General features: G+C 42.2%; 1 protein-coding gene and 1 long non-coding RNA gene across 5 annotated transcripts in view; one reads left to right on the plus strand and one right to left on the minus strand.

Annotated features, from left to right (window-relative positions):
• Window positions 1-36,427, minus strand: part of PPM1L (protein phosphatase, Mg2+/Mn2+ dependent 1L) — a 300,090-nt gene extending 263,663 nt beyond the window's left edge. The window contains exons 1-2 of one of the 4 annotated variants that reach the window (XM_042457217.1): window positions 36,350-36,427; window positions 33,175-33,898 (exon numbers count right to left, since the gene is read on the minus strand). In XM_042457217.1, coding sequence (XP_042313151.1) covers window positions 33,175-33,573 — 399 coding nt within the window. In that variant the 5' untranslated portion in view covers window positions 33,574-33,898; window positions 36,350-36,427. Of the gene's footprint in view, window positions 1-31,518; window positions 31,537-33,174; window positions 33,899-35,806; window positions 35,905-36,219; window positions 36,242-36,349 lie in introns of those variants that run through there. The other 3 variants (XM_042457219.1, XM_042457218.1, XM_042457220.1) reach the window with 3 other exon arrangements.
• Window positions 36,428-46,153: 9,726 nt separating this feature from the next.
• On the plus strand, window positions 46,154-111,955 carry LOC121927280. Its single transcript, XR_006103167.1, has 6 exons — window positions 46,154-46,183; window positions 73,926-74,028; window positions 102,160-102,296; window positions 106,152-106,247; window positions 107,221-107,266; window positions 110,405-111,955. It is a non-coding gene; the product is annotated as an uncharacterized LOC121927280 (long non-coding RNA).
• The last annotated feature ends 16,088 nt before the right edge of the window (window positions 111,956-128,043 follow it).

A 128,043-nucleotide genomic window follows, 5' to 3' on the forward strand; every position in this document is an offset into this window, starting at 1 on the left:
AGCAAATAAGTCTAAAAACAAAGCCAATGTCCAGAAACTTTGCTATATCAAATGCCAAGTGCAAGAACAGATTAGGCAAAGTTAACAGTAGTGCAAACATTTCCTAAGCACAACATCATAAATGTGATTGGTTGCACAGGCAAACAGCCAGGAACTAATCAAGAAACAAATAGAAATGACTTAGTAAAGTTCAGGTTGTACTTAGCCTGCCAGTCAGATGTGAGAAGTTAACAGGGTCAGAGAAGGCCACACAGTGTAGCAAGCTGAGGAACCACCATCTCTACTAGACCTTTAAAACAACGTTTCCCAAACTTCTGATAGCTGAAGCACACATCTAATCCACCCAACCAAAGTTCTGTTAGTTAAGGTTTCAGGTAGGAAAAGAGAACGCTCTCTTCAACTAACTCATATTGTTGGTTCATCTAAACTCAGTATTACCTAAGATGACTTGTAGCAGCTCTCCAGATTTTCACACTGGTACTTTCCCATCCCTACCATATGTCAGGAACTGAACTACAGACAATTCATATGTAACGCATATGCTCTACCCCTGACCTACTAGCCCTTCCCAGATTGTTTGTGTAGAATAAAGCTTGATCTTGTCATAGGCTTTGGGGTCCTCCAGCTTTCCTAGGAGTCCCAGAGGGCCAGCACCCCTTCCCATGACACTTCTGTTTGATGAATTCCCAATTTTTGAATACATTTTTTCCTTTACAGCCTAAAAGGCAGAAATGCCTCTCATCAGGCTTAGTTACTTATTGTGAAAGCTTTCAGGTAAAATATGCTGGTATTTTTCATTCCTTTCACCCCACCCACTCCTAGAAAGCCACTCCTGTAAACTTTTCTGAAATGGAATTCAGTTCTTGGGCTGAAAGAGGCTTTGTCTTAGAACAAAGTAAGATAGTAGGCCCTTCTTTTGAAGCTTCCTCACTTCCAGGAGTGGCTTGAGAGATGGGATGCCATCCTACTCCATTACCAAGTGTGGGTAGGATAGGGAGAAACATTAATAGGCAGGATTGTGAATGGCACGGCATTTTTTAAAAAATAAGAGGGGGGCAGCCAGTTTATATAATAGTTAACGTGTTATAGTTAAATAATACAAATAATTAAATTAAGGAGGAAGAGGAAGAGAAAAGAAGAAGAAGCAACACTCTGCCCATGAATATACAATTAAAATAATAAAGAACGTGAAACTGCTTCTTTTTAAAATCATAGCATTAACAGCAACAAGTTACTTTTCCCCTCACCCCAATTCCTAATGATTAAGGAAAGCAATTACTTTTAAGAAAAAACTCAAATGCTACAGGTTCTAGGTCATTGGTCTATGCAGCTCAGTATTATTACTCTGATAATTAGTGGCTTTGAAGCATCACAAGCAGATTTATTGTCCAAAAATTTGCACTGTGTTTTTTAGACTGTAAGCCACTTTTGGTCTCAATCTTGAGAGAAAAGTGGGATGATGATGATCATCATCATCATCATCTTCTATCTTTTTCTGTAAAAAAAAACCAGGGATTAACTCCACAGGGCTCTTTCACTACACAATCATCGTGTTACAATTCTACTTTGACTGCTACGGCAACATCCAATAGAATCCTGCGATTTGAAGTTTGCAGCCATGGCAGTAAAAGTGGAACTATAATGCTATAACTGTGTAGCATGAAGGGGCCTGATTGCTTCCATTTTGCAAACTATATGTTCTATTATTCGGATGTAGATCTTACTCAACAAGCCACAGCCCTTCTTTATCCATTTTCAGTTTCACAGTGTGTAGAGGTAAAAATGACCTGGCCTTGGAATAAGTGCAATTGGTGTTTCTTCATGTCACTGCTCTGTGTGCCTCTTGCATGGAAAAGCAGGAGTGTAGTGACTCACGCATGCACAGAACAGACAGCCTCATCTGAGGTGGAAAACATTCTTCCAGCTCTGTGCAACAGAAATGTGCCAGTGACTAGCTGACTTGCACAGAGAGAGAAAATAAAGAGAACAAGAATGAATTGTGTATTTTCTGAAGCAAATGCTGCAGCTTTCTGCCAAGAAAGAATGGACAACTCAAAGGAGGCTTACTGAACGGCTGACTGTGGTTTGGTTCTTTGAGCAGAGCGGCTTCTCATTCACAGTGCTGAACTGCTTACTACTCCTGGGTCAGATGGACTCATTGTCATTATAAAGCAGCTCTCCTTTCCCAACCTCTTTGAAGACAACTTTGTTGTCATTTTCTTAAGTGAAATGTACTTACACGTTCAGGAAATATTTTTGTTGCTCATGATAACCATTTCATTATGTAAATGCACCAAGAGACATAGGGAGAAAGGTGCAAGCTTTTTTATAAATAAAAGCAATAGGCACTTTGCTTGATTATCATTCCTTCTGGAGACAGACACTTTGTGGCAGGCATAAATTACAATAAAAGAATTTTAAAAAGTGAAAGTTGTAAGAATGTGCTTTACCAATGAAAAGACGACATAAATTGCTTGAGATCAAATAACATAGGTTTTTGGCAAATATATTTTGAGGGCTTTTTTGTTAAAAAAAATCTCTTACAGGAAAGAATCTGTTCTACAATATTTATTTTAATTTATTAAATTTATATCTTAAGTTGCCACTACAAATAATGTTCAAGGAAGCGAGTAACAAAATATAATGTAAAGTACCAAATTACAATTAAGACTAATTATTAAGACAATTAAGATATGAAAGCAAATCTCTTATCCATACAAGAGAAATTAAGGAGCAATAGAAATAAACAGATGAGTTATTTAAATGAGCTTGGGCAGGGGGAGCCCTAAATTGCATCTGGACATCATAAAGACAGTTCGGACCCATTTTGGGGTTTTGGCCCTTCATCATGTAAACAGGACACAGCAAGCCCGGGGGGGGGGGGGGGGTGGGATAAATTGTCCATACAGACAAGTCCAAAAGATTGAGTTCTTCCAGAGGTTTCTTTTTAAAGCAGGCATTCCGACTGCACAAACTGCCATATTTTAAGGAAGACAAACAGACACAAATCATGTCTTGCTCCTTGCTTACATGTCATATTTATAAAGGGATAAGTATCACTTATATGCTAGACAGCAACAATTATATTTATGAACCTGATTTGGATCATTAACTTCTTTATTAACAGGACAATCAAATGGCTTGTGCACCAGTGTAAATTCCAAAATCTGTGACAGATCAGTGCAGGAGTTATTCCTGCAGTCTCATGAAATGTATATTATCAAAACTGATACCTCTCCAAAACTGGTATACTGTATACTGTTTTCACCAATGTTTCCTAATAAACATTTAGACAGAAGAAGTATTTAGTAAAATCTTAATGGCCTGAGACCTGTTGTTAAATCCATTAAACCAATAGGTTGTATCCACACTGCAGAATTAAAGCAGTTTGACACCACTTTAAGTACCATGACTCTATCCTATAGAATCCTGGGATTTGTAGTTTGGTGAGGCACCAGACCTCTCTGCCAGACCAGGCTGAATATCTCACAAAACTACAAATTCCAGAATTCTGTAGGACAGCCTCATGGCAGTTAAAGTGGTGTCAAACTGCTTTAATTCTGTGGCGTGGATACATTCTTTGAACAATTGATTGAAGACTAATTAAAAGGATCTGGGCCGATATGCCTGGTTTCTATCTTTCATTTCCAACTGCACATTGTAATTTCTCAGACTGCACATTTTCCCCAACTGAATACTTTACGTCCAACTGCACATTAAAAAACAAACCTTAGGCCTGTTACAGACTGCCAAAATAAAGCTGCTTCTGGTCTCTGTGGAGTAATACTATTTAAATGATGCATGCATTCTAAGAATCCGGAAGCTGCACCAAAGCTGCCCTCCAGTGCTTAGGAATGGAGTGTGGCTTTGACGCGACCTCTGGACTCTTAGGACCCATGCATCATTTAAATAGCATACCTCCAAAGAGACCCGAAGCAGCTTTATTTTGGCAGTCTGTAACAGGCCTTAGTCTACCTCTCTCCGGGAATGGGGCTAACAAAGCTGTTGGTTTTGGTCTTGCCTTCTAAGAAAAGAAGTTACCTTTCCCTGTATGTTCCATACCTTGCTGTCCGTGAAAAGATCATAACTTACCGAGCACCTGAAACCTGATATTATTAGGCAAATATTTGTTCCTGCAAAAACCACTTAAATGAATGGTAGCCAAGAGCCACTTAAGCTTCAAGGTTCCTTACAAAACACCCTTTTCATGATTAAGTATTCATACAGCAGAAGGAGGTTGGGCTCTCTACCAAGAACATTAAATGTATTATCAATGTCAAGGTGAATTGCAATTAGGATGCATGAGAATTGGTGACAAGAAAACTTTTACATTATTGTACTTGAAACACATTTTATGACAACAATCATTAAGGCTTTCCAGCTCATTTTGTGTGGCCTATCTACTATGAGGTAAAAACCTCATCTCCCTATACAGCTAAATAATACCATCCATAATAGCATGTCAGTAGCAAAATAGTTTTGCCAACAATTCTATTCCATTTTGGCCAGAAGACTGCAAAATACATACCCAGCAAACAACAGTTTGGTATTCAGTAGCAGTTCACAAGCAATTGATGAAAGTCAATGAAAACCTTGAGAAAGATATGGATCTGCTGGTGACTACTGCTGTTGGTGAAGTGTACTATGTATACATTCTCCATGAACATCGTACAAAGTTGCGCAGGGTTACTATGCAGACATGGAGCTTTAAAGTAATGACAGCAATTCTCTTCCATGTCAGAGAAAATGTTCTGTGCATGCACAATAAAAACAAAGGATTACCTGGCTCAGAGAAGCTCTGTGCAAACTGTGACCCAATCTCAAACTGAACTTTCCAAACATATGTGAAAACCAGAAGATCAATAGAGCTCCAATGGGGTCTATTTCCCCCAAGCCTAACTGTCATATGGGTGGATTCTCTCTCTCTCTTTGAATGGGGAGGGGGGGGGGGGGGAAAGACAGCGGCACACACAGAGAGAGGGAGGGAGAGCTTCACCATTCCCCCATTTTACTCTGTGCTACAACTACTGTACACTGGAAAAAGTCGACTACTGGATTCTATGAAAGGCTTTTTAAAAATAATTAGCCTAAGTGCTGTTAAGGAACCAAGGAAGGTCAGGCTGGCTCTCTGCGTCTGGGTCATATTTAATTCACAGGGACTCTCTAACAAAGGGGTAGGAACATCAAGAGGGTTGAGGGGGGGGCATCTTCTCCATCATCATCATCATCATCATCATCATTTTTAGGAATTAGAAGTGACATCCTAGTCCAGTGGTGGAGAACCTTTTAGCGACCGAGTGCCCAAACTGCAACCCAAACCCCACTTATTTATTGCAAAGTGCCACATCCCTCTGGATTTCTAATGACAAACTCTAGTGAAGTCTGTGTTGGGAAGATGGTGCATGTGCCCAAAGAGAGGGCTCTGAGTGCCACTTCTGGCACGCGTGCCATAAGCTCGCCATCACTGTCAGTGGGGGAATTTTTTGCTTGAGGGTGGCCAAAGCAGCAATAAAACACAAAACCACACTCCCTTCAAAGTAATTTTTAATCTACTATCACATTTTAAACTCAGAGGTTAAATGTGGCAAAGACCACATGGGACATCCTGTCCAAGAGCCCTGTGGACCACACAATCTCCACCTCTCATCTACCTTGACCAGCAGTAGGATGACTGGGTTTCTGCTATGAACATTTATTTCTCCAGCCCTAAATATAGACGCCAAGGATTGAACTGAAGACCTTTGGCATGCAAAGTACATACTCTGCCACTAAACTACAGCCCTTCCCCCCCAACTTTGCTCTATGTATTCCAAAGAGAGCACAGGCTCATCTTCCAAGATTGGAAACTGGTGTGACTCTTCATTTCTTCAAGGCTACACGGCTCCTCAAAATAGACTGTCATCACCCACCAACCTGCCAGTACAGAATTTGAAGTGTTATGCCTGAGTCTCCACTTCTGTTTAAATACAGGAGACCTTCGTTTAGGGTTGTTGATTTTAAAAATTTTCAAGTTTATCCTCCTTTTACTTTCTTTTTGGAAACTTTCCCAATCTTCAGCTGGGATGAGCCACAGCAAGCCTTTTGAAAGCCTAGAAGAAGATGTCACAGAAGCCTGTAATTTGAGCCAGGGAAAGCTGAGGATGACTATAGCAATTAGATTGTCTTAAGGATCATTAGCTCCTCTCAGCCTCTCACTTAGTAAGGGAACAGCATCCAGCTCTGATTACAACCTTCCCTGAAGTTTCAGATTTAGGTTCATCAGAAAGAGAAGCCATAGTGCTACTTACCAGGGCTAGGCAATGTGGTACTATCCTGGTGTTTTGGCCTATAGCTTCTGAAGCCCCAGACCACAGGCTGTGCTGGCCGGGGTCTGTTGAAGTCATAGTCCAAAACATATGGATGGTGCCAGAAGATTATTATTCAGTTTATAAAGAGAATTAGAATTAGTCTCCATGTGTTTTAGACTAGGGTTGCCATAACCCGGCTGCACCCGTGTATTTCCCGATTTTGGGGGCCCCGGGCCCCTCCCGGCACGGGGGCGGCCCCAAAAACCGGGCCCCCCCCCCCCCGGTTGCAGCCGAGTTGCTGCAGCCTGCAGGGCCTCGCTGCCCTCCTCCTCCTCCTCGGGAAGGCGGGGAGGAAGAGGAGGGCAGCAAGGCCTGCCTGGGGCTGAGGAGGCGCCTCCACGCGTGCCCGCACCACCCTCCTCCTCCGCCCCCTCGCCCCCAGGCTTCGCGCCCGCCTGCATGGAGGAGGCGAAGACGGATGGAGCCAGCGCCTCTTGCGCGCGGGCACGCGGGGAGGAGGAGAAGAGGGGCGGAGGAGGCGGGGGAAGGTGGCGCAGCTGCACGGGGAGGCGGGGAGGGTGGTGCGCCCGCGCGCAAGAGGCACTGGCTCCGTCCGCCTTTGCTTCCCCGCGCGGCCGAGCCACTCACCTTCTCCTCCTCCGCCCCCTCTTCTCCAGGCCGCGCGGCCGCGTGGAGAAGACAAAGCTGGAGGCGGTTCGCCTCCTGCGCGCAGCTGCGCGCCACCCTCCTCCTCCACCCCGTCCGCCCCAGTCCCCAGGCGAATGAAGGAGGGGGAGGAGGAGGGGGAGGTGGTGAGTGAGTGGCCAGAGAGGCCTCAAGGTGGGTTTTTTTGGGGGGGGGGTGAGGTTTAATGCTAACAAGTCTCCCTTACTTTGACAGTGTTAGTGTGGTGGTGATGATGATGATGAAGAAGATATGAGTGGGTCAGCTTGAGAGGCATGCACGCACTGTTTCAGAAGCCGAGAGAGTGTGACTTTCCAAAGTGCCTTTTCTATGTGGTTTTGGTTCTGAGGCCTGGTCAATGTAAATTGCTGTGATTTTTACAAACTCATGAGCAGTGAAGAAAAACCAAAGTCCCTTGACACACACTTCTGAGAAGTACATTTGGTGCAAGAACGGTGAAACCACCTTGACATGTTCAATATGCATAGCCATGTTAAACCATGCTAAGTGTTAAACCCAAGGGGTTTGGTTATGGAATAAGCCTCTGATGCAAGAGGCCATGTTCAGTAAAGCCATGTGAAATGCCCAAATGTGCTGTTGTGTGTGTTTTGGAATGGAGGTCGGGGGTGTTTTGCCAGAAAGGGAAGTCCATTTCTGACATCTGTCTAGAAATAATGCCCAAATGTCCTCCATTTTGATCATGCCTAAGAAACAGGCATTTATATTAACATTTTTTTAAAAAAAACAATTTTTTCATGTCCTCCATTTTTAAACAAATGTGTCCTACATTAGGAAAATTTGTCCTACATTTGTCCCGGTTTGGAGGTTCTGACTTATGGCAACCCTATTTTAGACAGACACAAGCTAAAATCATCCTTGATAGCTCTTTCTCAAGTGATAGGCTGCTGCTAGTATTTCTCTTATATTAGCATATGCTACTTGCATTCCTTTTGGGCACTTGACTATATACTTCTTCCAAGTGGAGCAGATCCCTACATTCACAGTCCAAAGACAACAGGATCAGCCACTCTCATGCTGGTCTCATAGGCTGTTGTTGTTATGTGTCTTCATGTCAATTCTGACTTATGGAGAACATATCCTAGGGTTTACTTGGCAAGAATTGTTCAAAGGTTTTTTTCCATTACCTTCTTCTTAGGCTGAGAGAATGTGACTTGCCCAGGGTCACCCAGTGGGTTCCCATGGCTGAGCAGGGATTAGAACTCTTGGTCTCTGGTAGAGCTCTAGTCCTATACTCAAAACATTACACTAAACAGTGGCTCTCTATAAGTCTCCAAGGACTTGCTAATGGAGTAGTGCAAATGCTCACATATGCATTCTATGGCCATCATTGTTTTGACATAAGGCACTGAAACAGAGCACTGAAAGCCACAGTTTCTGCAGAACCCTTATAAAAGTAGTTCAGTCGTGCTTAATAATTAAGGAAAGAGGATTGGGGGCCAGGAGGTGGGAAGGGAAGGCTGCTCATAATTAATTTTCCAAGCCAACATGAATGAGGAAGGTCCGTCATGAAACTTCTGTGATAGATATGAAAGTGGTAAAGTCTCAGAGGAGACTGATGATTTAAACTGATGTTTAAAACAGCCTTGTTGTTGTTAACTGTCTTCAAGTCGATCTCGACTCATGGCCACCCTATGGATGATACATCTCCAAGACCCCCTGTCCTCCACTGCACTGCTTAATTCCTGCGACACCATACCCATGACCTCCTTAATAGGGTCCATCCATCTGGCATGTGGCCTTCCTCTCTTCTTACTTCCCTCCACCTTTCCCAGCATTATTGTCTTTTCCACTGGGTTCTTCCTTTTCATGATGTGTCCAAAGTACAACAGCCTCAGTTTGGTCATCTTGGATTCCAGGGAGGTTTCTGGCTTGATCTATTCTAGGACCTATTTGTTTGTCTTTTTGACTGTCCACAGGATCCTCAGCACTCTTCTCCAGCATTGTACTTGAAACACACTTCATGACAACAATCATTAAGGCTTTCCAGCTTATTTGTGTGAATTGAATTGATTTTCTTCCAATCATCTTTCTTAACTGTCCAACTCTCACATCCATGCATGATAATAGGAAATATGATGGCTTGTATGATTCTAACTTTTGTGCTCAGTTGTATATCTTTGCATTTTAGAATATTTCTAGTTCTTTCACAGCCACCCTCACCATTCTTAATCCTCTTCTGATCTCCTGATTGCAGTCCCCATTTCTATCAATGTTTGATCCCAGGTATGGGAATTATTTTACTGTTTCTATTTCTTCATTGTCTAGGTTGAACTTGTGGTCATTATTTTTGTTTTCTTTATGTTCAACATTAAGCCTGCCTTTGCACTTTCTTCTTTAATCTTCCTTAGTAGGTGTTCTAGGTCTGTGAGGTTTTCTGCTAGTACTATGGTGTTATCTGCATATCTCAGATTGTTGATATTTCTTCCTCCTATTTTCACTCCTCCTTCTTTGTGTCCAAGCCAGCTTTTCTTATAATAAACAGCTTAGGTGGCATAATATGCGACCCATCAGTGAGTCCGATGGACAAACAGTCTGATTTGGGGGTGGGGCAGCATATCTGTTTCACTTTTTGGCCATCCATCCACAAGATGCCCTTCTTGAAGACACAAGTGATGACCAGATTACAGGTTATGTTCTTAGCGCAATGTTTACTTGTGGGAATGTTTACGTGTGTTGCTCCATGGCATATAGACCACGGCCATTACATGACCTTGAGCAAGGCATTCAGTCTGGCCCATTCTTCCGAGATTGTTGTGCAAGGGGAAAAGAACTATATTGTTAAATTACTCACAACTGTGGAGGATGAGCAGAATACACATGACAAATAAGTACATTAAAAGAAAAACAAACTAGTGCTCTGACTCATAGCTAAATCTTGTATGGAGATGAAGAATAGGCTGGATTTAGTTTCTTATTCTTGTTGTGTGCCTTCAAGTCATTTATGACTAAGGCAGACCTATATTGGGATCTTCTTGGCAAGATTTGTCCATTGCCTTCCCGAGGCTGAAAGAATGCGACTTGGCCAAGGTCACCCAGTAGGCTTTATGGCCAAGCTGGGAATCAAACCCTGGTCTCCAGAGTCATAGTCCAACACTCAAACCACTATGCCATACTGGCTCTTGGATTTTGTTTCTAGAAATGCTTAAATATAATAATCTAGTTGTAGGAAGAGAGAGAGAGAGAGACATTCATCCAGTGTTCACCTTGGGTAAAATAGGTATTGCAGATTTCTAAATCTATTTCTACAAAGTGTCAAGATGCTCTGGACCATAGACAGCAGCAGCAGCAGCAGCAACAGCAGCAAAATGAGTTAACACAAGGAGTTACCTTTCTAACAGTGATAGGATCAATTACATCCAATTATTTTCTAAACATTTTAACAAGTAGCAGGAATAAATCACCTTTTTAAAGTAACTTTTCACATTTAGATCAGATCTGTGCCAAGTGTACTTGACTTTGATCATACAAGGTCATTTTTACTAATCTCCAGTGAGTCCAATAAATAAATAAATACTTGTGTGTATATGTGTGGGAATGTGCAGTGCATTAAGGAACTCTCCAGGGGAGAAGTATCTTAAAAAACCAACATAAAGGCCGTGGGAGTTGCATAACAGGTGCTCCTTCTTGTGCTAGCATTGAGGTATGATACGGTGGTGGCACAGCAATTAGAATAATCCAGCATCCTCAGCATAGGGCTGAATCAACAAACTACTGCAGCAAGGGGGAAAATAGCACTGTTTCAGTGGTGCAGAGCTAAGTAGGACACAATCATATGCCTAGTACAAGATAGTGCTTCATTTAGAGTGGAACAGCTTTCTGACAGAATAGAACAAGAGACAAATTCTGGTGTTTGCTTTGTCCTTAAGAGAGAAAGAACACTCAGAACTCACACTCCTTTCCTCTTTCTTCTGGAGAGCTGATTGTTATGACATGAACTTTCTGACTTTGATTCTTTAGATAGGTTCTTTCACATGGCTATTTGAGACTTGACCTCTGTTGAAAATGGAAAAACCTGCACTGATGTTGCTTGGCAGTTTAGTTACCAAACACAATTTCTAAGCTAAATGGCTAGCCTTACAGCCTTTACTTTTCCCCCAAATGTTTTTTCAGCCTCATGTATAAGACTGCAAATTGGGCTCAGTGGTAAATTTGGGCATGTTGAATTGATCAGAGGGCACAATCATATTCAGAGGGATGGGATTATTGCACCCACAAGCTCAGTGTAACAGCCTTCCTGAGCTGAACTGCATGGTTTTGCCATGGACATCCTGCAACTGGTGATGATGATGGTTATGATGCAGGGCCTTTGCATTTACAGAATTAAACTTGTGGGAACTAGGGTTCCCAGATTCAGAAAGAACCTCTAGAAATCATGTATTCATGCATGTAGTTCATTATTTTCTTCTATCCCACAGAGTAACATGTTTTCCTGCTAAGACAGAAGACAGTAACTGCAATGCTGTTGCAGTTAATTCATGAAGTACTGTACACATTTCCAGTAAAAAAAAAAAAAAAAGACTGCCCAATTATGGTTCCACGAACACTCAAAAGCAATGAACTTTACCCCTTAGACTTAGAGAGTATGCAATCCCTTTCAAAACGTTCTGAATGTCAGGTATCTCATCAGACAAACTACTCACTAAGTACTGTATATCTCAGTCTTGTTTGGACCGAGGCTTATTTTACTGATCCTCACTCACTTCTTTATCCTGCCTAGGTACTAGTTGAAATGCTTCACTTGGATTAGATGAAAAAGAGCTAAAGCTGGGCATTATCTGCATATTGGTCACACCCAGCCTACACCCACAGATACCTTCTCCTAACAGTTTCTTGTAGATATTGAAAAGTATGGAAGATAAAGTAGAGAGCTTTGATGTGCTCCTAAATTCACGTTGTGAATCTCAAGTTAGAGTTTAGAGGTAAATCAAAGTAGGGAGAGACAGGGAGAATATTTACCCAAAAAGAAGAACCCATATTCTAAACTATGGTTCATGCTTATGTACAAGCCAGGCCTTAGGGCGAAAATTTAGGACTGAAGTTGTCTGAAGAGTTTGAAGTAAGTGCACCCCAGCAGGATTATCTCATCTATACAATGGATCTACAGTATTTGGAACATCTTACATTAGTTGAAACTTCTTTAGAGGGGAAAAACACATCTTTTGTTTAGACTGCCATTTCAAAAGTTAGTTTTTTCAGCCTAAAAAAAAGCACATTGAAGTAAATCTGATGCCAAATTGAACAGTACTAGTGGATGTCTTTTGTGATTTAAGCTCTTCATGACTTTGTAACTCTGTAACTGAAGGACTAGGGGGCCAGTGTGGCATAGTGATTTGAGTGCTGGACTAAGGTTTTGGGAGACCAGGGTTCAAATCAATGGAAAGCCACTGGGTGACCTTTACAAGTCACACACACTCAGCCTCTGGGGAAGGCAATGGCAAATTGCCTCAGAACAAATCTTGGCAAGAAAGCAGCAAAGTCACTGCCACCACCCCAATCCAATGGCATTTATGTTCTTAATAAACTGAATTTTCAGAGCAGTTAGAAATTATCTTAAATTTTATTCAGGTTTAGGTTTCCTTGGATGACAGGGAAAACTAGAATCCAGTGACATGTTTGTGTTTTGTTTTTTGTTTTCTGTTGTTCCTGTCATTTGGTAATAATTGTTCATGAGAGCCAATGTAGTGGTATAAGTGGTTAGACTGTTGGACTAGGATTTGAGGGACTAGAATACAAATTGCAACTCAGCCATGGAGACCCAGTCATGGGTGGCCTTGAGCAAGTCAATCTCTCTTTGCCTGATAGTAAAGCAATGGCAAACCTTTGAATAAATATTAACAAGCCCTACGATAGGGTTGTCATAAGCCAGAGTTGACTTGAAAGTACATAACAACAACTGTTTGAAAGATTGCCTCTTCCTAAACATACGTACCCATTGACGTTTCTCCAATATATTGCAGAGGGCTATAAAAAAAGAAAGCATAACAGCAGCATATGTTCCCTTTCCACTGTCCAGGTTGCAGTAACTTCTGTTGGTGATGTGTCTGGGTTTGTACTTTTGGGGTTTTCAAAAAGGAGGTATTCAGTACTCCTTGTATAACATCCATACCCTACAGGGAAACACACAACACATTGTCGCAGCAAGGGCATGGGGTTGCCCTAGTATACATGGCTATAGTTCTGTAGCTGAGAGAAGCGAACATATACTGCCTTTGCAAATATCCACAAAGTCACTGGAAATTCAAGAAGGCAGTGTCAGCTCTGTTCTCACAGCTACAGGACTGCTGGATGCTGCCTGGGCATTTCCCAGGCTTCTTCCCCTTTTCTGGCCAGAGAATGGCCATGGCAGCATGCTCCAGGCTGCTTTCTATGAGGAGGCATCTGAAACTTCACAGGCAGAGTGTTACACTTTGCCTGCCTAATGAAGGATGCCAAGCAACAACAAGCTGTTCTCAATCAAGCCTGCAGAACCTGAAGGCAGCTAAGCAGGCAAAGGCAATAAAGCTAGATTGCCAAAAACAATGGAAAGGATCATAACATAGAACAAAATCAAAGGCTGCAGACTCAATATGTGCCATCTGAAATGTCAGATGCCAGGTTGCAAAGCTGGAAAAGCCCTCCACTTGAGGCCCATTAGGAGTGGCAGTGGAACAGGAGTAGCATGGAACATGTCATTTCCAAACAAAACAAAAACAAAAAGTATGGTAAAACTGAATTAGGCAAAAAGGTAAAAATTAGAAGAAATGCAATGAAAAAATGCACATTTCCCCCCTCATGTTTTAAAAGAAAGCCATAATCTGAGGCAGACACAGGATGGAACAAACTAAGGATTGGGGAGTGTGGGGATGTGGAAGGTAACTTCCACACCTAATAATAAGATGGTGTGGAGTTATCAGATGTGGGACTTAGAAAATCGCTTCTTCTTTAGAACTAGAACTCTCAGAACCTCCAGCGAACATGGCCTCTGACTTCCATGAATCTTTTCTTAGCTCTGGCTATACAGTCTATTGGGGTTTCCTACATAAGAAGGCCTACAAGAGGTTTACTGTCTGAGCAGTAAGAACTTCCTGTCCCTGATGCATTAATGTATTTCTTGTCACATGGCTCCATATTTTGACTCCCTGTTCCCTGGCTCAACTCCTTGCTCATTCTATTGTTGCCCATTCCTTAGATGTGACATACTACCAGTCTGAGAAGAAAATGCTCAACTAGATAGACCAATACTCTGACCCCAGAAAAAAATGTTTATAAGCTTAAAACAGTCCCATGTTTTCTTACAAAGTCACAGCAACACTTCTCAGAATGCTGGTCTCATATAACAGGCAGATGGACAACAAAACAATAAAGATAAATCCCAAGTCAAGATGCATGCATGCCCATGTCAGTAGCCCCATTGCCAACTGTTGGGAACAACTGTGAAATTCTTCAAATTAGGCAGTTCTGGAAACATGCAGAAAGGGACATCATGGGTCTGCCATGACAGAGGCTGTGCAAAGATACTGACACTTGGCAGTGGAAATACAGACAGGCACAGCATGGCTATGAATGAAGAGGCAGCCTGTAAACAGCAACTGCCATGTAAATCCACCACTCTACATCCTACAGAAGATTAGCCTTTTAACAAGAACTTCTGCAGTACATGTTTCATGGCTGAAAAGGAAACAGGCTGGAAATTTCATGGCTGAAAAGGAAACAATTGTGTACAGCAGATAAATTCAAATTACAAAAAAAAAAAAAAATTTTTTTTAATCCCAGCTGTCAGAATGCACTGCTTTAGAAAGCGGTGGAGCTTCTTTCTTTGGAAGTTTTTAAACAGACGCTGGATGGCTGTTTGTAGGGCGTGCTTTGATTCTGTCTGCATGGCAGGGGGTTGGACTAGATGGCCCTTGTGGCCTCTTCTGACTCCTTTGATTCTACAATACAGCTTTTTAACTCCAAAGTTCTTTAGGCTCAATGCCTCAATGAAGCACAAATACACACACACACACACACTTAAGAAAAAACAAACATTAGGATAGTTATGGTCTGGTCAAGTTTTATTTTCAGGAGATAGTGCCAATGCAATACCAGTTGGTCTCAGGGTTGTGAATGCCATTAATAGTTCCTAGACATAATGGTTGTGCAGTACCTTTGGTCTCAGAAATAGTATTCTTTAATCCCTTTGTTCATCAGCTGCTGGGTTGAGTTGGAGCTTGAAAACAATATCAAAGAAGATGCCACCATCTGCTCTGGTTCTCCATGCTCTTTCTTATGTTCACATGTTTTCCGTCCCCCACAAGTTTTTTTGTTAAAACATAAAGCCATCTCCATTTCAATCCAGTGGTTAATCTTTGGGGAAAGGAGAACCCACATACAATTAATACAGCTTAGTTTGAGCGCTATGGCAAAATGGAAGCTATGTAGACCTCCCTGCTGACCCAGAGAACTTCCACATCTGATCCAGTAGCCACCAAGGGTACATGGTCATGGCATTTACACCACAGTAAAGCCACAATCGAATTCTGACCATAATATTGCAATTCTAAACCCACTCACCTGAGTGTAACTTCTATTTAATATAATGGGACTTCTGTACACACAAGACTAGTCTGTGCTTTGATAATTTAAGTTTATATTATCTATCTGTACTACATTCATATACCACAATACTCATTTAAATCAAAGTTTTTATTTTCTGTCTCTTAATGCGAGCACTGCAGATCAGAGAAATATATTGTGGGGTATGAACTTCTTATCAGGAAAAAATGCTGGGTGCCCTGGAGCTGTTTTATAACTGCTAGAGAATGGAAAACAGAGATTTACTCGACGAAATGTTATTGGTTGAAAGAATCCAGCCTGCACGACAGTCTCTGCCATTAAAAATGGAATCATAATATAATTAATGTTTATCCCAAAGGCGATTTAAAAAAAAATTAAAAAGAGGGGAGGGAGAAAGTATTTGGCAATATTTATGACAACTTGAAAACGTACAAAGGGTAAAAGAAATTTTAACACTGGAATAAATGAAAATAAATCTGAATTTTGCCTAGGGAGCCTTAAGGTTTGCCTATATGATGAGTGGAAGGATAATTGTGCTATGATTTAGTAGTTAAAACACGTACTCTGATTGTCTGGTTGGAGACTGTCAGCTGCTCACACAGCTGTGAATCAGACAAGGTCGGAGATGATGAGAGCCAGCAATGTTTCAGCATCATAATCAATTTGTACCATCAGGGGGTAGGATGGGTGCTATATGCTGCCACCCAGCTCTCTTTCTGAAGATCCCACTAAGGAGAATTATGCATCTATCTCTGCTCCTTACCCTATTTTATTCCACTACCAATCAGCCTTGAGCTTTACTACTCAGAGTTGGCAGCTCTGTCCCATCTGGATATTCTCTCTATCCTTGAGCTGCCTTCTTGTAATGAATCTTCCATTAAACAATGCAATCAGAATACCTTATGGCTTTTTTCCTGTATCAGTCTAGATCCAGACTTAGTCATAATTAGAGCAGACCCTATTAAGGTTAAGTCTGGATTTTGGTAGCATTTATTTTCTTATGAACAACACCTTGGGAAGGTGTGTGCATGTGTTGTGTGCCTTCAGATCATTCCTAACTTATGACAACTCTAAGGTAAACCTATCATGGAATTTTCTTGGCAAGATTTGTTCATGTGAGGTTTTCCATTTCCTTTCCCTAAAGTTGAGAGCATGAGACTTGCCCAAAGTCACCCAGTGGGTTTCATGGCCTAGCAGGGTTCAAGCCCTGAACTCCAAAGTCATAGTCCAGCTCTCAAGCCAATATGCCACCTTGGGCAGGACTCATCTTTAAAGCCATCCTAAGAATAATTTTGAGAGCCAGCATGGTATAATGGTTTCAGTGCTAGACCGTGGCTCTGGAGACACAACTCAGCCATGGAAATCTTGGATGACCTTGGGCAACAAACACTTTCTCAGCCTCAGAGGAAAGCAAGGCAACACACCACCCCACGAACAAATCTTGCCAAGAAAATTCTATGCTACTTTAGGATTGCTGTAAGCTGGAAATTACTCCAAGGCACACAACAACAATAAGAATAATTTTAAATTAATACAAATAAATAAAGAGTGGCTGTTATAATATTTCAGGTTACAACATTACAAAATGTTTGTGCAATCTCAGGACCACAAAAATAGCAAGCCGCCTCTCAACTATTTTGTGTGTGGGGGCGGGGCTGGGTTGCAACAAGATATTCATTAGAACCCTGAGAAGTCTTCAAAAAGAATAATGCAAATACAGTACCAGGTCTAGAACACTCCACTTAGAATAAGTATGGGAACTCTTGAGGCTCTCCAGATGTTGTTGGACTGCAACTCCCAGCAGCTCTAACCAGCATAGTCAATTTCTTTCTTTCAGTTAGTCTCAAAGGTGCTACAGGATCTCTACATACAGCATAGCCAATGTTGAGAATTGCTGGGAGTTGCAATCTGGTGACATCTGGACAGTTGCCTGATTCCCAACCCTGTTCTACAACACGATTCGACTGTCCTCCAGATATTCTGGCTGAAAACATTTAGGAGTCACAGATCAGCACATCGGGAGAAAGCTGGACTATAACATTGCTTCCCAGGTTATCTGATGTGTGAATCAAAAATAGCTTTTTTCCAGTAGGCCCAAAACTGGCATTAAATGTGTATCTATTCAGTGCAATTGTTTCTTTCTCTTCTGAAAACCTGCCAAGGACTGGCAGTGAATGGATCAAGGACTTGCACCAGTCAAGGGACCACCACTTTGGACAGAACTGCTCTAGAAGGTCTGTCCTCAAAATCATCCAGTGCAACATCCTATTTCTTCCAAAAACAAAGCTAATTGGGAAGGCCAAGAAGAAGATATTGGAAACTACACATTGTTGCTGTCTCAGTAACTGATATCTAGAGGCAAGCATATCTCAAAACTGAAGGTTGCATTTAACTATCTTGACTAGTGACTTGACATATTTTTGCTTCATTCATTCATTCATTCCTCTCTTATTTTAACAAGCACCCACTGCTCCTTTCCTCAGATTGGGCACTATGTGAAGACCATCCTTTTTCTATCCTGAATCTACTGCTCTTTCAATGAGTAAATTCTAATGATTGAAAAGAAAAGCCAAAATGCAGTCCGGTTAAGGTGTAGACAACGGGCTTAAGTCTTAACAGACTTCTTACTTAACAGGCTTAAATATGAAATATAGCTGGATTTGTACTGCTGAAGAGTGTAAGAGAGAGAGAGACAGACAGACAGACAGACACTTTGTGCTTTATTTTGACTGTAATTCAGAGTTTTAAATACTTGGTTCATTGTCATTTTGCTTGATCTGTTAAAGTGACAGACATTTGTTTTTGGTCACCAGTTCAGATGCCAATGTCCAAGACTGGGAATGTTTTATATTACAATAATCTCAAATACATTTTATACCAAAACAATGGGATAAATATTTATACCAGCATCCTAATGCAAAGCAAGTATTTCCCAAACATTACAGTGTTCTATAATGGGAACAAGTTCACCAACATAATATGAGCATCCATGATGTCTTGTTTGTGTTAAAGATTGGACTATGTATTTAATCAAATTATGGGCTTATCTGTCAAAAATCAAAGCATATTGATTAAGGAGCACTGCCTCCTTAAAAATAAAAGTATAATACATTTGAAAAAGCAAATAAATGCTTTAAAATATTATTGACTGAAACATTGTCAGACAAAAGTTGTGAGAGAAAGCATTAACAATATCCATTATTATGCAAAGAAACAAGAAGACAATAAAAAGGTAGAACAGGAGACCTCTTCTACGGGATCTGAGATATCAAAGCGAAATTTAAACCAAGAGTAGGGACCAACAGGGGAACACACCTTACGATCAAGAGAAAACAAAACAATGAAAATAAGCCATTAAAATTACACACTGAAAAACTGTATAAAAGATATGACTGTATGACAGATTCAGCCAATGAAGGGCCTTTTGGTGATGAATCCACAATTTTTAAAAGTGAAGTAGAAACAATTCTCAAAGTACAGTGGGACCTCCGTATGCACTGGGGTTTGGTTCAGGTATGCTCAAATTATATACAATGACATAGTAAAGTGGTGGTAAAATAGCAAAATACAGTGGTACCCCGGGATACGAATTACCCAGCTTACGAATTTTTCGGGATACGAAAAAATCCCATAGGGATTTATTGTTTCGGCTTACGAAGGTTTTTTCGGGTTACGAAAAAACCTCGGCGCTATTTTCCGCCACCGGAGGGCAGCAGAGAGCTATTTTTTCCATTAGCGCCTATGGCAATTCAGGTTACGAAGGTTTTTCGGGTTACGAAATTAGCCGCGGAACGAATTAATTTCGTAACCCGAGGTACCACTGTAGATGTTTGCCTTTTGGATTTTTTGGATGGGGAATATTTTCAAGCTGTGAATGGTTCTAACAAATCCATAGATGCAGAATCCATGGATATGGGGGACCGATTATACTTGGTATAAACGCCGTGCCAAGAACAGATGGCATATCAATAGAGCTGTATCAAGCCTGAGAAACAAAATCCATCCACATTCTAACAGAAATCTGCCAAGAAATATGGTTAGCAAAAAAATGGCAGACAGACTGGAAAAGCTTAATATGCATGCCATTTCTCCCTACTCCAAAGGAACTCTAGAGGTTGTAACCATCAGACCACTGCAAGCAAAGATTTTGCAACACTCAAGATGCTTAAGATTTTACAATAAATACTAGTTTGTTTTACAACAAACACTTGCCAGCATGGCGTATTGGTTTGAGTGTTAGATTATGACTCTGAAGACCATGGTTCGATTCCCATCTTGGTCATGGAAACTGACTAGGTGATCTTGAGCAAGTCATACTCAGCCACAGGCACAGGCACAGGCAATGGCAAACCTCCTCTGAACAAATCTTGCCAGGAAAACCTAATGATAGGGTCACTGTAAATTGGAAGCAACTTGAAGGCACACAACAACATTTAATTTATATGCAAAACATATACAGAAAGCAGGATTAAAGGAACGAGCAATGAAACCTGGGTGAAGAAACATTAGCAATCAAAGACGTGCAGATGAGACCATACTACAGAAAATAGCTAAGATTTGGAACAACTACTGAAGAAAATCAAAGAAGAAACTACAAAACGGAGCCCTGGTGGCACAGTGGTTAAATGCTGGCACTGCATTCAATCACAGCCACAAGGTTGTGAGTTCGATCCCAGGCAGGGCTCCAGGGTCGACTTAGCCTTGCATCCTTCCGTAGATCACTAAAATGAGTACCCAGCTTGTTGGGGGCAATTAGCTTACACATGGTAAGCCGCTGATGGAGTGCTTAAGTGCACTGGTAAGAATTATAGAAATGTACTTGTTTTTGCTATTGCTAAAAGGAGGGTTAAAGTAAAGGGTGGAAAAAGATGACCACAGATGATTTACATAACTTCAAAATGGATTATGAAGCCATAAGGAAAGCTAAATATGTTCTATACTTTGGTTCAGAGATTAATCAAAATGTAAACTGATGACTAAGACTTCTTGGAGTGAAGCTATGAAGAAACCAAACAAGATCCTCAAATGTAAAGATATATCACTGAATACCAAGATCAAGATTATTCATGCCATAGTACATCTGATTTCTATGTAGGGTTGTAAAAGTTGGACAATGGAGACACCTGATATAAAAATAACTCATCTGAAACATGTTTCTGGATGAAGGTTTTACAGATACCAAGGACTACTGAAAAGACAAATAAATGGGTCTGAGAGCAACTAAGCCTGAATTCTCCTTAGAAACCAAAATGACTATTTTGGGGCTACTGTATTTTGGACATCATATGAGACAGAGGCCCTGTACAGACGGGCCTTGAAGCATGTACTGAGTACGTGCTAGGGTTGCCCGGGAGCGTCCTTTTCAGACGCTCCCTCACCCTATATGGGTGCCGCCATTTTGATGTAATGGCTGCGTCATGTCTAAATGGCGCGGCGCAGCCGTTACGTCCTGCCGCCGTGTCAGGCCGCTTGTGGCGGCCTAACCATGGCACAGGAAGGAGCTCTGAAATGGAGCTCCTTCCCGAAGGGTGCCTCGTTTCTGCGGCAACTAGACTGCCGCAGGAATGGTGCCAGGGGGAAAGGATACCCCTTTCTGGGACCAGGGAGAAGCGGCCTTTTGCCGCTCCTCCCTGGTCCCGAAAAGCGCCGTATTGGGGCATTGCATTTGGGCTGCCGCTGTGGCTGCCCTGGCCCCAATATGTTGCACAAGGGGGTGGCTGCAGCCCGCCCCAAATTGGCTGTCTGTATCCCGCCAGGATGACTCATTAGCTGAAGAGAGTAGGAAAGAAGAAGACCTTATTACAGGTGGATCGAATCAATTAAGGAAACAATGGCGGGTTACAAACCACCAGAAAGTACGCGCAGAGCGCGTACTAGGTTTAGGAAGGGGCGGTGCTTCCGCACCCCCCTAACCCTAGCACGCGCTCCGTGCACACAAAATGGTGGCGGCCGTTCCACACGGCTGCTGCCATTTTGATGTCTTGGACACATAGCATCCAGACGTGTTGCGGTGGGAGTGACACCACGAAAGAGCGGCTTGCGCTTTGTGGCGCCACTTCCGGGGCCCAGGAAGGAGCGCGATTTCCACGCTCCTTCCTTGGAGCGTCCGGGAGCCCCGCGGTGTGGCAGCTGTGGCTCCCGGATGCTGCAAGCGGTGGCAGCAGGAGACCGACGCAACCCGGCGGTTTGTAACCTGCCTATGTCCCTGAATTTGCAAGGTCTTAAAGGACTTTCCATGACAGAGTGTCTTGGAGGCCTCTCATTCATAGAGTCATTGTAGGCAAAAGTTGACCAGGTAATAATAATGATAATGATGATGATGATGATGATGATGATGATGATGATGATGATAATAATAATAATAATAATAATAATAGGTTTTATTTATATACCGCCCAATCACTGGGAATCCGAGCGGTTTACAACAGAGGGGATAATAGACAGTTCCCTGCCCTCAGGCTTACAATCTAAAAGACACAACACAAAAGGAGAAGGGAATGATGAGGGGAGAGGGGAGCAGGTCCAGCATTCTTCTCTCCCTCTGAGGCTTGGACCAAGGCAGATGGACCGGAGGGAGGGCTCTTCTTCAGGCTAGCCCTGGTGGAACTGGGCCAGCCTATTCTCTCCCTCACAGGCCGAAAGATGACAGTTATGGAGGGAGGGCGCTCTATCTTCAGGCTAGCCCCTAATGACGCTGAGCCAGCCTATTCTCTCCCTCACAGGCTGAAAGATGTCAGTTATGGAGGGAGGAATGTTTGTTGAGAAAGGAACGAATGACAAGCTTGAGAGCTTCCTGCTCCTCTCTTATCTTCCTAGCTTCAGGAGAAACTTACCAACTTGTCAGTTCCCAAGATGTTCATACACGAAACTATGGTTTCACTATGCTACCAACTCCTCTCAATTGAGAGAAATTGGTAGAATAGTGAAATCATAGTTTCTTGTATGAACATCTTGGGAACTGACAACCTGGTAAGTTTCCAATCTCCAGGCCTAAAACTGAAAAGGCCAGGCTAGCAATCATGGTAAATATCCTCAAAACAGTATTGTCATTTCAGTTGCCCATTGAAGTCAAGAAAAACCTGTTCAGTAACTACTACAATAGGAAAATGGTATTTCAAGCTTGGCAATGTAGTGGGGTACACAACTTCAATTAGTTATTAAGCCTCATTTTATACATTTTCCTCCTATTCAGGGGGTTTGAGAAAACATACAATAATTTCCTGACAATGGCCAATGAAACTAGAAATTTATCTCTTTCATAAAAGAATTCATTATGTTGTTTCTTTCTCCAGACCATTCAAATAAAGAAAGCTTATGTTGATAAAAGCACTCTTCTACAAACTGAAGGATTTAAAATGTTAGCCACATGCACCCAGGTACTTCATGCTCTAATAACATCATTTATTTGCTTTTCTGCAAACATTTGTTTCATTTGTCTACGGGAACCAAATACAGGAAAACCACTTATATGTGCAGCACTTATAAAAAAGGGCAGATACTTTTGTTCTTTGCCTCAGTCAATCTACTAAGCAATTTTTTATTTCAAAGCTAAACAAGGAATACTTGGATTACATATTAAACAGCATTAGTTTACAAACGTCTTGGAAAGGTTTCATTAGTGACTCCAAAAATGCACATACGTTCCTATGAAAATCCAATGCTATCCTGAAACAAATTGGAGATCTACCACATGGATGATAATGAAGCCAGAAAACAGATACAAAACTGTAGATGTTGAAGATCTGTTCCCCAATATCCTGTCTCTTTCAGGCTCTGTATATGGAGTAAAGCAACAGAAATTGCTCCATTGACTTTCCCTGTAAATTGGCCCTAAACTGAAACACTTGTCACACAAATTATACATATGGACATCTTGAATCAGGTGAGGTCATGACATCACTCAAATAACACTGCACCACTTTGAAGAATAGTAAAATTAAATTATTCTTCTATTTTTTTAAAAAATGTGCAAATCATATCAGTGAGGCAAGGTTTTCTGATTGTCCTTTGTATCATTGCATAAATTCATCACAAGCATTCCAAAGTTTCTCATGATGGAATGATGGAAGAAAAAGTGGAGAAGCCCTTTACATCATGCTACCTTTTTCATCATGAGAATTGTTCCATGGCGGCCCTTTCTGAACTATTTGCTAAACAGAGAAGCCAGACAGGAAGTGTAAATGCACTATATCCCCTTGCAGGGATATAGCGGAGTGCAGTCAAAGCTCACAGGTATGGAGTACTGGGACTTTCTGATTAGCATTGATGCTGACATTAGCTGTCAGCCTTTTCAGACTTCACTGTCCCTCTGTGCTTAGCTGCAATCTTTAGGCACTGAGGGAATATTTTTTTGGCAGAAATATTAGATATTTCTGTAACTATGGAAAATATTTTGAGATGGGTTAGGCTCTGATGTGATGAATCATAGAATAATAGAGTTGGAAGAGACCACAAGGTCCATCCAGTCCAACGCCCTGCCATGCAGGAAATCCAAATCAAAGCATCCCCGACAGATGGCCATCCAGCATCCGTTTGAAGACCTCCAAGGAGGGAGACAACACTACACTCCGAGGGAGTTTGTTCCACTGTCGAAGAGCTCTTACTGTCAGGAAGTTCATCCTAATGTTGAGGTGGAATCTCTTTTCCTGGAGCTTGCATCCATTGCTCCGGGTCCTAGTCTCTGGAACAGCAGAAAACAAGCTTGCTCCCTCCTCAATATGATATCCCTTCAAATATTTAAACAGGGCTATCATATCACCTCTAAACCTTCTTTTCTCCAGGCTAAACATCCCCAGCTCCCTCAGTCGTTTCTCATAGGGCATGGTTTCCAGACCTTTCACCATTTTAGTCGCCCTCCTTTGGACATGCTCCAGTTTCTCAATGTCATTTTTGAATTGTGGCGCCCAGAACTGGACGCAATATTCCAGGTGGGGCCTGACCAAAGCAGAATATAGTGGCACTATTACTTTCCTTGATCTAGACACTATACTTCTATTGATGCAGCCTAGAATCGTATTGGCCTTGTTAGCTGCCGCATCGCACTATGGACTCACGTTCAACTTGTGGTCTACTTGCACTCCTAGATCCCTTTCACACGTAGTTTCATTCAGCCAGGTGTCCCCCATCCTATATCTGTGCATTTTATTTTTCCACCCTAAGTGCAATACCTTACATTTCTCCGTGTTGAATTTCATTTTGTTAGCTTTGGCCCAGCTTTCTAGTCTATTCAGGTCATTTTGAATTTTGATCCTGTCCTCTGGAGTATTAGCTAATCCTCCTAATTTGGTGTCATCTGCAAATTTGATAAGTATGCTCCCAATTCTGTCATACAGGTCACTGATAAATATGTTGAACAGTACTGGCCCCAGGACAGAACCCTGTGGGACCCCACTGATCACTTCTCTCCAGGATAAAAAGAGCCATTGTTGATCACCCTTTGGGTTTGTCTGGTCAACCAATTACGAATCCATGTAACAGTTGCCTTGTCTAGCCCACATTTTACAAGCTTATTTGCAAGAATGTCATGGGGAACTTTGTCAAAAGCCTTACTGAAATCAAGATATATTATATCCACAGCATTCCCTTCATCCAACAAGCTGGTAATTTTATCAAAGAACGAGATAAGATTTGTCTGGCATGACTTCTTTCTCTGAAACCCGTGTTGACTTTTTGTGATTGTGGCATTGCTTTCTAGATGTTCACAGACTCTCTGTTTAATGATCTGCTCTAGAATCTGGTATTGAGGTCAGACTAACTGGACCAGGGGTCGGCAACCCCCGGCCCGCGGAGGCGGCAGGACCGGCCCCAGCCCGGTCCTGCCACCTCCTCCTCCTCTTCCTGGGCCGCACGACCACGCTGCCCTCCTCCTCCTCCACCGCGCAGAGGAGGGAGGCCTGCGTGGCCTGGGGCAGAGGAGGCAAAGGGGGAAGCCCCGCACTGCCCTCCCTGCGCTGCCCTCCCTGCCTCCCAGCGCCGCTCACCTCCTTCTCCTCTGCCTCCTCCGCCCCGCCCCCAGGCCGCGCGGTGCATGGAAGAAGGGGGAGGAGGAAGAGGAGGGGGGAGGAGGAGAAGAAAGAAGAGGAGGAAGAGGAGGGGGAGCAGAAGGATGAGGAGGAGGAGGAGGCCTCTAAGTTTTTTAAAATTTTTATTTTGGGTGCTTTTAATGCATAACAAGTCTCCCTTGTTTTGACAGTGATAGTGTGATGATGATGATGATGATGATGATGATGATGATGATGATGATGATGATATGAGTCAGCTTGAGAGGTATGCACGCACTGTTTCTGAAGCCGAGAGAGAATCACCTTCCAAAGTGTGTTTTGGGTGCTTTTAATGCTAACAAGTCTCCCTTGTTTTGACAGTGATGATGATGATGATGATGATGATGATGATGATGATGATATGAGTCAGCTTGAGAGGCATGCACGCACTGTTTCTGAAGCCAAGAGAGTGTGAATTTCCGAAGTGCCTTTTCTGTGTGTTTTTGGTTCCTTAATGGTGATATTGATATCAGAAAGCCTCTGAGGAAAGGCCAATGCAAATTGCTGTGATTTTTACAAACTCATGCGCAGTGAAGAAAAACCACAGTCCCTTGACCAAGTACACACTTCTGAGAAGTACACTTGGTGCAAGAACTGTGAAACCACCTTGACATGTTCAATATGCATAGCCATGTGAACCCATGTTCAGTGTGAAACCCAAAGAGTTTGGTTATGCAATAAGCCTCTGAAATATGCAAGAGGCCATGTTAAGTAAAGCCATGTTCAGTGTCCAAATGTGCTGTTTGGAATGGGGGGAGGGGGGGTTGGCCAGAAAGGGAAGTACATTTCTGCCATCTGTCTAGGAATAATGCCCAAATGTCCTCCATTTTGATCATGCCTAAGAAACATGCATTTATATTAACATTTTTTTTAAATCATCAAATTTTTCGCATGTCCTCCATTTTAAAAAATGTGTCCTACATTTGAAAATGTTGTCCTATATTATTTAATTATTTATTTTTTGGCTCCCCCAACCCCCCCGTTGTCTGGGGGAAACCAACCCGGCCCCCGGCTCAAAAAGGTTGCCTACCCCTGAACTGGACGATAATTGTTTGGATCGTCTTTTTTTACCTTTTTGAAAATGGGGACAACGTTTGCCCCCCTCCAGTCTGCTGGCACTTCTCCTGTTCTCCAGGAGTTTTCAAAGATTATTGCCAAGGGTTCCGATATTACATTTGCCAGTTCTTTTAATACCCTTGGATGTAGTTCATCTGGTCCTGGAGACTTAAATTCATTGAGATTAACAAGGTATTCCTCTACTATCTCTTTACTTATTCTGTATTGAAATTCCCCTATTCTGTCCTCTGCTCCATTATCCTCAGGTTGAGCTCCCTTTGCCTTTTCTGAGAAGACTGAGACAAAGAAAGTGTTGAGTAATTCTGCCTTTTCTCTGTCTTCTGTTAGCATTTTGCCATCTTCTCCACGCAGTGGCCCTACCGTTTCCTTCTTCTTCCTTTTCCTGCGGACATATCCATAAAAGCCCTTTTTGTTGTTCTTAACCTTTCTAGCAAGCCTGAGTTCATTCTGTGCTTTAGCTTTTCTGACCTTATCTCTACACTTGCTAGCTATTTGTTTGAATTCTCCTTTGGTGATTTCCCCATTTTTCCATTTCTTATACATGTTCCGTTTAAAATTTAGCTGAGTTGAAAGTTCTTTCGTCATCCATCCTGGGTTCTTGCGTTTTTCTTTCTCACTGGAACTGTTTTAATTTGTGCCTTCAGTATCTCCCTTTTGAGAAAGTCCCATCCGTCCTGAACGCCCTTCTCTTTTAGTATTCCTGACCATGGGATCACCCCCAGTATTTCTCTAAGTTTACTGAAAGCAGCTTTCCTAAAGTCTAGGATGCGTGTCTGACTATGTCTGGCTTCTCCTTTCCACTGTATAACAAACTCCAAGAGAACATGGTCACTTCCACCTAAGTATCCCACCACTTGCACTTCATTAACCAAGTCATCCTTGTTGGTTAGGATCAGATCTAAAATAGCTGACCCCCTTGTTGCCTCTTCCACCTTTTGGACAATGAAATTATCTTCAAGGCAAGTGAGGAATTTACTAGACCTTAAGGATTTGGCTGAGTTTGACTTCCAACAAATATCAGGATAGTTGAAGTCACGCATCACTACTACATCTCTCCTTTCTGAGTGTGTGGTCATCTGTTCTAGAAAGGCATCATCCAATTGCTCCATCTGACTTGGGAGTCTATAGTAGACTCCCACAATAACTAAGGATCACTAGTTTTGCAAAAGACCTGATCTTGATGGAAATGAAAACTATGAGAACTAATTTGTTAATATGGATCAATACAGTATTTCCATCCTTTCTCTGAGAACCTAGGTATGAGGTGATGTACTTCAAAAGTTACTATTAAATCACTGTTCCCATGTCAAGCTCCATTCTAGTTCCCAGGAAGGGGAAATTCTGATTCAGTAAAGAGAAGAGGCAAGGACCATTCCAACATGGCCATACACAGGATCTCCATCTAAAGCATCCTCAGCAGGTTAGTTGTTAGATACCCTCTGGTCGACTCTTATTCATGGCAATCCTGTGGATGAGACACATCCAAGACTCCCTATCTTCCACTGCTCTGCTCAGACCCTGCAAACCCATGCTTCTGATCCACCGATTGAGTCCATCCATCTGGTATGCAGGCTTTTCCTTCTTCTGCACTCCAACTTTCCTAGCTTGTTTCTTTTAGTGATCCATGCTTTCTCATTCTGTGGCCTAAGTATGACAGCCTCCATTTGATCATTGTGGCTTCCAAGGAGATTTCTGGTTTGATCTGTTCAGGTAGGTGTCCAGATTCTTTCTGAAGGTATCCAGAGAAAGAGACCCCACCATCTCTCTAAGTAATTGGTTCCAGTGCCAAACTGCTCTTACTATCAAAAAGTTCCTTCTAATGTTCCATCGAAAACTGCCCTCCTGTAACTTTTAACCATTAGACCTGGTCCTACTCCCTAGGACAGCAGAAATCAAACCTGCCCTTTCTTCTCAATATTCTTGAGGAATTTAAAAAGAGAAATCATGGCACCCTTCAGTCTTCCTTTCACCAAGCTAAACAAGCCCAACTCCTCCTACCTTTGCTCACATGTTTTGTTCTCTTTATGCAAAGTACCCCAAGAACACCAACATAAAATCATTTCTACACTAAGAACTAAATAAAAACACGTCATAGGTGCTTCCCTTGCTTGGCCATTCCATCAGCTATTTGCCCAAGTGTGCTACGTGCTGACTGTGAATAAAATGTGTAGAAAGAAAGAAAGAAAAAAATCTAAGAGGATGTTGGATGAGAAACTCCACAGCTGTGCATAGTGAGGGAAATCTGCTGCTACAGATTTATGTTAATTCCTAACATTTTATTTATTCATCAAAATGAAAGTTTATAAGGGGCTAAGAAGCTACTGAACGTAACATAAAATCATATAAAGTCATTCAATAAATATAATAATATTGATCAAGACTGAAGAAACAAGGAAAGGAACTAACCAGAGTAAGACAAAAGCCCCCAGAAGACAGCTGCTTTTGCTGTCTGTTTGAAAGCTAATAAGAGGGAACAAGAGAGATTTCCCTTGGGAGAGGTCTACAAATGCAGTGCTACCACAGAAAAGGCCCTGCCCTATTCGGCTACTCTAATAAAGCAGGGACAAATATCTGAGGAGCTAGCATGAGATAATGGTTTGGGTGTTGGACTAGGCCTTTGAGAGATCAAAGTCTGAATCCCTGCTCAGCAATGGAAACTCACTGGGTGCCCTTGGGCAAGTCACCCTCTCTCAGCCTCACAGGAAGGCAATGGCAACCCGCCTCTGAACAAATCTTCCAAAAAACAAAAACAAAAACAAAAAACAAAAAACAAAACCATGACAGATTCACCTTAGAGTCACCATAAATTGGGAACAACCTGAAGGCACACAACAACAACATCTTGGACCAAATCTGAACCTCCTGGTGTTCCACTCTCACTTACTAGGATCCCCAACTGTAACACCAGAATGGAGCCTCTGAAAACTTTTAGAAAATTGAATTTGCCCTTCAGGCTGAAAGAGGTTTCCCGCCCTTTTTAGGGTTGGGAAAGTATCCTATCAGTTGTATCCACTTCTTGGGTTCCTATTTTGTGCTGAAGACCAACCATCTGACCACCCAAGCCCTCTGATCCCCTTGATCATTATTCTTTAAAATTGGCATTTTCCCCCAAATTACCTATTCCCCCAAACCATCCCAATAACCACAAAACTGGGGTTGGGTGGGTTACCCTATACCCTCCTACTCAGTAATATCCCCCTAACCTCTGTGGAAATGAAGAAAATTGGCATTTCCCCCAGTCAAAATGAAAGGAGAAGTGAAGCTACCTCATTTTCAGACACTTTAGGAATGATGCTGGGTGGAGGGCAGAATCTACGACCTTTGTCACGGCCCTCCCCTGCTCTAAATAGGACAGACTATTTGAATTATCTCTGAAACAGAAATAAAGGTAAATCTGAATGGCAGAACACATTAACCTTTTTTATTCCCAAGGACACATGCACTCCCAGGTGGCACAGAAAAGATGCCTGGGGGATTCTTTTGTACAACCAACCCCACCAACAAACACAAGACAAACCCTTTTCTGTAGCAACAGCCTGACTGAAGATCTCTCCCCAAGATAGGTCAGTTTGGCTCCATCAGTATTCTGTCTGACAGGGAGTAAAATCTGTGGTGGGGGGCACTTTGCTCAGCAATTTCCTTTTAATGTTTTTTAAATTTTCAATTTGTCTTTTGATTTTTTTAATTGGTTGGAGTTTATGCAGTAACATATTGCATTGAGGACCCTGGTGGACAGAAAATATATACATTCTTTATAAATACTAATGCAGCCAAAATTAGAAGTGTTTTAAGCCACTTTTTCCCTCTTCCCATCTCCCCCTGCTTCTTTCTTTCTGCTTTTTCTCTTCTCTTTTCCTATTTTTTTTTACTTGCTTTCTGTATTTCTCCCTATTCCCCCTCCAGTTAACAGCCCTTTCATGCAGACATAACCTTTTTTTAGAGGTAAATGCTGTGCTTTATCAGGCAGAGAGTGTTAGCCCTTCCATCCTTGGTTGTACACCATGAAACACACCCCAAAAATGTAAATGTCACATTTGCACAAATTAGACCATTTTCTCTGAAATCTATCTGATTCTCCATTCCTGTCTAAGGCATCAGGAAGTCCACTTTGAGAAAGTCTTATTTTATGACTACCGGTACATAAATATTATTGCATATTTCTGTCCAAAGCAAAACTAACTAGCAATACCAACTTCTGTACTCCATGTTCAATGAAAATCCTAGCACCTTTTGCATTCTTTAACAACCATATGCTGAGTAGAAGAACCTGATTTAGGGGAAATTAATCAGATATAACAAATAAGCAGTATGCATTTCATATATATTTTAATTTTGCTAACCTTCATGCAGACTTACATATATATATATACTTAGGTCCAAAATATACTGCAGAAATAATCCAGTTTGAGATCGCTTTAACTACCTCAGTGCTAGGGAATTGTGGCAATTGTAGTTTATTGTGGAACCAGAGCTGTCTCACAGAGAAGGCTAAATGTCTCACAAAACTACAGTTAAAGTGGTCTCAAACTGGATTATTTCTGCAGTGTGTTTTGGACATTAGTTTTCTAGGTTGTATATACAGGCACTTCACATGTAAAGAAAATCCTGATATCTTTAAAAACCTTACATTGAATACAACATGCTGTTTAGAGACAATAATCTAACATCTACATAATAAACAAAGTGTATGCATTTAACTTTGGTACCCTTCATGCAAACGTACATAAGTATTTAGTTTTCTAGATCATATATATTGGGCACTGACTAATGCAACTCTATCCTAAAAGCAAAATATTCTCTGATATGCAGACCAAGAGCTACTGTGATATACTGACCGAGAGTTATTTAAATGCTAATATAATGTTTCTACCTACCACTGATTTTTCACCATGCTTTTAAAGAGAATTTAGGCATTGTTCTAAATGGAGTTTGGACTGAGAGGGGAGTGACTGAGCAAGTGCACAGTAAATAAGTGGTTTGCCAACTTATTTCTGCCACCAATCTGGATACCTCAAAATGCAGAATAGACCAAACATGTTGAGAACTGAGGAGGGAACAAATGGATTGGCTTTCAAAAAATAACTGAGCTACAAATGTTTACACATATTAACTAGGGGCACAACCCAGCACAAATTTCTCCTAAGCAAAGATTTGCCAAAATACAATAAACAGAAACTGTGCCATTAGAAATGTTACTGGGCTCTTGTATAGCTCATATTCATTTTAAATGTGGCACAGTTGGGACAACTGAATTTAGGATCTTAGGCAGAATACAATCCGCACCTCTGTGTACCTCCCCGCTTTAGAAACAAACAAATGTATCACAATCAAATATTAGATCATTTAGCTTGACTCTTCAAAAATAAACTGATCTGGAATTCAGCTGGGGTGTGTGTGTGTGTGTGTGTGTTCACAGTAGCCATTCTCCAAGCTAAGAGATTTTCCAATCCTACATTGCTGGAGACTCAGAGCACAATATAGTGTATGTTTATTACAGGGCAGACAGCCCAAGTGAACTCAAATGGGACTCCCTTCAAAGTAAGTGTAGCTACGTTTGCTAGGGACCATTTTCCCATGTGACTCAGGCACAGAGGGATAGCAAGAGGTATAACACACCAGGAGTTACTATAAGAACAGCTGCTCTCCTTGGGGAGCTCAGTTTGTGGCCAATCCCTGTCAAAGCTCTCCTAGCAAGTTTGACTTCTCATAACAGCTGTAGGACACTCAAAGAAGCCTCAGATCACAACACAGCCGCAAATACAAACAAACACATGGCAAGGACTTCAGATTGTGTGAAATGTTTCATTGAACTTTAGCAGTTAAATGAAACAGGATCATATAGAATGCCATCAACAACCCTTCTTTTTGCATTTCCCACCCCAGATGAAAAAAGTCAAAACCACCTTTCTGTGGATGTATTACAAGGAGGGAGGGAGGCAGGTATCGGACTGCTGCTGCTGTCAAAGATAAATGGATCATCTAAGTGAGCAGAAAGGCTACAGGAAGCTGTGTAAACAAAAAAGAAACTTCTAATTCTGGCAAAGAACAAGTGTGGAGTGTCAATTCCTTGGTTTGATTAAAAGAAAGGAAGTTTGTCAAACACTGTTTGTTAGCCAGGAATTATAGGGGAATCTCCTACTGAACCATTCATCCCCCCCCCCCCTCTTTTTGCAAATAAAATAAAATAATCTACTTCATTTCAATAGTTAGTCATTTAAACAAAAATCACTCTTCCAATGCCATCATTTAAGGCAGGCTCACACAATTCAGTCACAAGAACTTACTCCAAGCAAACCTGTATGCCTAGACATTATTCTCATGTTTTGCCTGCCAATTTTAAACAGACAAGAGGACCAGGTCTTCTCCATATTCTCCAGTTACATTCTTGAAACACCTTTTTCCTTTGAACCAGAAATGTTGGCAAACAACAAATATCAACTTTGCTACTAGTTTAAAACAGACATATTCTCCACCCATCACCCAAAGCTGGAGACTATAAGAACAAAATAATCAAATAGCTTGAAACTTACCTCTCCTCCATGCCCATCAAATATCCCAAATATGGAGGGATGGGTCTTGTTCACCAGGTCCGTGATGACTTCAAACCTGTCCTCCATGTGATCCCTCCGGCCTTGGATGGAGTACACAGCCACATTGTGGTTCTTAAATTCCCAGGTCTTGGAAAACTCTGCATCCAGCACATCCAGACCCCCCAGCCGGTCATTCTGCATGATCTCTGCCACTTTGCCCTTCACCATCTTCACAGCATCCCTGCTAGACTTAACAATAGTCTTCACTTCATCCGTATGGAAGAAGTAGCTCCACAGGGCCAGGCTGATGCATAGCAGAAAGAGTGTCTCTGGTCTCAGCAAGAAGTAACGCATGATCCGACCCAGCAGAGAGAGCAAAGTCATTGTATCCTCTATCATTTATTACAGAGGCAGTGGATCCCCCCCACACCATGCACCACACACCCTGACGGTTGGGATGGGTCTTGAGACAAGGCAGCAAATCAGCGCATACTCTGGCAATACAAACTCACGGAGGGCAGGGTTATCCACTGCTACGGCTGCCACCTCCTCCTCTTCCCCCTGTGCTGCTGCTTCAGGGAGCTCAGTCACAGATGGCGGGGGGGGGGGAGGTCTGATGTCAAGTTGTAGAAATCAGCACTCGCTCCTGTGCGACCAAGGGCAGGCGTATCTGTGTCCCCTTTGCTGGCTGCTTCCGATGACAAGTGTGAAGCTCCCAGACAGACTGCAAAAGCAAGCAAGCAAGCATCAGCACATGAGGGGAGATGAAGGAGGCAAAGCCAGAGGCCAGACAGACCAGGCTTTTCCCAAGCTGAGAACTCCTGCAAGGTATTCTTACTCCAGCCAGGACGGAGGCGAGAGAAGAAGCACCAAGGCTTATGTGATGCAAGCCAGCCAGCACACAAAAGGATTCTTCTGCCTTCACCGTCCCCTGGCTGCTGTTTCCCAGGCATCCGCTCCCAGCTGCCCAGGGATGCCTCTGAAGTGGGACAGTAAATCAATTCATACTCTGCTAAATGCAACTCTTGCCAACTCTAGACACTTTCACTCAGCTGCCCGGCCCAAGACCAGTTTGCTAAGTGCATGATCCCAAAAACGGAGAGAGATCAGAAAGTATATTAAAAAAGAACGAATGAACAAAGAAAAGAAAAAAAACCCACATGGCAAAAAACGTCCACGGAGATGAAACAAAGTGGGCTTAAAGAAAGAGCTCTTTTGGCACTGAGATGAATCCAAGTGCATGGATTGAATTAGAGCACATGGATCAAAGCAGGTCCCTTGAGAGACTCCACACATCCTAGAGGAGGGCAGCATGGGCTTTCAAAAGGGAAGGGATGGCTACTGTTTGCAATGGACAAGGGGTGCAATGACTCCAAGGGGGCAAGGAGTTGGGCACTAAAAAATTCAAAGATGTAGCCGTGTTAGTCTGGAAATTCATTATGCCAAGGGATTTTGCAGCACTTTTGAGACCAACTGAAAGAACAAAGTTGGTAGCATTCAAAGCAATAGCAATGATAGTCTGTAGTAACAGTATGTAGAGAGTTCTTGTAGAATCTTTGAGACTAACTGAAAGAAAGAGGTTGGCAGCATGAGCTTTCATAGACTTAAATCTATTTTCTCAGATGCATCTCTATACATAATGAAGTACATTTGAGCCTACTTTCTCGTATGCAGGGGGAAATGGGGGCTTAGGTTGTGGCAGTTGTTCAGCAGAGTCACATCCATTTATAAAGCATATATTTTTAAGTCTCCGAGTTTTGAGGGCCCCCAAAACAAGACTTTCAAACAAGGCCAACCTGGAATTGGTCAACAAGAAATGGACTCATCTCTTTCTCCAGCAATCCCAGGCACTGATACCTAGTCCGCCCCAAACAGCTGCAGCCCAATCTTTTCCTGGCAGAATCCCATGGGCATCTCCATCCATTTTGGCTCCCTGTCCCTCAGATCCTTACACATTCAGGGCATCCCATGGGGCAAAGGGGGAGAACTAGCTGCTTCTGGCATTGGCTGGAGTTGGCATGCAAGAAGGGGCATCACACTCTCTCAGCCTCAGAGGATGGCAATGGCAACCCCACTCTGAAGAAACTCACCAAGGGTCATAGTAAGTCTTACAGATTGTAAACCGCTTAGAAAGTGCTGAGCTCACTATTAAGCGGTAGAGAAATGTAAATGCTATTGCTATTGCCATGCGTTTAAAATAACTTGGAGGCCCACATCAATGAAGGGAATAACATCCCAAAATCCACAAAATGACAAAGGGAGAAGGAATAGCATGCCCATCGTGGTGTAGTGCTTTGAGCGTTGGGACTAGGACCGGAGACCAAGGTTCGAATCCTGGCTCAGCCATGGAAGCCCACTGGGTGATCTTGGTCAGGTCACACTCTCTCAGCCTCAGAGGAAGGCAATGGCAAACCCTCCTCTGATGAAATCTGGCCAAGAAAAACACATGATAGGTTCAGTGCCTTAGGGTCACCATAAGTCGGAAAGGACTCGAAAGCCCGCCACAACAACCTGGTCCAAAGGGACAGGGAGGGATAGGTGCACGTCCTAACCGTAAAGGAGGACAAGGCCCTGAAGCATGTAGGACGTCCAATGCAGGACACGTCTAGATTAAAAAGCTAAAACCACTGACATAAAGATTAAATCCCTGCTTTTTCGTCCTGCTCCAAATGCAGGACCTTTTGGAATCCTTCCCTCTGGGCAGAAAGCTGGGATGGAGGACGGGTCCTGGAAAAAAAGGACAAACCTGGTCACCCTGGGTAGTTGGACCTTATCCAACCAAGGCTCAAAATATTCATTGCAAGTTAAATCCCTGCTTCTTAGTCCTGCTCCAAATGGAGGACCTTTTGGAACCCCTCCCTCTGGGCAGAAGGCTGGAATGGAGGACTGGTCCTAGAAAAGGAGGACAGCTCTGGGAGACCAAAGGGCCATAAGGGTATGAGGGGGCCTCCTTTCACCCTTCTTCTTCCCTCCTGCTGGAAGGAAAGTGCCAGAACAAACTACCATTCCCAGAATTCCACAGCCTTGGTCCCCTGGCTGTTATACCGCTGTCAAACCGGATTATCTCTGTAGTGTGGACGCAGCCTGAGCCTCTCCCTGGCCACCCAGGGCCGGCCAGCTTCTCTCCCTGGCCCTGGGGCCTCCTCCTGGCCCCCCATGCCGCCTCTCTGCTCACCTGCAGGGCCGCCGTCGAGGTCAGCTGGGTCCCCCTTTCCTTTCTCCCTTGCGCCAGTTCCTCCTCCTCCCCTCCCCGCGGCCTACGAATCCCGGCAGCCTCCGCGCCCAGGCCCCGGCGAGGCATTGGCAGACAAAGGCGGTAAGGGGTTCTGGGAGTTGTAGTAAGCAAGCCCTCTTCTTCATTAGAATGGAAAGCAAGCGCGCTCTCGTGCGCCCTCTGCAGGGAGAGATAGGGCGAGGAAGCGAGGATGGCTTTCTAATTTTCTTTTGCAGTGAAGAGAGTGAGGGGAGTTTGGACCGCACCAAGTGGCACCTTAAGGAAGGGGGGGTTGACACCACTGCTCCCCTAACGTCTGGGTTTTGGTATGAACTGGCTCTGTTGTTCACCTGTGTCCCTTTAAAACGATGAAGAAGATGGTGGGAGTATTGGGAGGCTCACTGGGAAAGGATTTAGCTTTTTTTTAATTTATTTTTAATTACATTTTTAATTTTTTTAAATTAAATTAAATTTAAATTACATTTTTAATTTTTAATTTAATTTAATTTACATTTTTAATTTTAATTTTAATTTTTTTTAAAAAAAAAAGTAAAATTAAATGTTTTGGTTTTAAATCTTAATTTTAAAATAAATAAATAAAACCTTTCATTTTTATTCTGAGAATGTATTTGTCAGATATGTCTTATTTACTTTACATTGTCCCCCCTCCCCCATTCTTGTCTTTCTCTTCCTTTTTAAATTTCTAATAGGTAAGGAAGAACTGAGATTCAACAATAGAATGTGTGATATTGAAAGAATATATGATCTTGTTAATTTTAAAATTGAAATAAAAATTTAATTAAAAATTCTTTCAAAACATCATCTCTTACCACTTTAAACACATGAAGCGATGCACATGTAAATACAATTAGGCTGTGCATCAGTTGTCATTATGTGTCTTTGAGTAGTTTCTGACTTATGGGGTTGTGGAGCTAAGGCAGAGTTAGGCAGACAGAGAGAAGCCCCGGCAACACCCAATCAGGATGAGCCAAGCGCCAGCCAATGAGAGGAGAGTTAGGAGTGGATAATAAACAGTGCAGGAGAGGGAAGAGAGAGTGGGTTAGTTGGTTGGGGACTTGGTGAGGAACAGGATTCAGAGTAAGGGTTGCAGTTGTAAAGCACCCTGAGGAATTTGAAGAGCCTTGGTGGCTGGTTTAGTAGATACTTTACACACTTGCCCCTCCATATTCACTAGGGTTAGGGGCACAGGACCCCCGTGAATGAGGAAAAACCACAAATAGCAAAAACACCATGTTTTTAACCTGAGAGGACACCTCTCTAGGAATCCCTAGGTCCTCCAGTTCAACTCTGTGGTCAACATCTGCCAGACATTGACCATAGAATTGCACCGGAGGAGCTACAAATGCCTAGCGGAGTGTTCTCTCTGGGAATCTCTAGGTCCTTCAGTGCGACTTTTGGTTAAATTTTACCATAGAGTTGTGCTGGAGGACCCAGATATTCCTAGAGGGAACGTATTAATAAAATCCATGAATAATCAGATCCACAAATGTGGAGGGACAAGTATACTGCCAAGAGAGACAGGTTAAAGGTGTTAAAAGTCCCCATGAGAGGACAAAGAGTGTCCTGGGGAAAGTGAAGTGCAATTCTCTGAGGAGAATAGTAGTTGGAGCACATTCAGTAATGAAAGTGAAATAAACAAAAGTGTATGGGAGAGTCTGAATAGTTTTGGGTCACTGTAACAAATACTGTAGATACTCATGCATAAGTTTAGAAATTTTAGTCAAAAAATTGACCCAAAAAACCTGGGTTGACTTATCCATAGGTCAATGTAAGTCCTGAACTTTAACTCATTATATATATATATATATATATATGAGCTGTCCCCTTTCTCTGAATAGAGTGCTAAAAGGTGAGAGCTTAGTCCATCCTGAGAGCATCAAAAAGAAGTATGGATCCCCTCTACTCTTTCATCTATCCAGCCTTTAGGATGAGCATAAACAGTTATGCCTTCCAGAATTTTCTAAGTTCTTTGGCATTATTTTCCTTTGCATCGTCCTTTACATACTTTGTTACATGCCCCTAAGTTTTACCCTCGATTTATCCACATATCATAAAACAATCCATAATCTTGGCCCCAAAACCTGCCCTCAACTTATACATGAGATCGACTTATAGTCGAGTATATACAGGTAAGTATAAAGACAAGAAATCCTAAATATAACACTGTAACAAACAGTGTATGCCAATAGCATATCAACTGTGAACAACATCCCACACAAGTCATACTGCAGTGGTACCCCGGGATACGAATGCGCCGGGTTACGAATTTTTCGGGATACGAAAAAATCCCATAGGGATTTATTGCTTCGGCTTACGAAGGTTTCTTCGGGTTACGAAAAAACCGCGGCGCTATTTTCCGCCACCGGAGGGCAGCAGAGAGCTATTTTTCCATTAGCGCCTATGGGAATTCGGCTTACGAAGGTATTTCGGGTTACGAAATTAACCGCGGAACGAATTAATTTCGTAACCCGGGGTACCACTGTATTTGTTAACCTCCAAATAAACTTATAGGATTGGCTCAACACATGAGTTTGTTTAGTGCTTTTAAGGATACAGTTACACGCAACCAGCATTAAAGAAACTATTTTATTATTGAGTCTCTTGAGTGGTTTGGGGGAAAAGTATAATAATAATAATAATAATAATAATAATAAACTGTTTATTTCTATACCGCTTTTCCTCAAGATCAAAGCGGTTCACATCTGATAAAAAATGACATATGTCATAATACAATATAAAAACAGTTATAACATTCAATTACAATTACAAACAATTCAATAGAATGATCTAAAAACAGCAAATTAAAATAGTCGAAACTATAAACTATCAAAGTATGTATCTTAATCTAATTGGGGAATACTTTCTCTAAAGAGAGTCGGGAGGGTATGCTTGCTGGAAGAGATAGGTTTTCAGTGCCTTCTTAAAGGCTTCCAGTGTACCGCTAAGACGAATCTCTTCCGGGAGTGTGTTCCAAAGAGTAGGCACTATTGCTGTGTAAGCTCTTTGATGGGTTGTTGCCAGTCTCACCTTAGGGTGTTCGAGTAGCAATTTCCCCGTTGTTCTAAGGGTGTGGGGCGGATTGTGTAGGGAGAGGCGTTCCCTCAAGTAACTTGGGCCCAAGCCATGTAAGGCTTTAAAGGTAATAACCAACACTTTGTATTGGGCCCGGAAGCGGATTGGCAGCCAGTGAAGAGATTTTAATACGGGTGTAACGTGATCCGACCTAGATGTACCTGTGACCAATCTGGCTGTTGCATTTTGAACCAACTGAAGCTTCCAAACCTGGTACAAAGGTAGCCCCATGTAGAGCACATTACAGAAATCCAAACGAGAGGTTACCAGTGCATGTACTACAGTTTCTAGGTCCTTTCGATCCAGACAGGGACGTAGTTGGCGTATCAGCCGAAGCTGGTACCAAGCACTCCTGGCCATCGCATCTACTTGAGATGATAACTGTAGAGATGGGTCCAGGAGTACTCCCAAACTGCGAACTTTGTCCTTTAGGGGAAGTGTAACCCCGTCCAGGACAGGATGGCAAATTTCCCTATCTGGATTTGGAGCACCTATCAGGAGTGCCTCTGTTTTCTCTGGATTCAGCTTGAGTTTGTTTTCCCTCATCCAGCCCATTACTGACCCCAGGCAGGTATCCAGAGGAGAGGTGCCAGCCTTAGTCACTGTATCAGTCGGAGACATGGAGAGATAGATCTGGGTGTCATCAGCGTACTGATAACACCGTGCTCCATGGTTTCGGATGATCTGTCCCAGCGGCTTCATGTAAATGTTAAACAGCATTGGGAACAGAATGGTGCCCTGAGGGACACCCGATCCAAGGTCTCTTTTACGAGAGCAACTGTCCCCCAGCCTCACCATCTGGAATCTCCCTGAGAGGTAGGACCGGAGCCACTGGAGCGCAGTGCCCCCGATATCCAATTCTCTCAGGCGTTCCAGAAGGATACCATGGTCAATGGTATTGAAGGCCGCTGAGATGTCCAAGAGTACCAACAGGGTTACACTTCCCCTGTCAGTGGCCAGACGGAGGTCATCGACTAAGGTGACCATGGCAGTCTCAACTCCGTAACCCGCCCTGAAGTCAGCTTGAAATGGGTCCAGATAATCAATCGGTTTCATCCAAAACAGCTTGGAGCTGAAAGGCGACTGCCCTTTCGATCACCTTGCCCAAGAATGGTAATAAGGAGACCGGTCTATAATTACACATTGACAGGGGATCAAGAGAAGGTTTATTCAAAAGAGGCTTTACTATTGCCTGCTTCAGAGATGATGGAACTATACCTTCCCGAAGAGATGCATTTAATATTAGATGAAGTGCGGTTTTTATGGCATCTCCTCCCAGAGTGGTCAACCAAGAAGGGCAAGGGTCGAGAGGGCACGTCGTCGTTTTCACGCAGCCAAGGAGCTTGTCTACATCCTCAGTACTCACAAACTCAAAACAATCCAGAATAACCTTGCTTCCAGAGTCACTGGATGCCTCTACTATAGGTTCTGTCAGAAAGCCGGCGTCGAGATCAGCTCTTATCTGAGAGACTTTATCAGCAAAAAAGTCATTAAAAGCGTCACAGCAGGCTATTGTTGGTTCTAGTAAAGCGTTCAGGGTGGCTGGGGGTTGCGTTAATTCCCTAACCACCCCAAACAGCTTTGCTGGACGGGACTCTGCTGATGCAATCCGTGCAGCACAGAATGAATTCTTAGCTGCATCGATGGCCACTCCATAGGAACATAACATGTTCTCATGGAGTGTTCTGTCCCTTTCACAAAGAGGTAGCAGTGGTGGGATAATAAACCGCATTGGATTGCCATCTGAGAAAAGCAGGTAATAATAATAATAGGATTTATTTAGGTGACTGAGTGTCACAGTCACAAGTTTCTTTTAAATTATTCTTTTAAATTTTTCTTTAAAAACATCACATCTTACCAAATATTTATGTTAAAGTCATCAAACTTGGAACATGTAAATAATTTAGGCTGGCTTTCCATTTGTTGTTGTTGTGTGCCTTCTTCTGACTTATGCAAACCATTAAAAATATTTTTTTTTTATTATTTTACAGTTTCCTTTAAAAACATCCTATCATACCACTTTAAACACATGAAACTATTAAAATGTATAAATATAAAATTTAATTTAAGAAAAACAATTACACATTAAAATGTAAAATGTGCTAAAAATTCTGTATAAGCCTTAAAATCGGAAAGGCACATCATTATAATAAAGTGTTCTTAGCTTTTATTTTGTAATGTCTTACATTTTTCTTGAATGCCCTACATTTTGTGGTGACTTGTCCTCCTTTGCGCTTATGGCATCTGGTCACCCTGAGCCAATGGGGAAAAACACACAAGAAAGCAGAGGTTACAGGAGTTTGCTTTCGCCTGAGTCTACAGGGAAAGGCAAGAATCTGCTCCTCCTCTCTCTCCCCCAGAGTTAACTGAATGCAAACTACTTTTCTGCACTTTGAATTCAGTTTGCAGGAATGGAAATTGCGATGTGTGTGTCTGTGCCTTCAAGTCACCTGTCGACATATTGAAACACTATGAATTTCATATAGTTTTCTTAGGAAAGGAATGCTTAGAGTTGGCTTTTGTCAGTTCTTTTCTCTGAAATACTGCCTGCTACACTTGGTATTCATTGGCAGCCTCCCACGTACTGACTAGAGCTGCTCCTCCTTAGCTACTAAGATCAGAGGGAATCTGGTGCCTTTATGGCAGTGATTAACCCACCTTTGGTCCTCCAGGTGTTTTGGACTTCAACTCCCAGAAGCTCCAGACAGCTTGGCCAACAGCAATTCTGGAAGCTGAAGTCCAAAACATGTTGGGGACCTAAGCTTGGGAATGACTGCTTTAGGGTATTTACGGCAAATGGAGAAAGTGGGAGGAAGAGAGAGAAACTGGATCCTTTTAAGAGCAGCTAAAAAAGTGGATTGAGTGAGGGTTAATGAGGACCATCCCTGCCAAATCAGCACAGTTGGAGGTGATGCCAGTGTTTGCATGCACAAGAGAGAGGGACGGTAGTGATGGTGAATTGTGTTTTTCTGCAGGATTTTTATATATATATGGATTCATCATGTATCTCCTAACCCCCCACCCCCATGCCAACCCTGCCTTGCCCACTGTTCCCAACCTTTCTGCCATACTTTTGCTGGTGAACTGTTCTGCTGGAGAGTATTCTACCAATATGTTGCATGATTTCCATTTATATATTTTTGTCATGCCAGTGACCAGTCACTAATTTTATTAGCATGGTAGAGCTGCTGCCAGAATCCCTCATCAGAAGAACATAAGAAAAGTTCATTTTTTCTGCTGAAGAACCCCATCTCAAAGGCTTGTTTTAAACTTAGACTAGAGCACGTGCAGTGCTTACAGCAAGGAATCAACAATCTTGTCAAATGACTTCAAGTTTATTCCAAGCCAAACAATGCATTAACCTCCGACTATTTTTTGAACATTGATTTTTTTTAAAAAAAGATTTTTTTAAAAAAATCCATCTGGCTTTTTAGACAATAATGCCATGGAAAATGTCTCTTTTTTCTGGATAATGACAGATTCAAGCAAGCTGCAGGCATATAAAGTTAACAAGCAGTATTATAACTGCTCACTCAGACTTTTGGCTTTATTTAACTGAGGTTACTAAAGACTTATAGTATAATGTACCATATACCTATATTGGGAGAAAGGCAGGGTATAAGAAAACAACAACAACAACAACAAGCTCCATGATAAGGTTTTCTTAGGGTCGCCATAAATCAGAAAATGACTTGAAGGCACATAACAACAATCATGCCTAGTAAGGACTGAAAGTCTTGGCTGGCATTGCTATAGTTTGTGGAGTGGTAAAGTTTGAAATTCAGAAGCCAATCTAAGCAGACCTCACAGTGAAGCACCCCCATATGCATTATTTTATTTACTCTGGGCACGTCTACACTGCACAGTTACAGCAATTTTACTGCTATGTGTCTATCAGATAGACTCCTTGGATTTGTATTTTGGTGATGTACTTAGAATTCTCTGTTCTAGTTTACTCTCCTGAGAAAGCTCTAGTCCACTCTCCTGAATTAAAGCACTCAAATTTTCCAGCAGAGAATTCTAAGCACCTCACCATCAAACTACAAATCTTAGAATAGCACAGATTGGAGCCACAGCAATATAAACATTATCAAACTGCTATAATTATACAGTACGGATGCACTTTTATTTACTATTATCCCATCTTTTCCCCATATGGGAACAATGTAGAATGCAGCTAAATGTAGAACACAGTTCAAAATCATGATAATATTAAAGAACAATGGTAAATAGAGGTACTGCATTGATTCATCTCTCTCTCTCTTTCTTACTGCATGTGCGCGCGCACACACACACACACACACACACACAAGCATTTGTTTGTGCATTTCTGTACACTGTCTCCAAAACCAGGTCTTGTGTAGATTGCAACTAAGCTCAAAGAAACAGGCAGAGAAGTCTTATTTGATCTATGGAAAAGCTGTATACAAATAAAATTTATTATTATTATTATTATTATTATTATTATTAGGAGCAGGGGGGGAGGATAGTGTAAATTATAATTTTTGTAAATCAAAGGTCCTGCCTTTTCAAACCAGGAGCTCTGGCTCCATTAAACCACTGATGTCTTAAACTGCTGCCATATACAATCAAGGCAGTTTAGCACTAACTATCATGGCTCCATCCTATGGAATCCTGGGAGTTGTTGTTTGTTGGGGTACCAGAGCTCTTTGACAGAGAAGGCTAAATATCTGAGAAAACTAAAAATCTCAGAATTCTTACAACAAACTTTATTACAGCCATTTGGCCAGCACAATTACAAAATTCAAATTTAAGACATAACTTAGGCCCGTTACAGATGGGCTCTTGAGGTACGCCCAGCACGTCCTAGGGGTTGGCCGGGGACCTAGCGTCCACACCGGCCTCACCCCTAGCACGTGACGGGGGCGTAATAATGGCGGCGCCCTATTCACACAGGCGCTGCCATTATTACGTTCCGGAAGCATAGTGTCCGCACGTTACACAGCACTTATGATGTTGCGAGTGCGCCATTGGCGCCTCGCGGTGTCATAACCACGCTGCGGGAAGAAGTGCCATTTTGGGGCTTCTTTTTTGCTCCGCGTGGGAGCCACACGGTTTGGCTGCTGCGGCTCCCTCACGGAGCAACCAGCAGCGCCGGCAGACCGCCGCTTTTAGGCGGTCTGTAATGCGCCTTTATTTTATACCATAGGTTCATGTACAGCCAATTAAACTATGGCAGTTAAAGTAGTGCCAAGCAAAATTCTCAAAATGCAAATTGACCTATGTGCTATATGAAGAAATACTTCTTTTAATCTGAAATCTCCTACCATCCAATTGAACTGGATGTCCTGGGCTGCAGTATATTAAAGCGGGGAAGAAAAATAATATTCTACATCAGTTCCCCCGTGCCTATTTATGGTTTTTGGCTGTACACTTTTGCTCACCTTTCTTCCACAGCTGAGAAGCCCCCAAACATAACTAACCTCGCTTTCAAGGGAGCTGCAGCTAGGGTTGCAATAACCCAGCCCCCCCCCCCCCGTGACCAGCACGCTTTTGGGGCGGGCCCCTCGTCACGGTCTGGTTTGGGCCCCACACCCGTGCCTGGTCCCCTGTTGTGGCCCGCTCCGGCCACTTGCCGCCTGCCGCTAATGCGACTGCTCGGCGCCAACCCACCTCCTCCTCCAGCTCCGCCTTCCTAACTCTTCCTTCCTCCAGGGCGAGGGCTTGAAGCCGCCCAGGCCCAGTAGGGGCCACGCGGCCAAGCGCACGCGCGCCTGCCCCACTTTCGTCGGCCACGCGCGCGGGAGGAAGGAAGTGGGGCAGGCGTGCGCGCGCCGCTGCGCCCCTACTGAGGCCTAGCCTGGCATTCAAAGCCCTCGCCCTGGAGGGCGCCTGCAGGCTTCCGAGCAGGAGAGAAGGGTCTCTCCTCCAAGGGAGACCTCTCTCCCTGCCTTGGGGCTTGCCCCGCTGGCCAGGCAGGCTTCAGGGCAGGGAGAGAAGGGTCTCTCCTCCAAGGAGAGACCCTTCTCTCCCTGCCTTGCAGCTCTCCCTCTTCTTTCTCCTCCTCCTCTTCTTCTGCCCTCTCCTCCTCCTCTTCCTCCCCTTCTTCTTTCCTCCCTCCTCTTCTTTCCACCTCATCCTCCCCTCTTCCTAGGTTGCTATAACCCAGCGGCGGGGCGGGAATTTCCCGCTTTTGGACCGTCTGCCCGGTCCACGGTACGGTTTGCCCCCCGCCCCCGGGTTTGCCCCCACCCCCGGGCTTTGTTATTGCGCCCTATGGCGGCGCCTTTGGCCGCTCTTGTGGCCGCCACCACCATGTGCAGCCATCACTGTGTGGCCTGCTGTGGCTGCTCCTCTGGCCGCTGCCGCCGCCGCCGCCGCCGCAGCGGTCGGCTCCGCAAAGACGGGCCTGCTCCTGTCGAGCACCGCGCCTCGCACGCCCCCACACTCACATTTAATCTCTCCCAGGCGCGCTGGAGGGCCACCTACTATTGGCTTGCAAGCTGGGCCTGGCTGGCCAATAGCGGAACAGCCCGCCCCCTGCTTCAGTAGTCTATGACTGCTGGCAGGGGCGGGGCTGTTACCAGCTCTCTGCCCCCATGGCCACCCGGGTTAAAGAGGAGGAGCTCTCCTCTGTTTATTCTGGGCCGGCAAAGGACTGGAGCGGAGGGCAGCCCCAGCTGCAACAAAAGCGGCAGCAGCAGCAGCCAGAGCAGCAAAAGGGAAAGGAGAGGACCAAAGGTAGGCCTCTCTGGGCCGGGGTGTGTGTGTTTTGGCTTCCAGCTGTGTGAGTGTGAGTGAGTTTGCAAAGGGACCTTCCACGTTTATTTATTATTATGAGTTATCTATCTTCATATCCAAGTCCTAGCTGTGTGTGAGTGTGAGTCCGTTTGCAAGGGACCACCATTCCCAGAATTCACATCGATTCATCAAGACAGTTAAAGTGGTCTCAAACCAGATTATTTCTCCAGTGTAGATGCAGCCAAGCCTTTTGCTCTCTTATGCTTGAGATTTCAAAGCCAGCCCTGGCACCACAACAAACTACAAATCCCAGGATTCCATGGATGGAGTGGAGTGATGAGAGTGAAAACAGTGGGGAAGCAGACTCAGTGTGCTTAATGAGTTTTAACATGGTGCACTCTTGCCTAAGAGTTCCCAGGCCCCAGTGGGGCCTAGAGTCCAAAGGCCTCGGTGGGGCTTGAAAATTTTTTTAAACAAAGTCCACATTTTTAAACTTGTCCTACTTCCCGGTTTGATGGGTTCCGGGATGGCAACCCTACCTTCCTCCCCTTTTCTTCCTCTCTACTTCTCTTCTTCCTCCTCCTCCTTTCCCCTCTTCCTCCTCTACCAATAAGGATGACTTGGTTAATGAAGTGCACAGTGGTGGGATACTTAGGTGTGGAAGTGACCATGTTCTCCTGGAGTTTGTTATACAGTGATGGAAAGGAGAAGCCAGGCATAGTCAGACAACGCATTCTAGACTTCGGAGAGCGGATTTCATAAACTTAGAGAAAACTGGTGGTGATCCCATGGGCAGACGAAACGAGAAGGGAGTTCAAGATGGATGGGAGTTTCTAAAAAAGGAGATACTGAAGCACCAAATAAAACAGTTCAGTGAGAAGAAAAAAAATGGGAGGTGTTGCAAGAACCCAGGAGGATGACCAAGGAACTTCAGCTCAGCTAAATTGAAAAGGAACATGTATAAGAAATGGAAAAGGGGAAATCACACAAGAGGAATTCAAACAAATAGCTAGCATGTGTAGAGATAGGTCAGAAAAAAAAGTAAAGAGGCGAATGAACTCAGGCTTGCTAGAGAGGTTAAGAACAACAAAACAAAGGGCTTTTTTGGAATGTCCGCAGCAAAAGGAAGAAGAAGGAAAACAGTAGGGTCACTGCGTGCAAAGATGGCAAAAATGCTAACAGAGGACAGAGAAAGGCAGAATACTCAACACTTCTTGCCTCGTCTTCTCAAAAAGGCAAAGGGTGCTAACCGAGGAAATGGAGCAGAGGACACGAAATAGGGGATCCAGCACAAAAATAGTAAAGAGATCAGTAGAAACCTGTTTAACCTAAATGAATTTAAGTCTCCAGACCCCGATGAGCGACATCCAAGGGTATAAAAAAACTGGCAAAATGTATCAAAGCCATTGGCAATCATCTTGAAAAACTCCGGAAAACAGAGAGATCCCAGCAACTGGCGGAGGGCAAACGTTGTCCCCATCTTCAACAAAGGGAAAAAAGGGATCCCAACAATTATCGTCCAGTTAGTCTGACATCAGTAACTAGGAAAGATTCTGGAGCAGATCATAAAACAGAGAATCTGTGAACATCTAGAGCCAATGCCATAATCACAAAAAAGTCAACATGGTTTCAGAGAAAACAAGCATGCCAGACAAATCTAATCTTTCTTTGATAAAATTACCAGCTTGGTAGGATGAAGGGAATGCTGTGGATAGTATACTTGATTCCGTAAGGCCTTTGACAAGTTCCCCATGACATTCTTGCAAACAAGCTTGTAAAATGTGGGCTAGCACAAGGCAACGTTAATGGATTTGTAACTGGTTGACGGACGAACCCAAAGGGTGCTCAACAATGGCACCTTTTTCATCCTGGAGAGAAGTGACCAGTGGGGTCCCACAGGCTCTGTCCTGGGCCCAGTACTGTTCAACCCATCTTTATCAATGACTGGAGGAAAAAAAAAATTAGGGGGAATACTTATCAAATTTGCAGATGGACACCAAATAGGAGGAATTGCTAATACTCCAGAGGACAGGATCAACATTCAAAATGACCTGAATAGACTAGAAAGCTGGGCCACAGCAAAACAAATGAAACTTCAACAGGAGAGAAATGTAAGGTACTGACCACCTAGGGCGAAAAAATGCAATGCAACGATATAGGTGGGGGACACCTGGCTAAAGGAGACAACATGTGAAAGGGATCTAGGAGTCCAGTAGACCACAAGTTGAACATGAGTCAACGTGCGATGCGGCAGCCAACAAGGCTAATGCGATTTTAGGCTGCATCAATAGAAGTATAGTGTCTGATCCAGGAAGTAATATGGCCACTCTATCTGCTCTGGTCAGGCCCCACCTAGAATATTGTGTCCCGTTCTGGGCGCCACAATTAGAAAGGACATTGAGAAACTGGAGTGGTCCAAAGGAGGCGACTAAAATGGTGAAAGGTCTAGAAACCCATCCCTAGGAGACGACTTAGGGAGCTGGGGATGTTTAGCCTGGAGACGAAAGAAGGTTAAGAGGTGATATGATAGCCCTGTTTAAAATTTGAAGGGATGTCATATTGAGGAGGGAGCAAGCTTGTTTTCTGCTGCTCCAGAGACTCAGGACCCAAGAAGCAAGGATGCAAACTGCAGGAAAAAGAGATTCCACCTCAACATTAGGAGGAACTTCCTGACAGTAAGGGCTTTTCGACAGTGGAACAACAAACTCCCTCGGAGTGTAGTGGAGTCTCCTTCCTTGGAGTCTTCAAGCAGAGGCTGGATGGCCATCTGTCGGGGATGCTTTGATTTGGATTTCCTGCATGGCAGGGGTTGGACTGGATGGCCCCTGTGGTCTCTTCCAACTCTATGATTCTCTGATTCTATGATTCTTCTCTTCTGCTTCTTCCACTCTCCTCCTCTTCTGGTTTGTTTTGACCAGAAAGGGAAGCACATTTCTGCCATCTGTCTAGGAATAATGCCAAATGTCCTCCATTTTTTCATGCCTAAGAATCATGCATTTATATGATTAAAAAAAACACATCATTTTTTGCGTGTCCTCCATTAAAAAAAAATGTATCCTCCATTTGAAAATTTTGTCCTACGTTTATCCTACATTTTCCCAGTTCGAGGGGTCCTGACTTATGGCAACCCTAGCTGCAGCAGCAACAAGGGTATTTTGGTTACGCATCTCTGCATCTTTTCCAACTCTACAACCCTTGAAGTTGCAAGTACCCAGTCTATCAAACCCAAGTTTGTTCCTATTGATGTCCACAACATTGGCTTAAAGTGTGGACTACGACCTTAAAGTAGAAGCTAACCTGTAAACTATAGGCCTCAAAACAGATGATGATTTTGTTCTTTGATTCTTTGAACACAGGGTTCTGTTTATTTGTTTTAAGAATAAAGAGAGTTGCATAGGCCTACTGACAAGTATATCCATCCTTTGAAGGACATCTTCTGTACAATACAGCCCATCATGGTCATGGAAGATGATTCAGAAGGACTTTGTTGCAACTTGCAGTGAAGCCTGTAGTAAAAGACAAGGATGGAATGCAAGTAATACTATACAGCCATAACTCAGAATACATCTCCACTGCAGAAATAATTCAGTTGGACTCAATGTTCAATGCTATGGAATTCTGGGAATTGTAGTTTTGTGAGACATTTAGCCTTGTCTGTCAGAGAGTTCTGGTGCCACAACAAACTGCAATTCCCAGAATTCCATATATCATTGAGCCATGACAGTTAAAGTGGTGTCAAACTGGATTGTGTCTACAGTGTAGCTGCAGCCTCAGTTAACAAAATCTCTGACAGTAATGCTCCTTGTTTCAAAATCTTTTAAAATCTATCCAGCTCCTGCTTTTATTTCTCTTGCTCTGTTTAGATGCAGGATTTTTTAAGCAGCATTAGCATTGGAAGGATGATGAAGGAGGGCTGAAGAAATGTAGACTTTCAGTGTCAGTTTGCAGCTTGCAGCAGTGTATCATACAGTACAGTATAAAAAGATGGAGCTGGAAAGACTGAGATATTACATCAGCTGGCCCTGTAGTAGGCAAGGTAAACAGCAGATGCCTCCAAAATCCTTTTACTGAGAATGTGTGAACAGCAAACACAGAGAAAATAAGATAGCAGATAAGCCCACCTCACCAGTTCTCCCAGCTTTCCATGTTATTTCTGCCTCTAATCCTTTATTTTCTGTTAAAGAAACAACAGCTAAGTACACACCTGTTTCCTTAACTGAGGTATACCTGTATCTCCTTTTGTCACTTTTACATATCTTACCATCTGATTGCATTAGGTTACTAATGAATACACACACATACACATACAGACTGCTCTCCACTCAAACACAGCTACTTTTACCCATTTGTGATATAAAAGAAAAACACAGCACTAACCACTGCTGGCCACTTGAGGGCGAGGTTAACCTGTCCTAGTGACAAGATGAATGTCCCAGGAACATAGATGAAGGTTAGACAGCTGCTAGAAGTCCATTTCCCTTATCCACAGACCTCCCTTTTGCTTGAAGTTTTGCTTTGCTTTGCTTTTTAAAAGTAACTTGTCTCCATTATGTGTGATGTGCCTGGAAAGTAACCAGTGACCACTGCTACTGCAGCGATAAAAAACTAATTCAAACTTGAAAAATATTGTCCAGACCTCTACTGTTATTTATCACTTTTGTCCCCAGTGGTGGTGCTTGCCATCCATGGATGCTCAAATCCAAGGCTGGCAAGTCCACGCATAAAGAGGGCCCACTGTACAGTCTGAAGAACATCCCTGTAGAATTTAAAGATACTGTAATGTGAAAAATATATTTGCACTGCTAAGACTAATTGACAGGGTGCCAGAAGAATTCTGGACTGAAGCCATGGAGACAGCGGTATCACTGGCCAGGGTGTCACCTGGTGCAAGAAGGGGCTTCCAGGGGGCTGGGGCCAAAATGATGTGGGACTAAGAAGTAAAGTTGCTATGTTTTAGAAAGAGATAGGGCTGTTTGGTGGAGTTAGGCCAAATTGGCCTTTTTTCGAGGAGCACAGAATTGGGGTATGGTCCATATGCAGTCTGTGGGTCACCTTCTCTCCACCCCTGCTCTATAGAGTGCTCCAGGGAAGTGGTATCATTAATTATTCCAGGAGGATTCCCAGAGTGGTTATAGTCTTTTGAAGAAGTAAAAGATGACTTGAGGAGGAAGTTGTTTAACAAAGATCAAGGAAAGTCAGTTTGCTTGGAGCAGAGGCAGTAGAACATCACAGCAAGTTCCAAGCAGGCCTTGAGGGTGGGGGGGGGGGGCATGTGAAATGTTTTTAAAATCATACAATACCGTCTTGTAATCTTACATTATTAATGGTGCATAACATAACAGGTTATACCCACTGGGGTAAAAACATTAATTATAACAACTGCTCAAAGGGTGGAACAACATGAAATAGAAAAATCTCCCCATTCCAGTCAATGTGTGTGTGTGTGTATGCATGTGTCTGTGTGTTCATGTGTAATGTTCATCACTATAATTTACTTGATAGGAACTATGAAGGAATCATGTCAAAAGTATTATAAATTAGGAAGAAATTCAGTTTCTTGAAAAGAACTGAAAACGTGTGGAGAACTTTAGAATGCCTGTTATGAGAAAGAAATCTATTCCTCCACTTGATATCTGCCAAAAGAGCAAGACATTCTAGAATTCTAGGCTGAAATTCAGTATTGTAGCTATGGATTTGTAATCTAGAGTTATTTATTTTTATTTCAAGGATTTACACGCTGTCTTTCTCCCACAGTGGGATTCAAGGTGGGTTACAGTAATTAAAAAAAATAAAGCTAAAAGTTACAAATCCATAACTGATTTGTATTCACAAAGACAACACTATTGCCATAACTGTAAAGCTCCCTCAATCCTACTTTATTAGCTACCAGACATTTTGGGTGATAGAGGTCTGTTCTGTCAACTGAGGTACAACACACTGACATGTCCATAATTTTCCATAAGTGATCTCTGGTGAGACATTCAGAAGCATGATCCCTGTTGCAATTCTTCCTTGTATCAGAGATTGTTGGTGGGAGGGGGATGGAAACATTAGCATGCCATACCCTGATTGACAGAACAGATCTCCATCACTTTCAGTGGCTGGTCGCCTTTAAGGTAGGATGGGGTGGGACAGGCAAAGGGATGCTACATAGTTAAGTAAGTAGTTCTTTGGGGGGTTGCCTACATGATAAATATACTCCTCATTCCAGCTGAATAAAATGCAATCCAGCCACATGTGATTTACAAGAGTTTTGGCTTTTTGCTTGGAGTGCCCCCCCCAAAACTCCTTTAACTTGGTAGAAAAGGGTTTTGTGGCTTTTATCGGTGTATGTGCAGACATCTACTGAAATGCACATTACTGCATGTGTGGCCATCTGTCTGCTTCACATGGAATTGGATGGCTATGCATTTTTGGCGGAGGGAGGGTGAATAGATGCAAATTTATGCAGGAAAGTGAAGACAACCATGAATTCAAATGTGCGAAAATGTGCAGCAATGTGTAGACTAGCCCCTGGTTAAGTATATCAAAAGTATACTTAACTGAGCAGCTGGTGTAGGATCTTGGACCTAATTTTTACCCAGGCCTATGTCCTATTACATTATTTCCTGTGAAAGTATGATATTGTCCTTATTCTTTCCAAGAAGTGTCAAAGTACTAGCAGACTGTAAAAATTTAAAATTGCTCAATAAAAAGATACACATATTAATCTGTGTCACAAGTCAGCAGAACCTGTTCTACAATTACATTCTGAGACACAGACAGGGATTTCCTACTCCGCACCTTCCCTTACTAATTATATGTACAGTTGTATCTATTAACTGGTGGTGTTTATGAGATAAATAAACATTTGGCACTCTGGGCCAATGAAAGCACCTTATATATATATATATATATATATATATATGCAAAAATGTTGAGGGGAAAAATCTAACACTTTCTATTTTTCCATGTTAACACACTTTGTTTTGTGGTACTGATCATAATTCATTGTTGATTTTGATGATAATCGGAATCAAGTAGCTGCTTTAAGAAAAGAGCGAAGATAATTTGCTATTTAATATTTAATACAAATCCATCTGTGTTTTTCTTTCCCACATGCTCTGCTGAGACATGGGTTTTCCTTTGTTGAATATGAATTAAATTGTGTGAAGGCAATTTTAATAATCGTAATCATAATAAAAAATTCAGTTGTGGTTCATTTACACTGCATGCTCAGTGAGGTCACCATTATTTTACCCTAGGGAAAGTTTGTGAAAGTGAAATCCATAATCTTTGTAAATTACAGTACAACATTTGAAACATGAATATCAGCTGACAAGAGCCCAAGGAAAAATTATTTTATGTGGAATAATAATACCAGTCCAGTTCATTAGAGATTCGAGGTTCTGAAAGTTCTGGAGTTTAAGTTTTTGAAATTATAGTTTCATACAGGGTATTTTTGCATTAACAAACAGGTTAAAAACTGAAGAAACAATTATGTCATGGATGAACAAGGTGTCTCTTCAACTAGTTTCCACAGTGCCAAACGTCTACAGTCACTCCTCTTAATGTGCAGATCTGAGATCCAAGCTCTTGAATATATGTAGAGGGACGACCTCCGTTATTTGCAATGGTGCGCATACATGGGGGTGCACTCCATTCAAGCCTATGGGGCTTGAATAAGCGCGAACCTCTGTTTTACGGACACTGCCCCCCCATGAAAACAGAGGGCCAACTGTAGGTATTAATTGCTGTCAAGTCAACATTAACTTATAGCAACCCTATGAGTGAGAGACCTTCAAGTCATGCTATTATCAGGACCCCTGCTCATGTCTTGCAAACTCAGGGCTCTGGCTTTCTTGAGTCTATCCACTCATAATGGGGTCATCATTTGTGTTCTGTTAAAGAGAGTCTCATGAGGGGAGACCCATCCCGGGATCTTTCTGTAAAAAAGTTGTTTCACTTTTAACCAAAATGTAAGAATGGCATTTTGAACAAAGTGGTGTCTAAAGTCTCTATTAATTTTGTCTTTGTCGTACCACAGGTACGCGTGCCAACCGTAGTGAATATTGAAACCCTCCAAAGCAAGTAACTTTTCATCTGTCAAGCTTATCCATTCTTTTACCCATATCAAGGTGTTAGATATATAGTATGTCTCGAAGTCAGGTAAATTACATCCACTGTTAATGTTTGCTTCAATCAGGGTTTTCCATTTCACCCGCGGCTTCTTTCCTGCCCATACAAACTTACTTATCTCTTTATTCCATTCTTCTATTATTTTCAAATTCGAAATTGTAGGAATGTTTATAAATAAGTAATTGAGTTTCGGTAGTACAGCCATTTTAACTGCGGTGATTCTTCCTGAAAATAACAAGTTTAAATTAGACCACTTCAGAAGATCCTGCTTGATTTTTTTTTCCATATGGATTTATAATTATTTTTAAAAAGTTCAGTATTTCTGCTAGTGATCCAAATACTTAAATATTTAGTCTTTTCCACAACTTTACAGCCTGTACGATCTTGCATTTCCTTTTCTTCAGAGAGGGGTATATTTTTCGTTATAATTACAGATTTCTGTGCATTAATTCTAAATCCTGAAGATACACCAAAACTGTTGATTATATCTATCACTTTGTGTATACACTTTACTGGATTTTCCAACAAGACAACAAGATCGTCAGCTTATGCTTTAAGTCTGAATCAGTGCAGTAGTGTGGTAGAGGGAGATGGCTGAGATATGAAGATCTAATAGTAAAAAATGACAGAAACAACTATAGTTTGAAAAAGACTGAAGATATAACACCCATGGAGGTCAAAAAAGATTCGTTCTTATACTATCAATTGACAAACAGATTTAAAATAGACGTAGAGATGGAAATTGAGAATACGGAATTGGATAACATATTATTAAAAGGCAAAAAGAAATTAACTATATAAAATCTTGTTACATAGAAAGGTGGAACAGGATGTTGTGAAGGACTCCATGATCTAATGGGCTAGAGACTTTGGTAGAACCGTGGATCTGGAAAGCTGGCACTATACCAGGGAAAAAACATTAAAATTCACCGCCTGTCAAAACCTTCATGAAAACTTTTTAAAAATGGAATTTCGGTGCCATTTAACGCCAGCAAAAATTGCGAAAATGCACAAAGGAAAGAGTAATCAATGCTGGAAGTGTTTAAAAGCCAAAGGAACTTGGTTCCATGTCTGGTGGGAATGCCCAAGGATAAAGAAATATTGGAAACAAATTCACTCTGTAATAACGAAAATCCTTGGAATTAAAGTTGAACAAATCCCTGAAATATCCCTTCTAAATATGACAAACAAGCTTCCAAGGAAAATTGAAGCTACTCACTGGCACCAAATTCTGTATATTATAACTGCTGGAAGATTAATTCTGGCAAAACACTGGAAATCAGCCGAAATCCCATCGATCGATGAGTGGCTACTAAAATTTCATGATATGATGGAAATGGACCATTTAACAAGTATTCTCCATGGAAAAGATGAGAGAAAGATTGAAAAAGAATGGGAGACCGTAAAGATTTTTTGTGGGCAACGCTGGAAAGAGATGTGAAGCAACATAGAGATAAATCTAAATATATAAAAACTACTTAACGATAAGAAGGATAGGGAGAAATAAAGTATCAAAAAGCAATAAAATACTGGAGTTATTTAGAAACAGTGCATATGTAAGATAACAAGGTAAAGTGCTGTAATAACCAAACAAGATGCATGTTATACTTGGCAAGTACATTTGTTTTTATTTATTAAGTTATGACTGAAAATCTTGGAAATTATAATATCTGATTGATGGATTATTGTTGAAGATACAGTGAACTTGTTGGAATGTAGTTGTATATGGATATATAATAAAATGTATATAAAAAATGAAAAAAAATAATAGGGTTGTCATCCTTCTACATCCTACTTCCTTCTACCTTACAAAGCATCATTATCCTTTCTAATGAGTCATGTCTTCTCAGGATAAGTCCAAAGTATGACAGTCTGAGCTCATCTCGGCTTGTACAGGCTTGATTACACTTTTGTTGTTGTGTGCCTTCAAGGCGTTCCCAATTTATGGTGAATCTGAGGTGAACCAATCATGGGGCTTTCTCAGTAAGATTTGTTCAGAGGAGGTTTGTCATTGCCTTCCCCTGAGGATGAGAGCATATGACTAGCCCAAGATCACCCACTGGTTTCCTTGCCACGCTGGGACTTGAACACTGGTCTCTAGAGTAACAGTCCATTACTTGCTCTAGGACCCATTTATTTGTCTTTTTTGCAGCCCAGGGTATCTGTAAAACTTTCCTCCTATCACACATTTCAAATTAGTTGATTTTCTTCCTGCCAGTTTTCTTCACTTTCCAGCTTTCACAATGATATATAGAAATTGGAAATATGATGGCAGGAACAATCCTGACTTTGGTATTCAATTATATACCTTTATCCTTGAAGATCTTGCCTAGTTCCTTCATGACTGCCCTGACTAATCTTAATCTTCTTCTAATTGGAGGCATCCAATTAGAGTCAATCCAAAAGCCTGACAGACAAAATATAAGGGCTATTGGCTGATAGGCTCGTGTATGCTGGGAAGGGGAAAAGAAGTGAATTCACCAAGGGGAATGTGTGGCTGGTTATGCTGATGTCACCTCACTGTGTTTGCGAGTGTTTGGCCTTAACAGGGTTGCTTGGGGTCACTGTGGACCCAAAAAATGCAAGGTGAGGCCGATTTTTTTCATCAGTTTAGACATGCCCTAAATGGAATTTACAGTGGCATTGATTTGCAATCTAGCTATTGATTAAATATGTCTATTTCTGGTTGGGACTAGCCAATGAGTTTAATCCTCTGTGCTTAAAGTCTTCCATTCATTTCAAAGGAGGGAACCAGTAAATGAAAATCACTTTGTGCAACAAATATACATCACTTTGCTGATTTTTGTAAACCAACATAGCCTATATGCTATTAAGACATTTTGCAGCCTGAGGAAGAACTGTTCCTCAATTCAAGGAGCACAGTACACAAAACTGGCCACATTGTTTTGGCTTGCATGGCAGAAAATCCCATATTCTCACAAAACTCACAAATATCCAACACACATCCCTAACTTTTATTATATCTTATCTGGTATGTCTTCCACCTGTAAATTGAATAGTACCCCTCCCAAACCTTTAGCCTTTTCAGGCAGAAAAGATACTTTAGCTGCCTGATAATGTGTGTTGTCCTTTTCTGCATTGTTCCCAGCAATACGGCCTCTTTTTATAGATACGTACATAAAGGTGGTGGCTAGAACTGCATATCATATACCACATGTGACCACACCATGGATTTGTATAAGAGCCTTACAGTACAGTACCATGATTTTAAATGTTTAAAATTGTTTTCAGTTTTTTTTAAAAAAAATCGTAGCATGGAATTCTCTTTTCCAAGAGGTATCTTTATTTATGTTCTTTCTAGGCACAATAGTTATCTCTTACATTGAAAATAGAAGGGAGGGGGGGAAGCATCGGCAAGAGAAGAAGGAGATAAAGCAGGATTTGGATATGGCTTTTTGTGGAGGGAATAAGAAAACCAGGAGTATTCTGCTGATGAGGCAGAACTGAGGTCAGTGGAGTTTATTCCCAGGTAATTATGCACAGGATTGCAGTCTCACTTATCCTAACAGATTGGGCATTGTATTATGTACAGGATCCATCTGACGGGTGGAGCTGAATGTTTATGTATGTATTTATTATCATGATGAGGTCTTGCACGCCCACATTTACCACTTTGCCACTAAGCAGAGCTGACAATATTACAATCTACTGTGAAAGTAAAATGTGGGAACAAGCAGGCTTGGATTTCAATATTTTAGGAATGTGCCTTAGGATGTAATCCGGTTTCTGCTCAAATCAATTGCAGCATTTGTATGCATTATAATGGTTCAAGTTTAGTCATTTTTTTTGGTCTGAGGTACTGACAAAATATCCAGGAGGCAATTTCAGTAAACAGATACACGGGATTAAATACAAATTACAGATACCAAGACTCCCTCTTTTAGGATTAAAAAAGAGCAAATGCAAGCAGAGAAAGTAAATTTGTTAACAGTATCAAAGTGCTCAAGTCAGAATAATGAAGGAAATAGGCCAGAGACTAAAAGTGCTCAGAAGAAGGCAAACTGTGAGGCCCATGAGCCCTTATTAGTGGGCTTTGTATAGATTAAGATATTGTGGTGTCTTGTTTAGTAATGTTTAGAGACATTTCCTTACTTGGGACAGATTTAGAAAGTACTACTTATAGGCATGTTCTAACTCACATGGACTGCTAGAACAGAAGAAAGATGGAGATCCTGATACATTATGGCAGTTTTGCACAGTCCTCATTCTGTTGCTTATATTTATGGAATCCTAAACATTACACATACCAACATTTGGGGCAAATTGGTTTAGCATCTGGAGGCTGTCAAGATACAATTGGGCCTGGGTTCTCACCAGACCCAGACAACATAGCCAATGGTCAGGCATGTGGGGAATGTAGTCAAACACCTCTAAAGAGCTACAGTCCCCAGCTCTACTCTAAACCATAATTTTCATCCCTTCCTGAGTGTGTATGTGTGTGTGGGAGCAGAGAACTAGGATATCAAGGGCCCACTGTATTTCTTTCTGAATCACACATGCATGGAAAATACTATCATTTTCTATAATGTGGAGCTCCTCCTTCCCCACCTCCATCCATCTTGTTTTGCCTAGAGGTGGTGCTATCCTGGTTTTCTACTGGCCAAAATTCACACAAGACCTCATTTGAACCCAATAAGGAATCCTAACACAGCAGAGAGAGACAGCTTTGCGCCATGAGTCTGGCAATCGCTTGATGGATTTCACAAAGAAATACTTTCAAACAAACAGCTGCTTGTGTGTGAATATAATGGTATATAGTAGTGGTTTGAGTATTGTATTATGACACTGGAGACCAGGGATTGAATCCCCAGTTAGCCATGGAAATACACTGGGTGACCTTGGGTGAGTCACATTCTTTCTGCCTCAGAGGAAGGCAGAGACAAATCCCTTCTGAACAAATCTTGCCAAGAAAACCCCATGACAGTTTTGCTTTAGGGTTGCCATAAGCTGGAAATGACCAGAAGGCTACTCTGGATGACTAATTCCAATAACAGAAGCATTGCTCTTCTGAACTGCAGTATGTTTTTCTGACATTAGAACATGTAGTCCTTTTATTTGCAAGATGTCATTGATTTTCCATTGGTTTGCAAGAGCAAGCCCTCCATGCACTCATTAATATCTCAGGAGGATAACACTTCCTGCTATTTGCTTCTAGCTATTTATTCACTGGGATTAGGTATGAGGCAGAACTTTCATTAAGTAAACCTACCAGCTCAGTCATAGAATCATCTCCATGGCCTGGGGGTGGGGGAGACTTTCAGACCTCCAGATATATTAGACTTTGGCCTGTTACAGACAGCCAAAATAAAGCTGCTTCGAGTCACTTTGGAGGTATGGTATTTCAATGATGCATGAGTCTTAAGAGTCTGGAAGCTTCACCAAAGCTGCATTCCAGTCCTTAGGAGTGGAGCGTGGCTTTGGTGCGGCCTTTGGACTCTTAGGAAATACCATAACTCCAAAGTGACTCGAAGCAGCTTTATTTTGGCTGTCTGTAACAGGCCTTTGATTGCCAGATGACCCAAGCAGCATAGGAGACTATGAAAGTTGTCGTACAAAATATATAGAGGAATCATTTGACTAACAAACACATTTTAAAGGGGAAAAATACCTTTGTTGTTTCTGGGTGCTCTTCACTCGGAAGCAGCTACCTCCCTGAAAAACTAGAGAGGGGACACATTATTGCATCCAGTTGCCAAGATGGTAACTATGATGGCATGACAGTGGCCCTCCAGAACTCAGGAGCAGCCAAAGGTCAGTCTGTGTGTCACTGCAGGCTCTGGCACATGCTCACACTGATGTACACCCTGATGTTCCTCAACCTTCATTTTAACAGTCACTTGGGGTCTACTTGCATACACACTAATATACTGTATATTTTATTCAGTTGACATTGAAAGCTATGGTTAATATGATTTAACAACAACAATAAAAGAACGTTTAAAAATAGGGCATTCTGGAATAGTGAGGGGGAACAGGGAGAAGAGGAGACATGGACATGGACACCACATGACTGTTCAGTCCTGGAAATGCCACAAGAGAAACATATCGCACCTGAAAACGAACGCTATCCCACCATGATTGAGACCATACTGAATGGTTTCCCCCCCCCCCCCATCAATGGCAAGGTGCACTCTAATAACAGTTTGAGGACAAGGCAACAACGAGACAGAGATAGTGTTGTGTGATAGATATAGTCAAATGTGCTATTTGCCACATAAAAGCTGTGTGTGATAAAGTCTTAAGCCCTAAGTGGTCTCCTCAAACAGCAGTGGGGGGGGGAGTTGAGAACAATCAAGTGGTGAACCACTATCAGTGGTAAGGATGAAATACTTTATGTATGCTCAGACGCACTCCATTATTACTTCACTGGCTCCAGATTTGGACAAGTGTTGTCATCCCAAATTGATATTTGAGCTAGTGGCCAAACCATACATGATGTGAGAAATCTATGAATGGAATCCTCCACAGTTCAAAACAGAACAACAGCAATGGGGGATGCAGGGGCAGCTAACTCTTTCTCCAAACCCATTTTTTTCCTGATAGAAACCATAGATTCCTGAAACTATTTGCCTTATGTAGGAAAATGTGCATCTCCCTCTACCACTCTACTGCACTGATCCAAAGCATAAACACAATAATTAAATAAAAATAGGTACTCATAATCATAGAACATATATCTCATTTAGGTTAGCTCTAAGCCATGAGTATATTTATATCCAGGCATGAATACAGAATTAACTTATTTATTTATTTATTTATTTATTTAGGTATTTATATCCCGCCCTTCAGCCCTAATGTCTCTTAGGGAGGCTTACAATTATTATTTTTTACCAGACAGTTCCCTGCCCTCAGGCTTACAATCTAAAAGACACGAAACAAAAGGAGATGGGAATGATGGAGGGAAAGAGGATGAAGTCCAGTGGTTCTTCTCTCCCTCTGAGGCCTGGACCAAGGCAGATGGTTTGGAGAGAGGGCTCTTCCTTCTTCCAGGCTAGTCCTTATCCCCCACTGGCCATTCTGGGCCAGAGATTCTGGGATCTGCTGTCCCAAAGAGTAACTTTTCTAAACTCCTGCCAGCCAAGACATTTTGTCACCTGAGTCAGAGTAGCAAACAGCATCTTCAGCTGAGTTATTTTAGCAGAGAGGGAAGAAAACCCTCAAATACTAGGCACCATCTTTAGCAGAACTGCAATAATAACACGTTATACAACAAATAATTGTGTGACCTTCTTGACATCCACAATCTATTGCCTGAATTTTCTCTCTCATTTTGTCTAGTTGTTGGAACAACTCTGTTAAGAATCAAGACAGAGCCATAGGCAAATATTAGAAGGCAGCAACAATTGCTAAGGAAGACAAAGAAACAAACCCAGAAACTTTGTGGTGCTTAGGTAATGTTCAAAGTTCAAACAGGAAGGCTTTTACAGCTTCCTGTCCAGAAAGGGATGAGTTGTGGACAGAATGGGGGGGGGGGGGGTAGGCTTCATTGTTGTCTTCCTCTCAGGCAACAAAATGCCCTTGACCAGCTTTGATTAGATTCTAGCAAAGACTCCACTAAACAGAGCTCTTGAACAAGACAGGTATAGTCTCGCAACTTATTATTTCAGTGTGCTATCTCATTAAATGTTTATGGACTGGGACGCTGAAGCAAATCTTTAGAAAAAAAACTAAAGAAGTATGGGTTGCATTAATGTATGAAAAACATCCTGATAAAAGGAGAAAATCCACAAAGTGAAGTACAAAAATAAAAAGAAGAAACAATGATTTATAAGCCCTTTTGATCAACCATGAAGAGGCAACTTTCTCTTTTTATCTTTTGCAGCCTATACAAAATCATCCTCAAGAAGGGAAGTTAATTTTCTTGTTCATTAAGTTTCACTTCTCACAGCAGATGTACCATGTAAGTGTGTGTATGTGTATATGTGTGTGTGTGCATACGCATGCGCAGCTGCGCACACATGTTCAGGATGAAGGCCCCTAAATGATTTATGTGACATCTATAGTATTATCAAAAATATCTGAAACTTAAAATTCGGTGTTTTCTTTTGTTTGTTTTGTATGTAGAGGCTTCTTGTAACCTGAGGCCCTAATCTGTAAACCTGCTTAGCTGGCACATAAATCTAGCTCTGCATGTTTGTGTATTTAATTGTCTTCGTTTTGTATTGGGTTGAAAGATTTCATGTTTCAGTCACATCCTGAAATCTGTACACATTTTTACATTTTTTCTCATGTGCACATTTACTTGTGCAATTGACCTAATTGACATGACTTCTGTTTGTTGACTTGAACATGCTTGTGCACATCCCGCCCCCTCCCCCCAATTAAGTGCATTCTAGCTTTTTGCATTTTAAAACAGGCATGTTTGTTTTGTGTGGACTTTACTTGTTCAAAATGCCCTGCAGCTCTCAAAAATATGTGATGTTCAAAGCGGGTTGCATAGGTTTCTCACAATATGGCTGGGGAGATGTTACCTTTGTTGAGACTGTGAAGTCCAACAAAAAAATATTTCCTCCTCTAGTACCCTTGAAGCATGTTTGGGTTTTTTAGTTCTTAAATGTCTTAGGCCAGCAACATATGAGACATCACTGATCAATATCACTCATTCCTTATTATTATTATTATTATTATTATTATTATTAACATTTATTTATGAAGCACTGTAGATTTACACAGCGCTGTACATACAATCTTTTTAGTTAGATGGTTCCTAGCCCTCAGGCTTACAATCTAAAAAGACATGACACAGAAGGAGAAGGGAGTGGTGGAGGGAAAGGGTAAGAGGTCCAGCAGTTCCTCTCTACCTCCAAGCCCTGGACCAAGGCAGATGGACTAGAGGGAGGGCTTGGCTTCATAATGGATGGTTAATCTTCTTCCAGGGAAAATACAGACTCTCAAGTAGGATAATATATATACAGTACATAGCAATACAGGAAATGGTTTGATAAACAGGCACCAAAAGCACATCAAATAGTAAGCGACAATTATGTAATGCATGGGAAGGCTTCTTTGAACAGGATGGTTTTCAACTCCGTTTTGAAGCTGGTTAAAGAAGTGATGGCTCTTGCTTGTGGGGGAAGACGGTTCCAGGAGTGAGGGGCAGCAAGTGAAAAAGGGCAAATTCGGGATGGGGCAGAGGAAATCCTGGGCTGTGACAGCAGACCTTGACTACCAGAACGGAGGGCCCTAGTGGGAAGGTGAGGAGAAAGAAGGTCTGATAAGTAAGGAGGGGCCAGTCCATGGAGGGCTTTAAATGTCGACAGCAGGAGCTTATACTGAATGCGGAAAGGGAGGGGGAGCCAGTGAAGGGATGCCAACACAGGAGAGATGTGGTCAGAGCAGTGGGTGGAAGTGATAATGTGTGCAGCTGAAAGCTGGACAGAGATTAAAGGACGGAGGTGAGAAAGAGGAAGCCCAGCTAGGAGGACGTTACAGTAATCAAGTCGTGAGATCACTAGGGCATGGACAAGGATCTTGGCAGTGGAGGCGGAGAGATATGGTCGGATTTTGGCAATATTGTGCAAAAGGAATCTACAAGCCTTGGCTGTGGTCTGGATCTGAGGGATACACGACAGAGAAGAATCAAAGATAAAACCAAGACTGCGGGCTTGCTGGACTGGTTGAATAGAAATGTTGTCCACAGAGACAGAAAAGGAGTGTTGAAGGTTGGGCTTAGGAGGAAAGACAAGAAGCTCCATCTTGGACATGTTGAGCTTCAAACGCCGATGGCGCATCCACTGCGAGTCATCTGTGAGGCAAGACGAAACTTTCTGTTCAAGCCTTGGAGAAAGGTCAGGGGTGGAAAGATACAACTGGGTGTCGTTGGCGTACAGATGGTAGGAAAAACCAAAAGAGCTAATGAGTTTACCTAAGGACAGTGTGTAGAGAGAAAACAGAAGCGGACCCAGAACAGAGCCCTGGGGAACTCCAACAGATAAGGGAACAGGAGAAGAAGTCAGACCCCCTGCAACTACTGCAAAAGATCGTCCTGACATATAAGATCTAAACCAGTCAAGAACAGAGTCTGAGAACCCAAGGCCAGAAAGTATATCAACTAGAAGACAGTGATCAACGGTGTCAAAGGCTGAAGACAGATCAAGAACGATGAGAACAGAGTAAAGGCCATTAGCCTTGGCCTGTAAAAGGTCATTCGAGATCTTAGTCAGAGCTGTCTCTGTGGAATGCATTGGGCGGAAACCAGACTGAAAGGGATCCAGGATGGAGTTGGCTTCAAGAAACTCAAGACAGTGTGAATAAACAACCCATTCCAAACCTTAGAAAGAAAGGGAAGAAGAGAAATCGACGATAGCTAGACAAAGAGGAGGGGTCAAGAGAAGGTTTTTTTCAGAATTGGGGAAATGAGAGCATGTTTGAAGTCCGACAGGAAGGAGCCTGTAGAGAGAGAGAGAGATTGAAGATATGGAGAAGCGAGGGCAGAAAGGAGGGAGCTATAGAGATTAGAAGATGAGTAGGAATTGGATCAAGAGAACAGGTTGCAGGTTTGGAAGAGTTCAGAAGTGTAGAGAGTTCATCCAAAGAGGCAGGAGGAAACACAGACATTTTTTTAGGCGAGGGCGATAGATGATTAAGAGCAGAAGAAGAATCGGGGGGGGGGGGGGCTATCTCAGAGCTAATAGTGGTAATCTTAGAGATGAAATAATTAGCAAAGTCATTAGGAGAGAATGATGAAGAGACAGGAGGAAAGGGTGGTTTAAGCAACGTGTTGAAGGTGGAGAACAAACGCTGCGGGTGCCTCTCATTGGCGGAGATCAATGATTTGTAATAATTCTGTTTTGCCATAGAGAGGGCGTGTGAGAAGGAAGAAAGAACAAATTTGAAATGGATAAAATCAGCCCACTCTTTGGACTTTCTCCAAAGACGTTCGGCCGCTCTAGAGCAGGACCGTAGAAACTTAATGATGGGGGTAAGCCAGGGCTGAGGCCTAGTCTTAGAGGAAGAAGTGCGTACAGAGACAGGGGCAAAGTGGTCAAGAGTCGAGGAGAGAGTGGAGTTAAATAAAGACATTGCTGAATCAGCAGAATCCCCAAGATTTAGGGAAGAGAGAGATGAATCCAGGGTCTGACCAAGATGGTTAGAGTCAACAGACTGAAGATCATGAAAATGGCGTTGAACAGTATGACGAGGAGGAGGAGTATAAGTAAGAGCAAAGGAGATTAAATGATGATCAGATAGTGGAAAGTCAAGTGCCAGGTAGTCAGAAATGGCGCAGTTTGCAACAAGAACCATACACACTACTGTAATACACTCGGCAGGGGCATAGCCAAGGGAGGGGTTCTTGGGGTCCGGACCCCCCCTTCCATTAGAAAAATGAATGGTGTGTGCTGCTGCACCACCGTGCCCAAGCCCCATTATAATGGTGGCACTTAGTCTGGACCCCCCCTTCCTAAGCTATGTCCCTGCACCCAGCATCTACATAAATACTTTTTGCATTCTGAATGTTGTGAAAATAAAGTTGCCAAAGCACTATCTTGAAAGTATCTATTTTAATCCATTTTCTGTCATGCCATGATTGCATGCATTGCAGAAAACCTCCACATCTGGGCTGCTTGAAAAGAAAATATTCTTTTTCATACTGAGCGGCTGGTATTCTGCTCATCGAATCATATGCATGCACTGTCTGTGCATGGCTGTTCCAGCTGTGAGGACTAATGAAACGCGACACCAGGAAAAATGCCAATACACAGAGGTGACCTGTACACCAAAGATAGCCAATATTTCATGTGCTGCTGTCAAATCTAATGTTATCACCTTCCAACAATCCCCAGCATCTCTCTTTCTCCCTCTTCATCTACTTCCTTGATCTGCTGCTTCTCTCATCTTTTCTTTCCTCTCTCATTGACAATATGTGGCCAACTTACTTCCTACATACATGTGCTACTATTCTTCCTTTCTTTATGCTATTCTTTGCTCATCACACTTCACACTACTCACTGTGAAAAACTCCAGTGAGGATAGCAGGAGAGATGACAAGGTGGGCTGGGGAATGGGGATAATGTAGCAAATGAAAATTGTTTGTTGTTGTTGCTGTGTCCCTTCAAGTAGTTTTGGACTTATGGTGACCCTAAGGTGTTTTCTTGGCAAGATTTGTTCAGAGTTACCTGATTTGCAGTCAACAGAGATACATGGGTAGCTGGGTGGAATGTTTCCTGCCACTTCCTACAAGGCTATTGCAGTTGCTCTCTTGCCTAGAGTCTGCATTACAAAGCACTGAAACAAGGTGGGATCTTTAGATCATTGCTGCATTTTGAATGCATTTGGCATCTAACACTCATTACACAGATGAATCTGGCTGCTATGCAGAGACAACTGGCGGCGTCTGTTACAGTGCTAAGCATATTCTTTATGTGAAGTTATTCTTTATGTTAAAGGTTCCTCTGTTCCACGCTGTCCCTTCCTAATATGTTCTGACACCATGTTGCAACATGGATGATATGAGACAATTATTTGGACATGTCATCTGGTTCTAAACTGTAATTACTAAATTGCTATCTTGCACTAACTGCTTCATTCAAATTGCTGACATGGAACTTTAGAATGAGTCCTAGTGGCTAAACAGCTTCCTCTTTCCACACAATTCTTCTCATTCTTTTTCAGAGGCCTTTTTATTCTCTCTCCCACTTTTTAGGGTCTGTTGTGTGGCTACTGAAGAGGGAAGTTTTCTTTGTCATGGGACTAAATTGTGGAAATTTCTCACTGAACATTGGTGATATTTCTTCTTATTCTTTAAATACCAGTCAAAGACTGTCCTGTTATGTCATACTTTTAATGGAATTTAATTGTTTCGTGGCATCATGATTTGAGTGTTGGACTATAACCTTGGAGACCAGGGTTTGAATCTCCGCTGAGTCATGAAACCCTGCGGGTGACCTTGGGCAAGTCACATTCTCTCAGCTTCAGGAGATGGCAATGGCAACCCTCCTTTGAAAAAACTTCCCAAGAAAACCCTGTGATAGGTTCACTTTAGGATTGCCATAAATTGGGAATGACTTGAAGAACACAAGAACAAAGGTGCCTTCAAGTTGATTCTGACTTATGACAACCCTATCATGGGGTTCTCTTGGCAGGATTTGTTTTCCTCTGAGTTGGAGATTGTGTGACTTGTCCAAGGTCATCGAATGTATTTCCATGGCAGAGTGGTCTCCTGGATTCCCAAATGCTAATCGAACATTCATACCACTACACTATACTGGGTCTCATGAGGATTTAACTTTTAAACGAGTTTACCTGTTGTTGTTGTTTTACTAATCATGTGGATTCTTAAAAAATATATTTAAAAGCACTAGTCAGATCAGCAAATAGTCAAATAGATATGATTCCGTAGGTGGATGTTCTGCAGTTCAGAAATTAGGGAAAGATCCCCCCACGGATGCCAAAATCCACAGATGCTCATCCTATTGACTTCAATGGTGGTACGGCCACGTGGCCATGCCACCATTGGGGACAATGGCACTTTGGAGGAGCTATCTCTTCCACCACCTCCTCTTCCTCCTCAAGCCGCCTCTTCCTTCTCCCTCCTCCTATCACCATCTCTTCTTCCAACTCTTCCTTGCCATTGCTTCCTCCTCTTCCCTACTGCCATGCCATGCCAAGCCACACCACCTCTTCCTCTTCCTCCTCCTGCCTCTCTGCTGGCATGCTGCACTGCATCACCCCTTCCTCCTCTTCCTCCTCCTCTGCTGTTGCTGCGTGCTGCCCTTTCCTCCTCTTCCTCTGCTGCCCTCCATGGGTTTGCCATCTGTGGATGCTCAAATAAGGAGGGCCCACTATATAGAAAGAAACAAAGTTCCATAACTGGAAGAGACACTGTTCTAGAGAAATTAAGGGAAGATCAGAAAACAAGCAGGCAGGAGTCTAGAGAAAAAAGAAAATGAGCAAAAAGGAAGGACATAGGAGAGCCAGACATGATGTGGAATTATGAAAGGAATGAATACTGACATTTGCACATTTGAAACAACTAGTCAAACATTGACTGTAAGCCTCCAGTTAACAGTGGTTCTAAACCAGGGAGTCTTCAGATATTGCTGGACCTTTAGAAGCCCCAGCCAGTCAAGTAATCAAGATTTCATGGAACTGACATCTGGAGCCTCATTTGTTGTAAACCACTGTAAGTGGTTTAGCAGATGTTTCTTTCTTAATTTTACGTGATAAAGCAGTTCAAAGACATAGCCATGTTAGTCTGGAAAATCAGTATGCAAAGGGATCTTCTAACACCTTTGAGACTAAATTGGTAGCATCAGCTTTCATAGAATTGAGCCTAATTCCTCAGAAGGTTGTTTGTTTGTTTGTTTGTTTGTTTGTTTGTTTTAATCAATCAAGCAAGCAGCTTGTTTCTATGCAGTTGAAACAGGATTCTCTCTAATCCATGGCAGAGGTAGTGAACAGGCATCTGGCAGCTTTCATGTCACAGGACCACTGAATCTTTGCTGTTGTTAATTGCTCTCAAGTTGACATTGGCCCGTTACAGACGGGCTCTTCTGGCGCCCCCGTCACGTGCTAGGGGTTGGCCGAGGACCTAGCGTCCACACCGGCCTCACCCCTAGCACGTGATGAGGGCATAAAGATGGCGCCGCCCTATACACACGGGCGCCACCATCTTTACATGCTGGATGCATAGCATCTGCACATTGCACATCAGATGTGATGCCGCGAGTGCATGAGTAGCGCCTTGGGGCATCTCATCCGGGGTGGAAGAAGAAGTGCCATTTTGGCGCTTCTTCTTTGCTGTGTCCGGAAACCGCGCGGTTTGGATACTGCGGTTCCCAGACGCAGCAACCAGCAGCGGCGCGAGACTGCCCCTTCTGGGTGGTCTGTAACGTGCCCTTGACTTCTAGTAACACTGCAAATGACATACTGTATCTCCAAGACACCCTATCAACAACCCTGCTCACTTCCTGAAGACTTAAGGCCATGTCTTTTTGACTGAGTCTATCCATCTGGTATGTGGTCTTTCTCTCTTTCTATTGCCTTCTATCTTTCCAAGCATTATCACCTTATGCTGAAAGCCATGCGATGGGAGAGAAATCGCACACACGTCCATGGTGCGTGCGCCAAGCCAGGCGCCATGCACAAGCTCCATTATTTTCAAAGGGGCTCAAGCATACACGTGATTTGCCTTACGCGGAAGGGTCTGGAACATATCCCCGCGTAAGGCAAGGGTGCAATGTATTCCCACGAAGTGTCCAAAACATGACCGCCTCAATTTAATCATCCTGGCTTCTAGGGAGAGTTCAAATCTGATTTGTTCTATGACCCATTTATTTGTCTATTTAGCAGTCTATAGTACGCACAGAACTCTTCTCCAGCACCGCATTTCGAATGCACTGATTTTCTTTCTACCAGCTTTCTTCACTGTCCAGTTCTCACACTGATACATATTGATGGAGGATACAATGGCGTGAACAATCCTCATTTTAGTGTTCAGTTGCATATCTTTGCACTTTAGGACCTTGTGTAGTTCTTTCATAGCTTCCCTTCCCAGTCCTAATCTTCTTCTGCTTTCTTGACTACCATTTCAATCAATGATTGATCCAAGGTATGGGAAGTTTTTAACTATTTCAATTTCCTCACTGTCTGTACTGAATTTGTGTAGATTCTCCATAGTCATTATTTTAGTTTTCTTGGGCGGGTTATAAACCGCCATGAAAGTACAGAGTCAGTCCGTACAAAATGGCGGCTCCCCTTCCACATGGGGGCTGCCATGACGATGTCACGACCGTGCCGCCTCTATACGAGGCGGCGTGGACGTGACGTTGTCAGTCCGCACCAGGGCGCTTAGTGCACCCTTTGCGTGGACCAGGAAGGAGCTCTGTTTCAGAGCTCATTCCTGGTTTGCGGCGCCGCTTTGCGGCGGCGGGAAGAAGGAGAAAGGGGCCGCTTGGTCCCTTTCTCCTCTGCATTGCTGGGCGCAGCCGTCTGAAGGCTGCGCCCAGCAACGCAAATGGAAAAGGAGCTCCGTTTCAGAGCTCCTTTTGCAGCCGGGGAAGAGGCGCACTATTCGCCCTGGTGTGGCGTGACAATGTCACGTCCGCACCGCCCCGTATAGAGGCGGTGCGGTCGTGATGTCGTAATGGCGGCAGCCGTGTGGAACGGCCGCCACCATTTTGTGCGCACTCCACACGTGCTAGGGTTGGGGGCGTCCAGAAAGGACGCCCCTTTCTAACCCTAGCACGCATGGAGCGCGCACTTTAAGACCCATCTGTAACGGGCCCTCTAGCTAGTTTCAGTTGTGTAGTAAGATTTCAGCTAAGTCAGACCTGGAGAGAGTATTTTCCTTTGACAAAGATAAGTCCACAGAAGAAGAAGGAGAAAGTCCACAGAAAAAGAAAGATAAAACCCACCAAGAAGAAAGAGCAAGGTATTTAAGAAGGACTATTGAGAAAAAGGAGATCAGTTTCATATTTTTGTGTTTATAACCAGTAAAGCCTTTGAAAACATAAGAAATTTGTGGGCAAGTCTTTTGTTCAGGCTGTGTTCCTAAGAGCCAGAGGCCTTACTACACCCAAAGTCCATAGCATTGCTCTTGGGACAAAACAGGCTCACTACTAAATTCACGTCCATTTTGGGCATGAAACAAACACTGTGTACATTGAACCATCAGAAAGCTGCCACCCTGAGTCTCAGTCTTGGGAGAAGGGTGGGATATTATTAATAATAATCAAGCAAAAAAGGTGTCACTATCTCAGCCACTCATGTGGATAATTTTAGATTTTGTAGTAATTTGAATTTTGGATTTCTGGATAAGGCAAACTCAACTTGTATTTAAAAGTCAATCAGTTATATATGACATTAAAAGGTTTTGGACAGTCAGACTGGGAAATATTTTTGTCTGAAAAACTGTTCCTTGTAGTTTAGGAACACTGGAGGTAATTGGACCAGTGCGTTCTTTGCTTTCTGGGATTTATTAGCCAATTTATTAGCAACTTCTTCAGTGTCCACAGGGTAAAGAGGGTTTTGTTTTCTTTTGTTTTTTTGCTAAAGAAATATTGATACCATCTACCAATTTTTGCTAAACAAATATTGGTACCATATCTATCCATTTAAATCTATCCACCTATCCTTGTTTTCTGCTGCTCTAGAGAACAGGACCAGGAACAATGGATCCAAGCTGCAGGAAAAGAGATTCCACCTCATCATTTGGAGGAACTTCCTGACAGTAAGGACTGTTCGACAGTGGAACAAACTCCCTCGGAGTGTAGTGGAGTCTCCTTCTTTGGAGGTCTTTAAGCAGAGGTTGGATGGCCATCTGTCAGGGATGCTTTGATTGGGATTTCCTGCATGGCAGGGGGGTTGGACTGGATTGCCCTTGTGGTCTCTTCCAACTCTACAATTCTAGGATTCTGTGAAATTACAAACATCATACACATGGGAGCTGCATCTCCATATTATTAATGTTATTATTATGACTTTTTTTAAAAAAAAATATTATTTGGAATACAAATTAGATAAGGATTGTCTCTGTAGGCCTTCCGTATCATGAGGATAATCTGTAATGACGCTGCTCCTCTGTTTATAAGACATATCAGTGGTCAGCTTTTTCTCCTGTTTGGCTCTTAAGATTATTTTTTATTCATCTGCTTTTCTTACCACATCTGCCCTAGCTTCACTAATACTACTGGATAATGAAAGTAAGATAATTAGTTTCCCTAATTCCAACTCATGTCATGAATTGTGAGGAGAAGAATAGTGAAAATTTAACATTCTTTTGCATGCATATTTACAATGTAAAATAAAAGTACTTCTATAATTTTGAGTTTGAGAAAAAATATGAAACATGTGCAAATGTACCTTTTGTTGTTGTGTGCCTTCAAGTCATTATGGGGTTTTCTGGGGCTGAGAGTATGTGAGTTACCCAAGGTCACCCAGTGAGTTTCCATGGCTGGATGAGGAATTGAACCATAGTCTCCAGAATCGTAGTCCAACACTCTCATGTGCACCTACTGTGTACCATTTAAAACAACAAGATCACCTAACACTGTATTATCTATACACAATAGTGGTGGTTCTCCAAGATCTTTCAGAGATACTTCAGGGTATTTCTTACTTAATCTAGTGTCTGTAGATTGGCTTCTAGAAAGATCTATGAACGGGGGGGGGGGGGAGTTCCTGTTTCCTTTTCATTTCCATCCTGCTACTTTGAATTTTTGAACTCAGAGTGAATTTTAAGAGAAAAATTTAGTCTAAGTCATAGAGCACAACACTGTGTTTAAAGAATACAGATGTTGGTCTCTCCAAACCAGGTGTAACATAGTAATCCAAATCTTAACATCCTTGGCTCAGCCCATCCTTGGTTCACCTCTTTAAGTGTAAGTGCTTCCTAGGGCCATTGGGAGCAGAACAGACTGCAAGCATTGCCCAGCCTTGTGTCTCATGGCAATCATGTTATGAAAAGAAACAGGAACATAATCCTTTGAAAAATGTCTGTTATCACATCCTTCTGCTTTCACACAACTTCACTGCTTAGAACCATGCCCCCTCCAGGTATGATAAACCTCTTCACTTCAATTCTGGCATTACAGCCATTAGATGTAATGAGGGGAGCTGATTCTTCTCCCTGTTCCCCTTGCTATTCCACAGCAGGCTAACTCCATGCCTGTTGGATTATTCATTTTTTAATTTTACCGTGTTTGCATAATTATGGCAATTATGAAAGCAATTAAAATTATTAATTTTTAAATGTTATTTTATTGTGAAGTCAAAGGCTTTCATGGCCGGCATCCATATTTTTTGTGGATTTTTTGGGCTATGTGGCCATGTTATAGCAGAATTTCTTCCTGACCTTTTACCAGCATCTGTGGCTGGCATCTTCTCTGAAGATGCCAGCCACAGATGCTGGCGGAATGTCAGGAAGAAGCTCTGCTAGAACATGGCCACATAGCCCAAAATACCCACAAACAACTATGTTATTTTATTGGTTTGCCATGAGTATGCAAACACAGAAAAGATTTTAAAAAAAAACACCCTGACAGACACAGAATTATCCTGCTTTGGGAGGTGGGGAGGGTAGAAGAATCAGGCCCTATCCTGGCACATGACTGTTATAATGCCAGAATTGAAGTGGTTTATTGCACCATAATACTTGTGCTATAATAGTGACATTGAGAGCTCATTGATGGGCTTTGCCTGTCAATGAAAAGGTGGATTACAGTAACAGGGTGGCTGCAGCATGGACACAGCATTGTCTGCTAAGTACCATCCAATTCCACTTTTTAGCCTTGTGTAATAATGTCCTTCATCCTGCTGTAATCTGGAATTTTCATACAGGCCATCATATCAATTGTCATAGTGTGTGAAGGGATAGTCACGGTGAGAGCAAATTATATGTCCCATTCCATCATCACTCTGTCAGTCTTGAGTAGGAACATTCTTATAGGCAAAGTGATTACCTAGAATTGCCCTCCATATGTTCAGTGCAACATGCACTGAGTAAGGATTGATAGAAAGCAGCCTTACTTACAACTAGGTGGCTCAACTATAGTAGCTGCCTTGTTTTGCGCTTGATAATTTTGTACAATTCCTTGTTAATACTTCCTGAGGAGACTCAACTGCACAACATTCTTAGTGGTCCAATTTTATATGATCATTTCAGGGGGAGCTCTGATTGCCATCTTTTTCTTGATTCCATGCTTCGAGGTGAAGGACAGTACAACCTGTGAAGTATATGGGGGATCTGTTCCCATTAGTTCCCATGGGTAAGTGAAACTCTGGTTAACAGACAATTATATATTTCTGGCAGAAGCTGATGGTAAAGGTTCGCTAGAGGACCTCCAGATGCCTAGAGAGGTGATCCCTCTATGTGCCTAGTTGGCTAGAGAGGTGTTCTCTCTATGTATGTGGAGTCTTCCAGCATGACTCTGTAGTCAACCTCTACTGGAAGTTGGCCATTGAGTCATGGTGGAGGACCTCCAGGTGTCTAGCAAGACACAGGTAAATGAAACCATGGCTGTTGGTCCCAAAGATATGGGGGTGGTACTGTAGCTGGCAGGAGCAGCTGATTAGATAGAGCCTGTTGAATGCCTGAACCAGGATCTAGCCCAGAGTGGTGTATGTGTGCCACTCTAGATGTAATTGGACTGCTCCTATGATCCACCATCATGGCTATGCTGGCTTGGGCTGATGGGAGTTTCAGTCCAACAACATCTGGGAGGCCCATATTCCCAGCCCTTGTTTTAAACAATGTTTTATTCAGAATTAGCTTTAGATATTTTCACTGAGATGAAATATCGTAACAGCTACCTCACTCGAAACACAGGATAGAATTGGTGAAATAACACACACATACACACACACTTATGAAAGGAGACTGGAGGCAAGGAAATGGTATTGCTCTAAAATGTCATTACAGTGTGGATTATTCAATATTGCTTCATGGCATATTTCACTCCAATTTTGTTTACACTTAACCTTTGCAATTCAGTAAAAAGCAGAAACATTTCTTGGTAAGTGCTGCCCAAGAACCTTTGGATCCTTGTGAATTTATGAACCACTGTTCAATTAACTTTGAAATTCTGATCCTCCATTCAACTTACCCCTCATTTGTCAGCCTACAAAATGATCGTAAAAGTGTTCTGGATACTGATGCTCCAAAGAGACCTATTGATTCAGGTGTATGGCAGACTCAGTATTACAGCTCATTTCATGTTTCATAAACCTTTAGATCAAACATTTGTCCCTGACATGCCTTCCAGTGTGATTGACATAGTAGACCTTCTTTTAAAGATGAATGAAATCTCCCTATGGAACCACAGATTGTTAATCAAGTAAAATTTAGCTTTAGGATGTCTTCCTTTGTGTATTGCTTTCTGAAGGTGAATGGGGTTGAACTCACAGTTCTCCCTTTAAAAGCCAGACATTTTCTCCTAGATTAACTTCAGTAATAAACTGATCCACTGGGCCTATATTGCACAATTATCCCAATGGGAATTAATGTATTGCTTATCTCTGCTTTGTTTGAGAAGCGAATCTATCTTATGCAGTAATTGAAGAAACACGACAATGCTGCATGTTATCTTCTGTCAAAGAGGACTTATACATGTGTGCTCATATAAATCTTCTTCAACATGGTGCTCTCTAGGTGTGTTGACTATGACTGGCACTATTCCTATACAGGTTGAGAATCCTTTATCCGGAATTCTGAAATCCAAAATATTTCAAAATCCAAAATTATCCACATGAATGCCCAAGATAGTGACATTTTTGTTTTCAGATGGTTCAATGTACATAAATTTTGTTTCATGCACAAAATTATTAAAAAATATTCTGCATAAAATGATCTTCAGGTTATGTTTATCAGGTATATATGAAAACTAAATAAATTTCACATTTAGACTTGGGTCCCATCTCCAAGATATTTCATTATCTATAAGCAAATATTCCAAAATCTGGAAAAACACTGAAATTCCAAACACTTCTGGTGCCAAGCATTTTGGATAAGGGAGATTCACCCTATAACATTCATGGCCTGAATGAGGGCATGGGCTGGTGGTGATAAGCTGCTTTCATTTGCAGAACCAATTTTCAAAGACTTCTGTGTATGCTTTATATGAAACTTGCTGGTTAAACTGATATCTGTTTAGAACAGTGAGGAATGATTCAGAGGCCACATTCTCTTGCGGCAAGTAGAGGTTAATCAGTGCTGGACAAATCTCTTTGGTCAAATCTCTGAGTGAGCACCCACTAAAAACATTAAAGAACTTCAAAAATTTGAAGATACTGTAACACCTGTAAAGCCACCACCGGCTGTTGTGCATTTAAAACAATATGGGGCAGAATAGAATTACACGTAGATCCAAAACACATGGCAGAAATAATCCAGTTTAAGACTGCTTTAACTGTCCTGGCTCAATGCTAGGGAATCTTGGAAATTGTAGTTTATTGTGGCACCAGAGCTCTCTGACAGAGAAGGCTACATATCTCACAAAACTAGTTCCCAGAATTCCCTAGCATTGAGCCAGGGCACTTAAAGTGGTCTCAAACTGGATGATTTCTCCAGTGTGTTTTGGACCTTTGTTTTACCAAACTGGTGCAGAAAGGCTAGACACTGGTGTTTGAACAAGATTTCATGTGTAATCTGGTGCAATTATCATCAGATTTTGCTATATCAGTAATCTCATGAGAATTTGAACAAGACTTGTTAGACCATATATAGGCCTGACCATGAGGGTTTTATACTTGTTTGCACTCTCCTTTGGTCATTATTAATTTGTACTTGATGTTGCTTTCATAAGTTTAATGCTCTTTGAACTTTCTCACATTTAGTGTTATTGTTTCCTTTCCTCACTTGCAGTATTATTATTATTATTAACCTTTATTTATGAAGCGCTGTAAATTTACACAGTGCTGTACATACAATCTTTTTAATTAGACGGTTCCCTGCCCTCGGGCTTACAATCTAAAAAGACATGACAGAAAAGGAGAAGGGAGTGATGGAGGGAAAGGGTAAGAGGTCCAGCAGTTCCTCTTTACCTCCGAGGCCTGGATCGAGGCAGATGGACTGGAGGGAGGGCTTGGCTTCATAATGGATGGTTAATCTTCTTCCAGGGAAAATACATACTCTCAAGTAGGATAATACATATACAGTACATAGCAATACAGGAAATTGTTCGATAAACAGGCACCAAAAGAATCTCAAATAGTAAGCGACAATTATGCAATGCCTGGGAAGGCTTCTCTGAACAGGATGGTTTTCAACTCTGTTTTGAAGCTGGTTAAAGAAGTGATGGCTCTTGCTTGTGGGGGAAGAAGGTTCCAGGAGTGAGGGGCAGCAAGTGAAAAGGGGCGAATCTGGGATGGGGCAGAGAAAATCCTGGGCTGAGGCAGCAGACCTTGACTACCAGAACGGAGGGCCCTAGTGAGAAGGTGAGGAGAAAGAAGGTCTGATAAGTAAGGAGGGGCCAGTCCATGGAGGGCTTTAAATGTCGACAGCAGGAGCTTATACTGAATGCGGAAAGGGAGGGGGAGCCAGTGAAGGGATGCCAACACAGGATAGATGTGGTCAGAGCAGTGGGTGGAAGTGATAATGTGTGCAGCTGAAAGCTGGACAGAGATTAAAGGATGGAGGTGAGAAAGAGGAAGCCCAGCTAGGAGGACGTTACAGTAATCAAGTCGTGAGATCACTAGGGCATGGACCAGGATCTTGGCAGTGGAGGCGGAGAGATATGGTCGGATTTTGGCAATATTGTACAAAAGGAATCTACAAGCCTTGGCTGTGGTCTGGATCTGAGGGATACACGACAGAGAAGAATCAAAGATAAAACCAAGACTGCGGGCTTGCTGGACTGGTTGAATAGAAATGTTGTCCACAGAGACAGAAAAGGAGTGTTGAAGGGTGGACTTAGGATGAAAGACAAGAAGCTCCGTCTTGGACATGTTGAGCTTCAAACGCCGATGGCGCATCCACTGCGAGATAGCTGTGGGGCAAGACGAAACTTTCTGTTCAAGCCTTGGAGAAATGTCAGGGGTGGAAAGATACAACTGGGTGGCATCACAGCATACAGGTGGTAGGAAAACCCAAAAGAGCTAATGAGTTTTCCTAAGGACAGCGTGTAGAGAGAAAAGAGAACGGGACCCAGAACAGAACCCTGGGGAACTCCAACAGATAAGGGAACAGGAGAAGAAGTCTGACCCCCTGCAACTACTGCAAAAGATCTGCCAGACAAGTAAGATCTAAACCAGTCGAGAACAGAGTCTCAGAACCCAAGGTCAGAGAGTATGTCAATTAGGAGAAAGTGATCAACGGTGTCAAAGGCTGCTGACAAATAGAGAAGGATGAGTACAGAGTAAAGGCCATTAGCCTTGGCCTGTAAAAGGTCATTCGAGATCTTAGTGAGAGCTGTCTCTGTGGAATGCCTTGGGCGGAGACCAGACTGAAAGGGATCGAGGATGGAGTTGGCTTCAAGAAACGCAAGACAGCGCGACTAAACAACCCGTTCCAAAAACTTAGAAAGAAAGGGAAGAAGAGAAATTGGACGATAACTAGACAAAGAGGAGGGGTCAAGAGAAGGTTGGGGAAATGAGAGCATGTTTGAAGTCCGACAGGAAGAAGCCTGTAGAGAGAGAGAGATTGAAGATATGGAGAAGCGATGGCAGAAAAGAAGGAGCTATAGAAATTAGAAGACGAGTAGGAATTGGATCAAGAGATCAGTATCTTCTGCTTGTCCTTATACTCTGTTTCTGGATGGTATTGCTGCTTTGCCACAGCTGGTGGATATGGAAGGGAGGAGGGAGGGAACATCAGGCATGAGTTAAATTGGGGAGGACAGTGATCTCTACTGGGAGTGGATAGAGGAGAAAAATGGTTGTGTGTGTTTATAGTCAGGGCAGATGACCACATTCTTGGCCTAGACATAGTACATTCAGTAGCTAATTTGGAATTCTCAGCATTGAGGTTTACATAGCTTACCACAGCCATGTTGAGAATTACCTGGTACTGAACCATTGGACCCCTTGTCCCCTCCTTCAAGTTGTCATATATATACAGTGGTGCCTCGGGTTACGAAAGTAATTCGTTCCGCGGCCGCTTTCGTAACCCGAAAAGCCTTCGTAAGCCGAATTGCCATAGGCGCTAATGGGGAAAAGCCGCGTTTCGTGCGAAAAAGCCGAAAAAAGCACCAAAAATTTTCTTCGTAACCCGAAAAAACATTCGTAACCCGGAACAATGATTTCCAATGGGATTTTTTCGTATCCCGAAAATTTCGTAACCTGGGTATTTCGTATCCCGAGGTACCACTGTATTGTGCAATTATATGATTTAAAATTATGATATTTTCATTAAAGTTATGGCCAATTTTAAAATATTTAATACAATGTCCAACCTTTTGTCTCGGTGCAGTAACTCACCAAACAATAGCTTTGATCTTACCTTTCTTTTGTACCTTTCTTACCTTGCTTCTGTAAACGGGTCTAAATTAGAAAACAAATTGTTCAGCAAAGGCGAATGAGTGACAATAGCTAAACACATGCAAAGAAGCTTGAATCTTAAGTTACATAACTGGTGCATCTTAGTTTTAATTATTATTACCTATTATTATTAATTAATATTCATTTGCCACAGGGTTTTACTTGTCCCATCTAAGTTTTCTCTTTCTGTTTTAGAATTAAAATGCAGAAAACACAGTTTTGGCATATCTATGCTCAGGCTTCAGAGAAACTAGGCCACAGTCAAATATATAAGTGCTGGTCTGGTAGTTTAAGAAAAGAAAGAAAAAGAAAGAAAACGTTTATAGGTATATGTTGGTAGAAAATGTACAATTTTCTTTTTTTGTAAATTTTGCAGTTAACCTTCTGAAAATGTTTTTAAAACATATCACAACACAATGCAAGACTCCAGTCACATACCAGATGTTTTTATATAAATGTTTTTATCATGTTATGAGAGATATGCTTTATAATAATATATATATCAAACAATACACATATGTTTAACCATGAACCCAGCTAGGGAATACCAGAGCACAATTGTCTCAGCACTTATAGCCATTATCTAGTTCACATATAATTACTTTCTATTCCTTGGGGGAAGAAACCTTTTTGCCAAGGTCTAAAATGTCCAGCAACAAAAATTACAACTGAACACATAAGTTCACCATATTTAATAGTACGATGTTACCAATAGGTATTAAATAAAAGAATAATACCCCTATGACAACACTATTTCTGCCCAAGGAAAGAATAAAGGCAGCATTTTGCTGAGCTAAATTTATTGGCACAAGAGTCTCTCTCTCTCTCTCTCTCTCTCTCTCTCTCTCTCTCTCTCTCTCTGTTAATGCGATTGGCTACAAATGTGTCTTATTTATTCTGCATGTGCTATGTGTGACATATATGTGTGCGCATGTGCCTTCAAGTCACTTGTTGATTTATGGCAATCCCATGGATTTCTTAGAGTTTTCATCAGAAAGGAATTGTGAAGTGGTTTTGCCTGGTATTCGGTAGTGGTCTCCCATCCAAGTACCAACCACAGATAACTCTGCTTACCTTTCATGATTAAATGGAATCTTGTAACTTTAGGATACCAAGACAAATATATGAGCTTTGGAATAAGAACCATAATAAGAAATTACAAATTTGTCTTTTTAAAGATACTGCTCACTAGACATGGACAACTCTGCATCTATCCAATGTAGCATTTGTGAAAAAGTGTAAGTCTCCCCCCCCCCATTATCTCAGGGAGAATGGCAGTTTCCAGCAAGTACCATTCTTGTAATGCAGTTTATGCTATGGTTGAGGAATTCTGCCATTCAGCCACTAATCTACAAGCATCTGCACATACCTGTTCTCTTGTATCTTGTCTTGGAGAAGGAGTTCATGTGATCTCTTTCACACTATACAATTACAGCCTTTTGACACCACTGAACTGTCATGGATGCATACTATGGAATCTTGGGATTTGCAGTTTTCTCCTGAATTGCTGGATTTCATGAACTGCAGGATTCTCTGCCAGAGACTGGAAGTGCCTTGTCAAACTACAAATCCCAGCATTCTATAGGATGCTGCCACATCAGTTAAAGTAGTATCAAGGTGCATAATTTTGCATCGTGAAACAGAAATGTGTGGACTATCTGTTCATTGCCCCACTTTATCTCCAACTTACTAATTACACAAGGCAGTGATATTTGCAGTATTTGGCTGTCTCAGCACTGATCAATTAAAAGTATCTGTATGCAAGTAGTGCCCACATATCCCTCCCTTCTTTCCTTCTGAGGAGGAATAAGAAGCATTTCAGGCCAAGATCCAGTGGGGCAGGGGGGGAAGGTTGCTAGGCTATCTGAGGAAGAAAACTTTAGGAGTAATTGATACATACACTTATGGACAGCAACCTTGGAGATGGTGGACAACAGCATGCAATCTATGTCTAACATAAAGCCATCTGGTAGGCAGCCACATCCAGAGTAAGGCTGGGCTCTGCACAGGTACCTCCTGTCACCATTTTTCTCTTAATTTGGATTTCTATATGGGCTGTGGTACATGAATTTAATTAGGTTACTAGTTTGCCTTAGTGGAGTGAATAGCAGGCTCCACCTTCAGTTTCTCATTGGATTGCCTTGGCTCCGTCATTCTCCTTAAGCTTCATCTACCAGACGGGGTTTGGGTGAAATAGCTTTGGAAGATGGGTACTATAAAGAATTTGTTTCGGACTCTGCATTGAATTAGGCCAATGAAACTGAAGCCTGGGGACAGGTTCACTGCATGCCATTTGGACACTTGAACACTTCGCTCCCAATGCAAGGTTTTTCTTTTGATGATAGTGCTGGCATTTTAGGTGGTGGGTTGCCTTTCTGTCATAGAAAAGGAAAGAGGTGATATAACAGCTTGGTATTTATCTAGATTTCTAGGTTATGACTTCCAAGGAAAAAGAAGCCAATCACCCCAAAGTGTGGCCCCACAAAAGGTGCATAAAAAGATCAACTAGCTCCTCCAACCAATGGGAAATCAAGGGAAGAAGCTATGGCAGATGAGACAGGGTTTCTTCAGGGATCTTCACAACTCCTTGAACTCCTCAAAGAGAAAGTAGAGCAGCTGACCCTCTTGACTCAGGAGATTATCACACTGGCTGTCTTTTCCCGATCTGGGAATGGGCTGAGACCAGGCTGGGGCCATGACTTATCGTACAACTCTGTGCCCAGATCGTTACTATCCCATACCAGATTGGGACGTCTCCCGTACTTAGCTACAAATGCTTCTTTTCCATTCTTAGCAAAGTAATGGGAGACGTTTCGATCGGGTATGGGATGGTGTGATAAACACATGGTTCCAGCCTGTGCCCAGATCAGGGGGAAAGCAATGTGATAATCTTTCCAGTCTCTTCCCACCTTTGCTGCTCTACTGTTGGCAGGACTTTGGAGAAGAAGAGTGACTGTCAGAATGAGAACACTCCATCTGGTGAGTTGAACACCTCTAGGTGCCATTATGCCACTGCATCCCACAAGAAAGGAGAGACAGTAAAGACCTGGTCTTAGCATGTATTGGTCTCAGTCTGGCCACATAATTCTGGAAATTCTAGACCAAAACAAGAAAAAAAAATCACTTTTCCAAGGACTGTTATAGCAATAGAAGAAGGTGATTACCTTGTTCCATTGAAATTGAGATTTGGAGAAAATGAGGAGGCATGAAGAGAATTTAGAAAAGTTACATTTTTAGATTTTGGATTTAGAATTCCAGAATCCCCCAGACAGCATGACCACTCATTGATGGATCTTAGAGGTGCAATCCCAGAAAAGATAACTTGTCCAAGCTCTGAATTTTAATTCATGGACCAGCTGTTATGAGATTAGCAGAAGTATGATTTTTCCTCCAAGGACTGTGTGGTTGGGCTGCTGCTACGGCCGGGCGGCTCTCTGAGTTCGGGGTCTGCTTGCGCAGCTGCGCACCGTCCCAGAGATGCCGCTTACGGACATTAACATCTCCCCAACTGCGCAGTTGTGCAGTTGTGTAACATCTTAGAAGTAGATGGGTTGGGTTCCTGCTAGCTGTACAGTTGCAGTGATTGATTGTTTGTATCCTTCTCTGCTGCTGTGTTGTGTCCTGAGGGGTGGAGAGTTGGATATGGGATGTATGTGTAAATATGTATCAGCTAGTATAATGGTTTTTATTTTTGTTAATTGTATTTTAACTGTATTATTGTAATATTGGATTTTGTATTATTGCTATGCCTGTATTAACTTGTTATTTGCTTTGTTTTGTTGTATATTCATATGTCTGCTGTAAACTGCTTTGATCGTAGGAAAAGCGGTATACAAATAAAACTTATTATTATTATTATTATTATTATTATTATGATAGAAGAAAAATGTCCCTCCAGTTAAATTTATACCTAGCACATCATATGAAACCAATCTCCAGTTTTCATAATATAGTTTTACTACCATTTTGTTTGCCCTAGTTATCAGATTTAGTTTGGCCTAAAGCCTAAATATGACCAACTAAACAGGTTTGAAACAACAGCTTTGCTCTGAATGTTCTACTTTAATATCCAATCTCATATGTTTAAACATTAGGATAGACATATTGCTAACCATAACAGAAACAACAAGCGAGTTTACCATTGGCAACAATTGGATCATGATCTAATGTTTGAATTTAATCAGAAAGGGATACAGATTATCAAAGCTAAGTAGAGATAAAAATGTATGGACTGGTATCCTCCCAATCAAACAGAATCTTGGGCATTTCCCCTCAAATCAGATTGTTCCAGAAGAGAGAATTTCAGACTCCCTATATCTTTGTGCATTTAGGTTTATTTACAGATTTACAAATTAAGAAGGGTTGGATGGGTAACAACAGTTGGCACAAGGGATGAAGGCAGAAAATAAATCAAAGTTCACTGAATAGCAATGGATTTTAGTTCAATTGAAGCATGTACTGCAGTGCTGGCTATGCACATATGGATCATCAGTTCTTCTGTTGCAGTAAAACACAAGCCATGGGAAATTCATAGCAGCTGTTGCTAGTTAAAAAGCTAAATAAACGAAGCGACTTTTCCACTAAGTAATGAAAAGACAGGAAGTTTTCATCAGCAAGCCTCAGCAGGGGCATAACTCAATGCCTGATGTCAAGGAAGAAGAAGTACAAGTAGAACTCCCAAAGCCAGGTGCTGCCACCATCAAGGCTCCATCTACACTGTAGAATTAATGCACTTTTCTTTGACATCACTAACTCCCCTGACTCAGTGCTATGGAATCCTACTTTTTCTACTTTTGTGGGATATTTAGCTTTCTCTGTCAGAGATCTCTGGTGCCACAGTAAACTAAAAGCCCAGGATTCCACAGAATGGAGCCATGACACTTAAAGCAGTGTTGAACTGTATTAATTCTGTAGTGTAGATGCAGCCCTTGCCTGTCAAGCGATAGACTGGGCACTGGGCAGGAGGCTCCTATTGGTTGGAGGCCCAGGGGCAATGGCCTACCAAGTCCAACAGCTGAGACTCAGCATTTTATATAGAACAACTCCTCGTAGAAGAGTAGATCTATTATAGAAGCAATTGTAACAAGACTACATATTGAAAAGTTTGGAGAATGTTCACATAAATATATTATTCACTTGTTTGTTAAATTTTAAACTGGCCTTTCAGCAGCAATGACTGATACCATTTAAAAGAGACCAAGGCATTTCACACACACACACACACACACACACACACACACACACACACACACAGACTAGATATCCTGCCTGTTATCAGCGTGGGGAACAAGAGCACATCCCCACTCCCCTTTAGTTTTGTAATGCACCCTTGTGTGAGCAATGTACTCAAAATCTCAGCACCTAGTCAAGCATATATGAGAGAAAGCTGTCCTTCAGAAAGTCTGGTTGCAAGCCATTTAAGACTTTGTATGCCGTAAGAAGACCTCTGAATCAGGCTCATAAATGGATCTGTGGCAGTATCCATGTAAGGAAGGTCTGTGTCTTGGAGCTAAATATTCTTTTAGACTGTAACCAAGAGCTAGAGAAAGGCAGAAGGAAACAAATGCTGTGTGCTTAATAGGCAAGGGTGGAAGATCTCTGCCTCATCTGCACTGCAGAAATAATGTATTATTATTATTGTTGTTGTTGAAGATCTCTGCCTCATCTGCACTGCAGAAATAATGTATTATTGTTGTTGTTGTTGTTGTTGTTGTTGTTGTTGCTGCTGCTGTTATATTCTGCCCCACCTTTCTCCCAATATAGTTTGACAACATTTAAAGGCCATGCCTGAATGCTATGAAATCCTGAGATTTATAGTTTGTTGTGGCACTGATTCCTCTGACAGAGAGCCATGGAAGTTAACATGGTGTCAAAACTGCTTTATTTCTGCAGTGGGAGTGCCACAACATCTGAGTGTACTGATGCATAATCTGTATTAAGGACAGGAGTCCACCATCAGAACAAAATACAGAGAAACAGAATGATTCCCAACTTGCAAAAAGGGTCAGGCAAGACTGCATACTATCACCCTATTTATTGGATGGATATGCACAGAATATTGTACAAAAAGCAGGTTTGGACTCAGATGCAGAAGGAGTGATGATAGAAGGAAGGAACATTAACAACCTAAGATATATAGATGACACAATACTACTACCAGAAACAAACAAAGACCTGGAGCAATTACTGAACAAGGTCAAGGAGGAAAGTTGCAAAGGATGGATTAATGCAGAACATTTACAAACCAAAAAATGATAACCACAGAAGATCTATAAGAATCAATCATAGGCAACGAGAAAATTGAAATAGTTGAGGAGTTCCCATACCTTGGTTCAAATATTGATCAGAATGGAGACTGCAGTCAAGAAAGCAGAAAAAAAGACTAGGACTGGGAAGGGAAGCTATGAAAGAACTGGACAAGATCATAAAAGGTAAAGACATAAGTCTGAACACTAAAGTGAGGATTGACCAAGCCATTGTATTTCCCATCACCATGTATGGATGTGAGAGTACAGACATGGACAGTAAAACAAAGCAGATAGGAAGAAAATCAACTCATTTGAGAGACGGTGCTGAAGAAGAGTGCTGAAGATACTATGGATAGCCAAGAAAACAAATAAATAGGTTCTAGAACAGATCAACCCTGAACTCTCTCAAGAAACCAAGGTGCCATTCAGACTACGGAAAAACCCGGTTTTCAAAGCGATTCTTGCACGTGAAGTTCATACTCACCTCGAATCTCACACAAGCGAATCCGAGGCTTGCACACCCATTCCGTGGTAAATGGCCCCTAGCGCGGTGTTTTTGAAATCAGCACAAATACCGTTTCTTTTGGAAAACCTCGGGTTCTGGGAATGAGAACTTGGCACCGATCACAATCGAGGCAAATTGAGGGAGGGATTTAAGTCAGAGGGTGGGCAAAGGGCAAGGCATTTCCTCCCCTCATCGGAGGGGAGGGGGAGGAGGAAAGAGCCCTGGGAAGAAGGGAGCAAGGGAAGGCATTCTTTACCGAAGGAGCCTCTTTTCCTTGCATCCCCTGCCCACAGCCCTCTGTCTCTGGGCATTCCTTTCCTTGCAGGAGGAAAAAGTTCAGGTCACGAACGGAGCTCACATCAGGCAAACCCCCCCCCCCCTTTTCAAATTTAAACAATTTTTTTGAGCAAATATGTGCATTGTTTGTGTTCCAGAGGCAGATAGAGCCAGGCTTGCAGTTTATATCCTTGGATCTCCTCGCTTACAGCAGAGGGGGAAGCTACAAATGTTGCAAAAGACCTCACTTACAATCAATGTTACATTTTTTAACAATTTTTTTTTAGCAAATATGCGCATGATTTGTCTTCTTGAGCAGATACAGCAAGGGAAGCAAAGGGAAAGCTACAAATGTTGCTTTTAAAAGCATAAAAAATGCATGACAATTCCATCCTTTGCCTGGAACAGGGGCAGATCTGACCCAAATGCCCACAGGTTTATAAAAAATTGACCCTGTGCCTGGCTCTTTAAAAAAAGGGAGGAGGGGGAGGACACTTTCCGATGCCCTTCAAAACGTCACCATGACGATCGCTTGATTGACAGCGGCCACCTCGCCAGCAGACACAGAATGCATTTGATTTAAAATTTGTAGTGGGCACTTGCTAACGGAGCGATTCGGGGGAGGGGCATCCGAATCAGCCCAGTTCCTTCCAGGTCTTTTATGCCAGTATGAATGAGGCCCAAGATGACTAAATTGAGGCTGTTGTATTTTGGCTACATCAATGAGAAAAATTTTTAAAAGACAATGTGCTAAGAAAGGAGGAAGGCAGTAAAAAGAGAGGAAGACTGCATGCCTGATGATTAGACTGAATCAGGGAGACCATGGGCCTGAGCCTGCAGGACCTGAGCAAAGAGGTTGTGGACAGGGGGTCTTGGAAATGGCTTGTCCACAGAGTTTCAATGAGTTGAGGTCAACCTGAGGGCAGTTAACAATAACAACAACAACAACATAGAGATACAGCCTGAGACTCAATTTGATGTTTAATTTTACACATGCACCCTATAAACAAAAGTAGAAAACAGACTTTTGAACAATCCATTCAACAAAACATCACTGGAGAAACAGCCAGTATATCTTTCACAAATTAGGAGTGGCAAGCTTCCTAAAAATGGTCCCAGTCAACAGCCTCACTGCAACATTCTAAAACAGCTGACATTTCCAAAGAAATTTCAAAGCCATCTTACACAGAATGTGTTTAAATAATCTAATGAGATGTTAATCAGCACTTAGGATGTTTTGAATTAACTATAACACCTCAACTAATGCAAACCCTATCCAGAAAACTGGCACCTATGTTCAGTTATGGTTTTTTTAAGCCTGATTTTTCAAGGGAAGGTATAACCCCATTAGAACCAGGGTTAGTCCCATAAAGACCATGGAGGAACCAAGCAGTGTTTATGAGATGATTTAATTTTTCAAGCCTTGAGTCACATGGTGGATGGAATTAATTAACAAACACACATTCCATAACTCCTTCCACATCCCATGTAGTTTAATCCATCAGCTAATTCTGAAGAAATGACTGTTGTCTTCTTCAAATCCAAGTGGCAAAGAGATTGGCAAAACTGAGCTATAGAAAGGACTTAAATTACAGCAAAAAATCATTCTTCATTCTTGCAAAACAAACAAGCAAACAAAAAAAGTTTGCTGAGTTGGAGAACCAAGTTGTCCACCCTAGGGAGACAGGAACAGCTTGACTCTTATCTAAAATCATTATCACTTGCACATTTTCTATCAAGTAGGTCAAATATCCAGTCAACTCATCATTTTTACTCCTAGACAATGAGCATCCTGATTATGAAATTAGAACATAATTCTACCTCATATCACACATGGTGGGTGTTCCAGTTGATCTGAAAGGATCTTATCTTATTTCTGCCTTTCTAGGAGCAAAAACTTCTGTTGCTGACAAATGCTTGTAGCTCTGATGACAGATTTATATTGCATTTCCTTGATGCAATTTCCATTAAAGAACATGCAAACTCCTACATGATTAAATAGAAATGTTAGTTAAATACATATAATGGCAATGAAACGTGTTTTCCTGAATGTACTGTTGGGAGCAAGGCCCAGCGAACTTTTTTTTTTTTTTTGAGCAGACAGGTATAGGATTATAATGTAAAAGCACAATATAAGTGACAAATTATCTGTATTTAAATTACAGATGCCTATCAGGGTGGGCAAAGACCAGCCCCTTGACATCTCCAGAATCCTAAGAGGTTCTCAACCTTTGATTCTCCAGCTGTTTTGGACTTCAGCACCCAGAAGCCTTTGCTGGCATGGCCAATGACGAGGGAATCTGGGAGATGAAGTCAAAAACATCTGGAGGACCAGAGGTTGAGAACCAGCGCAACAGTTCTGGCCAAAAAGGAATGTGAACTGCTGCTCCTGGAAACCTACAGGTGCAAAACTTTTACATTTTACTAGCTTGCAAAGCCTTCCTGTACTGTTTAACATAAAAAATGTCAATTTTTGAGGAGAAGAAATTGATCTCTGACCATTTTATTTTATGTATCTATTAAAATTTATTTGCTAAAGTATTTATACTCCACTTATATCAAAAAGATCTCAGGGCAACTTGTGTGTCTGTGTGTGCGCCTTGAAATTGCCTGTTAATTTATGGTAACTCCATGAATTTCATAGTTTTCTTAGGCAAAGAATACTCAGAGGTGGTTTTGCCAGTTCCTTCATCTGAAATATGGTCTACAGCACCTGGTATTGTTGGCAGCCTGCCATCCAACTATTAATCAGTGCTGACCCTGTTTAACTTCCAAGACCTGACACAACCTGGTGTGTTTAGGATTGTTGTTGTTGTTGTGTGCCTTGATGTCATTTCTGATATATGGTGACCCTAAGGTGAAACTATCATGTGGTTTTCTTGACAGGTTTTGTTCAGAAGATGTTTGCCATTGCCTTCCCCTGAGGCTGAGAGAACACTCAAGCTGTAAACCTGAGATTTCAGGTGGAGTGTAAACCCATCCAGCCTAGGCACAGTCCCTGTTCCGTGATCTGTCTTTTGACTGACCAGGAGTACCTCTGTCTTGTCTGGATTAAGTTTCAATTTGTTTGTTCTCATCTAATCCATTACTGAGAATAGACATGGGTTCAGTACAATTCCTTGGAATCAGATTGGAAGGAGAGAGAGAGTTGGTTGTCATCTGCATACTGGTGACACTGCACCCCAAAACTTTATGACCTCTCCCAGAGGTTTCAAGTAGACATTAAATAGCATGTAGGACAAAATTGAATCCTGAGAGACCCCTTTGGTGAGGGAGTCAAAGAAAGACCAGAATCATTGCATAACAGTACCCCCAGGTCCCACGTTAGAGAGGTACCCCAGAAGGATACCATGGTCAATGGTATCAAAAGTTGCCAAGAGGCCCAACACAACCAATAGGAGCACAGTCCCCTGTCCAGTTACAGTAGGTCATCTACCAAGATTACCAATACTGTCTCCATCCTATAACTAGGTCTCTTATCTGAAGCCAGATTAAAAGATCTAGAGAATCCAGTCATCCAGAAACCCCTGGAACTGGGAGGCCAACCAGAACCTTTCCCAAGAATTAAATATTAGAGGCATCTCATTTTCATGTTAGACGTAGCAGCAGGGGGCAGTTTCGGAGTATGAATGATGGTGTGGCCAGGTGGAACAGCCAGGGTTTGCCATGGAGTTTCCTGGAAAACCAGGGGTCAAATTACCCTAGGGTAAAGACTGCTTTCCCTCGGAATGTGCTGGATCCATTGGATCCATGTCCAGTCTGGCAGAATCAGGCCCCATCCTGGCCCTGGGGTTTTGACCTGCATTGTCTAAACTGGATGAGGTGAGGCTGGCGGGAACATAGGCATTTTGGCCCATGTGGACTGCCCCAAGTCAGAGTGAATCTGAATGATTTTATCAGCATCTCTCTCTCTCTCTCTCTCTCTCTCTGTGTGTGTGTGTGTGTGTGTGTGTGTGTGATTATATTTAATAAATAGCCTAAAAGATTAACAGAGCATGCTTGTTCTTCCTTATTAATAATCTAGATTCCAATAAATAAGAGTGCTTATGCAGAGTGTTGATACAGATTATTACATGTGACCTATCCTGTCTTATCCGCAATGGGATAGACGTGCGTTTAATGTAACCCTTGCTTGTCCCATGGCTTTTCAAAAATGGGATTTTCCCATCCTTGAAAAGCTGCAGGATAAGCCTGGGTTTTATATGGGCTTCATACTCCCGGCCACGGGAGAATGTGATAAGATGCATCATTGACAGTTAAATGCACATCTTTCCCTTCAGGGAAAAGATGGGATAAGTCGCGTGTGATAATTTCCAATAACTCTGCCTGTTTGGATTTTGCCATGAGTCATAAATTAGAAGGTCAGGTGACCAGATAGTGATAAAAGAGATTTCCTGACAAGTACCAATGAGTCCTCAGTCCCTCAGTCTAAAAAGATACAGCTGGGGAACCATACCTGTTTCAAGAGGAATGCTATGTTATCTGCCAAACTGCATAATAAGAAGGCCTTCTCACATTTCTCACTTGCATCATGCCATTTATACGATGGTGCAAGAATGTGCATTTTCTGCATTAGAGCAGATAAAAAAGGGCTTTATTTTGTTTCAGTTTTTTGCCTTGGAGCAGGGGTAGGCAACCTACGGCCCGCGGGCCGGATGCGGCCCGGCAAGGCCTTGGGACCGGCCCCAGCCCAGTCCTGCCGCTGATTGCTGCCGGGGCCCTTGGCCTCTCGCGTGCAGGGGCAAGGGAGGCAATTGTCTATAGACGCCTCATAAACATGCATTTATATTAACATTTTTAAAAAAAATCAGCAAATTTTTTCACATGTCCTCCACTTTTTTTTAAAAAAGTGTCCACCATTTGAAAATGTTGTCCTACATTTGTCCCAGTTTATTTATTTATTAATTTTAAAAAAAATTATTTAATTATTTATTTTTTGGCTTTGGCCCCCCAGTTGTCTGAGGGACAGCAACCCGGCCCCCGGCTCAAAAAGGTTGCCTACCCCTGCCTTGGAGCATAGCTTCATTCAGGTTTCACTCTGTTTCGGCTTCACGTATCATATAAACAACGAAGGATCGACTCGGGTTGAAACTGCCTTTTCTTCCTAGAGAGGACACCCCCATAGTTGAATACTCTCAGGAATTATCAATTAGAAACATACTAAATATTAAGCACACCATCCCCTGAAATAGAGCATCAGCAAGAGAGTCTGCTATTATGCTCAATCCCTTTCAGCAATAACAAATGCAGTTTGTCCTATGCACACTGAACAAATGGAGAGTACTTTTAAGTACACCTTGTGTTTGTTCAAGTCTTCATATTGGATAATAATGGATGGGAGAAGTAATTTGTGTTCCCTCTGACTGTTGCTTCAGGCACTATGATAGCTGTGGTAGCCTGCCTGGTGATTCAAAATTATAGGAAGAGGTACAGTCCCTGCAGTGTAAATTAATACAATATGTCTTTTAATTACACATTAATATGCTGTAAATCAGCCATTAGTTTCTTCAAAATGTAAAGTTCAGAAACAGTTTGTAATCAAAACAAATTCTTAACAGCACCAGTAAGAGAAAACTGAAGGGCTTGGAGGGAATGTTTCAATGGTATACATGTGTTATACTGTATTAACAAGGGGCTGGAGTAGAGAGGCCTGCTTTTTCCAAAAGTGAGTCAAAACCCCACTGCCCACATAACCCACTCCCAAGGCAGGCTGAATACACATGGGCCGACTGCACAGTGCAGCATTAAGCTGTGCCACCATATATGCACATTGTCACACAAACACACCACCTGTGACCTCCAACTCCCTCACACATATGCCCAGATGTCATCCCATTGTATGGCTGCCCTTTTAATCAGCCACACAGTCACACGTACAATGCTCTGCTTGTACAGGGCACTGGTGCATCAGTGTGTGAGTGATACATTGGCAAAGCACAATCATGGAGGACCCACATACATGCCTCCTTCACACACCCCTTTACCCCATGCCCCCTTGTTGGACTGTCTGGTTTATGAATTAAATCCATTTGAGTTGTTGCACTTTCATTTCTTTGTTTTGCCGCATCCCCATACTTGCATCAGAACTTTTATATGCAACATTGAAGATGCATGTTTTTCACCTTGCGTTGGACCATCCTGGCTTCTTTTTGCTTTGGTTTTTTTATCCCCAAATTATAGCTTCAGTCTGGTTTCCAGCTACTTTTGAGGTGTGTGTTGTCTAACCCGCCCATTCAAAGCGGTTAGAAATGGCTGTCTGTTTCACCCCTAGGAATCTAAATATAGGGGTACCATTTTTCCAACACGTTTCCATCTCTACCAATAATTGTACACGGTATTCCAGATGAGGTCACACCAAGGATTTGTATAAGATCAGTGTAATGTTGCCAGTATTATTTCTGATTCTTTTTCTAATTATGCTCAACACAGAATCTGCCTTTTTTTTCCTGGCAGCCACACACTGGGTTGACATTTTTACAGAAATACCAGCCATGACTCCCAAATCTCTTGGTCAGTTGCTGCCAGCTCACATCTCATCAGTGTATATGTGAAGACAGGATATTATACCCCAATATGCATCACTTTATACTTTACTTTGCTGACTTTTATTTTCCATTTTAATTAGAGTTGCCATAATTCTCTTCCACAAAATCAGGACAAATTTTTTTTAAAGTAGGACAAAATGTAGGACATTCAAGAAAAATTGAGGACATGATCAACTAAAAGCCAAAAACATTAATAAAATAAAATTTAAAAAACATTAATATAGTTTGTGTGTTGGACTAGGACTCTGTAGACCAGGGTTTGAATCCCTGGTTGACTATGGAAACCCACTGGGTGATCTTGGGCCAGTCACACTCTCTCAGCCTCAGGAGAAGGCCATGGCAACCCCCCCCCCCCCCCCCATCCTGTCAAAAAACCCCCGCAGAGGGTGGCCCTAAGTCAGAAAGGACTGAAGACACACCACAACCACAAAGCCATGCTCCAAATGTGTAAACTTACAGCGCTTTATAAATAAAGGTTAATAATAATAATAATAAATGGAGGACTGGTTGGTATCCCTCCTTACTGGAAATAAGTCCGTAATGGAGGACATGCCCTGGGAGGATGCCCCCTGATCCAGCCCCTTCCTTACCTGACTTTGGCTGCCACCAAGGCCATGGCTTCATGGCAGAGGGAGCAGTGTTTGGAGACAGCGGCCCATGGTCTCTTCGTTAATCCAGGACTGGAGATTGACAAAATGTGGCCTGGAACAAAGCAGGAAAATGGAGTTGGAGGGTCAAAAATGCCCAGACGGGCCGGGACATTTTTTAGACCCTTCTATCTGGGATTGTCCAGGAGGTATGGCATCCCTAATTTTAATGCCCATCCTCTCACTTTTCTTCTCACACCCTAAATAATTTATTGCCATCACATCATTATATAACCCTAACTCCAGGCTTTGTATTGGGTTTCTGATTCTCTGCATCTCAAGCTTAGAAGATAACTATGAGGCTATTCAGACCTGCCATTAAGGCTGACCTGGGGATGGAGTCGGGGTGTGGTGTCCACATGATACATGCCCTGACTCCACCCCCAGGCTGGCATGATGCTGCGTGCCACAATATATGGCACACAGTATCACAGCGCTCCTTGGGCTTTGTGTCTACATGATGCAGTGCCAAAGGAGTGCCGTGCTGCGCCACGCTGCATGGATATAATCAATGCTCATGAGGACATTAATGGCGCCATGATCATGCCCTAAGAACCTGCCAGACGCCGCACCATTTGGTTGCTGTGGCCTCCGTTGGGGGCAAAAAGGGGCAGTGTCTCGCTGTCCCTTTCTCCCTATCTATATTCCCCTTAATTTATCAGAAAGTGATTTTTGTCTATGCAGCTTGAACAGAAAATACCAAAGCAGAAGAGAGTGGGTACAATTTTTGAAGGAGGAAGAGGAGGCAGAACAACACTTCACTGAGCTCCACATATTATCTTTATATGTTATGTACTGATTCAGTCCAATATCTGATCCTATGGATGATAAAAGACAACCACACTATTTCTAGCTTTCAAAGAAGTAGCCATCTTAGCTGCTTGCAATATGAAAAGAGGACGGTGCAGGAAGCAATGTAGAAGCACTTTTAAGACTGTTTTATTTTTTATTTTTGCATGAGCATTCATGTGCACTCTTCATTCATCAGAGATCAGTGATATCTGAAGAACTCTTTATTCACTAGCCCCATATTTCAAATGAGGTAATATTTTTCCTGCCAGCTTTCTTCACTGTCTGGCATTAACATCCATCCACAACTGGAAGTACTATGGCACAAATGTTCTTGACTTGGGTATGTACAGTTATGTACAGTTGGGAAGTTTACCCCGTTCCTTCATAACTGCCCTGTCAAGTCTTAGGCTTTCTTTGATCGCTTGAATATAGTCTCCATTTTGATTAATGACTGAGAAAAGATACAGGAAATCATTAAGTATTTTGATTTCTACACCACTCACTTTAAATGTATGTAAATGTTTTGTGATGATGGTGGTGGTGGTGGTTAAATACTACTGCTAATACTACTACTAATTGTAATTTTCATTTATATCCTGCCTTCCTCCCAACAAAGGGACTCAAGGCATTTTACAACATATCTAACACAATACAGATTTAAAACTATACACATTTTTTGATAAAAATATAAATAAAAAGTTATCTAAAAGCAATTAATTTGTCAGATTAAAACAGTAAAAAAAATTTCAATACATTAAAAGCTTTTTGAATTGTGCCTGGAAATGGACAGGCATTTCCATAGAACTGTCGCAACAAGGCTGTATGCTCTCTCCCAGGTTAGCAATCTGGCTGCAGTTCTTTGGACCAACTGAAGTTTCTGAGCACTTTTCAAAAGTGGCCCCATATAGAGCACATTACAGTAATTCAAATGGGATGTACACAAAGCATGTGATACCATGACCAGATTCAACATCTCCAGAAACAGCTCTTTCAGCCATTTGTGCAATAGCTTTAGCTGTTTAAATGTAGTCTCGGTCACTGCTGAATCCTGGGCTTCCAGGTTCAGGGTTTGAATAAAGGGAGTGTAGCCCCATTTAACACAGGCTGTACCTATATTCTCAGATCCCTCTTTTGACTGAGCAGGAGCACCTATTCCTTGTTTGGATTAAACTTCAATTTATTCATCTTCATCCTGTCCATTACGACTGCCAGGCACAGAAACATCTTCCTTTGATTTGGGTGGAAAGGAGTAATAGAGCTGGGTATCGTCAGCATACTAGTGAAACTGCACCCCAAAACTCTGGATGATCTCTTCCAGAGGTTTCAGATAGATGTTAAATAGCATAGGACACAAGACTGGATGCTGAGGAACCCTACAGGCCAATGGTCAAGGAATTGAACAAGAACACCAGCACCACCCTCTGAGAGCACCCCTCCTCCCAGGAAAAAAACAGAACCACTATAGGACAGTACCTACAAGCTCCATTCCAGAGAGGCAGCTCAGAAGCATACCATGGTTGATGGTACTGAAAGCCACTGAGAGGCCGAGCAGAATCAACAGGGACATACTCCCCTCCCATCCAGTTCCCTTCATAGGTCATCCACTAAGGAGTTCAAAGCTGCCTCTGTTCCATAACCTGACTGAAATGGATCTAGATAATCCATCTCATCCAGGAACCCCTGTAGTTGTGAAGGCACTACCTGCTCCAATATCTTGCCCAAGAATGGGAAGTTAGAGCCTATAGTTATCCAGTATAGTAAGATCTGGGGAACTTTTTTTCAGAAGAGTTCTTACAACAGCCTCCTTCAGGGGCATTGGGACGCTACCTTGTTGCAAAGAGGCATTAATCACTTCCCTTACCCATTCAGCCAGTCTCCCTCTGGCCTGTTTAATAAGTCAAGGAAGGGCAAAGGTCTAGCACATATGTGAATGCTCTTGCCTCTCCAAGGATCCTGCCCACAACCCTAGGCTGTACAAATTGAAGAAAATCCATCAACACAGGACAAACAAGGACAACATTTTAGCCTGTTTTCTGCCAATGTTGTTCTAGTTTTCATCTCACTCATTTCATTGCTGCCAGCTCCTTAGAAAACTAGGGGGCTAGTTTAGGAGTGATCATGTCAACTGCCCTGGCTATTTGCCTATACCAAGGATCATCCAGGGCTTTGGCAGCAGCAAACTCCCCAAAAGATGCCAGGAATTCATCTGAATCCATAAACCTCCCAGGGCTTATGGTCCCCACCCCTCAGAGGTTCCAAATCCCAGTAAATCTAAATCTTGCCAAGAAGTGATCTGTCCATGACAAAAATTCTGCAGAAAGTGCCTCCATTTCCAGATCACCACCATCCCTCCCTGTACAGAAAACTAGGTCTAGAGTGTGCCCAGCAGCATGAGTGGGACCAGATAAACTTAAAACAAACTCATGGTTATCATGGTGGACATGAAGTCCTGGGTCACTCCTGACAGGGTAGAATGTTGAATATTCAGCATGAATGCTGAAATTCCCCAGCATCACAAGATGTGGCAACTTCAGCACCACTCCCAATACCACCCTGATTAGCTCAGGCAGAAAGGCTATTGAGTAGTGGGGTGAGTAGTGCATCAACATAATCCAGTGATGGTGAACCTTTTAGAGGCCGAGTGCCCAAACTGCAACCCAAAGCCCACCTATTTATTGCAAAGTGCCGTGTCCCTCTGGCTTTCTAGTAACAAACTCTGGCAAACTCTGTGGTGCAGCAATGGCACATGTGCCCATAGAGAGGGCTCTGAGTGCCACTTCTGGCACGCGTGCCATAGGTTCGCCATCACTGACATAATCCCTAATCTGTCCTGACCATTCAGATAAACACCATGTGTGTGTGTCTGCATTCTGCTACAATCCAGTTTTTCCTTAGCCTCCCTGAATAGACATTCCAGGTTTCTGCTGTTTCCTGCCAGATAATAGGGTATCATACTGAATACACATCTTCAATTGTTACTGTTTCTTCTTGCAATATTCATTCTTCTTTCCTCTCAATCTTATCCCACTTTCTGTATGATAAATTCTGTGTATAATTTATGCAGACCTATATTTATTTATTTATTTATTTAATATCTCAACTTTCTCCCAACATGAGCCCAAGGCAGTTTATACACTCATCCCTCCCAGTTTGAAGACTTGGGATCTGCCATTTTGGTCCTTTGCGGATGGCAAGCGGGGAGGAACAAAATGGGGTGTGTGCCCCCATTATAACCAATGGGGCCTGACTATCTGTAATATTTCTGATTTGCGAGGAGGTCCGGAATGGATCACTCACGAATTGGAAGGGGTGAGTGTACAAAGTTAAAACAAAACAGAGCTAAACACCTGATTATAAAAAATAAAAATTGAATTAAACAGGCCATTTTGTTAAACCACTGAAAGCTATAAAAACATAAAAACATACAGTGGTACCTCGGGATACGAAATACCCAGGTTACGAATTTTTCAGGATACGAAAAAATCCCATAGGGATTTATTGTTTCGGGTTACGAAAGTTTTTTCGGGTTACGAAAAAACTCCGGCGCTATTTTAAATGGAGCCGCGGCAGAGCCGCGGCTTTTTTCCCCATTAGCGCCTATGGGTTTTCGGCTTACGAAGGCTTTTCGGGTTACGAAAGCGGCCGCGGAACGAATTATTTTCGTAACCCGAGGCACCACTGTAATGATATTGGGGAAAATACAGCCACCCTCCATTTAAAATTTTTTCACACAGCCATTGTACATCAAATGCCTATTTAAACTGAAAGGCTTTTACCTCCTGGCAAAAGGAGATTCCTGGGAGTAGTCATTGAGAAAGCCCTCTCACATGTCTCCCTAAATGTACCTCTGACAATGATGAGATAGAGCAAGAGGCACAGTGATAAGTTTCAACCTTATCACACCCCCTTGCCAGCAGAGGACTAGCAGAATGGTTTTCTGCTGGCAAAGTGGGGGGGGGGGGATGATATGGTTGCAATTTATCACTGTATTTCTGTCTCTAATCCTAGAATCATAGCATCAGAGAGTTGGAAGAGACACATGGGCCATCCAGTCCAATCCCTGCCATGCAAGAACTCACAATCAAAGCATCCCTAACAGATGGCCGTCCAGCCTCTGTTTAAAGACCTCTAAAGAAGGAGACTCCAGTACTCTCTGAGGGAGTGTGTGTTCTACTAGTGTGTTCTACTTGTTTGAAACCATAAACTAACTATTCTGAGCTTTGGGAACCCAGTGTCATCACTGAGTGAAGTCCTATCATCTAGGTTAAAGAAAGAACTGATCCGACTTTTTGAGATTTCCCATTCTTAATAGGTTTAAAATCAAATATAATCCACCAGTCCACCACCACTGATCTTATCTGGGTCCCCCCTGGGAGAAAGTTGGCATACAAATAAAATAAAATAAAATACCTTTAGGTTTTCCTTCATAAAGAGTTCTAAATTAGGAAGCAAAATTATTCTGCAAAGGCAAGTGATTGACAGTAGGTAAAGACATGCAAAGAATCTTGAATGTGAAATTACTTAACTAGTATTTCTTAACTTAAACTATTAAAATTCATTTGCAATAAGCTTTTACTTGTCATGTTTAAAATGCAGAGAACACAGTTCTGGCACCTCCCTTCTTAAGGTTCAAAGAAACTGAGCCATGGTAAAATATATAGTTTTTTCAAAGGCTGGCCTAGTACAGAATGAACTAAAAAAGTTGGCTTTAAATTGGTAGAAAACATATTGTATTTTTTTTCTTTTTTCTTTTCTTTTGTTTCTTTTTCATATTTTGCAGTTTACCTTCTGAACAAACCATAGGCCTTTGAGAAACATATCCCAACACTGATTGCATGCAAATGTTTTTATCTCAAACATATATGCTTAACATAAGTATCACACACACATTAAACACATATATTTGACCATGAACCAAATTGCACAATACTAGTAAGCTCTTCTCTCAGCAAATAACTTCAAGCTTCAAGTCTATATTTTTATAGTTTTAAAAGACAGGCATTATACAGAATCACAGAATCATAGAGGTGAAAGAGAGCACAAGGGCCATCCAGTCCAACCCCCTTCTACCATGCAGGAATTCTCAATCAAAGCATCCCCAACAGATGACCATGCAGCCTCTGTTTAAAGACCTGTAAGGAAGGAGACTCCACTACACTCTGAGGAAGAGTGGTCTTGAACTTGCAACCTTGTGGTTTTCAGTGATTGGCTGCAGTTCAGGCATTTAAGTACTGTGCCACTAGGGCTCCTAGGACTTATCCATGGATCAATGTAATTGTAAGTACTGTACTTTAACTCTTTAACAAAAATCTGGAGTGGCTCTGGACATGTGGCCAAACATATTGCGATCTACTGAGAGTCAGTGTGGCATAGTGGTTGAGTGTTAGACTGAGACTCTGGAGACAAGAGCCCTTATCAGATGAGTGTGGAACTGGGGGTCTTCTGCATTGGGCGATTCGAATTTGCGTTATTTCGCAAAGTACTGTCATACCTGGGAGTCCTTCCGCATTGGCAGGATTCAAATTGGCCAATCTGCATTCGCGCGAAGTGCATTCAATGCAGAATGTTTTGTCACACCGGTGCTCAACATGAGGATTGGCCGATTCGTATCGGCCGCCTCGCACATGCTCAGTGGTGCCCTGCATGGGTTGCGACCTTAAACGCTTCCGGGGTGAAAGGGGAGGTCCCGTCATGACAGCCCGGTAAACACTGGAGAGCCTGCTCATGCACATTAACAATCGCGTAACAACGTGCCCATTACTGTTTCCTCTCTACATTCCTGCTTGGTTTTAATGTTACCATGACCTTCCCTTGCAACAAAAAGCATGCCCGGTTCTACGTGTGTGTGTGTGTGAGTGTGTGAGTATGTATTGGGGGGGGGGGGGAGCAGTTCCAGCAGCTGTCAAAGAGGCTGGATGGCCATCTAAGTAAATGGGGATGCTTTGATTAAGAGTTCCTCCTCCTCCTCCCGGCTTGGGATCCAGCCTGGGCTGCATCCCAGGCAGGGAACAGGCGCTGGGCCGCTAGAATCACGGCGATCGCCGCCGTTCCAACGGCCTCCTCCTCCTCCTCCCGGCTTGAGAGGCAGCCTAGGCTGGCTCCCAAGCCAGGAGGAGGAGGAGGAGGCTGCTGGAACCGCGATTCCCGTTGCCCCCAGCGCCTCTTCCCTGCCTGGGATGCAGCCAGGGATGCCTCTCAAGCCAGGAGGAGGAGGAGGAGGCCGCTGGAAGCACGATTCCAGCAGCCCCCGCACCTCTTCCCTGTCCGGGATGCAGCCAGGGATGCCTCTCAAGCCGGGAGGAGGAGGAGGAGGCCGCTGGAACCGCCCCCCCCCCCCCCCCCCCCGAACCCGCAAGAGGAAAGACCCACTGGAAGTAAAAATTGGAATCTGGGGGTCTTGCGATGGAATTCAGGACTGGGTAGTCACACCAGACCCATTCGCACTGAGATCGAACAGAGCCCCAATCCAGGATATCGCCAATCCCCTTATCAGCACACTGGCCAACACGCTCCAAAAAGAGGAGCCAGTACGCATTCAGTTCGGCAGCTCGCGCATTCACGTGAGTGCGGATTGGGCCATTCGAATGCTGGTATGATGGTATTGTGCGAAATAACGCGAATTCGAATCGCCCAGTGCAGAAGACCCCCAGTTCCACACTCATCTGATAAGGGCTAAGGATTCAATTCCCAGCTCAGCTACGAAACCCACTGGGTGATTTTGCATAAGTCAAATATATGGTCAGTGTCAGGGAAAGTCAATGGAAAACCTCCTCTGAACAAATCTTGCCAAAAAAACCTCCATGGTAGGGTAGCCTTAGGGTCTCCATAAGGCAGAAATGGCTTAAAAGAATGCAACAACAACCACATAGCACTACACCACATCAGCTGTCTTATAATTAAACAAATAATTTAATGAAATAGTAGAGGATAGTGAAAAAACAAAACTTTGACTTGAACCAAGACTGTAGATGTTCTAGATATTTTAGTATATATTGTTTCTTGCAGTATCAGTCTGATAATGAATTTTAAAAGCATCAAAGCTTCCTTGCTATTTTGTTGTTGTTGTTGTTGTTGTTGAAATAATGTGCTTGATACAGGGATGCCATGTTAGGGTAATATACAGATGTAGTTTTGGCTACTTACGGTAAAGCCGGTGATCAACAAACTAATTAATGATTACAAGTCGTTTTGTAATGAGCACATACTTCAAAATATGGGAAGCTTGTGCTGAGGAATACCACAGAATGGGGCCTGGCTAGTAACAAAAGACCAATAACTTGCTCAAGACACTGAATATAAGGCAGAGGTTTTATCTTAGGTACAAATGTATAACCTTATCTTATACAACATAAAAAGAGAGTGATCCAAACCCCTCACATCCTGAAAAGTGATAATGCTTAGGAGATAACATGCAAAACTCTCCACCAATCCACATCAGATAATACTCATTCAATCCAATGCATCCATGCAGCCATCCCTTCCAAATTACACTTATTATGATTTATTATTTACATATACACACAAACTGCCCATACAACCCAAAAAAGTATCTCCATGCCACACATCACTATTCCTCATTGGCTAGCAATATTTTTGGCATTGTTTCCTTGTTGTAAATGATTAAAGGTAGATTTACATATATACTGTTAAATGGTTAGTCAGATCTCCCCCTCCCTAGCATATCATACATAATATAATAATAATAATAATAATAATAATAATAATAATAATAATAATAATAGATTTTAATTATATCCTGCCTTTCCAAAAGGATGTATAGAAGATGTTGTGCATAAGCACCACTTCGTGTGGAAACACACAGAACCACATGCTAATGTCTGTTACAACATGTATTAAGCCTCAGATTTATTATAACTCTGGCTTGGCATAATGAGCTGTTATTGTGTGGTAGGTGGTGAAATGTCAAGGAAGAGACCAGGTCTTTATAAGAGCAAGAGTATTAAGCCTTCAGGATCAGAGGTACAGTAAACGGGATCTGCACAAGGTACAAATGGTTTGTGCATACTTTTCTAGAGCAACACCTGGAAGGTAAGTATTTTTCATACTGAATGGGGTTTACACAAATTTTTACTGAGTCAGTCTGAAAAGTAATCAGCTACTTTTTGCCTTTAAAAATATTCATGGCAGATTTGTCTGTTTTTGAAAATATTTTTAATTAAAGTTGGAATGAGTAATTACCAAAGATGTTGTTATGTATGCACTTTCTTGGGAAGAACATTTTTATAAACAAGAATTAAGTATGTGAAGTTGAAGGCTTTCATGGCCGGCATCCATAGTTTTTTTTGTGTGTGTGTGTGTTTTTCTGGCTAGAACATGGCCACATAGCCCGAAAAACCCAGAAAAAAAATAAGAATTAAGAATGGTTTGTAATGTGAATTAATAATCACATTTCAACATTGTTCCAGAATTTCCTCAGACAGCAGCAGCATGGATTTTTTAAAAATGAGACATGAAAGAGCCTCAGACTAGTGCAACATAAAGGAAAACATCCTGTAGCAGCAGTTCTTCCTTCCTAGGAAAAGATGCTTAATCTTTTCTGCCCAAGTCCCCGCTGCTCTTTACCCTTCTCAGTGCTAACATTATCCCACTTCTCTTAAAGCTCACAAATTCATCATTATGTGACTCTTCTCTTGAGCTGAAAATACCAGGACAGAGGGAAGTGGTTGCACTTTCTGAAAGAAGGTGTGAAGGCAGGCCATGATGGGCTCTGGGGGCAGCCTTTCTCTGCTCTCCTGTGGATATTGGCCATGATTCTACTTACTTAACTAGGCAACTGCTTTAGTTATGTAGCTGAGTAGCATCATCCAACCCGAACCTCAGTCCTCACTTATCGGGCAGTAGCCACAGGAGTACCAGGGGTTGGGAAGCAGCCAACTGATGTTTCCACACAACCTCATGAGCAATCTCTGGTGCAACAGTTAGAAGCAGGGTACTTGCTGAAATTCCCCATGCACCTGAGATTGCTTGTGGAAGTAGGAATAGAAACATCAGCCAGCTGTCTGGATCGACAGGGGAACAAGATCCCTGCCACTTGTAGCAGTTGCTGCACAATAAGTGGGGGTTGGGAGACTTTTATGGTCTCTAAACTAGCCAATATGTAGGGATCATGAATATGCACCAGTCACAAATGTGCAATTCTAGGTTATACATCATAACTACCTCAGTGAATTCTGGCCACCATCCTAACACAATATGTTAAGTATTGATTCTGTACATAGATGCAATGCAATATAGGTGGACTTTTCTGATCCTGTTCCTTGTGATTCATATGACTGATAAAATCTGTCCAGACTTACTCAAAACAGTGATTGTCTGTCTCTTGTTTTGTTAATCTAGTTTGGTATGTTGGTTTTTGTCAGAGAACCCCATTTCATCCTGGAGAGAAGTAACTAGTGCGGTACCACGGGGTTCTGTCCTCAGTCCAGTGCTATGCAACATCGTTATAAATTACTTGGATGATGGAATAGTGGATATGCTTATCAAATTTTCAGATGACACCAAATTAGGAGGGGAACAGGATCAGAATTCAAAATGACCTTAACAGATTAAAAAGATAGGCTAACAAAATGAATTTCAACTGGGAGAAATATAAGGTACTACACTTAGGCAGGAAAAAAAATGAAGGGCTCAGATATAGGATGGGGGACACCTGGCTTGACAACAGTACATACAAAAGTTATCTAGGTGTCTTAATAAACAACAAACTGAACATGAGTCAACAGTGTGATGCAGCAGCTAAAAAGGCCAATGTGATTCTAAGCTGCATCAATAGGAGCACAGTGTCCCGATGGATGCCACTTTACTCTGCTTTGGTCAGGCCTCACCTGGAATACTGTGTCCAGTTGTGAGCACCACAATTGAAGAAGGATATTGACAGGCTGGAACTTGTCCAGAGGAGGATGACCAAAATGGTAAACAGTTTGGAATGCATGCACCAAGAGAAGTGGCATAGGAAGCTGGGTGTGTTTAGCCTGGAGAAGAGGTTAAGGGGTGACATGATAGCTCTGTTTAAATATTTGAAGGGATGTCATATTGAGGATCAGGGACGTAGCCAGGATTTTGCGAAGGGGGGGGGGTCCAGACTAAGTGCCATATTATGTATTCCAGCATGGCCATGTGTTGGACTGGATGGCCCTTGTGGTCTATTCTAACTCTATCATTCTATGATTCCATAAATTTCCAGAGTCTGTTATACCAGTTATTTATACACATTGTTGTGTATTTGCACTGCCATTGTGATGTGATGTCCGCACATCGCGCCGCACCAGTTACATCATGAGTGCGCCATTGGTGCAGTCCAGCGTAACTGGCGCGGCACAAAAAGAATCCGCTCTTCACAGGTTCTTTTTCCTTCGCAGGGAAGCCACACGGTTTGGCCACTGCGGTTTCCCTGTAGGGGAAAAAAGGCGCTGGGAGGCCTCCCTTTCTGGGAGGTCTGTACAAAGCCATACTTTACAATATTATTTTTAATGTAAAAAGCATCCTGGTAGCTTCAAGTGGGAATACCCACTCAGAAAATGCAGGGCCTGGTATATACAGTATATGAAATTGTTAATTCAGAATAGAGGGCAGCTCATCTCATACTTGTTAGTCCACTATTCTTTTGCCTTGTGGGAGAAAAATCAGTTATTCAACATGAATCCAATATTTTGTTTGGATGAAAGAAAAGTGGACATATCAGGATAGGAATTAACAAGGAGATTCCAAGAATTTAATAATTATGTCATGCATTTCAAATTAGTAAATTGGTCTCAAGAAAGGGATTGTTTATTACTGATACATATTTCTCTGATCTAAATAAAATATGTGATGTAAAAATTCATCTTATAATAACTCATTTTCAATGTATACCTTTTCTGCATCACTGTTCAGTAATGGAAGAAGTTGATGCAGCAAATCTATGACTATCAGGGACTTCCAGTCCCCCTGTTTAAACCACACTTTCACCAATTCTCTCTTTCTCTGCCTTGTTGATCACTGAGTAAAATAGTTTCCCACATCCATATTTATTCCACTCCACCCTTTCAAAGGCCTTATAAGCATTCAAGGAAAGAATCTCCAGAAGCTCCCTCCCCCTTGCTATAATGAATTATACAGTCATCCCTCCATATTTGCGGCTTTGATATTTGCGGCTTTGATTATTCATGGATTTCATTAATATGTGCTCTCTAGGACTGTCTAGGTCCTCCAGTGCAACTCTGTGGTCAACTTTAACTAAAAGTTGCACTGAAAGACTATTTGTAGCTACGCCAGTGCCATTCTATGGTCAGTGTATGATGGACATTGACCACAGAGTTGCACTGGAGGACCTAGAGATTCCTAGAGAGGTGTCCTCGCAGGTAAAAACAGTGTTTTTGTAGCAACCGAACTCACAGAGATGCTGTTCCATAGTATGAATAAGAAACCTAGAATGCATAAATGAGGTTATTTACATTGTTCCACTAAAAAAGACAACATCTGAATGACCCCCTGGTCTTTTTCTAATTTCTAGCCCTCCTAGCAATGGAATTATAATGTGCACTCACTCCTGCCTCCAATTGCTTTGCAAGGGATTAAAAAAAAAAACCTTCTCCTGCCTTTGGTTGCATTCATCCAATTAATTAAATCTCTAGTCAAGTTGAATCAGTGGCTGCTCCCATCGTGTGGAATTCCTTGCCATGGGAGACTACACTGGCCCCTCACTCAGCTCTCCTTTCACCAGCATGCAAGGACCATTCTGTTCAAGTAGGCTTTGACATCTAATTGCTTGCGTGGGGGGGGGGTTCTTATAGAAGAGGTGCACTATTTTTAACTTTTGTATGCTTTTTAATTATTTAAAATTCTTTATAATCTTTTGTTTTAATCTGCTGATTTTAATTGTTCTTAACATTTTAATGTTTATAGCTGATTTTTTTGTGAGCTGCCTTGGGTCCCACTCCAAGAGAAAGGTGGCATATCAATCAATCAATCAAGAATCTTTAAGTTGCCATCACTTTCCAGGTAGGAATGTGCCTTGATCCAACATGATTGACTCCATATTCAGCCTTTCTGTAACCTTTCAAGTCAGGATTTCAGGGCTGCATCTTGCAAGCATTATTAATTATGTGTAATTAAAAGAAAAATAGATTTGTCTGATTACCTGAAGTAAAATAGATTTATCAGATTACCTGAAAGTGATCCTTACTCTCCATAAGCTGCTGGCCATATGATTACTAATGTAATGTACTGCACTTAGGAAGGAAAAAAAATGCATAGATATAGGATGGGGGACACCTGACTTAACAAGACTACATGTGAAAGGGATCTAGGAATCCTAGTAGACCACAAGTTGAACATGAGTCAACAGTGTGATGTGACAGCTAAAAGGGCCCACAGTAGAGGTTCAGTGTCTAGATCAAAAGAAGTAATAGTGCCACTGTATTCTGCTTTGGTCAGGCATCACCTGGAATACTGTGTCCGGTTCTGGGCACCACAATTCAAAAAGGATGTTGAGAAACTGGAGCGTGTCCAAAGGAGGGTGACTAAAGTGGTGAAGGGCCTGGAAACCATGTCCTATGAGGAACAACTTAGGGAGCTGGGAATGTTTAGCCTGGAGAAGAGACGGTTAAGAGGTGATATGATAGCCCTGTTTACGTATTTGAAGGGATGTGACATTGAGGATGCAGCAAGCTTGTTTTCTGCTGCTCCAGAGACTAAAACAAGGAACAATGGATGCATGCTACAGGAAAAGATATTCCATCTTAACATTAGGAGGAACATCCTGACAGTAAAGGCTGTTCGACAGTGGAACACACTTCCTCAGAGAGTGTAGAGTCTCCTTTCTTGGAGGTCTTTAAACAGAAGCTGGATGGCCATCTGTTGGGGATGCTTTAATTGTGAGTTCCTACATGGCAGGGGGTTGGACTGTATGGCCCTTGCGGTCTCTTCCAACTCTATGATTCAATGATAGCTATATTTCTCCATTGTTTTCTAGGCGTGGTGAAAATGATTAATCTTCAGGAACTTGTCACTGGATACAGGTATGAATAGTCTTGTGGAAAGAATGTAGAACATTTATCAAAACAACCTAAGTTTTAATAATAATAATAAATAATAAAAGTTTTATTTCTATCCCGCCTTTCCAGGGATCAAGGCGGCGTACAATAATGGGATATATCATCCCAATAACAGATAAAATACAATAAAAACAGTTACAATATCAGGATAAAAACAACAATACACAATAGCATTTCCAAGCATCCAGGCTAGCAATGGGGGAGGGGAACATAATAGGGCTATTGGGGGTAAGCCTGTTTGAACAAATACGTTTTCAGCCCTTTTTTAAATTGGGCTAGGGAAGGGGTCGAGCGGAGCTCATCGGGGATCAAGTTCCAGAGCTTAGGGGCCGCTATTGAGAAGGCCCTTTGCGTGGTGACAGCTCGTCTCGCATCTGGAACTTTTAAAAGATGTTTATCCCCAGATCTGAGAGTGCGGGGCGGATTATATGGAGAGAGGTGGTCCTCTAAGTACCCTGGGCCCAAGCCATTTAGGGCTTTATAGGTAACGACCAACACCTTGTATTGCGCCCGGAAGCGAATAGGCAGCCAATGAAGATCTTCAAGTACTGGTGTTATGTGGCTAGCCCTGGAAGATCCAGTGACCAGCCTTGCTGCCATGTTCTGAACCAACTGAAGCTTCCGGGTATGATACAAGGGTTGCCCCATGTAGAGCGCATTGCAGAAATCCAAACGAGAGGTTACCAGAGTGTGTACTACAGTTTCAAGGTCCCCCCGGCCCAGGTAGGGTCGCAGCTGGCGTATCAACCGAAGCTGATAACAGATACTCCTGACCGTCGCATCCACCTGAGATGTGAGGTGGAGAGATGAGTCCAAGAGCACCCCCAGACTGCGAACAGAGTCCTTCAGGGGAAGCGTGACCCCGTCAAGGACAGGTGGACAAACCTCCAAACCTTTGATTTGGAAGTACAGTTCACCCTTTGTTTATGCGGTGGATACGTTCTGGACTCCCCCGCGTAAAACAAATACCACCTATGCTCGAGCTGCATTTAAATGAATGGGGCTCGTGCACGCGGTGGTGTGGTGGTGCAGCAGTGCACGCACGCCACAGGCACACACCCCATTTGTCCCTATGGGATATGCTGCCCCTTCCTCCCTGCGCGGCTTTCAGCGTATGCTGAAAGCCACGTGAAGCACTCTCGTGTATTACGCGGCCACACTGTATGATCTATAACTTCTTTTCTCTTTCCTTCTCCCCTCCCCCTGCCTCAGTAGTCATATATCAAGCCTTTTAAATGAGCTAATTGCCTTTTATTTTTTTTCAGATGTGTAAAGCGGGCAATTTGCTCAGAAGTCTGCTTGTTTGAAGGCAGCAGCAAATAGATTTCATACAAATCTACACATTTGTACACATTACACATACAGCTGATGTCACCTTGGGTCTAGTTCTGGGGGAAAGTGTAAGAAATGTATTAAATGAGTGGGTGAAGTTGTAGTCATAGAATTACAGAATCACAGAGTTGGAAGAGACCGCAAGGGCCATCCAGTGCAACCCCCTGCCCTGCAGGAAATATAAATCAAAGCATCCCCAACAGATGGCCATGCAGCCTCTGTTTAAAAACCTCTAAGGAAGGAGACTTCACTACACTCCGAGGGTGTTTGTTCCACTGCCGAACAGCCCTTACTGTCAGGAAGTTACTCCTAAAGTTGAGGTGGAATTTCTTTTCCTGGAGCTTGCATTCATTGCTCCGGGTCCTAGTCTCTGGAGCAGCAGAAAACAAGCTAGCTCCCTCCTCAATATGACATCCATTCAAGTATTTAAACAGGGCTATCATATCACCTCTTAACATTCTCTTCTCCAGGCTAAACATCCCCAGCTCCCTAAGTTGTTCCTCATAGGACATGGTTTCCAGGTCCTGCACCATTTTAGTCGCCCTACTTTGGACACGCTCCAGTTTCTCAACATCCTTTTTGAATTGTGGTGTCCAGAATTGGACACAATATTCCAGGTGGGGCCTGACCAGAGCAGAATATAGTGGCACTATTACTTCCCTTGATCTAGACACTATAATTCTATTGTTGGAGCCTAAAATTGCATTGAACTGCCGCATTGCACTGTTGTGGTCCAGATATTTTTGGATAAGAAGTCCAATCATTCCTGATGGAGATCAACAACATCTGGAAAACTACAGGTTTTCCACCCATTTCAGAAAAATAATCTGCATTTTACTGTATTTAAAAAAAACGCCACCAATCTTACATAATATATTCAGATTCCATCTTGAAGCAAGACTGTTAATTATGAATGTGCAATAGTGCACCGCTGAAGTTCTCTAGAATACAATTGAAATTTGAGAAAATAGTACTGATGGGGATGTTCCTGTTTTGTGGCAGGCTTTGCAGTGGAATCACGAACAAGCAACAAATTGGCATGAAATACAGCCCTGGAATACTGTTACCAAACACAAATTAAATGCAAACTATATGCTACGCTACTAATGACATCATTCACTAAACAGATTTCATTTAAACTCCACACCCAAAGATACACAAAAGACTCGAAGCACCTACAGTACTTAATAGTTACATACATAAACACTATTCCCTCAGTGTTTGGAGGCCTTTTATCGCTATGTCATGATATCAGGTATGACAAGGGAATACCGAAAATGTACAGGAGAATACTTTTAGGACTAAGTGTGCAGAATGATTCATTTTTGAGCTTCATGAAAAATTCTGTTCTGAAACAGTTGGGGCTGGATCTTATTGAAAGCTAGATTTGACTCATTGAATCAATGAATCAGTGGCATTTATTTAAGTGAATCATTCAACGTCAAATTCAATTGGTCTACTCTGCTTAGGACTTCCAATAGAAATCAAGGCTCAGAAGTCTGTTTTCTCACTTTCACCTCCTACAAATGTCTGATATATTAACACTGTTTTTGTTAGGCCAAATTTTGTGTGTGTGTGTGTAGGGGTCCCTAGTTTATGTCCCATTTCAGTTGAACATCTGCAGAAGACATTCCTGCTGAATTTGGCTAAGGACAGGTTTATTTCATTGAGTTTATAGTAAAGTAACTATAATTCAGTAGAATGTTTTGTCACATCCTTTCTTTGAATCAGTGTTTAAATGATCCCATCCATGCTTTGTTGACCCCATAGGAAAAGCTTCCAGGAACGACGACTGATGGCATTGGCAACCATGAAGCATTGGAAAAAGTTGATCTACTGTCTTTATATGGAATACATCCTGATCACTGCCAGCCTTGACTTGGAACCCTATGAACAAATAATTGTGCATGGTTCCTTTACTGCCCTCTTTATTATGTTGGTGTTGACAGCTTATAGGTTCATTAATCTGCAACTGCCTCTAGCTTTTCAGTACTTTCTAGAGTTCTTTCCTGTTGAGTAGCTACTTAACTAACCTATACAGTTCTTTCTTGTTAAATAGCCACTTAACTGACTACTACATGTTATGATTGTGCCTGTGTGTCTTTATGACTGCATCTGTGTGTCTGTATGTAATTTCACCATATTGTTTTGTAAGCAAAATAGTTTTAAAGCATGTGTTTTAACTGCTCCTCCCACTTTGTCTCCTGCACTCCTATATGAGTTTACCAGTTCTGATCATTGAGTTTTAAGTTGTGAATTGTGGAGACTAAGGGCTGGTACAGACGGCCCTAAATGCCGCACCTTTTTGGAGTGGAAAAAAGTCACCCTTTCTGCCGCTCTTCTGTGCTCCTGCAGTGTCTGAACACTGTGCTGCTGGAGCGCCACAATGCTGCCTGCCATCTGGTCAGGCGGGCAGCGTGCCGCTGGCTTGAAGGTGGAATCAGGGCGTGCATCATCTAAATGCCATCCCCCAAGCCGGTGCTTACTGCCGGTCCATTTCAGACCTATGAGATTTATTTAGATCACCTAGGTCTAACTAAAGGTGAAAGAAAGTGAATGAGATGCTGAAAGATAGAAAAAAATGGAGCGAGAGAAAAAACAAAACATTAATGTGCATCATTAAAAGTACTTAAAGGTGAGCTTAATGGTGCAGTACAAAACTTATTTCCAAATTCTGAAGAGAAGAATGAATACACTAAAAGAGCTAACCTAATTTATAGAATTACAATCCACACCTTCACAGCTGTAGTGAAAAAACAGTGAAATAAAACAGCTACATATGCCATATGTTCAGGTAATGATATTTCCTTGACCTGTTGAAGCATATCTGGCTGATCAATGAAAATTTCAAAACAATGTTCCCATTACCATAAGGCTCGCTGTTCCACTGCTGAACTTTAGAGTGACCTTGGGTGCATTCCCACTATGGTTAAAGCGAATTGCTGATTGGGTTATATGACCGTTGTTTCCATTTGAGTGGTGTTGATTCTACTTTGATCAATTTCTGTTGTGATAGAGGCAAATGCAAAAACAAAAAACAAAACCAGTTTTCCAGACCCTAGTTTCCTAACGGTTCTTTTGAAAATAATCGATTCCAAAATGTGTTCATCAAGTAGAAACGAGGGATCTGAATCATGTCATTCTGGAGAGGAGAGACTAATGGCAGAGGAGTGTTTACCATCCTTCCTGAGTTTTTGGTAAATCCACCATTCCTCCCCCCCCCCCCCCGCCAACTCAACGCTGCCTTTGTGCTTATGGTGTGACCAATGGGCACATGATTTTTTTAAAAAATAAAATTGGTAGAAGATTCGATTGATTGGTTTTGTAACTACTTGCAATCATTGAGGCAAGTGGTTGCAAAACCAATGAATCAAATCTTCTATCATTTTTTAAAAATAATAAAATTGATAGAAGATTTGATTCATTGGTTTTGCAGCTACTGCCTCACTGATTGCTACTGCCTCACTGCTTCTGAATACCAATCAGTTCATCCTTGCTGTGTTCTGAATAACTATCAGAGACATGGAATCATGTTAATACTGGAAGACTAGATTCGATTGGAATGTGTTAATATTAATTACTTTTTAAAAACAAAAACAAAACTGAAACCAGAACATAACATACCTTTTCTTAACACTGGCGGGTTACAAACCGCCCATTTGGGGCGGGCTGTACCCGCCCCTTTCCCCGGAGTATTGGGGCCTCAGCTGCCAGAACGGCAGCCGCTGAGGCCCCGATCCGCCGCTTTTCAGGCTGCGGGGAAGCGGCAAAAGGCCCCTTCCCCGCAGCCTGGAAAAGGGTGTCCTTGGGGCTTGAAGCCCCAAGGACACCCCGTGGTGGCAGGGAGGAGGAGAAAGGGGCCGCTTGAAGGCTGCGCCCCGCGGACCAAACAGGAAGGAGCTCCGAAACAGAGCTCCTTCCTGCTCTGCGCTAAGGGCGCACTATGCGCCCTGGCGTGGAGCGAGGATGTCACGTCCGTGCCGCCCTGTATAGAGGCGGTGCAGCCGTGACATCCTCATGGTGGCGGCCGTGTGGAACGGCCGCTGCCATTTTGTGCGTGCGGAGCGCACACTAGGGTTAGGGGGGTGCGGAAGCACCGCCCCTTCCTAACCCTCGTACACACTCCGCACGCACAAAACGGCCCGGGCCTATAAGTTCTCTTAACTATATGTAATTTAAAGAAATGATGGTTGGGATTAGTATTGACATACATTATATCCTGGCACTACACTCTCTCCATGGCTCTTTTTATTTTGTTCATTCTGTATGGGTGGCTGTGGGGTCAATCTGAGAAAAGTCCAACAGATAGCAAAAACTGTTGTGGTGAAAGTGGTTGAGGGAGGACCAGGGAGAGGAAGCCTGCAGAATGCTGCCTTGTGGTGCAGAGGCACATACAGGAAAGCAATGTTTACACATGCAGAAAATGAGAGGGAGGCAAGAAGAGTGGATGTGCAATAGACAAAGTGAGGGAATATGGAAAAGACATGGGGTAGAAGAGACATAAGGAAAAAGAGCAGAGGAAGAAAACCATGGAAGACAAGGCTAGAGAGACACAGGAGTGAAAGGAGACCACAGAAGAAGGAAAAGATAAAATCGAGTGACCCGTGTGATGCTGTGGTTTGAATGCTGGACTATGACTCTGTAGACCAGGGTTAAAATCCTCACTCAGCCATGCAAACCCACTATATGACCTTGGAAAAGTCATATTCTCTCAGCTTCAGAGGGAAGCAATAGCAAACCCTTCTCTGAAGAAATCTTGTCCAAGAAAATCCTATGATATGGTTGCCATAAGTTGGAAACAACTTGAAGGTACATTTTACAGATGGAAACTAGGAAATGTGGGGCCATGCAACTTCAGAATATGATCAAGAAGGGGAACAGTATTAATGAGGAAGAATGCACAAGCTAGGGGAGGCTGTGGTACCTTCGCCCCTCCATTTTTGCAAGGGATCTGTTCCACACCGCCCCACGAAAATGGAAAAACAGTGATATTCAAACCCCATTGGCTTGAATGGCGGCATGTGCCCCATATTGTCCCCCTCCGTTTGCCACCCGCGAATGAGTGATGGATGCAGATTTCAAGTCTGAAAACGAAGGGGCAACTGTAGTTTGTTTTTGCCTGAGCCTGCTGGGAAGGGCAAATTCATCCCTTCCTCTCCTCTTTCCTGCCCCCATTGGGTTAGTTGCGTGCAAGCTAGTTGTGCACATTCCACTCAGTTTGCAGCAACTGAATCTTGGCACACATTTTAAAAGCAGTTGAAAAGTGGGATGATGGGATTACACGGGACAGTTCATGCCAGATCAGTACAGTTGGAGGGTATGCAGTGGTTGGCTGGAAAGATAGAAAAATGAGAAGCTAAAATGGAGGGGAAGCAGAGGGATGGTAAGAAGAAGCCACAAGGCACCAGAGAAGAACAGCAGCAGCAACAACAAAAAACAAACAAACAAACAAACATGGACTACAGAAGAATGGATGAAAAAGACTTCCAAAGAGGTATGAGAAAGAAAGTATGGCTTGTCAGAGATAAAGGGGAAGGGAGACCAAAGGAAAGGGTAACAGAATATTAAAAACTGAGTATATTTTATGTTCATGAATGTGTGTAGTTGGCCTGAAACAGTTGCAGACAGGTTTGCCTGATTTTGAAGTTTTAATAATAAGCATCCCCCACCCAAAGAAAAAGAATTGTTTTGAGCTATTATTAACTTAAATTGTATTTTTGTGAGGGTTGTGGATAACTCCAGTCCAGTATTAATTACACCTAGTAATATCCATCCAATGGGACTTACAGATGCTATAGATTCAGTTAAGAAATCGAAAAGCATTGTGTGTGTCATAGTTTCAACACCAGGATTTCAATTAGTACAATTCAGTGTTTCCCTAATTGTTATTCATTTTACTATCAGATGTTGTAGTTAATGAAAATGAATATAGCAAGCTTTATTTAAGAACATAACTAGATCATAATTGTTTATTATTTTAAAAACTAATTGGATATAAATTGAAAAATTAACTGGCTTCTCTGTATTCTTCCAGGTGTTGCTATTACAATGTTTCCTACCATTATTGGGATTATTTTCATTGAAAAACAATATGAAGAGCTGGATCAGGAGCATCAGGAGCCACAACATTCTACAATCAGAAAAGAGTCTAATTTTGGACTATCACCAATTCTCTTTTTAAAAGTGCTCAGAAATGTTCTTGTAGAATATTCTTGATTGGTTGGTGTTGTTGATTGTTCTGAGAAGTGTCTGGATTATATCTTTAATCCAGTTTTTGTTCATTTGTTTCTTGGATCCATCCTTTGTGTATTTCTTTGTACTTTCATTCATTCTCTTTTAGTGAGCAGGTGGGGGAGAAAAGGGATTTTCCAAAATTCATGTCACTGCTTCCTGCTTTCTCAAGTTTAAGGCAGAGACAAGGGGCAAGAAGAATAAAATAATGGATAGTATTAGTTCAAATTAACATATTTTTAATAAATGCATTAATTCCTCTTTTAAAGGAAACACAGGGGCAGTACAGTTGGATTGCTCCATGTCGCTCATCTTTGCCCCGTGTCTGTGCTGCAGCATCTGCATGCTGCAGCACAGACATGCTATCTAAAAGGAGCAGCTCTAGGTGGCTCCTTTTTTGCACCGTCATAAGGCCTGCAACGCAGCCCTATGATGTTTCTTCCGTCCAGAGCAGTTTGGGCGCTTGAACTTCTGCATGTCATGGACGCACACCCCATGTGGGTGGAGTCGCACAGTCATGCTGATGCCCACACGTACTACGGCTCGGGAGCGTGCAGTTGCTGAGATCTCCTGAGCCTTAGTTTTGGCCCCATGACAGCACTTCCCTCCCGTCTGTACTGGGCCCTAATAATCATGTATTTTATTTAGCTTTTGTAAAAATAGCCCAGTGATATTTTATTATGAACTTTCCTATCTTCCTATCTCTGGGAGCCTTTGACATTCAGTTGTCTTTAGCATACTGAACAGATGATGAGTTCCTAGTGTTTAAACCAGTTTGTTGATAGCTCTAGGAACCGATAACATTATCAAAAGCCTGCTTATTCTGAGATAAGGTGCCTCATTCATGGGGAATTGACAAAGGAAACAAAGAACATGGCCACAAGCTAAACAGAAAAATTAGCAATGCCTATTCCAGGGTGGTAGAGCTGGGGGGCCAATCCAGAACCAATTTGGGGAATGGAGGTGCTTTGAATTTGTGGATCCAAACCATGCCTGTTCTGCCCCTGGTATGCCCTGGTTTGGAGACCTTCAACCTATGCCTTTACACATTTTCACAGATATAACCAGATCTTCTTGGTCAGAAGTGCTTCCCCAAAGGGGTAATCTGCTCTACCCCATCTCACAGCAACTGGAAGATTAAGTTATGCTTTTATATGTATCTGTGGTGCTAACAGTGTGTTGTAGAAAATCCAAAAAGATACTATTCCTGATATCTTAAACAAGTCAGAGGTCTAACATTCAGATGTCTGAGGACTAACACTCACTGATTGTGTTATAGCATCTCAAATTGCAGTCAAGGGGCAAAGATGACGATATGTTCCTGTATGCTGGAAAATAAAATAAAACAGAAATCCTTTCATGTAAAAAGCTACATGGTAAAGATATGGCATAGGTAGAACTGTTTTCTTTTCTTTCTGCCTGGTGGGAAGTCTTGTGCCTGGAAGAGCATTCTTCCATATGAAAATCCATCTGATACAGCATAAATAAAATTTACAACCCTGGTGACAACTAGACTAAATAGTCACCCAGAAGACAGTGAGGGGCTTGACAGACTGGCATTATACACTGGCGTGGGAGCAGAGTGGGGGTGAGGTGACCACACTGGCTGCCCTGACTCAGCCCCCATGCTGCCCACTTGGCCAGACGGTGGGCGGTGTCATGCTGTATCTTCGGTGCAGCACTTACATGCATTGCACTGAAGAAGTTGCAAAAAAGCCACCACTGCTGGTAGGGTGCCCTTTCTGCGGCATAAAAAACTAGGCTAAATAATATTTTTGCACCATGGAAAGTCCAGATTGGGGCTGCGGTGTGCAGTTGTCACAGCTCCGATCCAGTGAAGAAAGGAGCGGCACAGAGCCGTCCCTTAGGGGTTGTCTATTGAGCCCCTGAGTTGCCCCAAAATGAGTAAGGGTTTTCAGTTTATTTCTGCTTTCTTCAAGGATCCAGTGATTCCCAGACTTTTGTCCTCCAGATGTTTTGAACATCTGCTCCCAGAATTCCTTACTATTGGCCAAGTTGGCTGGAAATTCTGGAAGTTGAAGTCCAAAACACCTGGAGGACTAAATATTGACTTTAGTGATTTTAAAAATGTAAACTAGATAGATTGCAATGTTGTTGCTGTTAACTGTCCTTGAATCAGTCTGACCCATGGCGACCCTGTAGATAGGACCTCTCCAAGACCCCCTGTCCCCCACTGCTCTTCTTAGTTCCTGTAAACTCCCTAACAGAGTCCACCCATCTAGCATATGGCCTTCCTCTTTTTCTGTTTCCCTCCACCTTTCCTAGCATTGTTTTTTTTTCAGTGAGTCATGCCTTCTTTGATGAGTCCAAAGACAGCCTCAGTTTTGTCATCTTGGCTTCTAAGGAGATTTCTGGCTTGATCTGTTATAGGACCCATTTGTTTGTCTTTTTGGCACTCACGAGATCCTTTTCTCTAACACCAGATCTCGAGTGAATTGATTTTCTTCCTATCTTCTTTCTTAACTTCCAGTTCTCGTGTCCATACATGATCATAGGGAATATAATGGCTTGTACAAATCTGACTTTTGTGTTCAGTTGTATATCTTTGCATTTTAGAATCTTTTCTAGTTCTTTCATAGCCATCCTCTGCATTCTTAATTTTCTGATTTCTGACTGCAGTCTTCATTTCTATTAGTGTTTGATTCCAGGTATGAGAACTCTTTTAGTGCTTCTAGTTCTTCATTGCCTAGGCTAAATTTATCTAGCTTCTGCATTGTCATTATTTTTGTTTTCTTTATGTTCAAAAGTAGGCTGCCTTTGCACTTTCTTCCTTGATCTTCCTTAGTAGTTGTTCCGGGTCTGGGATGTATTCTGCTGGTATTATAGTGTCATCTGTGTATCTTAGGGGTGGTACACACAGGCGAGGAAGCACTGCCCCTTTTTGCTGCGCAGCTTTGCCACAGCAACCAAATGGCACAGGAATGCAGCACAGCAAAAAATCTTCTCTTATGATGCTGCTTCCTGTAAGAGACGTGTGTGTGCTCAGACACCCACACATCATCTACACCCCCCCCCTGTGTAGGCAGTACCATTCTATAATGGCGCCACCCACGTGTCATAGGGCTCAGGAGCATGCAGTTGGTGCATGGTCCCGAGCCCTACTATCACCGCCAAGACACCGCTTTCTGGCAGTGTGTACCGGGCCTTAGACTGTTGATATTCCTTCCTCCTATTTTCACTCCTCTTTCTTCTGCATACAAGACTGTTTTCTGTACCGTATGCTCAGCATGTAAGTTAAACTGGTAGGGTAAGATGCAGCCTGGTCTGATCCCTTTGCCATTTGGGAACCATTCTGTTCCTCCGTGTTCTGTTCTGACAGTATCCTCTTGTCGTGAGTACAGATTTTTTATCAGAACTGTCAGATGTGTCTTTATGATTTATACAGCCAAAGCCTTTGCTGTAGTCTACAAAACAGAGCTTTGCTGTTCAGGGTGGTCAGGGAATTAACACAACTACCGACTGCCCTGATCCCCTTATTAGAACCAACTATAGCCTGCTGTGATGCTTTTAACTACTTTTTTGCCGATAAAATCTCTCAGATAAGGGCGGATCTTGATGCTGGTCTTTTGACAGAACCTATAACAGAGGTGTCCAGTGACTCTGGAAACAAGGTTATTCTGGATCAATTTGAGTTTGTAAATACTGAGGACGTGGACAAGCTCCTTGGTAGCATGAAAAGGGCAACATGTTCTCTCGATCCTTGCCCTTCCTGGCTGACCGTTCAGGGAGGAGATGCTATAAAAAATTTCTTTACATCGTATAGTTAATGCATCTCTCCAGGAGGGGATATTTCCATCAGCCTTGAAACAGGCAATAGTGAAACCACTTTTAAAGAAACCCTCCCTTGATCCCCTGCAGATGTGTAATTATAGACCGGTCTCTTTACTACCATTCTTGGGCAAGGTGATTGAGAAGACAGTCGCCTTTCAGCTCTAAGCTGTCTTGGATGAAACCGATTATCTAGACCCATTTCAAACTGGCTTTAGAGCGGGATACGGAGTTGAGACTGCCATGGTCGCCTTAGTTGATGATCTTCGTCAGGGCATCGACAGGGGAAGTGTGACCCTGCTGGTGCTCTTGGACATCTCAGTGGCCTTTGATACCATTGACCATGGTATCCTTCTGGAACGCCTGAGAGAGTTGGGTATTGGGGGTACTGTGCTTCAGTGGTTCCGGTCCTACCTCTCGGGTAGATTCCAGATGGTGAGGCTGGGGAACAGCTGCTCTCGCAAAAGAGAGTTGACATCTGGCATCCCCCAAGGCGCCATTCTGTCCCCCATGCTATTCAACATTTACATAAAGCCGCTGGGACAGATCATCCAGAGACATGGAACGTGGTGTTATCAGTATGCTGATGACACCCAGATCTATCTCTCCATGTCTACGACTGGTACAGTGACTAAGGATGGTGTCTCTCCTTTGGATGCCTGCCTGGAGTCAGTAATGGGATGGATGAGGGAAAACAAACTCAAGCTGAATCCGGAGAAAACAGAGGTACTCATGATAGGTACCCCAGACCCAGGCAGGGAAATTTGACATCCAGTCCTGGACAGGGTCACACTTCCCCTAAAGGACAAAGTCTGCAGTTTGGGAGTACTCCTGGATTCATCGCTGCAGTTATCATCTCAAGTGGATGCGATGGTCGGGAGTGCTTGGTACCAGCTTCGGCTGATACGCCAACTGTGTCCCTGTCTGGACCGAAAGGACCTTGAAACTGTAGTACATGCACTGTTAACCTCTCGTTTGGACTTCTGTAATGTGCTCTACATGGGGCTACCTTTGTACCAGGTTCGGAAGCTTCAGCTAGTACAAAATGCTGCAGCCAGACTGGTTGCTGGAACTTCCAGGTCAGACCATATAACACCGGTACTAAGATCTCTACACTGGCTGCCTATTAGCTTCCGGGCTCAATACAAAGTGTTGGTTATTACCTATAAAGCCCTATATGGCATGGGCCCAAGTTACTTGAGGGAACGCCTCTCCCCATATAGTCCGCCCCGCACTCTCAGAACATCAAGAAAAAATTTATTAGTTCACCCTAAGGTGAGACTAACAGCAACCCACCAGAGAGCTTTTTTATCAGCAGCACCAATGTACTGGAATATACTTCCAGAAGAGCTTCGTATGATCCCCACATTGGACGCCTTCAAAAAGGCTTTAAAGACCCACCTCTTCTGATTAGCATTTCCGTCGGACTCCTCATAGAGATTGTCTCCTCTGATACAAATGGTTAACTACAATTGATAGATTCCTTGCTTGTCTTATTGCTTGTTTTAGTGATGTTTTGATTTTTATTGGTTTTTATTGATAGATACATTGAGAGGTTGTTTTTATGATGTGTAAATTTTAAATGATTTTGTGAACCGCTTTGATTGCCTCAGAAGAGTGGTATATAAATAAAGCATATTATTATTATTATTATTATTATTATTATTATTATTTTAAAAACACATGCTGATTTTCTTTTGGAATTCCCTGGTATGCTCCATTTTTATTTATTTCAAAGATTTATATCCCACCTTTCTTCCACAATGGGATTGATTAGCCATTAGCTCTTATATGTTTGCATTATTGTCCCTAGTGCCTCTTCCTTTCCTGAAACCTGCTTGGACCTCTGGGGTTTCTCTTTCCATGTATGGCTGGAGTCTATGTTGCAGAATGTTGAGCATGATTTTGCTTGTGTGGGAGGTTAATGGATACAATTACAGTGCGCCCGCATTATAGGCGGGTGCGCTTTACGCAGACTTGAGTTTACGCACTCAAGCTGCGGTAAGCGCGCCCAGCACAAGGGGCGACGTGTCCCATTCAAATGAATGGGGCGTGCACCCATGGCGCCCTGTGTACTCCCACACCGCCGCACCACCGCACATGAGCCCCATTCTAATGAATGGGGCTCCAGCATAGGCAAAATTTGCCTTACGCAGGAGGGGGGTGTCCGGAACGGATCCCCCGCGTAAGGCAAGGGCCCACTGTAATAACATAGATTAAGATCACAGCTTGCTGATATTCCTTTTTGGAAATAGTTACTGTGCATGCTGGCTATGAAAGTCTGAAAGTTGTTCAAAAAGCAAATTTCTGAACTTGAACAAGAAAAGTTTTTGTGTTGTCACAAGGATTTTTGAAAGGGTATGTCAAAATGCATCTTGCTTAATTTGTAAATAAAAGGCTGGTCCACATGATTATCCTGCTTATGCTGACAGCTCTTTTTTTCTTGCTGAAGGCAAGTGGGTGATTTGACTTCTCATGTTCTGGCTAATTTGTCTTACTTTGGTGTAGTTTCTTGCTTTCAGGGCAACTGCCCACAATAATTAAACATGCCTTTACAAAATTATGACAAATATCACTTTAGATTCTTGGCTTTTTAAGATGTAGGTTCATAGCATTCTGTGCTGTTTTATAATTAAACATATAATTTAAACAGGGTAGCACTGTAAAAACACAAAATCCTGATTTAAGCACAGACTGTAGATCAGTGGTTCCCAACCTTCCTAATGCCGCGACCACTTAATACAGTTCCTCATGTTGTGGTGACCCAAACCCATGAAATTATTTTCATTGCTACTTCATAACTGTAATTAAATAGGTGTTTTCCAATGGTCTTAGGCGACCCCCATGAAAGGGTCATTCGACCCCCCAAAGGGGTCCCGACCCACAGGTTGGGTACCACTGCTGTAGATGGTCTAGATATTGCAACATACAGTCGGCCCTTCTTATACACGGATTTTTTATACACGGATTCAAGCATACACGGTTTGAAAATGTCCCAAAAAAGTATAAATTTACCTTGGTTTTTCATTTTTTATAAGGGATACCATTTTGCTATGTCATTATATTTAATGGGACTTGAGCATACACGGATTTTGTTATACACGGAGGATCTTGGTACCAAACCCCAGTGTATAACAAGGGTCCACTGTACTCCCGTTTCTTCATTCTGATATTGAAATTTAAAAGCTTTAAAGTTTTCTTGCTATTTTTAATAGGGTGCTCGATTCAGGGATGCCATTTTAGGACAGTATCCAAATGTCAGGCATAGTCTTAGCCGCTTACTTAAAACTTGATAATCAATAAACTAATTTGGGGATGCCATTTTAGGGCAATATTCAGATGTCAAATGTAGTCTTATCCACTTATTTTAAAGGTGGTCATCAGCAAATGAAATAGCCATTATAAGTTGTTTTGTAATGAGCACACATTTCAAAATATGAGAAGCTCAATGAGGGGAATACTGCAGAATGGTGCTGAAGGGTCTGCCTAGTAACAAAAGACTACTGATTTTCACAAGATACTGAATATAAGGCAGAGACTGTAGCTTGGGGGGTAATCACATGAGGAAAATAATCCAGGATGAATTTGGGATGAATCTTTGTTGTTCACACATCTCAAAATTTGGGCTGGGGGGTGGGGCTGCAAAATCCCCACATACCCTGGATTAATCTATATTGGTCTTTTTCCTGAGATTTTACAAAAAAATTGCATCGTTGGCTGTGTGAACAATGACATGAATAGACCCATATTGACTGGGGAGAAAACTCTCCATGCTTTTAATGGGTTTCAAATGCTTCTGCATCATCCACGGCCCATGCAGTTGAGAAAGTGCCCCCCCTTCCCCAGGACAATGGACACTGCTGGGGAGAAAAGAGGAAAAGGGGGGAGGAGAGAAAAAGGGATGCCAATCCTCCTCTGTTTGGCTAAGGAATGCCACTGGGTGGAGGCACAAGGGAAGGGTACCCGCACGTGTGAATAACTGAACTTGCAGAGATGCAGAGAGATGCAGTTCCCAGAAAGAGGCAGGTTCCATGGTGTGAATAACAAACCTGGAATGTGTGAGTGAGTTTATTTGCATCATTCTGGTAAAATAAAAAAAAATACACGTGAATGAGGCCTGAGGTTCAAAACAAAACAATCCAAAAACCTTGCTTCCTCAAAATTGGTGATGCTTAAGGGAAACTCGTAAACCTCCCCATGAAAATGTAGCAGATTACATTTAACCAACTCATCCATGCAAACCTCCCTTCCAAATTACACTTATTCAGTACAAAGAGAAAGGCGTGTGCATGTGTGTGTGTATAGATCAGGGCTGGGGAATAGTGGTGATTTTAAGGTTACTCTTTGTCGTACTCTGGAGCAAGATACTTTTTCTTAATGTTACTCCTACTCCTACTCCTGTAAAAATCTCTTACTCCTTACTCCTACTCCCTAGCCCTGAGGAAAAGACCCGGTTGCTTTGCAAGTAGGGTTGCCATAAGTCAGGAGCTCCAAACTGGGACAAATGTAGGACAAAATTTTCAAATGTAGGACACTTTTTTTTGTCCTACATTTGAATAGGAGCCTCACTGAGGGGAGGCTTTCCCTCCCAGCCTGGGCCCCGGCCTTGCTGTGGCGGCGGCGGCTGCGGAGCCCAAGGGGGGAAGGAATCCTCCCTTCCGGGAGGCTTTCCCTCCCGGCCTGGGTTCCGGAGTTGCTGCGGCGGTGGCGGCTGCGGAGCCCAAGCGGGCAGGGAATCCTCCCTTCAGGAGGCTTTCCCTCCCGGCCTGGGCTCCGAAGTCGCTGCAGCGGCAGCGGAGCCCAAGTGGTCAGGGAATCCTCCCCTCAGCCCGGGGGTGTGGGAAATCTCGGGGGTGGGGCCAAACCGGGGCGGGACCGTATGGACCCGCCCCAAACCGGGAAAGTCCCGCCCCCCGGTGGGATATGCCCACCCTATTTGCAAGTTGTTAAATGGTGATTCAGACCTCCCCCTCCCCAGTATATCATATAGTGCATATAAAAGTCACTGTGGGTAATCATTACTTTGTGTGGAGACACACAATCACTTGTAGCTCTTAATGTCAACTTTGGGCTTGAGGTCTAGGGCCCTTATCACACATGAAATTGGAACTCCAATCCAAAGCCATTCCAAAGGGAAAGGGAAGCAGAGTCAATTCGAATTCAAGGCAATTCACGTGATGAATTATCACGTGTGAAGAGCAAAATTGTGGTCATTCCTGAGACAAAGTGAAGCAAGTGCAAAATAAATTATCACACCAGTACGTACCATGCTGATTCACCAATTCGAATTGGCACCCTTGTGCATGCTCAGTGGGGCTCTGAATGCATCGAGAACTTTTATGCTGCCGGGGTGAAGAAGTGGGCCACTTCCTGGTTCCAGTTTCATGTGAATGCTAGCCTCACGTGAATGGCCTCTGCTCCCTCCAAATGTGGAAGGGAAGAGGAGGAGGAGGAAGGTGAACAAAGAGGGCCAACGGCAAAATTATTATTATTATTGTTGTTGTTATTTTACAGTGATAATAGTAATAATAATAATAATTCCATAATAATAATAATAATAATTTCTTCTTCTTCTTCTTCTTCTTCTTATTATTATTATTATTTTGCAGTGCCTTGTTCTCCTTTGGGTACCCTGCCTCGAGCCTTGAGGAGAGGCAGAAAAGGAATTATTAATATTATTAAAGAATTATTATTATTATTATTATTATTATTATTATTATTATTACTATTATTCAAAATATTTCCTGCCTCTCCTCAAGACTGGAGGCAAGGTGCCTTGTTCTCCTTTGGGTACCCTGCCTCGAGCCTTGAGGAGAAGCAGGAAAGAAATTATTATTATTATTAAAGAAATGTTATGCAGCCTCCGTTCTTGAAGGAGTACCAGAAGCAAATGGAGCAAAATTGCAGCGCCACATCATGGGAAATTTGCCACCACGGAGGTTTGGGGGGGGGTGTACCAGGACAGAAGCAAAGTTGCATTTCACACCAGACCAATTCAGATTGAAATCGAAGTGAGCTTGGCAACAATTTTTGTGAATTCACTTGTTACCGAATTCACCTACATCAGGAGTCACTTTGCATTGACTTTTGGATCTGCCTCGGAATGACTCCCCATAGAAAGCAATCACGTGTGACAATCCATCACGGTTTAATGTGAATTCACATGGTTGGACCAGGAGTGACTTTGGATTGGAGCTGCAAAACCCGTTGTGTGATAAGGGCCTACACCTACTAGTACTACATTTGCTGAGCCTCAGATTTATCATAACACTGCCTTTCAATAATCTGTTTAATAAACTGTCATTATGCAGTGGGTGGTGGAAGAGATGAGGTCTGTATAAAATCAACTGTATTAAGCATACAAGATCAGAGATACAGTAATTGGTGACAGCTATCAGCAGAAAGACAAAGGTAAGTTTCCTTTGCTTGGGCAAAGTTTTATTGAGACAATTTGAAAAGTAATTGACTGCTTTTTGCCTTTTAAAAAAATCAATGGCAGATTAGTGCATATTTTCAAAGACATTTTTTAATTTTAAGTTAGAATGAGTGCTTACCAAAGGTAATATTGCATATAGAATTTCTTAGGAAGAACATTGTTATGAATGATGATTAGGAAATTAACAATCACATTTCCACATCTCACATTTCCTCAGACTTTTCTCACATAGCAAAAGCATAGATATTAAAACAATGAGAGTAGTTGTCCTGGAATAAGGAATACTTTTAACGATATTTCTGCAATCCTTTGGGGAAAACTAATAATGAGAAAAAAATCACTTATAATTATAAATATTATAGTTCAAAAGCAATGGATAGGGACATTACTAGCAGGGTGAAGATCACACCGGATGATACCTCAGAGCAGGATGTCACCAGGAGCGCTGGTGGGAAGGGGGTGCCTTCCACATCTGGTGACTCTGATGACCAATGGGGTAAAGACACTTGCCAGCCGCTCTGCAAGACCTGGAAAAGGCTGTTGAAGACAGAAGGGGACTATTAAAAATCATCTGTACCAGGTGTCAAATATACCAGGTACACCACTAGTGATGGAACAAATATATGACTCGCAGCATGGTTTAAATAAGGACATATCTTTTCAATCTTGATCTTGCCATGGTTTACGTTTTTTTAAAGCAATTGAAAGTTTGTTTTGCATTGCTTTGCTTTGCTTTTTTGTTTAGAAATTGTGGGAAATGGGGCAGATGAACATAAGGAGCCCACCTTCTCCAACCTAGCAACCCCCTTTTGTTTTGGAGTATAATCCCTGTCCCCCATCAGCAAAACTGGCAAAGCAAATGGGCAAGGATGATAGGAGCAGTGGTCTAACACACCTAGGGGCAGGGCCAGGTCTAGGTATTTTGCCACCCTAGGCAAGAAATATTTTGGCACCCCTGTCGCCCCTCATAATTATTTTCACCCCTTGAAAATAAAACATAGGTTCCAATCTCTCATCATAGTACTGAGAATTAGTCAAAAAGCCAAAAAAATAAAAAAAAAAAAAAAAAAAAAGAGCTGCCAAGCCGCCCCTAAACTTCGCCACCCTAGGCGGCTGCTATTTTGCCTATGTGGATGAACCAGCCCTGCCTAGGGGGCACCAAGTTGGAGGTGACTATCATAGATCAAGTTGCAGCAAAGCTTATATAGAAATATATGAGATTAAAAGATTTTGAAGAGCTAGGACATGGAAAAGACCTTTGTTTGAAGCCCTGAAATACTGCTGTTTCCAAAATGCATTGAAGGATTACCTTTTCTTTCACTGGGTACACTTTTTTTAATGGGTTTCATTTTGGTGGCCAAACATATAAATGTATGCTTTTTAAACACAGTGTGTGTGTTTGGGGGGGGGGAGGTGGAGGTGGTACATGCTATTGTTTTGTTTTGTTTTGACCCTGTTTTGCTGTTCACCCATGGTCAATAAGAGACTCTGGAGGTAGTTGAAGTTTACCTTGCCTGTTGAAAAAAGTGCTCCTTCCTGGCTCTGGCTTCATTTATTGCATTGTTTATTGTAAACATGCTGCTGCAATCTGACACCAAAAGTCTTTTTTATCAAAGAAAAATCTGGTTATGCTGTGTTTCATTCTCCCAATGCCAACACTGCTACATCTCCAGCTAGACAGAGGATGAGAAGGAAAAGGGAGAGCTGGGCAGTTCCCAATGTCTTTGTTCACTAACAACCATTGTTAAAACTGGACTTGCTACTTCATTTCTATATACAAAGGATTTTGAATTTGAATTGACATTCTCACATACCATTGACATATATATGTCTGTCCCTGGTTTCCACTGCACTAATGCATCTGAGGAAGTAGACTGAACTCTATGAGAGCTCATGCTGCCAACTTCTTTCTTTCAGTTAGTCTCAAAGGTGCTACAAGATCTCTACATACTGACTGTACAGAATAACATGGCTACATCTTTGAATCCTCCATTTGCAATGACTGAAAAAAGGCAGGCATTTGTATGATGGACAGGATGTCATTCCTTGTAAACATGCACACTGTATTGTTGGGGTATGTGCATAGTAAAGCTTCATTACTGGAGCATTGGCAGTCAAAAATGAGTAATCCAGATGGCGCAGTCCCCCTCCCCCCCCCACTATTAACCATATTTCTGGAGAAAGTGGTGTTTGTAGGGCAATGACCCACAACTAGGGTTGCCATAAGTCAGGACCTCCAAACCGGGACAAATGTAGGACAAATGAAGGGCAACATTTTCAAATGTAGGACACGTTTTTTTAAAAAATGGAGGACATGCAAAAAAATTGAGGTTTTTTAAAAAAAATCTTAATATAAATGCATGTTATTTAGGCATGATCAAAATGGAGGACATTTTGGCATTATTCCTAGACAGATGGCAGAAATGGACTTGCCCTCGGGTTCAACTGTACTTCTCAGAAGTGTGTACTTGGGCAAGGGACTGTGGTTTTTCTTCACTGCGCATGAGTTTGTAAAAATCACAGCAAGTTACATTGGCTGTGCCTCAGAGGCTTGTTGATATCAATATCACCACCACCATCATCATCATCATCACCACTATAATTGGCCAAGAAAGGCAGACTTGTTAGCATTCAAATCGCCATAAATACACAGAAAATGCACTTGCATATATTTAATAATAAAAAATAATAAAGAAAAAAACAAGGCAGGGGTGTATATATTTAATAATAAAAATTAATGTAATAAAATAAAAAACAAGCAATAATAAAAATTAATGAAATAAAATAAAACAAGCAATAATAAAAATTAATGAAATAAAATAAAGACAAGCAATAATAAAAATTAATAAAATAAAATAAAACAAGCAATAATAAAAATTAATAAAATAAAATAAAACAAGCAATAATAAAAATTAATGAAATAAAACAAAACAAGCAATAATAAAAGTTAATG

This window comes from Sceloporus undulatus, chromosome 3, assembly GCF_019175285.1.
Source record: "Sceloporus undulatus isolate JIND9_A2432 ecotype Alabama chromosome 3, SceUnd_v1.1, whole genome shotgun sequence".
In the NCBI taxonomy this organism is placed as follows: Eukaryota; Metazoa; Chordata; class Lepidosauria; order Squamata; family Phrynosomatidae; genus Sceloporus; species Sceloporus undulatus.